The sequence below is a fragment of the Ixodes scapularis genome, unplaced genomic scaffold (assembly GCF_016920785.2).
Source record: "Ixodes scapularis isolate PalLabHiFi unplaced genomic scaffold, ASM1692078v2 PGA_scaffold8__174_contigs__length_109621045, whole genome shotgun sequence".
In the NCBI taxonomy this organism is placed as follows: domain Eukaryota; kingdom Metazoa; phylum Arthropoda; class Arachnida; order Ixodida; family Ixodidae; genus Ixodes; species Ixodes scapularis.
The window spans coordinates 21,393,824-21,537,193 of NW_024609883.1; the positions used below are offsets into that span (position 1 = coordinate 21,393,824).

General features: G+C 48.0%; 3 protein-coding genes and 2 pseudogenes across 3 annotated transcripts; 3 read left to right on the top strand and 2 right to left on the bottom strand.

Moving 5' to 3' along the window:
• The first annotated feature begins 1,746 nt into the window (after positions 1-1,746).
• On the top strand, positions 1,747-30,511 carry LOC8036688 (zinc finger protein 271). Its single transcript, XM_029993391.3, has 5 exons — positions 1,747-2,108; positions 16,197-16,265; positions 16,567-16,651; positions 22,322-22,408; positions 28,489-30,511. Exons 1-5 carry the CDS (start codon positions 1,815-1,817, stop codon positions 29,010-29,012), a joined length of 1,059 nt encoding a protein of 352 aa, XP_029849251.2. The 5' UTR covers positions 1,747-1,814; the 3' UTR covers positions 29,013-30,511.
• A 10,704-nt stretch (positions 30,512-41,215) lies between these two features.
• Positions 41,216-43,410, bottom strand: LOC115331306 (annotated as a pseudogene).
• Positions 43,411-50,840: 7,430 nt separating this feature from the next.
• On the top strand, positions 50,841-109,022 carry LOC8036685 (helicase ARIP4). Its single transcript, XM_029993392.4, has 20 exons — positions 50,841-51,623; positions 52,243-52,355; positions 53,574-54,537; positions 54,804-55,033; positions 59,644-59,906; positions 62,173-62,503; positions 66,669-66,815; positions 67,882-67,996; positions 72,522-72,749; positions 74,392-74,557; positions 77,149-77,281; positions 80,960-81,099; positions 85,080-85,311; positions 88,697-88,996; positions 91,423-91,598; positions 92,826-92,980; positions 93,261-93,439; positions 99,881-100,045; positions 102,071-102,126; positions 108,077-109,022. The coding sequence occupies exons 2-20, from the start codon at positions 52,268-52,270 to the stop codon at positions 108,302-108,304; spliced, it is 4,296 nt and encodes a 1,431-aa protein (XP_029849252.2). The 5' UTR covers positions 50,841-51,623; positions 52,243-52,267; the 3' UTR covers positions 108,305-109,022.
• Positions 109,023-115,164: 6,142 nt separating this feature from the next.
• On the bottom strand, positions 115,165-131,818 carry LOC120843864 (peptidyl-prolyl cis-trans isomerase-like 1). The gene is made up of 4 exons (XM_040215319.1): positions 131,722-131,818; positions 124,629-124,783; positions 120,613-120,681; positions 115,165-115,399 (listed from the first exon to the last, which is right to left on the bottom strand). The coding sequence occupies exons 1-4, from the start codon at positions 131,775-131,777 to the stop codon at positions 115,176-115,178; spliced, it is 504 nt and encodes a 167-aa protein (XP_040071253.1). The 5' UTR covers positions 131,778-131,818; the 3' UTR covers positions 115,165-115,175.
• Positions 131,819-134,810: 2,992 nt separating this feature from the next.
• LOC115326645 lies at positions 134,811-136,934 on the top strand (annotated as a pseudogene).
• The last annotated feature ends 6,436 nt before the right edge of the window (positions 136,935-143,370 follow it).

Sequence of the window (143,370 nt, forward strand, 5' to 3'; positions counted from 1 at the left end):
CTTGAAGAAAGTGCTTGCCGCAGAAACGGTCGTTCGTGCGAGGCGACCATTCTTTTCGATCCACGGATATTATCCACCTTCTATGCCTTTCAGCGTCTGCCGGGAACTTGTGGAAACTCACTCCACTACTTTTTTTGTACCTTTCGGTGCAATGAACGGCAACACAGCTTCGTGGCATGCTGAAATGCTATGACGCCCATGCGAAACGTGCGCCCTTCTGCCCACACCACCCGGCTCCGGTGCAATCGCAGCGCCGCCGCAGCGCCGCCGCAGCTCCGTGACGTCGATTGCCCGCGTGTCGGTTTATAGTGAGGGTCGGAGATGCGTGCTGGTACACCAATTTCTGAGTCTGTCCAGTGTGCTAGCTTCATTGGGCGCAGTGGCGTACCAACTTGTTTTTGAATGGGGGGCAAACCAGACCCCCCTCCACCGGGCCGGGGTGTGGTGCCCTTGGTATTCCTTGGGCACCGCCGGCTAGTGTTTGCCCTGCCCACTGGCGGCGCTGTTCCTGAGGGGCAAAACACATGCCCTGCCCCCCCCCCCCCCCCCTCTGAAAACTGGGGGGTGAGAGCGCCCCCCCTGCCCCCCCCCCCCTCAGTTGGTACGCCCATAATAGGCTGACACAAATTATTCCCACTTTTACAGGGAAGATAGTGTTGCACGCAGGTTGCCTAATTATCTTTAAAACAAAATTAACGTTTAGTGTAATATTTACACCAGGAGGCACGTTTCACTTCAGGAACAAAACCAAAACTAACTGGTATTTTGGATTTAATTTCTCGATTATGTGTTAATTTCTGTTTCTCTTCTAACTCAAGATTTGACTCGCAGTGTAATTATTGAGCTAAAGAAATTGTTTGCGGAAACATTTTTTTTTTTTTTTTGACATACGTAAGAATCAGTTCATATGTTGCAGAATATCGCCACAAGTGATGAGTTTAGAATATGCTCACAAAAGGTAAAAAATAACTGCAAAAAAAAAAACACACACACACAAAACAAATTTACGCGAACAAAAAATCACTTTACAGCAATATTTATTGCTCGAGATTGATTTCATTGTAAGCAGTGATACAGTGCAGGCGAGCTGGTGATTAATCGACATCTTGTAAACCCTGAGATGGGGAACGATTGAGATTTTGTTGTGTTCGTCCGTTTTTTTAATCGTTCCCCATCTCGGGGTTCACAAGATGTCGATTGATTTCAGTTTGCGGCTGTTTCGTCCGCTTTAAATCGCGCGCCACAAGTTGGTAGGAGCGACGTGCGATAGCAACTCTTCGAAGGGGAGTGTAAAGAACTCTTCTCATTGGCTAAGAGATTGATTGGCAGCTTAGATCTGGTTGTTAAACCTTTGTGATATATTGTAATTTCCTTTTGAGTGCCATATTTTTACGTTTAAAAAATAACCCGTGTAATTCGAGTTATTATTATTATTTACAAAAGGTTTACAAGACGGACCTTTCCGTTTGGAGTTTCGATTCAAAATTTTTTCAATGGCCGCCGCTGTCTGCTCGCGTGCTCGCGCGGCTCCCGTCCATAGTGCTCGCGCCACTTTCGCCGGTCTCGCCCGGCTCTGGTCTCGCCTACCTCGACTAGTCGTTTGTCCTAAGTGATCAGTATTTCCTGCTTCAGTAAAACTTCCTGAAATGAAGTGGTGTGTGTTTAGCAGCTGTCACAGGTGTTAGTGATAGGAAGCGACGCGAGGTTTTGGCTTTCATAGCGCGGTTTGTTAATTTTGTTTTCCTTTTGCAGTGTAAGTGTGTTTTTTTTTTTTTTCTTTTTTGCTTGCGTGTGCAAATGCCGACTTTTTGGAGATGTCAGCTCCTGCAAACCGGCGCCGTTGCTCTGTAAAGGGCTGTAAGGTTAGTGATCGCGACAGCGAGTCTTTCAGCAGCCATGTCGCCCCGAAAGATGACAAGCTAAAGGCTATTTGGCTGGAGGCAATCGGGCGTTCGCGTAGCGACAAACGTGTCCAAGTATGTTCTCGTCATTTCGCTCCGGAGGTCTTCGAGCTTAGCACCGCGCACACCGAACGTCCGCGATTGAGACACGGGGCGGTCCCGACGCTATTCCTACCGGGTGCAACAGCTGCAACTGCAGCATCATCGGTAAGTCATACTTCTAGGTATAATTGCTCACTACGCTAAAGTTTCGGGTGGCGCATTGTCTCGTTTTAGAACTGTTTTATTTTAACCGAAAATTGTTGTAACGCTGGTAAGCGAGTGTCAGCATCAAGCAATTACAAATAGAGCGATGCTATATGCACTGCGTAGTGCACTTTGGACGGAAATTGCTATAGACCTTTTCCACAAGGGCGCCGCCATCTTGAATTGTCGTCACTTCCAGTATGGGCGACGAAAAAAAAGTAAAACGTTTCAACCTGTAACTAGTAAAAAAATAGAGGCGAGCCAAAACGAGAATGTGTGACGGTTAGGCTTATGTCCTAAATGTCTTCTATTGGCGTGGCAACGGCAAAGTTACGTTTTCGCCCATACTGGAAGTGACGTCAATTCAAGATGGCGGCGCCCATGTGGAAAAGGTCTATACACCTTTCCAAAAAACACTCGACCCCAGGGGCAGCGAACCGTTTTCGAGCCCAGTCACTGAGTTTGAGGCTAGACTCTCACCGGCGTCCCTCCTAACCCTAACCGAGTGGACTGTGATTTCAATAGGCGCAGCCTGCGTACGCGCAGTTTCAAACGCTGCTGGCGGCTAAATTCTCGTCTTTTTTCGCTATATTTTGTGTTTCAATGTACATTTATGTTCCCGAGGACATTGAAAAAGCATTGTGCCACATTTGAAAAAAAAAAAAGAAGCAAAATAAAACTGCAAACTCTTTTTGTTGGGTACGCGCGCGACAGAACGAATGCGACTGGAATGTTTAGTTCTAGTTATTTGTTTTTTTTCTTACGATAGGTTTTGACGGCGCCGCGGGATTCGCCGGATGTGGAACGACAATGCGCTTTGCTGTCAAAAATAAATTGCAACAGAAGAGGGCCGAAAGTCATGCATTTTCCACGCTCACAAATAACGTGTTTACCGATGGACAGGACACGGACATACGATGGAGGAAGTGTTAACGTTCGAACAATATATCGTACGTACCACACGATGGAGCGTTATCCGAAAAGAATTTATTTGAGAAAGATCTCAAATAACACAGTCACAGTCGACCGACGACAGTCAAATCTTGACGATCGGACGGAATCCGAGATGACTTCGTTTTGGGGCACGCTTTGGAAAGAGCTTCCTTTTTTTCACGACCGCACCAAGGCAAAGAAACAAACGCGACTGACCCGTTTCTCACCCCAACCCGGACAACTATTTTTGGAGATGACTGAGGATTCTACGTGGATTGTCTCTGGGAGGGGGGAGAACAATGTTCGGCAAAATCGCGTCGAGGGTCGTTCGACGTCCTTCACCTCCTTCGTTTCCCGTGAATGTCGAGCAGAGAAGCTTGAATGGCAGGCACTTACCAGCCTTATTTCTCACAATGGAAGATAACACAAAAAGGATACGGAGCACGCATAAAAAAAAAAAAAAAAAATAAGTGGAAACTTTCAAGAGGTGCCAGAAAACGTCGAATGCAAAACCGCAAAAACGTAGGTAGAGAACCGCGCTGAGCGGGTCTTCACAGTCCCAGAGAGTGGCAGGAAATTTCTAGCTGATAGAGGGCGCGAGAGTCGCACCAGCCGCATCAGTATCAGCAACATGGCGGCGGCCTAGGAGCGTTTTTTGGAAAGGTGTATACGCACTGCGCGGAGAGCTCATGCCGCTCGGGCATGGAGAATATGTTGTTCAGTTCAGTTCAAAGAGCGTTTATTGATGCCATTAAGCAGGGAAAGGGATGTAAGAATGCATCGGTGGCTAATAGTCGAGGCCTGGATGCGGCATACTATTTAAAACATGTACACTAAATAAACGATTCCAGCTTTGCCTCGTGGAGGAAGTCCAGGAGACTTCGCAGGATCGCTCGTTGTTGGTTCTCGTTTCCAGGGGGATGAGTCCAGCCTTCCAGAGTGGCAATGTTCTGAGGTCGAAATTTTGCCCTTTCTGCTTGATACTTGGGGCACACCCACACTTGGTGGTATGTGTCCGCCTTAGCGTTCATGTCGCACTGGGAACAGAGGCCAGACCTTTTGCCTTTGTTCCACGATGCGAGTCTCGCGGGTGATAGTGTTGCTTCTGTGCGGACTCGGGTGAGCAGAACCTGCCCTCGTCGTCCAAATCCCCGTGAAGGGAGCAGGGGATGCGCCGGCTCGGGCAGGAGCTCTTCAAGTTTCGCCTGGTATTCATTTTTTATCCCGGCCTTTTCTTCGGCGGGGTCATATTCTTGTGACTGCCAATCGACGATGGATGCTCGATCTCGAGCGGTCACGTCATATTGGTGATCTTGAAGTGGAAGCGTTTCATCTCCGGGCCCGCGGAAGGAAGGGGTAGCAAGGGCGTCGCGGGCCAGTTGATGGGCTTCTTCGTTGCCTGGGATCCCCGCATGACCAGGAACCCACTCGATTCTTGTAAAGACACCCCGCGACCTAAGTGTCGCGGCGAGCTTTTTGATCTTGCGTACTTGGACGCTAGGGCTATTCTTGTTTCGACACTCTTTCACCGCCTCCTGTGAATCCGTAAAGATCCTGAGGTTCTCAGGGAGGTCGGTGGCTTGAGTGACGACCGTCTCTAATGCAAGGCGGATGGCTGCCAGTTCTCCTCCCTTTGTTGACACCGTAGGGGGTAATGCTTCAATTGCCTCGAGTCGAAGTGCTGGGAATACCACGGCAGCCGACTTGAGGATGACGGGGCCTTCAAGCGATGCAGTGTCCGTATAAGCAGCAACTACGGTCTTGCTTTGCTTCCAGCTCTCCACCATTTTGTTGTGTGCTTTTACCCGGCGGGCCAGTTGTTTGGTGTCCCCTTTTCTGCATGCTCTTAGAGGCTTGCTGCTTGTGATGGCCGCGAGGTCTTCCCACGGAGGCAGTTGTTTCTGCAGCTCTGGGAGGCCATCTACCGATTTTTTTAGGAGTCGCATGATGCCTCTTCCTTGCGGTGTCGTCTTAAGGCGTTCGTCGTGCGCGTTCCTTCTTGCTTCCACGACGTCGTGCAATTTGTTCAACTGCGCGTACTGCCTCAGTTTGACGAGAGGAGTGAAACGGGGCAGTCCAGTGATAACTCTCATAGCGTGGTTGTTCAAAGCTTCGAGACGTTCCCATTGCCTTGCAGTGAGCCAATAGTGGCGTGCTCCGTAGCATACCCGGGATACTACGAGAGCCTTGACCATTTTTTTGGCAATGTCTTGTGACGCTCCCCCGCGTGCATTACAGATCCGTCTGATCATGCTGAGCACCGAGTTGCACTGTTTGAGTGTGTCGCGGAGCCAAGCGTCTCCTTTGCCGTTCTCCTCGATGGTGATCCCCAGGATCTTTACCGAAGGGGACGGCTGGATTTGTTTCCCCGCCAGGACCAGGTTGAGTTTGGCTGCATAGTCCTCCTTCACGCGAATTCTCGGGCTGCGTAAGACTGTATAGTTCGTCTTTTCTGGTGCCGCCTGCATTCCCACACGGGCCAGGTGAGCCTCGATTATATCTAGTCCAGATTGTAGTATATCTCGCTGCTTTTCGAGATCGTCCCCATAAGCCCAGATCGAAACATCATCCGCGTATACGGTGAATTCTAGGCCAGAGATCTTACTGAGTTCGTGTGGTAGCGCCACCATCGTCAGATTAAATAGCGTAGGCGAGAGGACCGAACCTTGTGGGACACCCACGTGGTTCGCTCTTGGCGCGCTATCGTGCCTGCCGCAGCGTACCGAGAATGTCCTCCCTTCCAGGAAACTCTTGATGAAGTTGAGGGTCCTGCCGGTGATGTTAAGCCGGCTGGCTTCCTTGATAATTGTCGCGTGGGGCACGGAATCGAACGCTTTTTTCACGTCGATGGCCACGATGGTCCGGAATTTAGATTTGTGCACGTTGCGAATGACGCTGGACGATATCAGGGCCAGACTTTCTTGGGTGCCCAGGCAAGGCCTGAACCCAGTCTGAGCTGGATGAAAGGCCCCCGTAGTCTCGAGATGCCAGTCAATTCGGGCCAATACCATCCGCTCCATGACTTTGCACGTGCATGATGTTAGAGAAATTGGCCGATAATTGTTTAGTGATTCCTTGTCCTTGCCGGGTTTCGGTATGGGAATGACCAAAGAGTGTTTCCAGTGCTCGGGCAGCTTGCCGGTGATCCAAATGAGATTAATCCAATTTAGCAGTTGGAGCTTGGTGTTTTCGGGGAGGTTCTTGAGCATAGTCATTGTGACTTTGTCTGAGCCGGGAGCTGAGCAGGATTTCCCCTTGTGGAGCGCCCACTCGAGCTCACCCAGAGAGAAAGGCCGGTCCATGCCTTCGTCCGGTGCTAGGACCTCTATGTTGTACGGATTTCCGAGCCCCTGATCATCCTTACATGGCGGTTGAGGAAAGAAAAGATCTCCGGCCATGTCAGCGAGCTGCTCCTCTGTCTTATTCATCTTTAGTGCCAGTATGCTGGTGCCCTTCTTGCTCTTTTTCTTCCCGAGCATGGCTCGACTTACCGCCCAGAGCCGCTTCACCGAAGTCTTCTCGGTTAGCGAGGAGCTGAAGCCTATCCACCTATTGGTGCCGAGTTGCTTAGCGTACTGCTTGGCCTCTACCGTGGCTCGCGTGATTGCTCGCCGGGCTTGCGGAGTCTTGCGTCCATTGCGGTACCGCTGCACCGCTTGAAGTCGCTTAGCCCATATTCGCAAGAGGTGCAGGTCGGGAGTTGGCGCATCTTCTTCAATTTTGGTCTCGGTGGTCGCTTCTTTCAAGGCGTTGTTGAGCAGACTCTCAAAGCTGGACCCGGGAAAGTTGTCCGCTTCTAGCGCTTGTCGAAACTTGTCCCAGTGAACCGTTTTCACGACCCTTTTCTTGCTGCTGCCTTTAATCTTCCGAGTTGGTGAGAACTCAAAGTAGATTGGCCAGTGGTCGCTGCCCCAGAGGTCCCTGGCTCGCTTCCACTTTTGATGTTGAGTGTAAGGGTTCGAAGTCCACGTGAGATCAGGGGTGGTGTCTTTCTGCCTGACGTCCCCCATTCGCGTTTTGACTCCTGATTTGTTCACTAGTTGGATCCGGTGCGCCTGCATTTCACCGAGCAGCTGCTCCGCTCCCTTGGTGTTTGCATCGTAACCCCACAGATGGTGCTGTAGATTAAAGTCACCTCCGTAAAGCTTTTGATCCTTTGGGTAGAGACTGTGTAAATGCCCTATCCATCCGTGATCGTAGTTGTGTTTCTTGCCTCTTATAGGTCGGTAGTAGACTGATGTGAAGATGACGTTCACTTGCCGCTGGACCGTGGTGCGAACTGCTACTATTTCCTGGTTGTCATCGCAGTACTTTGACAGATCAACCTGGTGCTGATCCCAGTCCTCTTTGATGTAGACCAGGGCTTTCCCCGGAGGGTCGGCGCTCTGTCCCGGACGGTTATTAGAGATCGATGGGCTTGAGTAGAGAATAAAACCTCGTAGGCTAATGTCGTGTGCGTTGGCTTCCTGCAGAAGCAGGACGTCGGGCTTCTCGTCGGGTTTGTCGTGGAATCTTGCTCTGAGCTCCGCCACTCGACTGCGAAGCCCCCGGCAATTCCACTGAAGCACCTTGATTATGCTTTAATGCCACATATGCTGCTGGCGAGTGTCTTCCATTGGTTGAAGGAAGCTTTGTATTGTCTGTTTTCTTCTTGCAGCGTTTGAACCGTGGCCTTCAGCCTATCCAATTCTGCTTTCAGGGAAGCGTAGGTGTTCTGCTCTGCTGGGGGTGCTGCCGGGTCGAGTCCCTTACGGAGCCTGTCAGCCCAGAGTTGTGAGGCGCTCGGCGGGACCGGGATCCTGATCTCCCTGGAAGCAACCTCTCGCTTTTGCTGCAGCTTGTGCTGTTCCTTATAGCTCCTGACTTGTTCTCTCATCCGTTTGTTGGTTTCTTGCCATGTGGGGCAGGCACGGTTTGTGCCTATGTGCCCAGCCTTCTTACACCCTTGGCAGAACAGGGCGTTCGGAGTTGGGCATCCCACTTGGTTTTCGCTATGCGTGTTGCCGCACGTTGCGCAGACCGTAGCAGTCGGGCAAATGTCCGGCTTATGCCCCAAGCGGTGGCAGTTACCGCAGGTAACTGCTTTTGGCATGTACGGGAACACTCGCATGTACCGCCTTCCGTACAAGACGGATCGCGGTGGCTTGTCTCCGTCGAAGGTTAACATTGCGGTGTTGGTCTTGCCCAGACGTCGGGCGGCCACCACGCGCACCTTCTCCGATTCCAGTTCAAGGTTGAGTACCTCGTCTTGGGGATCTTCTTGTAGGGTGTGAATGTCGTAAATTACTCCCTTGCAATAGGTTGCGCCGTAAGTGCGAAAGACTTGAACGGGTATTTTCTTGCCCTCGATGTCGACCTCGACGATCTTCTCTAGGACGGCCGCCAATGCCTCCGAGTCAGTCCTGACCGAGATGGTATTGGCCTTTTCTATTAGGTACATGGTGTATGTTGTTGGTGCATGTGTGCTGTTTAGAAGCACTTTCAGTCTTGGAATGAGCGGCTTGATCGAAGTGCGTGATCTTGTCAGGCGGATCTTATACTCGATTTGCCGACGCTTTTGGGGCTTGGCGACAACCCCCGTTATTGCTTGCGCATTCGGGTTCCCCCGTGCCCGTTTGCCTTTTTTCTTGTGTGTTACGGTTATCCAAGGATCTCCGTTGTCTTGGAGCATGGGCGCTTCCTCTACCACAGCTGCAGCTCTTGGCTGCGACGTCCTATCCCCCGTCGTGTCGTGGGGCTGACTTTGCGGAGAAATATTTGACGTAGCGCCTGCAGGCGTGTGTGTAGGGACGGTCGACGCCTTCTCGTTGGCCTTTTTGGCTTTCGTTTTCTTCTTCTGTTGCTTTTCGGCAACAGGAACAATGTTGTGAGTCTCTCCTAAAATGCTTTTGAAAATGTCTACAAGGCTTTCCTTCGAAATGCTCGAAAGTAAAGTTCGTAGAGCCTGCTCAACAGTCGGTGCTGAGTTCTCTGGTGAAGAAGTGGCTTGCTCACCGAAATGGAATACAGTGGGCAGCTCGATGACTGGTGTCATGACTAGCATAGGTTTTGCTGGGGTCGAACTTGCCGGTCCCGTCGTGACAGCGGCGGGTCCGGCGCTTGGCCCGGCGAGGTTTCTCGTGTCCATGTCCATGGTTTCTAATTGCTGGTCTTGAGGGCTCGAAGTCTTGGCCGCTTCTTCCTGGTTGTCCAGAGGAGCCGGCATCATTGTCTTTCGACAACCGGCCCCCCAGACTTTCAAGACGGGGTGTATTAGGTGCTAGGCCTAATATCAGGAGCCTAAGAAAAACGCGTCCAATCTCTTCGGTACCTTCTTCTTTCTCCAATATGTTGTATCTTCTAGCTAATTACTTTCCGGTCACTTCGTCTTCTTCTGTCCTTTTCCTTTCTACTTCCTCTTCTTTACTAAAAAAGATTAAACATAGAGTCTCGTGGCAGCTGCGCTCAAGTGTGGTCTTTCCATTCCGGGTCTCCAGACACCACATCCTTTCTGGCGACGAGGATGGAGGGATTCGGACTCAAGCCACCTCCAGACTTCTTGGAGAAACCAGGGACTCCGGAAATTCCCTGGGAGCGATGGCTTTCGCTGTTTGAATGTTACATGGGTGCATCTGGTGCCCATGCACTGCCCGTGGAACGCCGCCGATACATGCTCCGCCACTGTCTGGGAATAGAGGGTCAGCGGGTCTTTGACAACCTGCCTTCTTCCCGCGCTGTCGCTGTGCCGTCGCCAGCAACGACGTCAGCGGCAGCCATTTCTGCAACGACGTCAGCGGCTGCCACTTCTGAACCGCTGACAACGAATGTCTACCAAGAAGCTGTCGACGCCCTCAGCGCGCACTTCAAGAGGTCGTGCGACGTCAGCCTGGAGCGTCACCGCTTCCGTCGGCGCCATCAACAGCCTGGAGAGTCCTTGTCTGATTACCTGACCGCGCTTCGAGACATGGCAGTTCCGGCCAACTTCGGGTCTGAACAGGACGAAAACATTCGGGAACAGTTCACGGCTGGAGTGCTGTCGACTACAATTCGAGAACGGCTGCTCCTGGATAGCACCCTTCCCTTCGAGCAAGTGGTGAAAATCGTCCTGAACATCGAAAGAGTCAAGGCCGAAGCCAAAGAGATAACCGTGACTACAGAAAAGCAACTCGCATGCAACGTCACGCACGCCGCCGAGACCGTCGACTACCGACCTTCACGTGGAGCTTCGTCCTCCCGTCAATTAGTGGGGCAGAACTTTCCACCGCGTCACGGCGACCGGTACAGCTCGCAATTTCAGCGAGAGTCACGTGAGTGCGTTCCTTTTGCCAAAAATAGACCTGGCTATCGCGCTACAAGGTACAACGACCAACAATCGACTCGATCCACTGCGTTCGGACAGCCGCGGCGAGCATTTCAAGCCCAAACACCTAAGCGGCGCGAAACCTATCGCGACGGTCGATCATGTGCAAATTGTGGGTTCGGGGTGGACCGCTGTCAGAGCTACGACACGTGTCCAGCACGAGGAAAGACTTGCAACGGTTGCGGCCGTATCAGACACTTCCAGCGCGTGTGCCGCAGCAGGCACCGACCTGTCCACCGTCAAAGTCACGTGCGAATCCACGAAATCTTTTCCGACGAAGAGGATGACGAGACACAGGTTTGCCATGTAGCTACGACTTCCCGGATGGGAATTTACATTAACGTAAGTGTCTACGGTAGACCCCTTACGTTCCTCTTGGATACCGGCTCGTCAGTGTCCATCGTCGAAAAGGAAGTATTTCAAAAGTATTTCAGAAATGACGCAAAGATTATTCCACCGCCGGTAACTCTCCTCAACTACTCCCGGCAACGTATTGAAGTCCTGGGAGCGTTCAACGCAACAGTCACGTTCAAGGAGCGTTCAGCCAGGATTATGTTTTATATAGCGAATACTGGCACGTCGTTGTTGGGAATGGATGCCGTAAAAGCCCTGAATCTTCAGATTCAAGGATCAACAATGAGCTGTCTCTACACGGAAACTGAAGACTCAACAGAAGCCTCCGAACAGAGCTCTGAGAGTGCCGTACCTCTTGACCCATCATCTTCGGGTCACAGCTCGACAGGAGCTCCTGAACATCAAAACGAGCGGACGACACTGCTTACAACTGTACCTTCACGGGCCTCAGAGCGAGATGTGTCGTCGGACTCCATCAAAGCTGCGTGGATGTCCTGTCTTCAACCCCAGGAATCTGCAGCTACGTCCCATGGACTTCTGACGCAAGTTGATCCTCCAGGTCGTGAGAACATGGCGAGACTCCCACTAGCATTACCGGGCCTCCCAACGTCCTTGAAGGAATACAGCCACCTCTTCTCTCCCGAGCTGGGTCACGTGAAGGACTACACTCACAAGGTGAAGATCCGAAAATCAGTGCAGCCCGTGCAGCATAAAATGCGTCGCATTCTATTGATGGCGCGGAAGCCTGTGACTGAAGAAATCAAACGCCTTGAGGCAGCGGGAGTTATTGAGCGCATAAGTGCCTCAGAATGGGTGTCACCCATTGTTGTGGTCCAGAAGAAAGATGGATCAATTCGGATGTGTGTGGACCTTCGTGAAGCTAATAAGGCTGTCGTTATTGACAGTTACCCTCTTCCTCATGTTGAGGAGCTTCTTAATGCGCTGCACGGCGCGAGACGTTTCTCTAAATTGGACTTGGCGTCAGCTTACCATCAAGTCACACTACACCCTGACAGCCGAGACTTAACCGCGTTTATAACGCACGAAGGCTTATTCCGTTTCAAGAGAGTTTGTTTTGGTCTCGCTTCTGCTCCAGCTACCTTCCAGCAGATGATGGCAACGATTCTAGAAGGATGCGAAGGGGTCTTGTTTTACCTGGACGACGTCATAGTCTTTGGTAGGACTGGAGAAGAACACCTGGAGCGATTGCGCCATGTCCTCCAGCGAATCGCTGATAGTGGACTCAAACTTAACAACAAGTGCGTTTTTGACGTTGCCGAACTTTCATTTTTAGGCCATCATGTCAGCGGCGAAGGAATCGCCCCACTTAAACAAAAGGTAGACGTCATCAACGCAGCTCCCATCCCAACAGACATTTCGCAACTTCGATCATTCCTTGGGATGGTAGAATACTACAGCCGTTTTGTTCCTCGTCTAGCCGCAGAAGTAGAGCCCCTGCGCAAGTTCTTGAGAAAAGACATTCCATTCATTTGGGATACCGAAGCTGACACCAGCTTCAAGAAAATCAAAACAATGCTATCTTCGGCAAGGGTTCTGAAGATGTTTGACCCCAGTCTTCCCATAATCGTATCCACCGATGCGTCTGGATACGGGCTCGGTGCCGTGCTCCAGCAGCGCAATGGAAATGAAGTTCAGACCATCGCTTTCGCCTCTCGCACACTAACAGCAGCGGAGAGAAAGTATTCGGTGGGTGAAAGAGAAGCATTAGCATGTCTGTGGGCATGTGAGCGGTGGCACAACTACCTGTGGGGCCGCCGTTTCACCCTTCGGACGGACCATCAAGCCTTAATGACGCTGCTAGCAACACGGGGTACAGGCCATCGACCCCTCCGAATTACGAGATGGTCGACCCGTCTCCTCTGCTACAATTTTCAAGTCGAGTTTCAACGCGGAGCGGAAAATCAGGTCTCCGACGCGCTTTCTCGCCTCCCTCAGCCTGAGGATGAAGGCGGTACCGAATTTGACGAGGAAATAATTTCCTTCATTGCATTGCAGAACGAATGCATCACCAAGCTGCAACTACAAGAAGCTACAGCCAATGACTCGGTCTTGTCTGCTGCCATGACATACGTCACATCTGCGTGGCCTTCAAGACGGAACTTGTCTTCCGAACTCATCCCTTTCTATGACCTTAAAGATGACCTCGCCGTGGATGATGGCATTCTTTTAAGGGATGAGCGGTTCGTGATCCCTCAAGAGCTGCAGGGCATTCTCATCGCCAAGGCGCACGAGGGGCACACCGGGATCGTCAAAACCCGTACGAGGCTCCGAGAGCTCTACTGGTGGCCGAAAATGAACGGTCAAGTGGAGAACGTCATTCATGCTTGTGACATCTGCCAAGCGGCCGACAAAAGCGCAAAGACCTTTTCCACACCGCTTCAACCAGTACCTTTCCCTGAGCGACCGTGGTCGAAGGTAGGAATCGACATCGTGGGCCCTTTTGAGCGTGCCGAACCATCATGCCGCTACGCCATAACCCTGGTTGATTATTTTTCGAAGTGGCCAGAAGTACAGTTTTGTGCAGATGTCACCACCTCAAGGGTAACAGAATTTTTGCATCTGGTATTCTCCAGAGAAGGTTTACCAGAGAGCCTAGTGTCCGACAACGGTCCCCAATTCATTTCTCAACAATTCAAAGACTTCTTAAGTTCTCGTGGAGTCAAACATCATCTGATTTCGGTCTACTACCCGCAAGCCAACGGGCAAGTTGAGCGTTTTAATAGAACACTCAAGGGTTTCATCCAGTGTGCATCGAGGGAGAAACGGCAGATAAAATCTGCTGTAGTTGATTACCTGGGCATATACAGATGCACACCTCATACGACAACAGGGCTATCTCCTGCTCTGCTACTTCATGGTCGCAAACCCCGAACGCGATTGAACATTCTAGGACTCTCATCGTCAGAGTTTCTTCGTAACCCTTTCGAGGAAGTGCAGCGACTTCGTCGACGTGTTCGACAACAACAAGACAAGACCAAAGCCTACACCGACAGAAGGCGAGGAGCTAGAACACCGAAGTTCAAGGTCGGACAGCTGGTCCGAGTGAAGAAGCCCGGATCTGTTCCGAAAGGATCCTCTGCCTTTAGCAGTCCCTCCCGGATTGTCGAGCGTGTGGGCCGCTGGACATTTCGGCTGGAAGATGGCAGAATATGGAATGCCTCTAAGCTAGCGGCAGTTCCAGGACCGGCTTCCTCTGGTTTGGACCTCAGAAACCCGGTACCAACAGGGAAGTTTAGTCAAAGGTCAGCTGACCATCACCAGTGGCAACCACCGTCTGCACGATTGGGCTGGCGGAGCCAGCATGACCAGCAGACGCCGCGGACATCAGCTGGTTCCCCAACGCCATACGGACAACTGACCAGGTCAGCTTCTCAGCCGTCATCGCCAACTGGGAACCGACCTCTATCGGTACCTCCACCAGGTCCAGCGGGAGATGTGCCGTGGCCAGATCGACCACGGCGGGAACGACGACCGCCTGTGCGGTTTGGGGACTATGTCTCAAGATGAATAACTTTTGGACTTTGTATATGAACATTTCTATTTCTCTTTGATTTATTTTCGATTTTCTCTGTGAATCTTTCTCTTATACTTCTTCTTTATTTTTACCCCTTTAATTACTTTCTTTAGGCTTTGTCTTTTAGTTACTTTCTTAAAATGGGAGGGGGGAAAATGTTGTATCTTCTAGCTAATTACTTTCCGGTCACTTCGTCTTCTTCTGTCCTTTTCCTTTCTACTTCCTCTTCTTTACTAAAAAAGATTAAACATAGAGTCTCGTGGCAGCTGCGCTCAAGTGTGGTCGTTCCATTCCGGGTCTCCAGACACCACAGAATAGAAGGGTAGGAGAGGGCATGACGTTGGCCGCATAGCCTCCACAAGCCATGCTCCCTTGACGCCTCGCCTCTTTCTCATTTTCCTCCTTACTCTCCTCACTTAGCATGTCAATGTGACCACATCACGTAACCGTAGTTAGCCTTCGTCTTGCTATGGGGTACTAGAATACACCACAGTCAAGACTTCGATCCGATAAAACCTACCGGACGGAGCGCGCGCAAGCCTGCAAGGAGTCCTTCTACAATCAACCATCCATCTCACACGTGACATGTCACGCGCACCAATCGCCAGAGAGATCTGCGGTCACCCTGGGCACAAAATCGTTTAGACTTTTTATGACTAGGCTTCACCAATATTGCAACGTGCCCCTTCTAGTACTTCTAACCTCCTTGCGCTCGGGCCACCCTTTTTCGAACTGCGCGTGTATCACTGGGGAGCTCGTTAAAGGGGTACTCCGCCGATTTCTTCATGGTCCCCGATTTGCTTGAAATTTTGCTAAACTCGCCAAACAACATCGCCAAAATAGTATCCCAAATATTAGGTCAAAATATTTTTTTTTCACAAAGTTATTGAATTTACAATTTTGGTCCCCACCGTGTTTTTCAAACTGAAGGTCTCTACTGGCAACAATGAAAAAGTGACGTCAGTGGAAGTGCAGGGGGACTGTAGAATTTGTTCCCAACTGATTCGAAGCAGTTTCATGGTGTCAAATGAATGCTTTGGAAGCTTGCTCCAGTTCCCGCGCTCCAGCACGGAACAAATGATTGGCATATTCTATTTTTTAGACTGCTCGCCCGACTGGCAAGCTTACCTTCCACTAACGTCACGGCCCTGAAAAGGGCGGGTATATTTGAATGTCTGTTTTTGCATCATTTTCATTTGCTGATTTCGCAATAACTATTATGAATTTCACAATACTAAATAGCATACCAGAAAGGGTAAAGGCCGGGGAGGCAGAAAATATAGTTAGTTGAGGTAGCTCAAAAATCGGCGGAGTACCCCTTTAACACAGCCCCCCGCCTGCGTTCACGCCGCTTCGCGGCGACAGTACGCGGCTGCTAATTAGCGAAGCGTCCAGTCTGCCGGCTGGACGCTTCGCGGCGTCCAGCCGGCAACCCAAGCCCCGCTGTCCCCGATCTGCGAAGTTTCGTCGGCAACATTCGGTGTTTTTATTTAGTGTTCATCGCAAAAAAGAAATATAAATATGGCCAAATGCCTCAACAAAACAACATTCAAGAAAAAAAAAAAAAATGGTAGGCCCACCGCGATTCAAACCCACGTCCACTTGTGTAAGAAGCGGACACTTTAACCCCTACGCTATGCCACCGCTTAGGAAACTCGTGTGGCCATTCGTTTTATACGAAAGAAACGTAGTGCATATAGCAATTTCCGGCCGAGCTGCACTCCGGAGTGCATATAGCATTACTATCTTACAAATATCCTACATCTCTGTGGCCAGTGATTAGCATCTACGGGTACGGGCCACTTGCCTTCAATGTTGACCACACACCCTACCAACAGTTGATTGAGGAAAAATTTAAAACGCATTCTCTTCTGTGCAATCCAACCAGCTGATAACCAGACCAACATGGCCAGCACCCGTGCCGAACCGTGACGGCCGAGTTGGAAGCCTCTCTACAGTGAGTTTTCAGCTGCCGCTATTTCGGTCCCCAGTGTGCATGAACGTACATTAGGTGCAAGCTGCACATTCCCTAATAATGCCCTCTGCACTTGGCAACTCCACTTGGCAACTCGCAGAACCATATATGCAAAGGCCAAGCGGCTGCACCTGTGCCAGTCAGGAGCACGTTCAAGTGCATGAAACCTTGGCCCCTTGGCATTTGTTTGTAGGCTGCTCGCCTGTTCAGCTGGCTATGTGTACAGTTCCCACTGCATGCCAGAGATTTGGATCGTACTTTGTACTTGCAATCTGTGTTTTAGGCTCGCTGCTGCAGGTGCTCTGCTCCTCGTGCAACCGTTGGCACACAAACGGAGGCGGACACTGCAGGTTCTCTCATACCCATGTGTGAGTATTATATCCACGGTTTATGTCTATCTTGACAATGATGTCGGAGGTTTTCATATGCTAAAAAGAAAACAAAATTACACCTTTTTGTAAAGGCTATTATGGTTAAATGGCATATTTTAATTTTTGTGCATTTATTGGGGGCTTACATTACCACAATTTGTATTAATAATAATACAATTAAGATATTTTATTACATAGTTTTTCAAGCTTTAAAGAATTTGTTGCTTTTGGTCTAATTTCCAATGTGTGAACAACTATGGCAATCCAAAGTTGCAAATTATCATCACTGGTGCCAATTGCAACATTTCCAATTAACAGGTTACAAAAATAAAATAGTCTAAAATCAATTAAAACATTCTAGCTAGTCTGAGTAATCCATGTAAAATTACATTAATTGTGGGTAAAGCATATTGTGCTCTTCTTTTGACGATCGGCAAAACATCCGAGGTAGCCACCAATCCTTCCGGGACCAAATGCCCCAATGTTATGGTGCCTGGAAAGCGTCTCCGACTGGTGTGTTTACCGTGTCCAAAAAAGATTTCCTCGATTTTCCCTTGATGACGTCAAAGAAGTGTCACGCTGTCGCCGGTCGCAATCCTGGCAGCGTCCCAACAGTTGTGGTGGATGTAGCAGATGCCTGTTCTGCTGCAGGTCGCTCTCTCTTGTGACAGTCCACGAAAGCTACAGTAGCCGGAAGTTGGGACGCCGTGACAACAGCGACACTTGCGTTCGCTCGTGCTTTTCGCCAGCATTTCTACGGCCAACCGCCAGGATCGCGACATCCAACAGCATGACACTTCGGTTTCCGTGACGTCAGCTGTTGCCACTTCGGGTACTTTGGGACCACGTTTGATCTATGGGCAGGATAGGACGCTAAACACACCAATCGAAGACGCGATCCATGTACCATACCAAGATACAATGTTTTGCCCACTTCAGCCTTTCCAGTTTGAAGGAACGCTTGCATGTCTGCTCACTGCAGCACGTTTTGTTGGCGTAGGAAAACCAGTGAAACAGTAGTGAGTTTTAGTATTGCATGTACAGTTGAACCTCTTTATAACGAACACTGATATAACGAATTATTGGATATAGCAAACTAATCACAAAGTTTTGTTCGTCATGTTTTTTTTGGATGGGAGTTCTAGTTGTATACCGAAACCGTGAAATCTGACGCGCTATCGGCTATAGCGAAGCAATTCCTGCTTTTCTAGCGTCACAAAATACTATGAAGGTAATTAAAAAGTAGAAAAAATACAAAAAGTAATTTCTAAACAAAAAATTCAGAAAGTATAGACCGCCTAATGAGCAAAAATGGGCGTTTCGGGAGGTAGAGCCACCTATGATTCGAGCGAATACGGGCAATTGCGCCGCTGCTGGCCTCTATACGTGGCATCAAGAACCAGTGCAGTCTAAAGCCAACCGCCAACCACACCACTCGTAGCGGAGCTGCGAATGGCGATGAAGGGAAAAGCTGTCTCTCTGGAGACAAAGTAAAGGTTTTGAGGGCGGTGGACAGCAGTCAGAAGAAAAAAGACATCACTGCGGACTTTGAGCTTGAACCAAGCATGATATCTACCATCCTGATTGCAAGGAAGAAGATCGAAGACTGCTATGCAAACAACACCGTCAAGACTTGACTGACCAATCTTAGGCCTTGTTTAAACCCGGACGTGGGACAGGTTCTGTACTCATGATTTAAGGACGTAAGGGCACGAAATTTGCCGGTATCTGGTCAGCTTCTTCAAACGAAAGCAGTCAGTCTGGTGTGTCTGTTAGGGCATGACGATTTCAGCGCGAGCAGTGGTTGGACCCAGCGTGGTGGCTCCAGGTGAAGAGGCACCCGCCCAAAATCACGTCTTCAAATAAATGGAATAATAGATCCAGCTAACGTCGTTTCTCGTGTTGAAAACTGATATCCTCATGCTCCAATCTATCTTTTTTTGTAATGCTGCTTAGTGACAGATAAGGATCTCATGGTCCGCAATAGCGGACTTTTATATCTTAGTGCTGTGCACATTCTTGCACGGGTTTGATTACGGAAACATTCGTGTCAATTTTGTTGGGCACTTTTATAACGAAAATCGCATATAGCGAACAAAGTTCTACTCCCTATGCTAGTTCGTTATAACGGGGTTCGACTGTACGTATACCGTATTTTCTGGCGTATAAGACTCACTTTTTTTCCAAAATTTGCTGCGGTGTGTCTCATGTACTAATATTTACTTAGACAGTTGCGAAAAGTGGGGGGTGCGTCTTATACAATGATGCGTCTCATATACATAACACACACTTCTTTTCCACAATTTTCGGCGGTGCGTCTTATACACAGGTGCGTCTTACGTCTTATATACTAATTTTTACGTAGAAACTTGCGAAAAGGGGGGAGAGGGGGTGCGTCTTATACACCGGAAAAAATGGTAAGCATACACAAGCACTGTATTTGCGTTAACGTTGCATGTTCGACACCGCATATGCACGAATCGCAAAATTGCGGTCTTAGGTTGGCACATGGCGACGATGGACATGCACAGCATGGAGCACGCAAACACGCAGCGCTTTCGTTTGCTTTTATAGACATTTCCAGTGGCAGTCTCGTTCCGAGCATTTTACAGTGCGCGTCCCTGGTTTTGAGAGTATGTCAGTGTTGCCCGACTCTGCGGGGCTGTAGGTTTTCTCGTCGGTGGGCTGTGGCAGCCCGTAAAGTTGCAATTCCTAACACTGGTGGCAGCTAAATTGCTGCCTTTTATTGTTTTTTTTGTATGTTTCGTGGCAAAAGAAATTTCTTTAGTGTCTTTGAGAAAGTATTTTACCATTTCTGGGAATTTACCATTTCTGGGAACAAATACAAACAAATAAAAACTATATCTAGTGAGTTCTTGTGCGACAGAACAAGTGCAACTCTAATGTTTGTTTTATTTTACGCAGATTTTTCACGCCACCCAACACTCGCTGCCTTGCCAATCTATAAAGCTCTTAACTGTAGGAAATATTTAATCACGCGATATAGCCAAAAGTCATAGGTATACCCCGCTCGCAACATAACATTCAAGAAGTCTGATCATTTGAACATTTTGTACGTACCCCACAGTGCCACGTTATCCGAGCAGGGTTTATTTGAGAAACATCTCAAGTAACACAGAATATCAGATCTAGTGTCGAGGGCAATCACTTCACGACAGTCAGACAGAATCCGGACTTATTGTAGCCAGTGTGTCTAGTGACCGGGAAAACCGGGAATTGTCAGGGAAATTTTAATTACCGGGAAAAATCGGGGAATTGTCAGGGATATTGTCAAAAAGTGAGCCCTTTCAGGGAAAATGAGCCGAAATGCCATCGAGTTCCCTGAGCAAAGGTGCAACGATTTGGGGGCAGAAAAACAGGCAATAAATTCTGCTTAGAGTGGAGCGCAGACTCTGCTCATCCGATGTAGAGTATACTACCCGATGGAAAGGGAAGAGCCGACGAATCCAGTCCAAGCCTTGTACGGGATTGAATTGGATTGAGGGCGCGACACTAGGCTAGATTCTGTTAGAGCTACTACATTTAGTAACAAATAGGAAAGCCGCAGACGGTAATTTAATCCAAACCTTAAGCCGAAAGTGTGCATCTGGTGGCCATGCTGCCATTCGGTTATTGACATATATGTTTGAGCGTCATGTTTTCATTGTGTTTCCGGAAGTGGCCTCTTCGCTGACTATGTCGGCGGCAAGAAAGTGCTCGTTTAATCTGGAACTCATGTTTACAAACAAATCGGAGCGCCCGGAGCGCCCCTAGCAGACGCCACCAGCGCCGCGCATGCGCGATGGGGGTGTGGGCAAGAAGCTCGCCGTCGCCCATAAACAAACCATTGAAATGCGATGTTGTCGGCGTCTGTGTGAGTCCCCTGCCCTTTTTCGCGTTCGAATTGTTGGTTCTCCGTCTTCCTGGCGATGTCTGACAATCTTGAGCGGTGTCAGCGAAATTACCGAGGCTCGTTACACTGCAAAACTTCGCGTGAATAATGTGACTTGTGACGATTCCTTCCGCGTGGACGCCGCAGATTGTACGCTAAAGCCTGATTCGCATGATGAGATTTCGCTCAAAATTTTGAGTCGGCGACGCCGCTTGGGTTGCAAAAACGTGAACTGTAGCTGAGATGGTCGACGACGATACTGAATCGCAAGCAGAATCGGACCAACTGAATTAGGCATAACAACAAGTCGGTGTTGGTCACTGGTAACAATGACCAACATCTCCTTGTATCTACTGTTTACATCGAGCCTGCTTACCAACCTTCAAATTTGAGTCTTTTGAGGCCTGCACTCACTTCTTATCGTAAGTACCGGGCCAACATTTGGTCTACGGACCGGCGTCGTCTAAGAGAGCAGACGACAATTCAAACAATCAGGCGGCCGTTTGAACTTGAAGACGCACTGAACGTAGTCCACAGGTGGTCCGCACAACTTGACAGTTTTCTGGCACTCATGTTGGAACAAAACAAATACATCTGATGACCAAAAGTATTCGTGAATTCAACCCAAAGTGCTTCCCGCCCAAGCAATCGTTGTCCGACGGCGTCTGCTTTTCCCTTTTCACGGCACATATCCAGATTCTCGGACGAACCGAACGCATGAAAACTGACCTTCAAACCTTTCTCGACACTTTTGGTTCAGCCCCAGTCGCGGCGTTTTGACGAGAAGGCAGGTTTTTGTCTGGTTCCTTTCAAAACAACGCAGGAATACACCTCTGGCATGGGGACTTCTGCCCACAGCCCCAGACCGGAAGTGCAACCGATGCGCCACCACCGCGCCGTGACGTCACAGAGATGAGTTTGTGTATATGCTTAACCGCCTCTACAGTGGTCAGGGAATTTCACCTTAAATTGTCAGGGAAAACCTGGAAAAGTCGGGGAATTTCAAAATAATAATTTGCTAGACACCCTGGTTGGGCATATTTTAAAGAGAGCTTGTATTTCACACAAAACCGAGGCCAAGGAACGGACGTGTCTGCATATTCCACACTGAATGAGCCATTTTTCCGAAGATCTTGAAGGCTTTGGAGATTATCACTGCGGAGATAATCCTTGAAGAACAGCCCACGTTGCCAGCCGTTGGACGTTCTCTCTCTTCGTTCGTTTTCCGTGAAGGGCGAGCAGGCTACGAGCCCTGATATTCTCTGGTTCTCACGGTGGAATATAATACAAAAAATGTAAGCATCTTGATTGGCAAGTAAAGTAAAAACTTTCAAGAAAAGATGGCAAACTTTCAGCGTTCAATGAAGGTGGAGAGTCGTGCTTACTGGGTTTCCACAGCGCGGGGGGGTGACCGGAGTTTCCGGCCAATAGGGGGGTTGTGGGAGTCGCAAGATGGCGCCGTCCGAAGAGCTCTTTTCGGAAAGGTCTATACGCAATACTAAAACTCGAGAAAGGTTGAATCCCATTCTCGCTGCAGCACTACACTGGGAGAATGCATTGAATTCAGAAATGACTGTTTGCAAACCATGATCGTGAGCAGTTCTGCCATGTGCGCTGAGCAGGAGAACTGGGTGACCTTCAATAGAGCGTTTCCCCATTTCCGCTGCAAGAGGGCGAGCAACGAGCTCGAGGCGCGAATAGTGAGCTGTTGAGTTGCCCAGGTTGCTGTCATTGTGACGAGAAAGATATTGCGCTTTTCAACCTTGTTGTTGCAGACCTCGTGCTTACATCAGCTGCCTCGGAAAAACCAGGCCACGCAGCATGGACAACTCGAGGCTCCGGTTCAGTCTGTGACCCTTCTGGTAAGTTGCTGTCATTGTGCCTAGAAATTATTGAGCTGTTGCAACATAGTATGCGTTGCATGCAATAAATGGGTGAACACAACATATTTCTCCAGTGCGTGTCGATGTCCCAAAATAATTGCTACAGCATTTCTATTCCTTTAAATCACTTGTGTTTGTCTTCCATTTTGCCTTTGAACCTGAGCGACTCAGATTCTGCTTGCGATTACATTAACCATTCGATACATCATCTCACACTTATGAACTCGAGTAAAGGTGCAGAAATGCTAGGGTTTTTTTATGTTGTAAAACAGAACTGTCTCCACATTTCAAGAACAAACTTTTCCAAGCTGCCGCATGCGACTCCAAACAATAATGGGCAGGCCCGCTTAGACGCGTCTAGGCACACATTGCAGGGTCGCACTCTCATGGCGATGGCACAGCTGTCGAAAACGTTGGGCGGGGAGGATTTGCTTCGATAGAAAGGAGTAAATGGTGCAGGGGAGAAGGTTTGCGCTTTCTTTCAGTATAAAGGGACCTTAGGCCCCGGTTGGTTTCTGCAGGTGAGGTGGAAAAGAACTGCAGTTTTGCCTGTCTCAAAAATCGCCCTCATGATGTAGAATGATGATAATACATTCACTGCAAAGGTGCAAGCAAGCTGGACAAGATTTTGAGATTTGTGTTTGTCCTTTGTCCCCCTTGTTCCCCTTCTTCAGGGTTTATTATAATCATAATGTAGAAATGTTTTTTTGTTTTTTTTTTATTTAAGGATGTAGGTAATTTTATCCAGTACAATAAAGTTTTAGATCTTATTCAAGTAAATATGATATAAAAAATGAAAACTAATTTTACATCCTTACGCAGGCATTGTGGCATACTTTTCCCGGTCGAGCGTAGCAGCAGCATTTTTGTGTGAATTTTCTTGCTACTGTTACCAAGTTTGTTCATTTCAGGATTTTATGATGAAGTGATGGCAGCATGTTTTGAACTGAATTGTCTACTGCCTCGGGTTTTGTGCACCATCGTAGCAGAAGCAGCTCGTACCATTCATCAGCTTGAACACCCATGAAAGGGATGAACGTAGCTGCCATTCCAAAGGTAGAATAGACCCTTTCCGAATTCCAGTGCCATCTGGTGGCTGATATAAGAGTTTAATTTTCGCCACACCAATGGCGGTAATGAGCTTGTATTTTAGGAGGCACCGTTGCTTTCGCAAGTCAGCGGCAGGCAGGGAAGTGTTCGCAGTTCCTTTTCAGTTGCTTTCAGTTTTGATGGTGACAAAGATATACGCAATAAGAGCGAAGCTCCAACCTCCACAGACGCCTCGATAAACTTCTGCACAGCAAAGGGCTTTAGAGCCGACGGTGTGTCCCCCACAGATTGTCTGAATCTGAGTTGGAAATGAACACTTGCAAAGCTCTTGCATTTGATTCCTGCGTCACATCGTACCAACCCTACTGTCACGCATAAGGCAGCAGACTAAGCGCCATTGCCGCTGGGTTATTAGATGTGCGCGTGTAGGCACTGATCGGTCGATTCAAAAGGGGCGGTGCTGGTGAGACGAGACAGGCAGTCGGGTGCTAGAACATGTCGAAGCAACACATTCACCGAGCCTAATAAAGCGCTGCCCCCAGAGACTGGCTACCTCCTTCTCTGGGTTATACGGTGTCCGGTTCTATGAGCCACGGCTACCTCTAATGTTTTGGTGGCACCGCTTCGTGGGTGCCCTCCTTTGACGGAGCTGGTAGGATGCGAGCAGACGACGCGCTATGTCAAAGCACGGAGTGCTTGCTGTGTTGGTTCGCATCTGTGTCGATTAAAAATGTTTTATTGATTAAAGAAACGTGTACAAAGGTTTTGTGAGTTACATTTCTAATGAATCACAGTGCCCTGAAGTTGCTTTTTATATTAGAAAACCTTCAAACGTTTAAAAGCATGCCTGGAGCTTCACGTTACAGGTTGCACGGCGTACGGCAGGGCTATTCACAGCCCCTCTGATCCTTTTTTTTTTATATCTATGGAGGTTGTTGTAGAAAAAAAGGTTTTGTATGCAGTAGAGTAAGTGGCGTGTTTTCTTCTTAGCTGTGCACGTGCACACAGTTGTGTTGCAAAGTGCCCGCATTCTTGTTTTAGCTACAGTGAGCCTGTCGATTCCGACGCTTCTGTTGAAGTCTGCATTGAATACATGGTAAAGAAGTTTGTCACATCACAACTCCTGCTCGAAAGAAAAGCAGAAATGTTCATAAATTCCTAAATTGTGGGATATGGGCCGGCAAATTCAGGCAATTGATTAATTTGTTCTATTGAATTTTTACTAAGAAATCTATTTTCATTATCCAGCTTTTTGCACTGGGTAGAGAACAGTGCACCACCGTCCCAGCGCTTCGACACCTAAGCACCAAAAGTGTTTTTGTTAGCACGACTATCCATGCCACGATTCCAAGCTTTGGTAAAATGTCTTACTACAAGTATCACTTAACCAAATAAACACAACCCGTGAAACAGGCTTTGCCGCACGTTACCTAAACAGCGCATCAAGCGAGCAGACGGATCCAAGATTTGCGCGGTCTGTTCCAGTCTGTCCTACCTGTGACATCACAAACAATGATGATGATAGCTGGAGAAGTGCCCTCTGTAATTTGCGCACGACAGATCCGATTTGAACGAAGTTATGGTATGGTGCAACTTGCGGTGCATGACTGTTATGCACCATGAATAACAAATGTAAAGCTATCTCGACGTAACACCACCATTGTCATACTATATCTTGGTACCTCCCCCTTCGAGTACGTGACTTCCTACAAATATCTTGGTGTTTACATTATTTTTATTGTCATGTCAGACTAATTCTGATCATACAGTTGCTATTGCCAACTCTATCTCTATGCTCGGATATCTAAAACAAAATTTTACATTGGCCCCTATGTCTTTGAAATTGCTTCTATTTAAAACTCTAGTATGTTCTAACATGTAAAGCGCTGCATCAGATCTATGAAAGCTAACCTATCTCTTCCTCTCTTGCATTGCAAAATATCTCGTGAATGTCTTCATTAAATTTGTGACTCTAACCCTGCTCTAAAAGATAAGCTTCCTTCGTATATTTCCACTCACATTGACCATCAATATAAAAGTGGAATTCATCCCTGCCGCACAAATTCATCGGAATTCAACCCTGTCAGAAGAAGTGTTTTTAAAAAAAGACCGAGCTAGTGTTAATTGCTCATCTATTTAATGTGAATAGAATTCGCTTCCAGTGTCTCTTGTGAGTTACAGAAATGTATTTTGGAAATGCAAATTAGCAAGATGTGAGAAATATATGCTTTAGAATGCCAGGTATTTTATTTTTCTCAAAAAGTATAATATAAAAATGCTAATTGTGTACATCACAACATTGGTGAGTATTGAGCAGTGTATTCGACTGTCTTCGACTACCAGCTTCGTTACGTGTGCGCAGCGCACACGCCGAAGGATGTTGGGGCCGAGGAATTGAGCAGCCCCAGGAATGCCTTGCCCGTCGAATACATTGATGCTAACAAACAATCCGTCGCCTGTGGTCCGCTTTCGGACAGTGAAGTCATGAACCTGGTCAGGCCTAAGAATGGTTGCGTCGCTCTCCGTGCCGTGTGAGGTTCACAGGGCAGTTTTCCTTCGGCAAAAGGCACGCCAAAAGCGCCCTAAAAAGGGTTTGTAAGTTATAGAGCATGGTTACTGTGGTGCGCCCACGACCAGCCGTCTGTGCGCCTCCGTCAGTGGAGACATGCCACAGTACCCTGTCATGCCGTACTGACACCTAAAATGACATTTTACGCCGTGCATGAATGGAAAAATTTGATCCCGCGTAATGAACGCACCTCCCAAATATATGTGAATTTTTAAGGGAAAAAAGTGTGTTCATCGTGGGACTAAGTACGGTAGATAACATGGTCGATCTCGGAAATACTACAAAACCTTCACTCGGTGCCAGGGATGGGCAAAATAATGCAAATATGTATCGAAATACAAATACAAAATACTTCGTCAAAAATGTATTTAATTACAAATATAATTACATTCACAAAAAAACATTCACATACAAGATACAAATACGACCAGATGTATTTGGTCTCCTCCAAATACTTTTCCAAATACATTCCTCAAAATTTGCGTCAACGACTTCAAGGCACCTGCAACGGGTTTCTGGGTATCTCATTTTAATTTTGCATCGCACACTCGGGAGTTAGTGTGCGGGGCTCTAGTAACGTAATAGAAATATAATTAAAAAAATGTGATCAGCTTGGACATAATAAGTGAAGAAAGTTACAGAGCTTCAAGCAGCTTTTTTTGTCGATTACATTTTGGTATAGACCAACAAAGAACCGAGACGACCAAGATGCACAGCACTAGCTAGAGAATTTTTTATTGTTTCAACTCGCACCAGTTACGAAAATCTGGACGACCCGCGCATTTAGAATTTTCCAGGCAAAAATATGGATTGAAATCAGGCTGGAAAGCATCACAAGTTGTCACAGGCACTCATTTAGCTAGTCTGCATGTGAACGTCGATTTCGTCACTATTCGTGCCCTGGACTAGCACCGTAATCACAAAGCCACTAAACGCGTGTGCTTGATTAAGAGACACTGCATTCGGTGCAGAACGTAGTTTTCTTTCTGCTCTGGAACGTGCCTTTAAAATAAAGCCGGAGGAGAAAAAAAAAAAAAAATCCTCATGGCCGAATAAATGAAGGAGGCTATATCTTACAATCACATGCAACAAAACAAGAATTGTCGTGATAATAAATTTGAGGGATGTATTTTCGCTCACAAAATTGTATTTAATTACAATTGTATTTGAAATACACATGTCAAATACATTACCTAATTTGTAATTAAATGCAAATGCAAAATACACAAAATATTTGAAATACGTATTTCAAATACTTGTATTTGAAATACTGCCCATCCCTGCTCGGTGCAGTTCACGTAGATTTGGAAGTGTTGCAGAGCTACCTGGTGGATGGCACCAGTGTACCAGGGTGTTCTCTCCTCGTCGCTGGTTGCGACACAGTCGATGGCGCTCAAGTGTGTGAACCAGCCTTTAGTGTTGCTCTGTCCTCATGTTCGTGCTTCAAGCCCAGAGACCTTTAGAAATTTATATCATTTGTGTTTATTTTGTCCTTGGAAAACAGCATCGGCCATTAACCATTCTAATAGGTTTCACGCACCTTTTTTGTCTCATCTATCTTTCCCATAATCCAGGTTTAAACCTGGGCTCAGCTGTCATGGGGGCAGTATATTTCAGCAAACACTCTAAAAGCCTCTTTTGTTTTCTTAACACATCTCCTTCCACTTCCATCTCGTCATTCAATTTTGGGCAGGATTTCACTGTATTAAAGCAAAAGAAAATAATCTTACTTTATTCAAAATATCATTGTGCTTGCCTCGCATGTTTGCTATGTGTTCAACATTTGCAGGGCATGTTAAACAAACTTCCAAGCCATGCCTTTTTTTTTTAGTTTGCTATTGTCGGGGAAAGCAATGTTTACTTATCTTGTAGGCCACCTCTTCTCTTTTGAGACCTGTACAACTGCTTCATAAACTTGCCTGTAAATGGAAGGTTCTCATCAGTCATGTCACTGTCCAAGAGAAAATTTCTAACATAATTGCACCATCTCAGGAATGACTCTTCCAAGCCCATTGTCTGCTATCCCTGCAGTCCAGAAAGTTTTTCTTGGCATTTGTTTCAATGCCATATCAAGTATAACTTCGGTAGCTTGCAGGTGATTGGAGACCCATGAAATGTTTGCCAATTACCAGTGCATTCGCCACAGGGAAGTGTGCTTGTTTAATTGTTAGCAATATGAACAGTGACTTTGAGCTGAGGGACACAGATGAACACACTTCCGGATTAAACATATGCTCATTTGTGTCGTAGCCGCATCAGAGTAGCCGAAACTGTGTCTTGATGCACGTTTGCTGCACAAAAGTGTGTCAAGGGGTTTAATGCCTAGAGATTCACACGGTACTAATTACTTCCTTAAAGCGTGCCTACCATTTATGGCCATATTTATTGTGAATGTTTTTTGTTTCCTTTCCTAACGCTCACGGGGATGTTTGTTGTGTAGGTAAAGGAGGGGCGTGCTCAAAGGAGATCAACTCTCTATCAGAACCCACAACAGGCATTCTCTTCAAATGCTGTTTCTGCACCCATGTTGCGGGGGATCAGCGTGGAATCCTCAGTCACCTGGTTGTCCATAGCGATCAACACCTCGAGCGCCAGCAGTGCCCAGCAGATCCCCCTTCCAAAGAGCAAGACATGAGATGCAACACTGAAATTGACGAGCCAGAAAGAACTTTTGAGTGTCATCTGTGTCCAGAAGCTTTTCAGGAAAATAGTCAACTGGTCAATCACATTGGAATGCACACATGTGAAAAACCTTTCAGATGTCAGGAGAGCTCCGAAACATTTTTTCTTAGTAGTTCCCTGGACTCTCACATCCAAGTCCACGCAAGTAAAAAGCCTCACAAGTGCCAGGAGTTCTCTGAAGCATTTGCTCAAAGTGATACTTTGGCCATCCACATGCAAACCCACACTGGTAAATGTTCCCAAACCTTTGATATGCGTGCAGCCCTAAAGGCACACATTTGAAGGCACTCAGGCGAGAGACCTTTCAAATGCAAGTAATGTCCAAAAGCCTTTAGTAACCGTACGAACCTGAGGCGGCATGTTCAAACGCATACAGGTGCGATACCTTACAAATGCGATAAATGTTCCAAAACCTTCACTTCACATGGGAACCTGACACAGCACATTTGAAGCCACATGGGCAAAGTGTCTTTCACATGTAAAAAATGTGCCAAAGCTTTTAGTGTGCGTGGGAACCTGATCTGCCACATGCAAACACATATGGAAGAGACCTTACATATGTGAGCACTGTTCCAATGCCTTTAAGGTGCGGAAGTACCTGGTGAGGCACATTCAAACGCATGAGGGGTCATAGAATCATATGTCCCACAACTCGTCTGCGTCAGCCGGCCTGAGCAGAGCGATGATTTGTCTGAAAAGAAAGGCGGTCCGGTATAATGCGCCTCATATATGAGAGCAGTCAGAGTTGTGCTCTGGTCGGCTACATACTAACGTGCAGGCGAAGGTTCCCCTGTGTTGACGGTTTGCAAGCGCTTCTTTACTGTACTGGTTGTCTAGCTTTGAATCGGTCCGATAAACCTTTCTGGGGTGTCAGCACAAATCCCTTTGGAAAAACTGGCTTCGTCTGACCTGTTTGATTTCAGTTGTAGCTAGTGCTCAGTGTTTTAGGGGCTAACTTTTTGTTTTTAGATTTGGGCGGTGTTTTTTGTGGGTTTTATATCCTCCCGGAGGTTCAATATTTTCCAGGGTTAAGTCGTACCAAAATCGCCGTTTATTGGGGCTTAGTTCAAAGAAAATGATCTGGATGAGCATCATACCGGCGTGCGGTCGTGTATCACGCACTGGCTAAATTGCTCATCTGCAGCGTGAGACTCGTCGCAACTTAAATGGCTGACCAACTACACGCTGTATAAATATCCCCACTACCCCCAAAGTTCAAAGAAAACAGGATACTGGCATAGGATTCCCCAACCTCATGGAACACGCGCATGACCCGAGAAGGAAAGGAGATAAGGAATGTGATTCTTGAGTAAAGATGCATCCTCACAAACACTTGAGTGTGAGCTGTGTTTCGGGTCAACACAAAATACTCCCATATCACACATAACGAGCAAAGCTCGATGCCTTTATAGGTGCGTTAAGTTTCCATTAGGCAAAACATTTCTGAGCTTCTCAGAAAAATATAAAAACCTGTAGAGTTTGTGCAACCGGCAGCATCGAAATTCGACGAGTGTTATTGGATTTTATCAGATTTATCCGAAAACGCAGGAGCCACATTGGCGATATATATCTGGGACCATTTTTTCCTAGTTTGTACTTGGGACCATTAGTTCAGGGACCATTTGTTCCGGAACCGTTTGTTCTGTTTCCCCCTCTGGAGTGGTGCAACTTGCACCAGCCTGAGTCTCCGCACCCCATTCTCGTAGCGCAGTTTGTGCATGCCATCCCAGCATCAAGTGCACCAACGGAGAGTAACTTCTCATTGGCCGGCATCGATTTAAGGGGGGACACTACCCGGAGAAAAAAAGATTCTTCAAAAAACATTGATTTTGAAAAATTACATATTTACATCCATCTACATCCAGAGAGTATTCCCAGAAATTTTCACTAGTTTAAACTGCATAGTTAATTTTTTATAAATTATTTTCTGTCCTCCAAAGCTAAAGGAAAGGTAGGGTTTGGAGCACTTTGAACACATTTTTCTCCGTTCCACTTTTTTGTATAAATTCCATTTTAGTCAATCTATCGTTTGAGAATGGAAATACAGGCAAGGCTCGTTCCTCACTTTCCCTGACTGAAATTTAATAAGGAATGCGCCTATGGAGTTTGTTTGTCACTTTACGGATGTCTTTTATAAAAAATGTTGACATTTTGTCGTAGACACAGAAGACCAAAAAGTTGACAAATTTCGCAGTAAAGAAAATTTATAGAAATCAATTACTTTTTACAAAAACCTTTCCATAGGCACACCTCCTAGGCATTCTGCTACATATCTAGCAAATAAAAATCTTTAATATTGTGATAGTTTTCTGACGATAGATTAACTAAACAGTGTAGGGGTGTTGCTGATAGAAGCTGCCCTAATTTCCTTCCCAATTAACTGACAGACCTAAAATTTTGTTATGCACCTTCTAGCATGACCACCAGCCTACCCTGTAAATTTCATTAATCTTAAGCAAAGGGTTCAAAAGTTGACCCTCCCAGGGGGTGTCTCCCCTTAAGAGAGGTAAACCAGCCTGAATTCGTCCTTGTTCATGATATGGCGTGTATGCGAGTTTTTTTTTTCTTGACAGTTGGCACTGGGTGTTTTTATGCATATGGTCCCAAGCATACAATTGAAGGTTCGTGTTGAAAACTGAAACCGATGGAAGGTGTTGCCATTATTGAATATTGTGATATTTTCCCTGTGGTGTACTCGCCTGCGGTAAGTGAGTGCCTTTCCTATTACTCTTTTTTTATTGTTTGGCCTAAATAAAATGACAAAATGTTATTAGTTTGTCCTTTGTTCATTTTCATGTGTATAAAATATGTGTCTGCTTGAGGTGTGTTTTACAAAGCAAAAAGGAAAATATTAAAATTTTATTCCTTTGAGCTCATACTCTGGGCAGTCTCAGTGTGGACTCCTAAGACAATCTCATGACTGCCATCATCTTTCCAGCGATGCAAAGTGTGTTTGGAAGGATCATTGCTTATTTTATAAATACAATAAAATACTTTTACCATATTCTGACAAGAGTTTTTTTACAAAGGTAAGCAAATGGGTTTTAGGATCGTCTTTGTTTTACATGTGTACTCTTCAATGTTGTCCCACACAAACACGCTGTTCATTAGAATACCATTCAAACACTTTTTTTGTGTTTGTGTGAATGCATGTTTGACTTTATGATGTAAAATGAACGTGCGAATTATGGGTGGGATGCGGTTTGGACGCAAATACAAAGTCTGCGGATGCGGATATTTAAGAACATTGCAGGACGCTGATATGAAGTCTGCAGATTGAATGTGGATGATGTCTTATCTGCGCAGGGCTCTATTGATAAGCCTCTGCAGTTTCCGAACAGGCGGGTGCTGGGCCTCACTTTTCCACTTGTTTGTAAACTCCTCTTGATGGCAGAAGTTTTCTATTGAAACCAAACATGGACGTAAAATTATGAAGCACAGTTACCCGCACTTAAGTTTTTTAGATTAAAACTTCATTTATTTTCACACACTCAACATGGCTTTCGTAAATACCGTATTTACTCGCAGAATGAACGCACTTTTTTTTTTCCGAAAAGTCTATGCAAAGTTGGGGGGGGGGGGGGGGAGGGGCGTTCATTACGCAAAGTAAAATTTTTGCGTCCGTATTTACTCGCATAATGAACGGACCTTTTATCTTAAAAAATCGAAGTAACTTATCTCTTTACGGGCGGCGCCCAACCCCGTAACCAAACTAAGCTGTGCAAAAAAAAAAAAAAACTTTTTTACTTAGTTTTTTGGATTTTTTTTTTTTTTTTGCCGCCTTTTGCAAGCTGTTTTGTTTGCTTAGGCGAGGGCTCTCCACTTATCTTTCTTATCTCGTTGCGCGCGGCCCGCGATGCACGACCTCCCGTAACCAAACTGCCCTGTGCAAAAAAAAAAAAAAAAAAGCTCCTCGTTTCCTTGTTTTTTCTCAGTTCCGTGGGGTTCTTTTTCTTTTTACCGCCTTTCGCAGGCTGTTTCGTTTGCATAGAGGGCCTCTCCGCTCTTACCTCCTTGCGCGCGGCGCGCGACCCCCGGTAACCAAACTGCGATGTGCAAAAAAAGGAAAAAAAAAAAGCTCCTCTTTGCTTTTTCTTGGTTCCGTGTTTTTTTTGCCGCCTTTTCAAGCTGTTTCGTTCGCTTAGAGCGCTTCTCTTTCTTACCTCCTTGCGCGCGGCGGAGCGCGAACCCAAAAAGCAGACTGCGCTGTGCAAAAAAAAACAAAAAAAACGTGTTTTTTTTTTCTTGCTTTCGTTGGATCTTTGCGAATTTTTTAAACGCGTTTTGCAAGGCATTTTGTTCGCCCACGCTGCCCATGCATTCGCGACCTCGCTGCACCAGGATAGAAAAGTGCGTTCATTTCGCGCGCGTGGGGTGAGGGGGTCATAATTTTGACATCCAAGTTGGGGGTGCATTTATTACGCGAGTGAAAAAAAGTCGGAATTTCGATAGCCGACTTGGGGGGTGCGTTCATTACGCGAGTGCGTTCATTGTGCGAGTAAATACGGTATCTAGTGAAACTCAACTGATGTTCTTTACTAAAAGTTTACTTTCCATTCTTGATCGAGGATCCCAGTGTAGTTTTTCACAATTTCTACAAAGAATGCGACAAGGTTTCCCATAAGCTGCTACTTCTCAAACTTGACAAGCTTTAACCTGGACCCCACTCTCTTATTCTGGAGTGACTGTTTTCTACAGGGCGATTCAAGGAGACGCCAGGCTTTTTAAATCGACCGCAAAATTCGGTTTCTTAACCTATCGCGCTACGACTTTGTGCCCACAGATGGTGCATTTTTTTTTGTAAAATTTGCAAAGAGCGAACTTGCCTGAGGAAAAAGTAAAGAAAGAAAAAGGCTTAGCTCCTATGGAACTGCAGCAATGCCACCGGTTTTCAGACAACATGGCGCGGTTTTGCACGGGAGACGAGATGGCGCAACGAATGGCACCAACAAACGGCGCCGAGAGCCGGCGTTTTTAGCAGACAATCTTTTCGACTCAAAAGCGGCGCGCGTTCCGCAGGCGGCGACAGTCGCAGTAACAAAAACAGGCACGGTAACAACAAGAAAGTGCAGTTCCTTGTCTGCTAAAGACGCCGGCTCAGCGTCGTATGCTCGTTCGTTGGCAGCAATTGGCGTCGCGACTGCTTGCGCCATCTTTTGTCTTCCGTGCGAAACGGCGCCGTGTTGTTGGAAGACCGGTAGCGTCGCTGCATTTCTATAGGAGCTAAGCCTTTTTCTTTTTTTACTTTTTCCTCGGGTAAGTTCGCTCTTTGCAAATTTTACAAAACAAAAATGCACCATCTGTGGGCAACGCTGCACGAAGTCGTAGCGCGATAGGTTCAGAAAACAAATTTTGCGGTCGATTTAAAGAGCCTGGCGTCTCCTTGAATCACCCTGTAGATCGGTCTGTTTGTCACTACTAATCCAGCTAATTCTAACCTCAGTCCTGTCTCCTCTGGTGCCTCACGAGGGTCTGTCTTGGTCCCAATACTATTCCTTATTTACCTAAATGATTTACCTCAGAAGCTCTCGCCCTGTTAGTATTTGTTTACGAACTGTGTCATATACAGGGTGTTTTCTCTAATAGTGACACTAATTTTCAAAAAACCCGTGAAGCTTGCTACATTTACGTGGCTTGTGCAGGTGAGTTTACGGCCAGGGGGATACATAGGGCGTCCCAGGTCACCACGCTCGATCTAGAATGGACCGTAAAAATCAACAACTGCACGTAGCAATCTACACTTCTCGTCAAAGGTGTATTTACAGGTAGGTTGTTAGAGTGCAGCTCTTAGGCCGTCGTAACCGCGCTTTGTATTATGGTTAGGGTGACCAGATGTCCCGTATTGCCAAGGACAGTCCCGTTTTTTAGGTCCGCTTCTGCCGTTCAGTCTTTTTGTCCCAATAAAGAATCCTGTCCTGTTTTCGCAGGAGTGCATAGTTTCGAAACTGGCACCAAGTGGGTTGAAGCAAACTGAAACTATGCCTACTGGTTACAAGAATATTTTACAAAAATAACCGTATGTACTTAAATATTTAATTAGAGAGTTAAATTTAGAACTGTTCTTGCCCAAAAACACTTTCTCTCACAAAAATGCGTGTACAGAATTGTTTTCTTTTCTCGAGTTACTAGATATAGCACGCATGTAGAATCTTGGTTGGCAACACAACACTATTACAGTGGCTTAAAAAGGGTAGTGTGGTTACTGCGTAGCCTCCACCATGCATCAAGAACGGCCGCTCCTTGGAAGACGGTGTAGGTTGCGCCTTGATCCGCAGCTCCGTTGGGTGCGTCAATTGGCCGGCCAGATAGAGGCACCCTAACACACTCCATAACTAATATAAATCCCTCAAAAACAATTATTTGTTTCCAGTGAACTTCCAACGACATGATTTTGTGTTTGCAGGTGAATAAAAATGTGAAGCTAGCAGACGACAGTGTAGTCGACAGCTGCGAATCGGCCAGAGCTGGCCGGAGCCAAGCTGACCAAGCCGGAGCCATAGCCGGAAAGACGGTGCTGCAAGCGCCAGCGCCACCCTCGGCAGTCTTCCAACACTGTGCCGCTTCTCCGGTTTGGTTCGTTACACTACCCCCTTTAAGCCTCTGTAATTTCATTTAACGCTCTCTGGGCGGCACCATTTTGTTTGACAGCAGCGCCCGACTCGGCTAGCAGACGACAAACCGGGAGGTTGCCATTCTCCATCTTTGGGTTGTACCGGCGGGCAATATGGAACATCGAACTCTCGCTCGTGGCTGTCATGAAGTGGTTCGCGTTCTTAGAATAGTTATGGCTACTCCAAAATCGGCCTATATCTCTCTGTTCTATTTCGGTGAATGATCAACTAGCACATCTTTTTTCCGTTACTTAAATAGCAGTTGAGTCAGCCGGTAGTACTACCCTCAACTACTGCGTGTATTGCGGCAGGAGAGCACGATTTTATTTTTTATTTCAAACTTCCACTCATGGTCGCTGAAGGCCTACATCAGTACGAACTTTGTATAGTAAAAAAGGTACAGCAACCGGATTTACTCTTCGCCGGAGAGACCAGCCAATCTGACACAGTCTTCCCTATTTTTTTTATTTGCATACAGGTAACAGCGCAATTGGACCCTGTTAGTCTTTATCTAGCCTAGTATTACACGATAACTGGCATACCAAAATCTGCGGATCTGCACTTGAAATTTCCAAACTAACGCGATTTTAAACAGTTTGCACACCAGCCGGATGCTAGGCACAGTCCACTCAGCGGAGCAGACGACATACGGGTGAGAGGGGGAGGGCACTTTTTTCTCTAATGCCTCGCAAGTGGGCTCCTTTTCGTCTTCTGCGCATGAGAAAGGAAGTACCTGATTGGCTGATCGCGACCCCCTATCTGAGCGTCGTCTGCTCCTGTGCAATGTCGTCTGCTCGCAACGTCGTCTGCGTCTGTCTTACCTTTCCTGCGACTTTCGGCAGTCGAGCGAGCTCGACTTCACCTTTCAGAGAGGGCAGACGAAATAACTCGAGCAATACATTGTTTTTGTCTAACAACTAGCAGGTGCGCATCAAGGAGGGAAATCAAAGGACTCACTGGCGAGGTGTCCAGAGGCGCCGAGGTTTGTTTGCTAAGAACCGAGAGTGAGCGTGTCAGTGTCCGCAAGTTCCCTCCCAAATACTTTTTCCCTCCTTTCGTGTGCAGCGAGACTCCTCACTCTTTAGCGGCGTCGGCGTGTTGGCGCAGTTAACGTCGTCTGCTTTACGTCTGCTAGTCAAAGCGATGGCTGCTTTACCTTTCCTGCGTCTGTCGGAGATTCACCGCTTTTTCACCGGCAAAAGTCACCGTTGCCTCCGAAAACAAGGAGATGAGAAGAGGAAGAGATTGACCTCTTAATCTAAAATTGAGGTCAGCGATCAAAGTATAAGACGGGAAGGGTTCAGAAGGGTCGCGCGGGCATATTTCATTCAGCACGCCAGCCGGTCGTGGGCAGACGGTCGCTGAGTTCGAGTGCCTGCTAGGCCTATCTGCCAAGCTCGCTTGGTGATTGTCGGTGGAATCGTGGCCGTTGGAGCTCTTCCCGGGTGTTTGTGGATCCAGCGTTCTTGTTCGTCGTGGTCTGTTTCAAGTACTTTTTACTTTTTTCTTGCTGCTTGAAGTCGGGACGCGTGAGAAGCGCACATAGAAAAATAAATGTCCGTTGGTCATTGCGACCGCGACACTGTCGACTATACTGATTTGATCGTAAGAAGTGCGTAAGACAGCTTTGGAGCTGTCGTAGGATTTCGTCGTAACCAGAGGTCGGCATTTTAGGTCGCCCTCATTCACCCTCACCCTCACAGCCACACTCACCTAAGCCACTCACCCTCACGGCTACACTCACCTTTAGCCCCTCACTCACCCTCACCCTCAAAGTCACACTCACCTTCAGCCCTTCACTCACCCTCACTGAACCTCACCGCCCTCACGCCACTCACCGTTCTCACGGCCCTCACGCACTCGTAGCCCTCACGCCACTCACGGCCCTCACGCACTTGTAGCCCTCACGCACTCATAGCCCTCACGCCACTCACCGCCCTCACGCCCCTCACTAACTCATGGCCCTCACGTGCCTCACCACCCTTGCGGCCCTCACACCCCTCACGCACTGATGGCCCTCACGCCACTCAGGCCAGCTTCAGATGGGGCAATTTCGCCCAGAAACGTTACGTCGCAACACCAGCAACACGGGCCGCCCGCGATCACACGCAGCAGTTAATTGCTGCAATTTGCCATCGTCATCATAAAATTTTATTTTACTTGCACTATTTAGACACAATTACGCATTATAAATGTGTTTTTATGCATTTAAATCTCATTAAGAATACTAATGCACCTTTCTGAAACAGTTTATTTCCAACAAAACGATTGATTTCAAACCAGAACCAAGTCTTTCGGTGTCATCATCACCGGCACGAGGTATCACGTGAAAATTTTGCGTCCCTGATTGCAGCCACTTCAAACGCATTCGAATTGCTCCGAGTTGCTTGCTTATTTCGAGCTGGACCCGATCTCAGCAATTCGTGTCGATCTAGGGAAAGCTAGAGAACAACCCGCCATTAACACCAAAATTGCTGAGAAAGATGCTCGATCTGAAGGGGGCCTCACGCACTCACCGCCCTCACGCACTCATGGCCCTCACCACCTGATGCACTCACCGCCCTCGCGCCTCTCCATGCCACTCACTCGCCTCACGCACTCATGGCCCTCACACCCCTCACGCACTCACCGCCCTCACACCACTCACGCACTCATGGCCCTCACGCCGCTCACCGCCCTCACACACTCATGGTCCTCATACCCCTCACCGCCCTCATGGCCCTCACGGCCCTCACTCACCCTCACTCATGAATTTTCCTGGTTCAGAAACTCACTCACCCTCACCTCACCTGTGAAGATGAGGGTGAGTGAGGGTGAGTGAGGGCCCTCATGAGTGAGGTTTGCCGAGGTATGGTCGTAACCTGCGCAAAACTTACGAAAATTTTGTTTCGTGAATACGAATTTGTTCTCAAGTTTTGACTTACACATTTTTTTGGCGCAAGATCATTTTGTTAACCTGGCCTCTGCACTTCTGCAAGTTGCAGGAAAGGTACGACAGACGCAGACGACGTTGCGAGCAGACGACGTCGCAAAGGCGCAGACGACACTCAGACAGGGGGTTGCGATCAGCCAATGAGGGCTCGGCGTTCTGACGTCACTGCTACCCCTGCACAAGAAGCAGACGAACTTTCCCTCTGCATTACTCTCTCTGTTATGACCGTAATGGAACGGTCTATATTTACTAAAATATTAAGGTGGGCTAGTTGGATATGCATTTTCGAAATAAATAGCGTGAAGGTCAAGTACAAACTGACGGCACAAGCGCCGTCAGTTTGTGCTTGGTCTATATTTAGTGCACCCCCCTCCTCCCCTCCCGTTTTCTACCTAAAGGAATATGGTCACCCTAATTGTGGCACATCATAATGGGATTTTTGTTTAAAAATATCAAAAGACGAAACCAAAACCTTTCCTACGGCAGGCACTACTGGGCATCACGTGGTACGGAGATGTCACTATGTCATCAACGAAAGCGGCCGACGGGACCCCATCATGCAATATTTTTTCTCTCGCGCTCACGCTCCCCACATTGAAAAGTAAAAAAAAAAAAAAAAATTCTTGCAGTAGTAAATGTTCCACACAGTGTTGGTTGTGTCCACACAGCGGCGTTCACTGCGCTGTGTCGCCCTCTAGATTGGGCGGATTTTGGCGATCGTGGAGCTGCTTCGACTTCGTTGGCCGGTTTAATACATTTTTGGGCAGAATTGCGTCGTTATACTTTACGTGTGGGCTTTTCAGATGATACGACTTAGGACTGCATTGTTTACTCAACATTGAAACTTGACCGGAGTTTCCCTGTAAAGGGATACTTCCACGAAGTATCCTTTTAACAAATAGGCTGAATATGATCCACAATATTTGTAAATGACAATCGCACGTTTGCATTTTGAGCCTGATGGCTGTATTTTTCGTTATAAACAACCGACCCTAGCAAACACTTGGAAAGCAGCCAGCGGAGAGTATGTCACATCCGCCGCAATCATGACGTAGTTTGTCTCGGGACCTGACTACCGGACGCTGCGAGCTATCTTATAGTCAATCCCACTGTGTGGGCGTAACCCGTGATATGCTTTCTGCGCATCGCTGTGCCCCCTCTCCAGGGTCACGTGACATTCACACGGCCTTGGATAAGCCCAGATGGCTTGTAGCATCCGCTGAAAGCAGCCGAAGCACACTAGTGATCGGGCCACTGCAAGTAATCTCAAAGCAGTCTTTGTATGAATTTTGAGTGACGGGTGAATCGTCTATAATCTTGTGGAGGGACAAGAGCGACTTCTGGGACACACATAAGAGTGTCTCAGGGAAAGGGGGGTTCCTCCTTCAGCTCTTCTCTCGTCTTGGCCGGACGCGAGACAGTTACCATCACTTTCTGTCAAGGTCCTAGACTGGCATTACAAACGAGGTGTTAGTGACATTCACCACGTGCTCTTTGCTAATCGTTTAATTCATTTTAAAATTCCTTTTCGTGTCTTTTGCAACAAGAAATTAGTGTGTCTGATTTGATAATGCTTCATTGAGCACGAATAGATCAAAGAATAAGCGCCGAAATTTCGTTGTAGTATCCCTTTAAAGGAATACTACAACAAAATTTTGGCACTTTTCTTTTGGTCTAAATGTGTTCAAAGGAGCGGTATCACATCGAACACACTAATATCTTGTTAAAAAAGTCCAGAAAAATAATTATGCACTTCAAATGTGTAGACAAAATGGCCAGAACTTCATTATACGTGCTTTCACCGACGTATTTTCGTGCACCATTTTGTTGTTGCCAAACTGGCGTGTGCTGAAGGCAAGCATACCAAGTATTTTCTTTACCCCTCATATGCATAGAGCATAGGAGCTTATAAGTCTTGCAAGGTGGATCTCCTCAACAAGTTGCGATGTAATCCTTCAAATTAGTAATGTTGTTTGAAAAACAAAGTAACAAGAAAATGGTGGATTGACGTCATGTGAAAATACCCTATGGGGGTGTCACGTACAACCGCAAACGCGCACGAAATCAGGAGAGGTGAGACTCGCGGGTTAAATCAATAAACAAATGTATATTTACAAAGAGTAGAAAAAAGGGCTAAAGCGCGAAACACATGTACGACGAAACCGTCCGATTTGACGTCCGATCAGGCAATACATTGGTCGGAGGCGAGGGTTTTCAACGCTCTCCGGAGCTACGAAAACCCTCGCCCCCCAAGGTCATTCCGGCAGTCCGCACATCGGATCGGACGGTTTCGTCGTACATGTGTTTCGCGCTTAAATAGAAGATTCAGAGTTAAAAATATATTAAATGAATTTAAAAGAAATAATAAATACAGTTCTAGGCAGACAGTTCCAGACTCACGTCGCCATGGAGGTTGAGTAGGTGATTGCTGATGAACTTTGTTAAAGCTTCAGCTGTGAGCCACTCCTGTTCCCGATGAACGTGCCCCAGGTAGGACACTGCAGGAGCTTGCCGGGCGCTGGGACGGGGCCATGCGTCGCGGTGTATTGACTTCGAGACGGAGCCGAAGTCGAACCGTCTCATTCAGCAAAAGTCTCTTGCGTACACTCGCAAACCCACATCTCCCTCTCCTTCCTTGCCGTACGTCACGCCTCGTTCACCTCACCATACTCTTTCTTTCAGAGCACAGCTATTAGGCGCCCGTTTCCGGCTTGAGCGGCGTCGGCGTAGTTGCGCGGTGCATTATGGGACGTTTCCCATGATGACGTCACGTGTGATGTCATGAAGGTCACCAGTGATGTCATAGATGTCACAGCGCGTTGCATTATGGGTAAATTTCCCCGCTAAATTTAACGGAAAATTTTCCCTGCTAAATTTAGCGGTAAAAACTCCCCGCTAAATTTAGCGGAAAACTTTCTCTGCTAAATTTAGGAAGAAAATTTTCCCCTAAATGGTGATCTTAAGAAAAGCTGTACCCGCTGGGAGTATGGTGGTACCTCCTACAACTGCCAGTGGAGGATCGGTCCAGGGATGTAGCATGCGTGCTGGAACAAGCGACTTCGCTATGAGAGTCAGCTTGGAACCCGGGTCTGGGAAAGCATCATAGTCTCCAATTCCAGTGATGGTGGCTAAAAAGAATGAGCATTGCTGCTTAGAGTCTTCAAGAGTCGCTGGCATGCTGTGAAAAGCTGGTGAAAATGGCTTTGCAGGCATGACCCTAGCTGCCGACGACTATGCATGTGCTGACTCATCGGTGTATGTTGTACACTTCGAAGCGAGGTGTCCGAGGTGTTTGCATTTATAGCAGACCGCTTGGGACAAGTCTTGGCCATTACGAAACGCTGGGGCTCCATATTGCGACGAGATGGCTTGGTATTTGGCCTCTTGCAAGTCGGTGGGCAGGTCTGCGACCCGTAGACGTGAGGCTAGGGGTGATGGTGACGTCAAGCCAGAGCGCTACGTAGAATGAATAGGACGTTGAAATCCAGCCGACCTAGACGAATGATGTTGGTGATTGGGTTGGGCTGCAGTAGTCGAATGGCTTTCCTTGGCGTGTTGGGCGGACCTATCCAGGCTTGTGCATGTCGCAAGAAAGGCTTGGACGGCTGTTGGCCTATTGGCTGCCAATGCTGCGACGATATGTTGGTCCCGCATGCCTTGGAGTAGGTGTTGATCTTCTGCGGATCGCTCAGGGTTACCGGCCGTGGGCAGCGTTGGATGGTCCTTAATTTGGCGAAGGCATACTGATGAAGGGATTCGCCAATCCCTTGAGTCACGTCCATAACCCGTTCCTGCCAGTGGATCAGGGTCCATTCTGTGATGAAAGTCTCTTTGAGGGCGTCTCTCCAAGCTGGCCACGTGTCGTATTGGCTTCCGAACGCCAGGTGCCAGTTTCGTGCTGTACCTTTCAACTTGCTTGCTGCGATGAGCCGGGTGGTGGCGCCATCCCATAAGGCAAGTTGCTGGACGCGTTAAAAGTCCTCAAGCCATTCTTTGACGTTTTGCTTTGGCGAGCCGTCAAAATGTGGGAGGGTCACGGACGGGTCTGGTAGCGTTGTAACTGTCGTGGAAGGACGAGGCGGCTGCTGCAACAAAACAGCAAGGTTTTGTAGCGTGATGGGGTCTAGTGCCAAAGAGCCAGCGGCAGGGGCCAACGCTTGGTCCAGGCTAGGTGAAGATTCGCGGCGCGCCTCGATGTCCGCGGCGAGTCGCTGGATGAGGTCTTCTTTTTTGCCGGAAGTGTCTAGCTCACGTGCAGCGAGCTCTTCTTTAATAAGCTTGACGCATGGAAATGACATAGTTCTTGCATCCAGTTCCTTCCAGACAATGCCGGGCATGGCTGTGTTGGGCAAGGCTTACCAAAGGGCTACGAAACGTTCCGCTCACCAGAAATTGCAGAAACGAAGTGCGTTCCTAGCGCTTTGCGAAGACGCGAGGGGCGGCAGTATGTCGTTCCAGAGCTTTCGGGTTTCTTGTCGAGAATGGTTGCAGGTGTTCATGACGGGGCGTAGGCGGAACCAGGCAAATCAAGGCAAGACTGGCGGTCGGGCTCTGGTAGGCTTTCACAGTTCAAGGTCGACTGCGCCAGATGTAAGATATGAAGGCTGAGTCTTCGAAAGAAATAAGAAAGTATATTTACATTAAATACAGACGTTAACTAGAAGGGCTAAAAGCGAGTTAGTGGTGGCCGGCTTGACTGGTTGAAAGCTTGACAGGCGCGAGACAGGCATCAGACTGGAACGCACATGCCGTCCGGGCCGGGCACGAGGGTGGCTTCTTTCTCAACTGTCACTAGGCACGCTCACTTGGGGCGCGTCAAAGGTAGTAGAAAGAAGAAAAGGAGACGGAGGATACCACATGCTCACAGTAGGGGTGAGGGAGCAATACACGCAAACGAAAAAATCCATAGTTTCCCGCGCACACCACGAGAGGTTTCGTAAGAGTACGGAACTAGAACGCGGCGCATGGGCCGCCACGCCGAGTACCTTGATTTCGTAGCTCGAAGGCTCCGAGCGCTCCTCCGGCAGCCAGCGGAGTCTGCAGGAGGGTCAACACAAACGTAGGCATTTGGCATCTGCCCAGTGCTGCACTATGGCAGCACATGCTCAGAGGCACGCTACCTCGGGCCCAGCGTCCACCGGTAGATGTTGTTGTAAAATAAAAAGAAGAAAACGTGGAGATGCCCGAGCCGGGAAGAGGGAAGGAAGAGCGACTTCGAAGACGAGCAGAAACCGAGGCACCAGCCCCTTTCCGGGAAACCGGGGAGAGGGACGGAGGGCCGCGTGGAGAGCGCGCCCCACCGTGGGGTCATAAACGACGAGCCCCCCTCTTGGACAGACGCTTGGTGGGGGCGACTTCGCCCTTCTTGTTGGAACGACAGTCAAAGGAGGACGTGCCTTCTCTAACTTCACTTAAATGAGTTTTCAATATAATAAACCATGTTCTGTTACTCTCAAAACCAACGAGTCCTTTCCCTAATTCCACACTGTTAAAAAGTTGGTGCCGAAACCCGGGATGAAGGAAATTAGGACATGACTTCAACGCAGAACATCCAACGACTGAAAAGTGAAAACGACGAACGAGAAGAAGGCAGGAGCCATCTTGGATAGCCATCTTGGATTCGCCAACGAGAAGAAGGCAGGAGCCATCTTGGATTCGCCAACGGCTGAGGAAACGAGCTCCGGATCATGGAACGACTCAAGGGGAAACGAACTGCACTGCGAACACAGGTGACCAAACTCCTTTCTGAAATTGATTCGTACATCAAAAGCAACGAGAAAAACGAAAAGAACCTCAGCATCTCCTCCGCAAGGCTTGGCGCCCTTCAAGCACAACTGAACGAGGTGGACGCCGCCATCGAGCCACTAGTGCCGGAAGGAGAAGCCGAGCAAAACTTTGTGCGAACAATTGAATACAATGATCGGGTCGTCACCTGTATTGCAACACTTCAAGAAGAGTTGAAGGAAGTCCGAGGAAGTGCACCACGAAATTTGGATTCATCGCCGATGAGCAACAACGGAAACGCGACAACGACTGCCTGCCGAGTGAAGCTCCCGAAGCTCGAGCTACACAAGTTCGACGGCAAAAGCATCTCTTGGCAAGAGTTCTGGGAGCAGTTCGAGCAAGTAATACACACCAACGACCAGCTAACGACTTTGGACAAGTTCGGGTACCTCAGGGCTGCGGTGACCGGCGAGGCGTCAAGTGCCATCAGGGGTTTGCCTCCCACATCACGGTGCTACGAGGACGCCGTGCTTCTGCTGAAGAAACGCTTCGGAAATGAGGACGTCCTCGTTCAGACACACATGCGGAAGCTCCTAGATCTACAGCCAGTGCGAGACGCCGACGACGTCCGGGGTCTCCGTCGACTCTACGACACCATCATCTCCCATCTCCGAGGACTGGAGGCCCTCGGACAGAAGCATCAGACCTTCGGTGCTCTTTTGTTTCCAGTGGTTCAGCGTGCGCTGTCAAAAGAAATCCTGCTGGATTTTAACAGAACGATCGTGAACGAGCAAGCATCGGACGTGTCGACGCTGGACGCTTCAGCCGGAGGGATGTCCACCGGATCCGAGGACTCTCAGGAACGACCGACGGAGACAAGCACCACTGAACGAGGTATCGTGACACTATTCTCACGACTGCTTGCCTTTTTGAGAGTTGAAGTCCAGAGCCGCGAGAACCTAGCTGCACAACAAGCTATGGACACGAGGCAACAGCCGCGTGGATTCAGTCAGAAGAAAAACGAGAAAAAGGGAAGTCCCAGAGAACGCTATCAATCCTCCGCAGCATTACTGCATCAAACAACGAAACCTGATAGCTGTTTCTTCTGCAAAGAAAAAAACCACGCGACAGCTGCCTGCTCTGCTGACATTTCAATCGAAGAGAAGAAAAGACTGCTGCGCTTGGAGAGACGATGCTTCCGTTGCACGAAACCTAATCACCGCTCGAATGAATGCAGAAGCAGCATGCAATGCACGAAGTGTTCGAGACGGCATGCGACAACGATGTGCGACCCAGGCTACACGTCAACCAAGGTAGAAGCAAACCGAAATGCGATAACGAGCGTCCCAGTGAATCTGGAAACCGCCACAGGCGAAGCTGCCGGGCCAGCTGTCCTTCTCCAGACTGCAACAATCTGGTGTGCAGGAGAAACCAACGGGATGTTCGTCCGAGCTCTCTTCGACGGAGGGAGCCAACGTTCGTTCATTACAAAGAACGCGTCCGAACGGCTCGAGTGCAAGATCTTGGGACAGGAGACACTGACCGTCGGAGTATTCGGCGGACACCAATCAGAACGAGTATTTAGCAGGGTACTGGTTTCATTAACGGCACAAAACGGCAAGATACATAAGCTCGAAGTTCTTGAAACGGACGTGATATGCGATCAGAAGATCCCTATCCCAGAACCCAACCTGAAGAAACTACTCGGGCAATTGAAGATGGCCGACTCGACTAAAAACGAGCAACGTGGTGATATTGACCTTCTCATCGGCTCAGAGCACTACTGGGACCTTGTGACGGGGAAATCCAGACCACTAAAAGAGAAGCTAAGAGCGGTCGAGACTGCATTCGGATGGAGTATCCAGGGTCCCATGAGAGGAACAGTTCACGACGTACAATGTACGCAAACGATCGCCCTCAAGACATCAGTGGCAACGGCTGAAGCAACAGACTGCTTAGAGCGGTTTTGGACACTGGAGTCAATCGGAGTGACTGAAAACGAAGGAGTTGACTCGGCAAAACAACGGCAGCTAGACTCCTTCGAGGAGACCATCAAACGAGTTGGTTCCCGATACGAAGTTGCTCTTCCCTGGAAATCAAACGTGAATCTCGACGACAACAGGGAAATAGCAGAAAAACGACTGACCCAGCTGACGAACCGTCTCCAAAAAACACCGGACCTGCTTCGCGAGTACGACGCTGTAATGAGACAGTACTGTTTCGAAGGAATGGCAGAGCCGGTAACGAGGAACGACGTCGACGAGCAGAAGCCGACCTACTACATGCCACATCAGGCGGTGCTCCGAGAGTCAAGCAGTACGACGAGGTTGCGCGTCGTGTTTGACGCTTCATCGCATGGCAACAGGTCGAGGTCACTTAACCAAAACCTTGAAAGCGGACCTAACTTGACCGCTGACCTCGTTGGCTTGCTACTCAACTTCAGAAGCCACAGAATCGCGTTGGTGGCAGATATCGAAAAAGCATTCCTGCAGATTGTAATACAGGAAGAGGACCGGGACGCATTGCGCTTCCTGTGGTACCAGACGACGCCAGACGCGAATGAACCGCGACCCCAGGTACAAGCTTGGCGCATGACGAGAGTTCCCTTCAGAACAACAGCCAGCCCATTCCTGCTCGTGGCAACCCTCAGGCATCATCTGAAGAGCATGGAGGAAGACTACCCAGACACAGCAACGATTCTTGCGGATTGCCTCTACGTCGACGACCTCCTGACGGGAGCAGAAAACGAGGAGGAAGCTATGAGGCTTTACAACGACGCAAACGCCATCTTCGGGACTGCTTCCATGACACTCCACAAGTGGGCCTCAAATAACCAGAGTATGAACGAACGCTTCGTGAATGACAGTTGTGAGGCCAAGCACCTAGGATATCTCACGGGCGTCCTCAAGGTGTTGGGACTGACGTGGAGCCCCCACACTGATCACCTGACGTTCACTCCATCGACGACTACGCAACCAGATTCTGGAATGAGCACGAAGAGATCCCTTCTCAAAACAACGGCTCGCCTGTACGACCCCCTCGGATGGTTGTCACCATTCACTGTTAGGGCAAAAGCTCTATTCCAGCAGCTATGGCAACGACATGTGGAATGGGATGAAAAACTGCCACAGGACTTGGACGGGAAATGGATGCAATGGTGTAGTGAACTGAACGATCTGCAAAACATTCGGGTGCAGCGCTACTACCAAGCCGGCACGACTGGAAGTGCGGAGAAAACTACCCTGCACGTATTTGCCGACGCCAGCCCGATCGGGTACGGAGCAGTGGCTTACATCTGTGTCACAGACGCGGATGGAAGTACTACATCGACCATCCTGATGAGCAAGTCACGAATCGCTCCAGTCAAGCAACTGACACTACCGCGACTGGAGTTGATGGCATGTCTGTTGGCGGCCAGGTTGCACAGCTACGTCATGCGAAGCTTGAAACAAACGCCAGACGAGTCACACTTCTGGACGGACTCAACGATAGCTCTGCATTGGATCACAGGGGAGCTATCTCAGTGGAAACAGTTCGTGCAGAACCGGGTGACTGAGATTCAACGCCTCACCGACATCTCTGCGTGGAGACACTGCCCCGGACTGGAAAACCCGGCAGATCTCATGACCAGAGGGATCGGTGCTGATCAGCTTGTTGACAGTTCTCTTTGGTGGGAGGGAGCACCGTGGATCAAGATGCACGAGAGCTCTTGGCCACACTCCCCACTAGTGGATGACTCTCCGCCGACAGCGTTGGTGGAGAGAAGGACGATTGAGGTGCTCCAGGCAACGAGCTCCACTGCGGTTCCTTCAGTGCTGAACATTGAACGCTACAGCGATGCAGCACGCCTCTTTCGGGTGACAGCGTGGATTCTGCGCTATGTCGGCAAGCTACGGCATGTAAACAGTAACACCGGTCAACTTACAGCCATCGAACTGGATCAAGCCGAAAAATACTGGATACGTCAAGTACAGCGGGAAGAGCTTCAACGGGAAATCGGGAGTACACAAAAAAGGGAGCGTCTTCCATCGGACTCGCCTCTACGAGACGTCCCAGTGCACATTGACGATGACGGCATTCTCCGTGTCACCGGTAGGCTTCAACAGAGTGACAAGCCGTACTCTGAACGACACCCCAGCGTATTGACAGGCAGACATCGCTTGGGAGAATTGCTTGTCCGACAGTCGCATCGTCAGGTGCTACACGGGGGAGTTCGGGACACCCTGGCCCAGCTTAGAGAGAGGTACTGGGTGGTGCGAGCACGGCAATTGGTGAAGAAGATAATCAAGGGATGCGTGACGTGCCAGCGCTTCAATGCCCGTCCGGCGACGGAAGTGACCGCTCCGCTTCCACGAGACCGAGTGACACAGGCTCAACCCTTCGAGGTCACTGGCGTCGACTTTGCAGGACCACTGCTGGTAAAGGGAGAAAACGGACTGCACAAGTCCTATGTGACTTTGTTCACTTGTGCCGTAACGAGAGCGATTCACTTAGAGCTCGTCAGAGATATGTCCACCGAGTCATTTTTGATGGCGCTGAGACGTTTCATCTCACGAAGAGGTGTCCCTCGGACCATTTACAGCGATAACGCACTCTCATTCAAGAAAGCCAACAGAGACCTCCAACAACTATGGAGCGCTATTCGTGATCTCGAGGTCCTTGGTTACGTTACCAACGCACGAATCGAGTGGAAATTCATCGTCGAGCGCGCCCCATGGTGGGGCGGGTTCTACGAGCGCCTCGTCGGATCAACGAAGCTCTCACTAAAGAAAGCGATTGGTGCCAGATGTTTAAATTTCGACGAGTTGGCAACAACACTGACCGAGATCGAGGCGGTATTGAACTCGAGACCGCTTACTCACGTCTACGACGAACCCGGAGAGCCCGAGCCCCTCTGTCCGTCTTTCTTTTTGACGGGCAGACGACTGACGACGCTGCCAAGCATGGGGAAGAAAGATGTCGAAGGTGTTCACACCGACCTCCGCAGGTTTTGGACCCACCGACAGATGATAACGGAAGCCTTCTGGCGCCGATGGAGCCAAGAGTACCTGGTGGAACTGAGGAAAGTGCAAAGCCAGAAACAACGCCAGGGAAAACTGCTGGAAGAGGGTGATCTGGTTCTTCTCCGAGACGGCCTGCGGCCCCGACAGCAGTGGAGACTCGCTAGGATCCAGAAGGTGTTTCCGGGAAGAGACGGCAAAGTACGATCATGCCTGCTCAAGATGCCTGGAGGGTCAACGCTCAAAAGACCCATACAGTTATTGTACCCTCTAGAGATCGCATAACGGGACAAAAAAATGACGCTGTCATTTTGGGGGGGAATGTGTTGTAAAATAAAAAGAAGAAAACGTGGAGATGCCCGAGCCGGGAAGAGGGAAGGAAGAGCGACTTCGAAGACGAGCAGAAACCGAGGCACCAGCCCCTTTCCGGGAAACCGGGGAGAGGGACGGAGGGCCGCGTGGAGAGCGCGCCCCACCGTGGGGTCATAAACGACGAGCCCCCCTCTTGGACCGACGCTTGGTGGGGGCGACTTCGCCCTTCTTGTTGGAACGACAGTCGAAGGAGGACGTGCCTTCTCTAACTTCACTTAAATGAGTTTTCAATATAATAAACCATGTTCTGTTACTCTAAAAACCAACGAGTCCTTTCCCTAATTCCACAGATGTTACACGCGCAATCCGGATCACACCGCTCCCGCGCCCTAGACGTGTTTAATGCCGAGTGTACAAGTACATACCGAGAGAACGTACCTCATTAAACCACTTGATACCCAATGACGTTGGAAAGTACTTTGTTAATACTATTATACAAGCTTGCAAACAACGGTGCTTTCACTAGACGTATATGCACTTCAAAACCACTAAATGTCTGGACGTAGTCACTGGGGAGCGTTAGTTTTCTTCCCATATTTACAAGTTTGAAGTACTGCTATGAGAAGTGCCGTGGCCATGTGGAGGTAATACAGAAACTTCTGGTGCCTCCCTCTCACCCTCCGACAAAATGTACAGGATCATGCCTCCTACATATGTAAGAGGCACATATTGTACGTTCTAATCACAAAACTGAAATAGTGGGCTATCAGAATCACAGGTGCGACTGGCCTCCGTTGAGACCTTTTGTCAACTGACCAATTGGTATGAAAGGAAATTTCTGTGGTGCCCTTTATTCAGGACAGCTGACTTTAATTGTGCTCTCACCAGACTGAAAACAAGCTTGCCATCTTGTTTTTGGTCATCAGAACCTAAAAAAAACGAAGCCTATGCAAAGCGCAAGTTTGTCTGCTTCTTTTGCAGGGGTTGTGGTGACGTCAGAACGCCGAGCTCTGATTGGTTCTTTACGAAGGATAGTGGGTAGACCTCAAAGCAAGATGCCTTGAGGTCTACCCCGTCCTTCAATCATAGCCAATCATAGTTCGGCGTCTTTCAGAAGTCACCACAGCTCCTGCGCAAGGAGGAGGCGAGGAAAATTTACCTAATGCATAATTTCCTAAACATTTCAAATTTATTAAAAAAAAGAAAAAATACGGAAGAGACAATACGAGAACTAATGTGCGGATGAACATTGTGTGATTGTGCGGGAGAACATAATTCAGTTTGACGTCTTTTTCTGAGGATTTTAGATGTTGCGGCAGACCTTCCTTGCACGTGCGAGAAACATGTGGACTCGATATCCTCCAATAAAAAGAGAAAAAAAAAAAAAAACACAGACGCTGTAAACGGTCTCCAAGCAAGTGTCGAACTGCAGGCGTTATTTCTAACCCAATTACGTTCGGACTGCCAGTCTTTTAATTCATGCGGTCCGAGAAATATCGCGGAAAGCCGCGAAACGGCTATCCGTCAGCCCAATGGGCCGGTGGACGGAGTTCCGAGGTGGGTTTGTAGCGGCGAGCCGAAGTCGCGGCAGCGTGCAAGGCTTCAAGCGTCGCGTTTTCTTTTTCACTGCCTCTCGACACAGTGCCGGAAGAAAGAGCGCTAATGAACGCGTGCTCCGCTTTGCATAAATCGATAACGAGCTCTCGTCAAAGGAGCTGCCGATTGGAGACGCCGTGGGACCAGTCATTCTCCGAGGCAATTAAACGGCTCGATCGTACGCACCGCCTTACAAGAAGCATTCATTTTGCTCCTTTTCGTCGAGCCCCGGCCGAGTCGAACCTCTTTCAATCCTGACTGGGAAGCCGACGGCCGCCGCGGACACGGGAGGAGGACTGCGTTGGTCGAACAAGTAAAGATCCAAAAGCGCGATGCCAGCGATGCCTTCCAGAAGTGGGCCAGCGCGGTTCGCCGGGATCGTGCGGAGAGTGAGCGCGGGCTAATGGTCGCACCCTGACGAAGCTTCTGGTCGCCGGAGGTCAGCGAACCGGCCGAAAAGGAAACCCACCGTCGAAGACCGCGGGCAGCGAGCCGTCCAGCAGCGAAGCGCCCGGCTGGTTCCCCACCTCGGACCCCCTTCTCTCTTGTCGGCAAGCCTCCGGAAACGGAAACGGAGTGCTGCGAGTGTCGCCATTTCGTCGGTCCCTTCGTCGCTGAATGTTTTGTCAACAGTCCCGGAATCCGAAGGCCCCCAGCTTCTCCGGGTTCCAGCTCCGGGCCCAGCCGGCCTAGCAATGTGCCCCGTACTCGCTTCCAGGTGAGCGGCGGCGCACGGCGCCGCGGCTGATGGGGCCGGCGGCCCGACGGCGTAGGGTTAGGGGTGCCTGCCTCACAATGGGCATGGGGGACGACTGTTTCGCACCCAACCTTGGCCCCCAAAGGCCTGAGGACGGGACCCTGGGTGCCCCTGATGAACCCGGGGCCTCGGTGCCGTCCGGATCTCGTCCAACGGCACGCCGGGGCCCCGCCGAGGGGCGTCTTGTCAGTGCCGTCGGAGCTTTGGGTCGAATCGTGATGCGAGATAATCGTTCGCGTTCAGTGCCTGGCAAACGGCTCTGTGGACCCTACTTCCGCCCCGGTTAGGGCCCACTGGGGTCCCTCGAAGTCTGCCTCGACTCGGGCGTGATCGAAGAACCCGTAGGCACGCCGCTGCCTTCTGCAAAGCGTTTTTCGGAGGCTGCTTTTGTTTTGCATGTTTATTACTTCGGCTTTGTGAAAGCCGAGAGGACGACGAGAATCGCGCCGCTGTGCCGCTCGGCACTGGCTGCACGAACGAGATGTCAGCGCGTTTGTGGGCTGCCGATTGCGCGAGCAGTGACGCGGCTCGATCCTGGGGAGCCGACGAAATAGGGTCTCACCGCCCTGCCCTGTTGCAGACGCCGAGGATGGCGCTGACGGGGCATGGACATCAAGGAGCTGGTGCGGTCGCTGTCGGATCCTCACTCGGAGAACATGAAGGCTTGGACCGGGGGCCTGGGACAGCTGGAGAGTAAGTTCTGTTTCTTTTCCAAATTTGCGTCCCCCTCCCTTGGCCCAAGTAGCTTTCCACAGTTAAAGTGGCACACCCTCTCTGGAGGGTCCCTGAGAACTTCTAAAGACAACTGTGGTGGGTGATAGGTTAAGAGCCTACAAGATGCTTAGCCCCCAGCACGTAATCCTTGCCTTCCGCTGGGCTTTTTCAGCGCTTGTGACAGAGTGTTGTCAATGTCAGAAAGCTAGTGCTTGAGGCGGATCGTCTGTTCCTAAAAGGGATACAGAACCAATAATTTGGGTGGAAATTGTCGTTTGTAATGACATTTATGGCACACCCATTAGTTTTAAGTTACGTTGTCTTAAGCGAGATTGTGCCCAAAATTCATTAAATCAAATATAAATATGGTACACAACCCCTGGTGCGTGTTTTTGGTAGCTCGCTTTGTGATGTCGCACTACTTGCCCGGCCAGGTAGGCGTTCTCGGGCAGGCGCTCTGCCTGGTTTAGGCTAGGTGGCACGAGCTGCCACGCGTTACAGACGGCATAGCTGCTAGTAACCCATCCATCCAGTATTTGGCAACCTCGGTCCGTTCCATGCTCGTCAGGCATGCTCGTACCTGCTTGCACCTCGGTTGTGCTATGGCGACATGCGGCAGCAGCAGCAGCGGCAGCGAAGTGACATTTGATGAGGAGCGTGAGCGTGTACCGAGGAAGAGACCTAAAGTGCTGCCACACACCTGTGGCCCGTCCGCGTCGTCGGTGTCGTCGAACGAGTGCCTGACATGCTATGGCGATCTGATAAACAAGAACGAAAGAGAGGGCAAGTAAGAGTATGTCAGCTCCACCACGTCTACTTGCAGAAGGCCTCGTTTGCACTGTCTGCTTCCAGCCGACGGTTCGCCTGATCGGCGCAGTCAGAGAACTTTGTTTAAAAAAAAAAAATAATCTGGTCATTATCCATCTGTGTGAATCACATATTTAGGTACTTTACCGACCTGAGAAGCTTGCTCGGGCATTATTTTTGAAACTTCATATTTCGGTTCAGTCAGTATCCCTTGAACCTGTCACCAACTATAATCAGTGCCGTCTGCTGCCCTCACGCTGAGATATGAGTCTGCCATGATGTCTGTGGTGTTTTTGTGTCTGTAATGGTGTTGTCCCGTTGCTCCGTTACAACGCTACAACACTAGTGGCACTTTCGTCGGTGACACCGAGGAACCCCTTCCCTTTGCAGGGCTTCTTGAGAACACGTGCGGCGGCCGAGGCCCCGAGTCTGCGGGCTCGGACATGTTCCCGGGCTTCCCAAGCACCAGTTCGTCCCAGGCTGTGCCGAGCCCCGCCCCGCTGAACCCAGGTGGCCAGAACCCCAACCCCTGGTTCCACCAGTCGCCTTTTTCCATGGGCGGGGACATGCACCCCCCCGCCCCCTCCTCGGGCTCCCCCTACTGGCTGCCGCACCCACAGTACCCGGCGGCCACCAGCGAGCCCCACCAGCCCCGCTACCAGGGCGGCAACGACCTGTACCCGGGCTCGGCCGCACCCTGGTGGCTCGGGGCCTCCGGCACGGGCCTGCCTTCGTCCCAGTACTTTCCGGGTCCCCCGACCGGGCGGGGTGACCACGTGCCCTTCCAGCCGTCCCCGCCGTCCCCGCAGAAGGGCGGTGGTTACCTGCAGCACTCCCTGGCGGGGCCGCCGGCCAATCAGCAGCACCCGCTTGCGGGGCCCCCAACCAATCAGTCGCACCTGCAGCCTCCCGAGCAGCCGGCGCCCATGGGGCTGCACCAGCGGACTCTTCCCTCGTCGTCCCCCCTTTTGGGAACCGGCATGGGGCTCTCCGGGCAGACGGCGTTCAGGGGGCAGGAGGCGGGCTCGGCGGGGCCCATGGTCCCCCAGGGGGCTCCGCCTCAGCAGCAGCACTTTGGGCAGGAGCAGGGCCGGTACGAGGCCCCGCCCCCTCAGGCCCCGCAGGCGGGGTTCCGGGCGGAGGGTGGGGCTTGGCCCCCCCAGGAGGCGCCGCCCTCGGCCAAGCGCCCTAAGGCAGAGGAGGAGCCCAAGCCCGAGGAGAAGGCGTCCTCCTCGGGTACCTCCAATGAGGGTACACCCCGCAAGAAGGGGCGCCGCAAGAGGGATGAAGCCAAGAAGAAGAAGCACGAGGTGCCCCTCGACCCCAAGAAGGGCCTGCAGCGCAAGAATATCCGGTGAGTGTTGCTCGCTTTCCAAGCAACGCGCTGTTCGCATACCACCCGGTGGGACATTCTCGAGTAGCAACAAGTGTAAACATCGAGGAGTTATAATTCCGGTAGCATCTGTCAATAATGTGGGTTTGAAGCAGACGAAATGCTCGGCTGGAAGCAGTCGACGCGTTGTCTGCTCGCGGGAGATAGCATTGAAGAAAAGAACTTTGGTTGAGTTCAGAGCAATCCATGGTATCGGTATGGGTGTTTACGAGACGGCGGGTGTGCAGGGACATCAAGAACGAGATGGAGCTGGACGAGGTGACGCTGAATGCGCAGAAGGAGGAGCAGGAGCGCATGAAGCGGCTGCAGGAAGCCCGGCTGCGGGCCCTGCAGCAGCAGGGGAGCCACCTGGGGCCCATTGCCCTGGGTAGCTCCAGCTCCAGCTCGAGCAGCGACAGCAGCAGCGACGAGGCCGACGACAGCTCCGACGACGACGTGGACGTGCCGCCCCTGCCACGTGAGCCCCCCCTCTCTCTCCCTCTTTCTGCTTCTGGGGCACGCGGAATTGGGGATGCGTCGGTGGGGGTCTGTTTCGGTCGCCGGGAGGGCGAGATCTAACGTTTCTCTCGCGGAGCGAGCCAAGATATTGTCGCAAGTGGAAGAGGCTCAACGGGGGCAAACTGAAAATAAGTGTTTAACCCTTTAACCCCCAATTATTTCTGGAAAGTGCACCAAATTTCCTTGGCATGGATGTAGTAAACCAGCGTAGGAGCTCGCAGACCTTGTAAACCAGGGGTTGGCAATCAGCGACCCACACACTCCAAGACTAATGGTGCAAGAAATAGGGTTGTTTGAAAACCTGGTCTAATCGGACCCATTATATTTGAAATGGTACGTAAGGCGATAGTTTCCCATGCTCAATCACTCTATTATTCATCAGCAATTGTTGGGGGCTACACCGATGTATTAGAAACAGTTTTTGCCACACACAAGCTTACTACGGGGATTCTGATGAAAAATGACAGGTTAGAATTTTTGCACAAAAATCTTGGAGTCCACATTACAAAGAATGATTGGGTGCTGGCCCTCAATGTTCTTTAGTCGGCTCCGACGGCACCGCGCCCCGTGGAGAAATAGTGCAACCAACCTCTGCTGCGCTGTATTCGCTCAACGCAGCAGAAGCTGGTTGCACTATTTCTCCGCGGGGTCGTCGGGGCCGAGATGTGCTCCGATTACAAACCGAAACTTAAAAACCCGTCGAATTTGTGCGGTTTTTCAGAAAGCCGTAAATTGCCGCGCAGGCCTTCTATCATTCTGCAATATGTTGATTTAGTGATTTTCAATGATGCTCAGCAATTTTCTAATTGAAACCATGCCCCTAAACACGATATTGAAAAAGTTAATTACGCAAAAATAATTACTCTAATTATCCCGGACTTTAATAATTTTTCTAAATAGGCCCTGGCCCAGGACCGAAACGACACAAGCTTTTTTTCGTTAAGACCACACAGTTTTAGCAATATTAAGACCACACAGTTTTCGCAATATCAAATTTGTCAACCTTTCGTGAAACACCCTGTATAACTTGAGGGTATCTTAAAAGTAACAAGCTACTTTTATGAGTATTTAGTACTCTGCTCAAATTTCGTTTTGTCTAGTATTCACTAACTTAAGTACTTTTTTTTTAGTATCTTGTACAAGTCTGTCAAATGCTGACCCCCTCCCCCCCCCCTTCCTCGGTTTTCCATCTGGCCCCCCCTCTGTCTTCGCTTTGCGGCGATTTGGCCCACTGCAGCAAAAGGTTGCCGGTCCCTGTTGTAAACAATAGTGCAAATACTAGGAAGCAGTTTGGCTCGTAGTTTTGCATCAGCGAATGGCTTCAAATGATAAAACGGTGCTTAAACTGGAAAAACACTTTATTTAGGAGTAGCGATGTTCTAAGAAATTTTGGAGCTCAGGGACGTCGGGAGACCCCCCGCATGGACTTGAGTTTGAGAACCGGTGCATTAGAAAATTACGCTAGGTGCTTTTTCGTTTTATTTGAGAATTCTTAGCAGATGAAACCTGCAAACTTTGCTCGCATTAGCGGGTGAATTGCCTCCTGACGACCTCTTGGCTCGCAAGGTGGAGGAGCTCACTCTTACGGTGACCGCAATCAGACACCAGGGGGTTGCCGGTAATTACCGACGTCTCACCCACCCAAAGTTTGACAGAAATAAGACGAAATGAAGGTGTGGCTGCTTATTTGGTCCGAACAATCAGAGCCAAGGCGGTAGCCGCTAATGGAACGTCCAGATAAAGGAGAATATTGATTTATTGATACTGTCAGCCGATTACAGGACTCTTGCATAACTAGAAAGGGTGTTTAAACAAAACAAAAAGGAACAATCATGCACACACAGTTCACACAAGGCCGGGCCAAAAGACATGATTACTTTCACGGGGGAGGAAACACCTCTAACTCTACACTCGTTTTCACCTCAAGAATTGTAGTAAAAAAAAACTCCCGGCTTCTCGCGGCGCATTACTAATTTCCACCTTTTTATTGAAAACTAAAATATATGTAAATGCATTTTCATTAGATATACATTACCTTATCAAGACATGCACGTTTCAAACGCCAAAAGCATTGCTTGTTCCTCCGACAAGCAAATCTCGTAAGAACTCCTTCGACCTGAAGTCGTGTATCTAGAAAGTTTTTCTTGGCCACGAATTGAATTTCCGTAAGTGCCACGCATTTCTTGGTCACTCATCTCAAAATCAAGGATTCTTGGATGTTCTTTGGTCACTCTTCTCAAAGTCAAGAAATCTTAAATATTAAATCCAAGAACAAGTAAAAAAACAAAAAAAAACTGCCCCAAAAGTTGGAAAAAACCCAAATATAAATTGCAAGAAAAAAAAACAACAGCAACAACAAACGGGATGATGAGGAAAAAAGTTCTGTGTAATCATTGACAAGCTCAGCTGTTGTGCAATGCACTTCGAGGGCATTTTTCTTTTTCGTCCTTTGTTTGATAGATGTTTGACAATGACCACAGAAATAAAATAAATAAAATGGACAGAAGAAAGGGGTGCAATAAAATTACAAAAAATAAAAAAACAGCAGCTTTTTTTTTTTCTTAGTTTTTAGACATTTGTTGCATTACCAAGTGCAGGAAGGCTTTGCTGTCCGGTGAAGGCTGTTCTGGGGGAAGTGGGCATTTTGGACAATCTTCAAAATCCGTAAAAGTTGATAGTGGGCACCTGTACAGACATATACCTAGGCACTTTCCCAGTGTTTATTTGTTTATATATTTATTTAGAAGTACTACTAGCTTTATTTGGAACTCTAGTAGAGTAGTTACAGTTCTAAAATTTTACGTTACTTTAGGGTTCCCAAACTGGGCTCTAGGGGAGGACCCTGGGATTCCAGAGAGTAACCTCAGTGATTCCCTAAGCTCCCAAATTGGCTGAACTCCCAAATGCCTTGTGCTCCCTAAAAATAAACTGTCGTTTCTTCCAAGTAAAGCGTTTTGCCAGTTTCAGCATTATTTGAGCAGGCCTGAGCCATCCATCGATGTCAGGGTTCTCCCCACGATGGGCAGCAGCGGCTTTGCTGCTCGCCGCTCCGACTAGCCGCCCACCGCTCCAACTAGCCGCCCACCGGTTGATTTTTTTTTTATGTCAAGGGATGACTATGCGATTTTGCCTGCGCACATGGCTGCAGACCGTCGTCGTCGTACTCGGCAGGTCTGCGCACCACCACGTTATCATTCGCTATCACATCGCTGACTGCCGCCACTGCCACAAGGGGAAGGAAGGAAGGAAGGGAATTAAAAAAGAAACAAACACAATGAAAAAAACAAAAACGAAAGAATGAACCCCCTTTTCCCCTTTCCCTCCGGTAATGTCCACCCCTCAGAAACTCCTGGGGAGAACCCTGATTGATGTATAAACTATCTGCACAAATAGTGTGAGATAGTAGTCTAAAGAGTATGTGAGTAAATCTACAAATGGTGAATTAAACAATGGTCTCAAATTATCCGAAAAATCCAACCTGAAAAAAAAAAATTGCTGCTTTGATATTTTGTTAGAATATCCACTTTACCGTATATTAGAAGAGTTGGTGGGTCCTGCCATCCAGAAGCAGGATAGTGTTGTGGAAGTACATCATGCTGAGTGTCAGCGATGCCGCTGAAGCAAAAGGGAAACCTTTGCTACTCGTTCGACAAGCTCATGACATTGTCTCTTATCTTTACCTCCCCGGGCCGGTTTGCCGATCAATGTGGGTATGTGAACTAGCAGGGAAAAGAGCCGCAAATGGATTTTTAGGTGTTGTGACCGGCTCCACAAGGATAAATAAACCCTTTTCGAAAGTCATTCCACGCACCCTGTGCAGAGCCAAAGCCGACACTCTAATGCCGGCATTGCATGGCATCTCTGCACCAGGAAAAGCGGACGTCTTCGAAAGCATAGAGCAGAAAACGAGGACTTGATTCTAAGATGCTGGTACTTATACGTCGCCTTTGATTCGGGAAGTTGAGGGCGCTTGATTTAGTTGCTATTGTTCTCCTATCTCCGCCTTGTGTGCAGAAATGTTGGAGCCTTTGAGACTACTGCAAGATGGCTCTTGCTTTTGAAAAGTGTCTTCATTTATGGTTTCGTTTGCGCGAGAATGCGTGCAAATGATCTGAGAGATCAAACCTCATGCTCGTACAGCAGCTTTGACAACGTTGTTCTCTAAGTATGAAACGGAGTATAGCGTTCCAGCCAATTCCAGCCAAAAGGATACACGACCTCACATCCGGTCTTTAATGTGCATCACGCAGTAAGGATACACATCGGTATGACGCTTGTCCGGATCGAAATGGGCATGAGTACCTACGGACCCACGGGCTCTGCAGCATGAGCTTTCGCTCCATTGATTCGAGCTGCAGTTTGCCAGCTGCAGCACTCGGCGACCCGTCCCCCAGTCGAGCGTAAGAGTCGAGTGCAATGATTCACCTTTTGGCGAAACCCACCCCGTAACAGAATTCCTCTCGCGGCATATTTTACCCACCGATCGAGACACCCGCGTCGCCTAGCAGACCGCCTCGGCCCCGTTGTGCCGTTGCCGGGGCTGACCTGTGATTCGAATGTGCCTTTCAGCGGGCGACGTGATCGACATCTCGTCGTCGGACGAGGGCAAGCTTCCCCAGGAGGAGGAGGATGACGATGTGGTGATGGTGGTGAGCGATGAGGGCGAGGAGGAGGAGAAGGCGGAGGAGCTGGGGGGTGACGGCTCGCATGTCAACGACGCCCTCAACCAGCCAGACCCCCTCGGCAGGGTGCTGGTGAACGTGGGCCACCCGCCCGAAGACCCCGATGTCTTCCTCGCGCCCCAGCTGGCGCCCCTCGTCAAGCCGCACCAGGTGAGGCGCCAACATCCTTGACCAGTAATTTCCCTACACACCCCTAGGGGGGGTGTACAGTGCCCCTTGTTTTTTTGAAGGCACTCCCTTAATTTCAATTTCTGGGGAAACCCTAGGGGGGGTTCGTCGAAGGTCGACCGGAAGTTTCATCCGTAAGAAATGGACGCTTTCTGAAATTCAGTCTGGCCACATTGATCACTACTGTCGTCTAAGGAATGGCTCCTGCTTCGTACTGGTGGCAGCCTCCCGGTGACTGGCGAAAAGGAAGAGGTTGATGATGCAATGCTTGCACGTTCAATACGTTAGCACTATACGGCTTAGGAATTGAATACAAGAGGCACGTAAGTGTTTGTTTCTAACCCTGGTCCAGTCGATATGTTGGTGGCACACTGTCGGCTTTGAAACCCCTCGATGTGGAGAGTTTTATAAAGGCGTCTGTGTGTTCGCACTCCATTCTGACTGGTATCATCTTTGTCACCATCGGAAGTGAGATATTGAGAATTAACAGCATAGTGAAGAACACATTATCATCTAACATTGACTTGCGGAAGCGGTGGTGCACAATAAAATACTGCGGACTACGGGTTCATTACCGCTGTGAGCACGGCAAAATTTAAACTTTTCTTTTAGTCACTGGATTCCACTGAGTTTTTGGAAGGGTCTAGTATTTGTTGGATGTGCAGCAGTTTCAGCTCTCATGGCGGTGAGCAGTGTGTCTTGCTGTGGAGCAGCAGTGCACAATAAAATTTGTGGCAAAGGAGGAAGTTAAACCAGCTGAAATTTTGGGAAGATTGCAAGCACGGTATGGGGAACTAAATAATGTCGTGGACAAGAGTGTGCCAATGATGTCAACGGCTTGGCGAAAGACGACAGCTGGTGACAAATGTACCATGCTGGCATGTTTCTCCAACTGCAGTCACAGATCCCAGTACTTCCTATCCCAAAGAGAGCTGCCAAAACGATGGCAGCGGTGCATAGATTTGTGGAGTATACTTAGCAAAACTGACATAGTTTTATGGTTGCCAGATTTTACATTTCCTCCGTAAGAATAAAAGTCTCAGTCAACCTTGAACGACCCTTGTGTGTGTGGATATGAATGTCATGGAGATAAAATCCTGCCCCTGTCAGATTCAGTATGAACAGGCATTGCACTGAATCGCATTACTGTTCAACCTGTGGTTAAAGCCCCGTATTAGTGTTCACACTTGGAGGCCAACTTATTCCTCTACAGCAGTTATAGAGGCTCTTACCTTCCACAGCAGCCAACATGGTTTAATTATGTTTAGGCACTCATTGTTGCATGCAACTAAGGATGCCTGAAATTACTAAAATCTGCACTGCATGCCACCTTACAGGCAGTCGAGATTCATCACATTTTGTGCAAGGCTGCAGCTCTCTTCAAGCATCATTTTGGTGTCTGTCGCTGTCAGAAGATAGTCATCATTTTAGAAGCGTTTGGTGAATCTTGATTGTGGCGAGCTGTCTGTTTGCCTTCCTTTTCGAGAATGTGTGAACATTCATAGAGCCAATCTTATTCAATCACGTTCAGGCACTGACAGCTGTGTGCAACTTAGGTTGCCTGAAACCACAATTACGCAATATCTAAGGTTCGCTGCACCGAATGACTTTATATATTAGTTCAACATTTCTGCCACCAAGAGAAGAGAACTGTCACTTCACAAGTGTTCATTGAATCCTGACTGTGACGAGCCACTGGCGGTCACATTGCTTACGTGCCTGGAGAATGGTTGCATCCACTTCCCTTTGGACAAATTTACAAACATTCCTAGAACCGATCTGATTCAATCATGTTCAGGCACCTGTAGTTGCATGCAACTAAGGTTACTCAAAACCTAGATTGTGCAACCTCGCACGCAGTGCGGGCTTTTTGCATTGCACGCAATGCGACGAATCTCTTTGGGGGTCAGTTTGTCGTTTCTATATACTTGATCACATTCAAATACTTTGAGTTGCAGGCAACCAAGGTTGCCCAAAACCTCGACCGTGCAACCTCGCACGCAGCGTGGGTTTGTCACATTGCACGCAACGCAAAGAATCCCTTCGGGCGTCAGCTTGTCGTTTCTATATACTCAACCATGTTCAGGTACTTGGAGTTGCATGCAAGTAAGGTTACCAAAAACCTTCGTGCAACCAAGCACGCAAAGCGATGAATCTCTTTGCACGTCAGTTCGGCGTCTCTGTGGCCGAAATAAGAGGACCCCGTTGCGAGCGACAAGTAAATCCGGACTGTGACGCCCCCGCGCAGATTGGCGGCATCCGCTTCCTGTTCGACAACGTGGTGGAGAGCGTGGGGCGCTTCGACACCTCGAGCGGCTTTGGCTGCATCCTGGCGCACAGCATGGGCCTGGGCAAGACGCTGCAGGTGGTGTCCTTTGTGGACGTGCTGCTGCGCCACACGGGGGCCAAGAAGGTGCTCTGCATCACTCCCATCAACACCATCCAGAACTGGCTGGCCGAGTTCGACAAATGGGTGCCCGCCCCCGAGGTGGCCCCAACCTCGGTGCGGCCCCGCTCCTACCATGTCTACCTCCTCAACGACATGTACCGCTCCACCCCCGCCAGGGCGGACCTCATACGTGAGTCCGGTTCCGTCACGCCGCCGGGCTCTCATTTCCCAAGACCGCAAAGCCACGGCGCTTTTGCCATCGCCTTACGCATATTGTACACGTGTCGACGTTTGGCTGGAACCGCGTTCATTAAACGGGCAATTTGGGTCGGTCGGCTTGTGGTGCGTAAGATGAGCTGCAAAAAATATGCGAGGACAAGAAAGTGGACAACACGGGGCGCACTCCACGGTGATTGTTCATCGATAAACCATTCGCTTATATGTAGGGTTTTGTGTAAACACTCGCGGGTGAATTTTTTCGTCAATTCGGATTTATCCGAAAAAACTCAGAATTTCGAGATCATGACGACAAAACAAGAAGCAACAAAGGCGGTGTTTTACAAATAAACTTTGTAAGAGCACAGGGTTGGTTGTCCCGAGGAAATGCCACTTCGGTTTCCTTCGAAATACCAAGGTACCGACAAAAGGGGTTTGTGTTTTAGCTTGTCGAGGTTTTTCGGGACAACGGGTCATGGCAGCCAAATTTTATGTTTTGTTTTTAAATTTTAAAAATTGGGTACATGGTGAAATAAACTCAGAATTTCAGAGTTGATTTGAAAAACACAAAATAAGTTTTATTTACCTTTACCAACCCACTCGAACACAAATAAGATCCGATAAACCCCTCATTTTTGGCGAAAAATTGCCTCCGAAAAATGCCTTCCGAATTCCAGGAGAAATGAACTCAGAAAACACGCAATCCTACTTATACGGCCGTGGCGAAACGCTTAATCAACTATTGCTGGTGTATCCTCCTACGTGCCAAGAACGCATATTTCTTTGCTGATGAGGAAATATATATGTCGCTTCTCGATCCTCTGAATTGGAACTAGGGGCTGCATTAGCAATAGTTGTGACTGAGCATTTTGCCACGACTGTATAAGCAATAGGCTGTTAAAAAAACGTTAGTTGCGAGTGTGTCCTGTATCGTCCACTTTCTTGTCCTTGTGTACTTTGGGCTCTTTTTTAGGGAATCACATTCGATCGTAGGTATACGAGTCCCAGCCGAACGCGGCAGTCGTGCCCGAGTCCATTGTCTGCCTTCTTTAGGAGACGTCGAAAATTCGGCACCGTGGCTTTGTGATCGATGAGGTGTTGGCCCCATTCCGAAATTTAGGAGGGGAGGTGCAAAAGTGATGCCTCTAAATGGTTTTCTCAGAAGCCATTGAACATTCGCTCATGGCATTCACGTGGGCTATTCCTACGTTCTTCGCGAGCATTTAATAATTTTTCAATAAATCCTTTGTCACGGTCTACACTCTTTCCCCGTTGCCGAGTGAGTCTCTCCTTTCCAGTTTTGTGAGTCTGCTTAGGCTTTGGAGGATGTCATATGCAGCTCCAGCTCCTTTGGATATACTTTTTGGGAGTGCCTCACATTCATGCCTGGATAGCTGCTTCCAGGTTCTTTATGACCACGAAATGTCATCCTCGCAAAAGGTTCTTTTCAAGCCACACGATGGGTAATAACCACTGGGGGCCCCGTCGGGCCATACTTGCTCGTGGCCAAACGTCTGACTGGCTGTGCGACACGCCATAAAATGACGGCCGAATCCAGTTGGATGTCGGCCAATCACGGCCTCACGTGTGTATGCACGCGATGCAGCGATGGACCGGCACCTGATCGGGTTTGTTTGGCCGTCTTTCTGGCACGCCATGCGACCATTGGTCATCACCTGTCCTGTGGCTCGAAAAAACCTTTGCGAGGACGCCATTTTGCCGTCACTGATAAACTGGAAGCATCTGTCAGGGCGTGGGAGTGGGGCGCTCTCAGAAAGTGGTTCCAGCGGGTTATGGAGAGGCTGCCACGCAGGTGGTGCAAGGGCACTCGGCTACAGGGGGAGGCTGTAAAGATGGTGGACATAATTACAGACACTTAACTTGACAGAAATCTGCAGCAAAACAATGAATTGTGAGTCAGTACTGTACCTTCCTCGTATGTGGTGTTTTTATTCAATAAAAGCACTCGGAAGGTTTAATCTTTCGAATGACAATGATGGAGATTTTAGTGAAAAATTACTACCGTTTATTGCCGCATACAAGTCAAATTTTTCAGAAATGGGTATCTCAAAAATGTTTATATAAAAAAAAAAGTCAATGAAAAAAAAAAAAAAACATTATTGGCTAGATTTTGAGGGGGGGGGGGGGGGGGGGGCTTAGGCCTATATTCGGAGTCTACCTTTACACCACAATGTATGGTAAATGTATGAAGAATGTAGCAATAATTTGTATGAATTTGATTAATTTTAACACTATATTTTATGAGAAAGATATTTGGAGGTATTATTCTCTTACATTCCCTCGTATGAAGCCTAAAAAATAGTTTTTCGCAACACTTGAAATCATTGTGCATCAAAACATAAAAATTCGCCGGAAGGCTGCCCCAGAGACAATGTCCTGGATGCAGAAGTTCCATAGCACCTACGTCAAAAGTTTAAACCGATTGACACTGCAGCTCACGGATGGAAGAAGTAGTTCATGCACACGAAAGGATTTGTGAAACCATAATAAACGGTGCCACCGCACGAGGTGGCACCATCTATGAGCCACGTCGTAATTAGCTACCTTACTTCCGCTGCCTACGAAAAATACGAGCTTCACGCCTCTCCTGTTTTCATTTGCTGTATTTACCAAAGCAAAATTTTGCCTTCCTTGCTCCTACTTTTGTCATTCCTTTGTAGGCCCCTTACATCTGTGAGGTATGTTCTTTCAATGTTACCTAAATGAACACTATCAATGCTTTTTCTTTGTTATCGGATATCATATTTTTCTCTGTTATCGGATATCATAGTGTTTGTTTTTCCTCGTAGTCAAATGTAATTAATGCTCGTGTCTTTGTGCGTTTCTGCAGGACATATTTCTCGTGAAATGATAATATATTTTGTCTAGGGTAAACCATAATCCTTGGCGTCAAAAAAAAGGAGTGGCGGGAAGAAAAAAAAAAAAGTCTGCTTCACGTAATCGTAAACACGCACATTTTTCTACAGTTCTTTGACAACACACATTTTTCTCCCCCAGTTTTTAACGAAGATGTTGCCAACCGAATCATGTCAAATTCATTAACATAGAAGAGTCTCCCGCAGACACGTTTATGTAAACAAAATGTGTTAGCAGATGCAACTACAGGATGTTTCATAGTATGTATATTTTTACAACATTCTTTCGGTTTTCTTTCATTCACTTAGTACTGATCTCGCAACTACTACCGTATTTACTCGCATAATGAACACACTTTTGTTTACCGAAAAATTTGCCCATATTTAGGGGGGGCATTCATTACGCAGGGTAAAATGTTTGCATTTACACACTTTGCTAATATGTCATTTTTGGGTGCCAAAATGACATGGCAGGGTACTGTGGCACGTCTCTACTGATGGAGGTGCGCCCACGGCTGGTCGTGGACGCGCCGCAGGTAATCGTGATCTATAAATTGCCAACCTTTGTTATGGCGCTTTTGGCATGCCTTTTGCCGAAGAAAAAGTGCCCTACGAAGCTCACTCAGCACAGAGAGCAACGGGAGCGTTTATAGGCCTAACTACTTTCACATTATCACTGTTTGAAAGCGGATCACAGATGGCGGCGTGTTTTGTTGACATCAGTGCATTCGATAGACGAAGCACGTCTGGGGCTGGGAAATTCCTCGACCCCAGCTTCGCTAGGCTTGCGCACCGCTCGGTTTCACGGTTGATCACTTCCGCAATAATGCAATTGCAGCCATTACGAGATCGGCTTGGCTTGGCTTGGCTTGGCTTGACTCTGCCTGGCCGCTTGGCGGCAAAACAAATTGGCGGGCTTGGTGGCTGGCTAATTTGGACGCAAATCAAGACTCGCAAAGCTGAAAATTAAAAGTGCGTTATTTACGCGAGAAGAAAAAAAAGTCCAAATAGTGATGACCTTTGGGGGGGGGGGGGGGGTGCGTTCATTATGCGAGTAAATACAATATGCATGTTCCCACGAAAACAGGACACGAGGCTTCGTTAGACCAAAAATATGGGACGGCAGAAACTAACCTCTAAGACAAGACTGGACTTTCCCGGCCAAAACTGGACGTCTAGTCACCTTAATTTTGGCTACTCTCCGGCCCTTGGGCACACCCCGAAAGAAGTAGTAAAAGAAGGGGGGGTGCCTCGTTGCTGCAGTGGACTGGCACAACAAGGGCGGGGTTCTGCTCATGGGCTACGAGATGTACCGCATGCTGGCCCTCAAGAAGGTGTCGCGCCCCAGCAAGCGGCGGAGGCGCAAGGAGGAGCCCGAGGACGACTCCCGCCACTCCCAGCTGCTCCAGGGTATGCCCGCCTTGCACCCCACTCTCTCCCAAAGCGCGCGTCTCGGTTGCCAGCACGCCTTCCGTTTGGAGGCACCGGAGCCACTAATTAGCTGCCCTTCAGTGCAACCACACTTCAGCCCTTATTTCCTTAATTTTTATTTTAAAAATATTTTATCCTGATTTCTTATATTTTTTTATTCTATGTGCGGCTTGGGTTGCACGTGTCTTCATAATCGGTCGCCATCTTTAAAAACATGCACAATAAAAATGAAAGCCGTTTACAATTCCCTGTAACGCCGGTTAGAGCGCAGCTCTTGAGGAGGAAGATGGAAGCGTACTGAGGGATAGGTGACTCCTTGAGGTCACGTGATCTCAAGGGGGTCATGTGACTTTAGGGGGTCACGTGACCTCGGGGGGGGGGGGGGGGGGGTGACCTCGGAGGGGTCACGTGGCCTGAGGGGGTCATGTGACCTTGGGAATCGCGTGACCTGAGGGGGGTCCATGACCTTAGGGGCGTCACGTGACCTCAAGGGGGTCACGTGACCTGGGGGGTCACGTGACCTTGCGGTTACGTTGACGGCGACGCCAACGCCGACGCTGCTCAAGTCGGAAACGGGCCCCTAGGAGCTGCGCTCTAAAAACACATTCTGCCATCTCTGAGCGGCACCGCAAACTAAGCTATGAACAAGCCTGGGTCGTTTTAAACAGCCAAGGATGAGGTAGGGTGCGTGGATGAGCTACACTCGTCCTAAACATTTTGGTGACTGCTCTAGGTCGACGAACTAGGCTCGTCCAAAACGGTTAAGGGGTTAAAATTATTCTTGCCAGTGCTCTGGAGCTTTATCCGAAATTACAGGAAATAGTATTCCTGCAATTCCCCCAAATCAACCCACAATACCTTTTGCGTTACCGCCGCTTTTTCCACAATGGCGCTGGAAAGAGGCTAATTTTTTTGCGTTTGCTTTCACATATTTATTGCCATGAAATCGACGTCTTCTTACGTTTATTGTGTATCGGTGCGACTCTAAGGTGTCGTAGATCTCGGCTTACGCTGTTTGAATAAAGGTGACTGGTTTTCTCCGCAGACGTCTACCAGGCCCTGGTGAACCCCGGCCCAGACTTGGTGATCTGCGACGAAGGCCACCGCATCAAGAACTGCAACGCTAGCACCTCGGCCGCACTCAAGAGCATTCGCACCAAGTGCGTACTCAGTGCCCGGAGCCGAGTGTTTGTTCAAGTTTGAGACATCCGTGAAACCATTTCTTCAATTTGGCTAACAGCACTCCGAGCTAATTGTTTGCATACGTAAAAAATTGAAAAATTGAAAAATGATAGCTTAAGGCCGACGACCAGTTTGCACTTTCCACCATTCCCTCGCTTCCTCCTCTCCCTCCTTCTACCGTTTTCCACCATTGCATGTTTCCCCCTCCCCTTCCCCCCCCCCCCCCCCCTCTACCCCCTCTTCCCTTACCCCTGCACCGCTAAGCCCATGGTAGCTAAGCCATAGACTTCTACTAGAAAAGAAAGGGGTTAGGTTACAAAAGAACAACCCCAACGTGATTGTCAAGTGGCCTCGAGTTTGTGAGTTACAATGCTGTTGATGTGTGTGCCGTGCACTGCCATTTCTTTATATGTTCCCTTCCAAGTTTTTTTTTTTTTTGGGGGGGGGGGGGGGGGGGGGGGGCCGATGTTGCTAAATATGACTGGAAGCAATTCTTAATATTAAAATGCTTCATTTAGTTTTTTTTTTTTTCCAACTTTTTGGATATTGGAGAACATCCTTTGCACATGCGCAGCCCCACGCAGACACTGGTTCGCAAGTTGAGTATGAAAACACGTAATTGCATGTTCGAGCGAAATAAGCCACGGCCTCCCGAGAATGGGAGATAGACCCTGCTTCCTGCCGTGGAATACTGTACATCCGCCCATTCCACATCAAGCACCCATTACCAAATTTGTAAGATCTGAGAAAATAGGCGCAGTACATTTATACGTAAAATTGATGGCCGGACAAGCGCCCATGCCCCATTTTTTTTCGATTATCTCCAAAGTTTGAGTGGGCACTTGCCCGGTATTTTGCGGTGGAATGTGTACGAAGGGTATGGTGGGGGAACTCAATCACCTGTGGGTGATTGAGTTCCCCCACCATACCCTTCGTACACATTCGGACTTATCTGCAGCTTATCTTTCGCCCTGGAGTTTGTACAAAGAAGCTGCTTCTCTCTTCCTTTCTCATACCAGTGAATTCCGATTCAAGCTTCCGACAGGGGGTAACAGCTATTAAAAAAAAAAGTCAATTCACATTGATAAAAAAAATGCGGTGATTAAAGAAGCTCACCTCAAAGACGTTCTGCGCGGTGCACAAAACAAACTGTTCCCATTTCCTGGTCCTGGAAGGTTCCTTCGCTAAACCTCCGGCTCACTGATTGTGATGCGTCCATTGAGGGGGCACCCTTTTTGCAGGCTTATGCCCATTTACGCGCTCGAACAATGGACGCCAACTTGCTTGACCTTGAACCACCCCACTACCGAACGGTGTGCACAACCCCGTGCTTGCCTTTCTCACTCTTTTCTTTTCGTCCTTTGCTTCCCTCGCTCGAAGATATGGAGAGGAGCCTCGCAGAATCTTGAATCTGGTCGTCCGCCTTTAACGAATTGTTCACATACATAAGAAAGCTTCGATACGGTCGAATCCAGATGTATTGAAGTCAAAGGGGATCGTAAAATGGTTTTATATATCGACAATTCAATAAACAAAAATATGTTAACTAAGCTCCGGTTGAAATTTCTGCGCGTCTCTGCTAATACCGAAGGTCGGGACAAACGAAGGCTTAGCAAATTGAGCATTCGAGAGCCGCCAAATCGGTGGTGCCTCACTAAGCGTAGTTGGAAGTGCCGCCACTTGCGCCCTCACTCTCTGCGCTTACGCACACGCGTGGCCATGATCCTGGCAGCACAAACGACGGAACACGAAAATATGTAATAAAAAAAAGTAAGACAGAAAACCAAGAGTGGAATTCCCCAAAAAAACTATTTCTTCCTCCATAGAAAAACTCCACCTAGCAACAAAACGATAAGAAATGTAAAATCACAGAGTAAAAAGAAAACGGGGCAAGAAATAAAGGCAAAGCAAAAACAAAGAAAGAAAAGGCAAACAAAGATTAACAAGGCGCTCAAAGAGTGATTGCACAGTCAATCTTTTTTTTCGCCTACACCACTTCTCGCCTTTTGCTGCCCGTGGCCAGAGTCATTTCTCCTTGGCGCGTGCAAACCGCGCGGCGATGGCAGCGTGTTTAGCGAACGCCTCCCTACCAGGGGTGCGGCGTGCGGTTTAACGCGTCGAATGCATCAGGTGGTGAAGTTCAACACAGACGTGCGAGAAGGCACCTATACTCTTAGATGGGATTTTCATGTGGGTGCCTCGGCCATTCGAAATAGGCAATGTTTTAAAATTTTCGGGTTCGATATAATCGGGCTTGGCTGTACTTCGCATAATGCCGGCGAACGCAAGTGCGTCGTGTGTTTGCGTTGACCCATTGCATCGTTTTTCCCATTGGGCATTCATGGTAATTCTTTTGGTACAAGAGGATGCGCCTCACCAATGGACTTCTTCCAAAACCAACGCGCCCCATTGCGGCGAAATACCACGCAGTGCACTCTGGGAACTAGTTGGCCACTCAGTTTTGGTTTCGACTGAGCAGATTCATCTCACGCTATCACGCCGCGACCGAAGGCGCTGCTTGCGTTTTCGATTATCTGACTTTTTTACGAATATACAATACACTCGTTCTCGAGCGATACAAAGCAAAGGCCGGTCCACTTTCCTTGGTTCCCGAAGCACCGGATATCATGACTGCATATGCAACCGTAGTAAGACGTAGCTTAGTCACCTCATCTTTGAGTTCAATTTCAATAATCCCGTCTAGTACCAGTGAACTACAAGTGAAATTCGGTCACCTGGAGCATTACACATATTTTGTTTGCCAAACGTCCGCTTCTTGTTACTTCATTGCGCGAAAAGCAAGCCGCATCCTCATAGGAGTATCAAAGTTGAGCCCAGCGTTGACGCATGAACTTTTAAGGAAACGCAATAAATTCGACCTCACTACTGCACCAAAGTTACTATGATGTCTTCCTCGTGTCATCATATATCTCCCACTCAAATTTTATGCTGATAGAAGATCAAGTTTTCGCAAACACTGAGATCGGCTAGCTACGATGGAGGCCCTAACAAGCGTCCCCTACTCCTCGCTAAGCCTTTTTGGACGAGCTTTTACTGGCGCCCAAGATCTGTGCTTGAACGGTGTGCCTAAAATTATCTCGGCATACTCAGGCAGGAAGAAAGCAAACCCATAACAGATATTATGGTCATTATTAGCAACCGTCAAATGCACTTTGAATAATTTCGTTCGTTTGGCGCACCGCATAGGGGTTCATGCCCGTCCGGCGTACTTCTGGCGAATAATGTGACATTTTTCACACAAGTGCTCGACTTGCTTTCTTAAAATGGTTTGTATGTGCGAATGGTCCCTATACGATTGCAGGATAACTTTACGCGCATACGCGATGTTGAATATTAGTAAAATGCAAGTGGGTGGAGAATTCGCTTCGTGCAGTGCTACGGGTCAGTACAGATAAGAGATTAGAAGAGTGTTAAAATTGAGCTTTTCAGTGGCACCTCCGAGTTTTACCTCGCGTATAGAGGCGTATTAAGAAAACAGTAATTGCAAAAAGTAATATTTCGTCTATGGACGCACGAAACAAACAAACTTCCTAATCAACAACACTAATGTAAAGGCGCGAGCTCGATGCATGCATACTTATTGGTTGCTACAGCTTGTTGATTCGTACATAAGCAAGATCCCCGAGCTTCGCAGCGTCGGCATTCCCAGCACTGGCTCGTCCACATACCTCGAAACGCTAACAGAAAGGCTCAAGTACAAAAATACAACAAGCATGTGTTAAGACAAGCTATACGTCTCGGGCTTGTGCTAAAGCTTTGAGATCTGGCCATTTGGGTTAGTTTAGAGATTACAAATGACGTTTTCGGGACCAGAAAACATGAGATAACGGCCGTTAATAATCCACGCTCTGTGTGTAATCTCTTGTCGACGTGTCGATCGAAACCGAAACCATGCCACTCTCCTCACTGGCCAACTAGTTCCCAGAGTGCAATGTGCGCCGTGTTGCATGCAGGGCTTTATGGAAGTAGTCTATTGCCCGACCGCACCAGCATGTCCATCTTTCGCTCAACGACATCCTCTTCTACGTGCCGCTTCACGTCCGCGCACAACACAACCTTGACGTGGAACGCGTTCCATCCCGATGCCCAGGGCAAGACATTCGGCGCCCGCGCATTGACGACGTCGTCTCTCGCGGGCGCATCTACGCTGCCGAGCGGCCATCCTATTCTCGCGCGCCAAGGCATAGAGTGCCGAGGGAACTGGCGACCGAAGGCGCGAAAGAGCACGCGGCGATGAGCACGACCGCGCGACCCTTTGCGCAATTGCAATCGGCCGATTGTGCCGCTTCTCAACCACAACCATCATCCGCGAAGGGGCGAGGATGGTGCCCAAAGCCACCCGCGCTAAACGTGCGCAAGCTCCGTTACAGCTGACCCTGCGAAAGTATTGTCGGTGTTCTGTACGGTTGAGCTGCTTTGGGGGAAGGGCTGCCTTGACGACCCGTCTGGACCCTGACTGAATCGACCGGCGTGGGGTTGCAGGCGGCGCATTGTGCTGACGGGCTACCCGCTGCAGAACAACCTGCTGGAGTACTGGTGCATGGTGGACTTTGTGCGTCCCTCGTACCTGGGCACCCGGTCGGAGTTCTGCAACATGTTTGAGCGTCCCATCCAGAACGGCCAGTGCCTGGACAGCACCCCCAAGGACCGGCAGCTCATGCGCTTCAGGGCCCACGTGCTGCACAGCCTGCTCCAGGGATTCGTGCAGAGGTGGGGGCCTCGCCCACTCTCCCTTGGGAGGGGGGCTGGTGACCGCTTCACTCTAGAGCCATACTGGAGCGACTACCGGGGCTACTCTTTGCTGTAATGTCGCTTTAGTAGGTGGTCTATGATGCGAGTTGAAGAGCTGCGATATTTCCACAAGAGAAATTTGGTTTAGGATTTCAAACTGTTTTATCACCTCTGACTTTTGTGTTTTACGTATCAAATAATAAGTACCGTATCTGATACTAGTGAGTCTAGTCAGATATGCAATTGAGCAAGTCCCGGCGAACCAGAAAGGCACAAATTTGATCCATTTTCGTGTGAGTGGCTCTTCGAACTGCGACGTCGCCTGCCGTCCTTTCTTTTGTGAAGTAGGCCTAGCCGTCTCCTCTCCATCGCATTCTTCTGTAGCTTCAATTTCTCGCAGTAAGTTAATAAGAAAAATTAGTTTTCTAATCTGAAAAGGGCATAGATGCACGTCTATGGTAATGTTCTAACATGTTTTTTTTTTTTATTTTTGTTATTTTGGGGCATCTTTACAGGCTGCAGACAAGAATTTTTGTCCTTAATAGTATTTTATCAAAATTAAATTTGGCATGCATATGATATGTAGAATGCAACTATCAAGGTTTAGTTAAAATGCAATTTTTTTGTGTTCACACAAATTTAGACACTTGTGTTAACCCTTTTAAAAGAGCATTTTCGCAATCTTCGATTATTTTTAAATAAATAAAAGAGGTCTCGCACACAATATCTTTGCTGTTCATTGCACTGAGTCGTTTAAAGAAAGCGAGTTAGCTTATTTTACTAGGCTCTTTTAAGTGTGTTACCATGCCCCACCTTTGCCCAAGAACATGGATTTCTTGCACGTGCATTGCATCCAGAACATTCCAGAACATAAGAAAACAAGCTACATCGAAACCAACTTCAGTTTTATAAAAAAAGAAGAGATCAAGCACTATGAACTTTAAAAATTTAATCCGTTAATGATAAAAAAAAAAAGGGTTTTCCCTGGCACATGTTTCCTTGAAATGGCATTGTCAGTTATCTGAGGCCTCATCTGAAATAGCAGGAAAGGCTTTTCTGTCCTCTTGAAATGTTAAAAAAGGCCACAACTTTTTTTCTTCCTGCTAAAGTTCGGAAAGTCATTTTCCGAATCGTCGTGGCAAATTTAGTGGGACGCCACCGCAGGTAACACGGCTCGTACGAGTCACGGGACCATGTAATGTGCGACACGTGACCATGTAATGTGCGCACGACACGCAAGGTCGCGCACGATACGCAAGGTCCACGCAAGGTCGCGCAAAATCACTTTCCTCAATTTCGTAAATTTTTTTCTTTTTTTACGCAGAGGGAGCATAGGGTTAGGGCTCCGTAAGAAAATGGGCCACGAAAGATGCAACACTGAAAGGTAGCACACAACACTTAGCGGGACGTAACTCCATTAAATATAGCTGCACTCTAGGGTTCGGGAAAGCTCATAATTAAACATCCAGCGCCGCTCAAACCACGCGGCGCGTTCTGCGCTTCCCAGCTGTCCGTAGGATTAAGTTACATTTGAATTTTGTCGTATTTGTGCGAGTTTTGTAGACCGTAACTTTTTTGTAAATTATGCGAAGTGTGTTGAGCGAGCGAATGTGTCTGGCAGGCGCGGGCATGCGGTGCTGCGTGACGCCCTTCCCCGCAAGGAGGAGCACGTGCTGCTCATCCGCATGACCCCGATCCAGCGCACCCTCTACCGGGAGTTTGTCAAGGAGTTCCTGCACAACTACCGGGCCACCAACCCGCTCAAGTTCTTCGCCGTCTGTTGCAAGGTGGGCACTGTTCCTGTCTCTGTGTCGCTTTTCTTTTTAAAGCGACAGATTTATGCGGAAGCCCCCTACGGACCTTGCTCACTCGTGTTGGCCGCTCTGTAGCAAGGTCACAGGAGAGTGTGGCTGCAACGGAGCGCCGCTGCTGGATCGACCATGCTAGAAGAAACAAAGTGTCGAAGGATGTTGGAGTATCGTGCAACGTTATGGTTTCGCGTGAGGCACGGTCAGTGAACGATGTCGCAGCGTCACGACATGTCACGATATCTCGCGACGCGACATTGCGATTTCCCCGCTAAATATGGTGGGGAAATATCTTTGCTCAAATTCAATAGAAAATGCTGCTCGTTAAAAGCAACCCATCAGGTGCCTTTGCTTTTTCATTGCATTTGATGGAATGTTTAAGCCGGGTGATTTTTTTAATTTGCAGTGTGTCAGAGGGCTTAGCAGACTCCTGTAATGCGCTCCTCTAAGGAAAGAGTGTCACGAGTGCTGCATTCATCTAGAACCGGAGTGATTGAGCACGAGTTTCAGCATAGCACCGACCCAGCGCTCACGTCCAATGTATAGCCTTCACTGATTTCCAGTGGGTGGTGTAGAAAAGAAAGAACTCGAAAGCACACTTGCATGCCTCGATGACCGATCCCTCTCTGTGGCAAAGTTGCTCGGTGCGTGGGATGCACCACACGGAGGAGCAAGGGCCGCAAAAATTCTCGTTTGTTTCCCGAGGCATGGCCAAGGAGACTTGTTGGGCCGCTGCCACCCTTTTTCTTTCGCTCCTCCCCCTCTTTCACCTCTCTGTCTCTGACCTGTGCTTCTTGTCATTTTGACATGACTGTATTAGGTTTGAAAGGAATTTAGGCTTTTGCAGTCCCCCGTTTATAGTGCAATCTCTTTCTCCGATGAGCGGTCATGGTCGGCTTGTTTGGTTCTGCCAGTTTCATTTCTTATGGAGTCCAAAATCTGTAATTGCACTCTGCGCACGGATCAAGCATTGCTGTAAAGGGACTGAACGTCTCTTTAATTTATTTACAAGATTATACGGTCGAAACTCGATTTTACGAAACCCGGTCTTACAAAAGTTCTGATTTTAACGAACAAACTCTAATTCTCCTGCAGATTTCCATACGGCTCTATGCCTTTATGAACTTGGAATAGCGAAATGAATTGTAAGTTAAGCGCCCGATTTGACCGGACAAGTGCCTAAGTCTGGATTAACCCAGTTTCCATTGAAAATGAAGTGAAAAAATGAAAGCCGTTTACAACTCCCTGTAACGCCGAATTAGAGCGCAGCTCTTGAGGAGGAGGAGAGAAGGGTACTGAGGGTCACGTGTTCTCAACGGGGGGGGGGGGGGGGGGGGGGGGGGGGGGGGGGTCATGTGACCTCACGGTTATGCCGACGCCGCTCACGCCGGAAACGGGTGCTAAGAGCTGCGCTCTAAAATACCGTTGGAGTCCTTTAGCTCCAACAGTATTTTTCGGCAGTATGTATGTCAATCAGTGACACCACATGGACCATCATCGTTTACGAACTGCGTTGCGACAAACTAATCGGTGGGTGGAGGTGATGAAGTAATCGTGAACACAAGATGGGTGAGGTTGTAGCGATCGCGGGGGGCATCGGGCCGAACAGCACAGCGTCCCAAAACAAAGTCGCATAGCTTGCAGGTTCACATTCTGGAGGTTTGCGAGTGGAGCCAAAGGACTCTGCCAGATGGCAAAACTGCGCTCTGTAACCCAGCTCGCCCACTGCGAAGTCGATGTCCATCCTATGTGTTGCACGGAAGCCTAGACTCACCACGGGGAGTTGAGTTCTCCGGTGGATGTGGTGCTCACGAGCCTTGAGAGAAGCTTTCGAAGTACGGTGGAACCGCTCGCTGATTTTGTTGCCGACGGGACGGTATGCTGCTGTTTGAACTCGGGTAGTTCCTCAAAGTTTCGGAAGTCGGTAGAACGAGGCAGACTTTGAATTGTCCGCTTCGATTCGTGGTCGCAGACAACAGTACTTCGAAGCTGACCGTCCGTTCACTCTCAAAGTTTTTGGCTGCATTTTGTGCAGCGATGTCTCGTATGGGCAACGCTTCGGTCCAGCGAGTAAATCGATCGATGCGGGTCAAGACATTTTTTTTTTCATTGCACGACGGAAGAGTTTCTGCTGTGTCCAGATGAATGCCACCGAAGCGAGCGGCCGGTAATGGAAAGGACGGTGCCGGCACTGTCCTAGTAAGTCATTTTAACTTTTGCAAGTTAGCAGTCGAGACAAGCTCGTGCTCAAGTTCGGAGGTCATTGTTGATGCTTGGCCAAACAAATCTCTCTGGATGAGCGAATCTCTCCAGCGTGAGCTTCTTACCTTCGTCAACGCTTCGGCATCACGGGAGCTTCAAGGAAGCACGTGCAGCGAAAGCACTTGGGAATGCAGAGAGCACGCTTGAGGCTGTGCATCCGAAAGAGATGTCCAGCCATTCTCATTCTGCCGGTGACCATAGCTTTGACGACGTCGCACAAAGAAGTTGACGTTGAGCATAATTCAGGCCATCTGGCGTCCTCCGAATGTCTGCGGAACCTGAAGGAAGTCCGCTTGTGGCCCTTGCAGGTGTGGAACCACCCGGACATCCTGTTCCACCTGGTGCAGGACAAGAAGAGCGAGGGCGCCTTGGACATCGACCTGGACATTGACCTTCTGGCACCCCCGGGGTCCAAGGACCCCATGGGCACGCGTGGCACTGGTAACGGGGGACGCGTCCTACTTTAGAAGGGGATTTGCTTGCTCTTGGTGCTCTAAGGAGTGCAAAAGGTATTTCGAAGAGCCATCGGGTGCTTAGAAGCCTGCTTGTCTAAGGACTCGTGCCTTAACGCATCCGTTGCCATTGTCTTCTGTTTTCGAAGCTTGAAATGGGCCGTGTTTATCGTCGGTAGGACGGCTGGTTGTTACGGACCGATGCAGATTTTGTTGGCGACGAGGGATAGATTCCTTTTATGGAAGCCTCATTAGTGACTCTTCGATTGTGTTGACTTGGGAATGCCACAAAAATAAAACGAGCAGATGAATTTAGAATCTGTAATAAATGTTTGATGATGTGAACTTGTGCTTGCAGGCAAAACAAACAAATGATACCTTGATATTACGACGGTGATGAAGGCAGTACGCTGAGAAATATCCTGGAACAGAATGCATGATGACAGCTGAGAATGAGCTGGAACTTTCCAGAAGAGCAAAGATTGATAAGCAAAATGTCAGGGCCAGTAGACTCTACAAAACGTACGGCGCCCTGAAACGTGCGACTGCGCGCACGTTTCAGCAGCTGTTGCAGCCATCCGCCGAGTGGTACGTTGTTGGCGGCGTTCCGTATCTGTGGCAGCGTAAAGGCATCACGACAGGTGAACTTATTTCAATACGTTATTCGTCGTAACTTACCTTCACATATTGAAGTGTCACCGAATCCATTTAGTTTGCACCGCGACCGTGGCAGGTTTCAACCGGGTTCGACGAAGCGTTGGTGCAGCAGACGACAGAGCTGGTACAAAGGAGAGAGATGAGAAAGGGGCAGCCGCCGTTGGCTCGTCGCTCGCTTGAGTCGGCTGCTCAAAAGTCGTTGCCGTGGTAACCTGCGCCGGCTCACGTATGCCGCGTGGTAGCGGGAGGAGGGGCGTACCGAGGACTCCCATTATTCCTCGCGCGGTGCACGCGGGCTTTTGGGATTTTTTAGAGGGTCTATTGGGGCTTGAACCCTGTTTCTCTATGTGGCAGCCGCTCATGGGGCCAACTTTACCATGCACGCAACTGCATTTACTCGTGTAATAGACGCACCGTTTATGTGCTTAGCCCGCGAGCCTACTTTCCCGTAGAGCACGGATACAGTCACTCGTCGCATCCTGTGTAAGAAATGTGATTAAAGTGCTGAGAAAATGATCTGCTGCCAAAGTATGATCTGCACTGTTAGCATTTTCACGTGGAGACATTATCTCTGGTCCGCTAGCTTTGTTCATAGACAGTGTGTCCATTACTCTATACTCCGCGACAACTTTTCTTGGCAATTCAGTGGAAGGTACAGGCCCGCGTCCCCTCTCCCATTTTGAGTGTGCGCGGGCTCTCCTCCTCTCCCCGGAAATGGGGGAGGAGGAGAGCCTGCGTACACTCAAAATGGGAGAGGGGACGCGGGCCTGTACCTTCCACTGCATTGCCAAGAAAAGTTGTCGCGGAGTATAGTAAATAAAGTAATTAATTTGTTCATCCATTTATTGTTTCCTTAAAGGCACTTCTCAGGTACATTAACCATAAGAAGGTGAATACATATCAGTCATAGCAAATATAAACAGCAAACCAAACGGGTAGTTTTCTGCTAAGAGTGCTGGCACTTTAAAAAGGTAGGAATAAAACAAATGTGGAAACATGTGGGTGGGAATACAAGACTGTTAAGGGGGGACATGGGCCTAAACTTTTTATTTTTTTGAAAAAGTTCATTTTTCAATTTTGACGTTTTCAGTTTTAGAAACTAATTATACACCCTTACACCAAATTTGATAACCATACGCCAAATATTTATGTTGATATAAAATATTTTCAACACGTTGTGAGGCAGTAACAAAGTAAAGGAGTTCAATGTTTGAATGCATTTTTCGCAGTTCCACTTTTTGCTGCAAATTTCATACGAAGGAATCTTTTGTTCGAAGGTGAAAGTGTTCCAATACCACAATCAAGATGTTTCTGAACTGAAATTTACTAGGGAATCGGGCTATCTACTTTATTTTGTTTTAAGTTAAAGTCCTCAGTGATAAAAAGCTATGTTTTCAAAAATTGACATAGGACAGATTTGCATCTCATATTTTGAGGTAATCACTCTTCCTGAAATATTTACATTTGAGTTATAAAAACTAGATAGCCCGAAGTGCCACATCCCCCACTTTATATTCTGGCAGTCAAAATGGTGCTTAATAGCTTCACTTGCATATCATAGATTTCTTAACAAAGAGTGACACATCTTCTTATGCAGGTATGTAAAGTTGTCCTGGAGAGCTGAAAGTTTGCACAATACACCTACATGTGACGTTAAATCTCCTCTGTAAATTTCATTCCAATCACTTGAGTAGTTAAGAAGTTTGACCTCTAGCCAGTGTCCCCCCTTAAAGTGATTCCTTAGTACAAATGAGACATTTGAGCTCTTCAAAACAAGCCGGAGTCGCATACGACTATGGTACCTGGAATGTGTCTTCGACTAGTGTGTATAATATCCTGTTCTGCCCATCAAAATTGCATTGAAGTTATCCCGAAGTAACAAGTGACGTCACAGAAGCCGGAGTGTCACGCAGTCGGGTGTCGAAATCCTGGCAATTGGTGCTAGAAGTTTTGGAAAATAGATCATGCTGACAAAGACCAGGGAGCACGAAATCCGTCCTGCACAAACCACACTTCGTGTGTGGCTTGTGCTTGTCTTAAAGCAGCTGCTTTATAGGGCCAGCCGACTTCAGGAGCTGCGTCGGCACCATATGTGGAGGTCAACTAGTCTGTAACTGCTAAGCAATATTAAAAAAAAAAACGAACCCCGGTCACTGGCGTGGAAGCTGAGCACGCTGCTGACTGAGCTACGAATGCAGCACACAGGAACTGGAGGAGCTGAAGCAGGTGGTGCGAGAAAGCGTGCAGATTGGAAAGGGTTACAAAGGGAGGAGCAGAAACAGGTGATGTAGGATGAGCGCGCGGAACAAGAAGTAGAAGGGGGAGGAAAGCACGCTTTTCCTCCCCTGGTGGCCCAGAATGTTCAGCGCTAATGCTTTGTATCCGGGTGGTCTGAAAGGAAGCGTGCGCAGCGTCGCAAAGAGACAGTGGTGCAACGTAATCTGTTTCCGTACAAAAAACTGCCGCAGGTGCCACCTGAACTTGGAGCACCCATGTAACGCTCCGAGCGTGTCACTCGCTAAGGACGCTCGTCCGGGTTGATAGTTCACGATGATCATTCATGACACCCGTTGATGACACTCATTTGTGACAATTTTCTCGTAGAAAACGACCTATAAAACACATTCTGCGTTAAAAGCGAGCAAGAATGACAGTGTCGCCGTCGCCGCGGCATTCCAACTCCTGTCTGCCAAAGCTTCTGTGAACTGTCAGGCTGGTCAGTGACTGCGGCAGGATGGGTGTCTGCCACATCCGAAACTGTTGCTGCGACACCGTCAGAATTGTGGCCGTCAACAACATGATACTTCTGTGGTGTCATCGGGCAGAAATCGAGGGGCTTTTTTTTTAGAACTCGGTAAACACACTATTTGTAGTCGCGTTCCAGGCACCATACCTATCACTACTACGTCGTAGGGCAGGTCATTCCAAACTAGGATGATTCTGTGGGGAAAGAAAATATTGACCCTAGTCGTGTCGCTCACTGTGCCATCTGTGACGTGTCTGCCCTTAGGCCAGCCAGGGGTGGACCCCTCGGACAACCCATACCCATTTGCGGCAGAGACCAGCGGGATGTGTGCAAGGGCCCCCAAATACCCCCCGGAACCGGCCGCCTTCCGGGAGAAGTCAGACAACAACATCAGCTACGAATGGGTGCGTTGTTGACGTCCGGCTCGATCCAGCTTCCGAAGCTGCGATCGCCCAATCAAAGGGACTTGACCTCAACTACATAATCGAGTCCAAGCTGTGGAGTTCTGTACTGTACTTGGGGCGCCGACCGGGGCTGAAGAGGGTGCTTGCCATTTTCAGCAAGTTCCCTTTTCAGCCAAGCTGAATGGGGACTTCACTTCATTTAATTTTTTTACTCGGGAGAGTCGTGAGTTCGCAGAAAGGCTGAAGGCCCGTACCAATTGGCCTGCAAACACAGAGTTTAAATTACTGGATGTGTAGTCACGTCCAGTAAGGGTGATTATGGGATGATATAATGTACAAGATGCAGGATGAGGACGACATGCTCTTCCGAACTGCCACGCGGGTCTTGGAGCTTCGGTGGCAGTTCAGGCGAGTAGGCCAGCAAGCCAAGGCGACCTTTGCGGGGCTGTTCGATGATGGTAAAGCCTCGGCTGTTGATGTGCGCTCACCTCGGGGAAGGCAGCGGCTCCACGAAGTGGCCCAGTCGAACTAGACGGCTGCCACCCCCGATGAATCGACGTCCAGTGCTATAACTTAGCACTGCAGTCCCCCGGTATAGCTTCCTGTTATTGTCGTAATCATCCGTTCAATTATGACAAGATTTGATTACAACATGCATTTTGATATAACGGACTTCGCAGGATGAGCTAGTTCTTGGACACTCTTACAGCCGTCATGTGGATATAGTGGTGTCCTTCGGTGGGTTCGACTGATACCTCTTTCATTGCACTTCATTTTTAAGTGCGATTTCATTTCAGCCCTTGGGGAAAGTTCCAATTCGAAACTCCCGAGTGCGCACAAGAGAGTGCCACCGTGTTTGCACGATTTTAACACGCCCCCAATTCTAACCCACAGGCAGATATAGCACCCAGATATTCAAACAGTAAATTGCTGCTGATTCTACCGTGAAGGTAAAACAATGAAGGTCATACACATACTTCATAGAACAGATTTTATGAAGTGCACGCCATTTTATGAAGCGCACACCAATACAAAAATAAATACTGTGCACTAGTCACCGTTGTTGGAGTCCAACGGTAATTCTTCGCTGTCCACAGAGGTAGGTAATTCTTGGTTTCGTCTAAAGCGTTTTAGGTGCCGCGCTTCTTGCGCTTGTACGACTGTGTGACCGTCGGCTCTGGGAGGGCAGTCCTCCAAACAAGTTTGCAAGCTCGTCTGGTCGCTAGGATTGCGAGGCCACGCAGCGCTGCTCCTTTGTTATCTTTTCCTGCCAGCTTAATGGCCTTTGGTTGAAATAATGCCTCCTAGTTGAATTTCTTTTGTTTTTCCCTCTCAAAACGGCAAACACGATTCCGTAGACGTGAGAGAATGCGCGTGATACGGGTCTAGGACAACTCCTTTACGGCGAATTCGTCATAGGGCAATTCGTCGAAGGAAGACTCGTCGAAGAGGCCAGCTGGTTGCCTCTATTTCTAAGTTAAAATATATAATTTTTGCCCTGAAACTTCAAAACAGGTACTGCCCTGTAGTAATCCGTAAAATCGCCGCATGGTAATTGACTTCAGTATGCTCTTGTCAAAGATAAGAATTTACCGCTTTCGCCGCTTTCACAATGCACTGGGGGATGGTCACACGTCACGCGTGTATCACTGGGGCGCATGTTAGCCTACCTGGCCCGCCTGTTCACTACGCTTCGCGGTGACAGTCCGGGGCCAGTCAATACAAAAATGTAGTCTTGTGCGAATAGTGGATTTTGAGTTTGAAGCGAATACGAAGCAAATAGTGGTTTTGCCCGAATTTTTTCGATTCGAATATCGAAGTTTTCCCACGCCTTTCACTACCATTGCATAACACTTAGACGAAAACCCAGCTAAACTTGTGAAGGTTGTTCCACTTGTTTATTTATAAACTAAGTTTGATCTATCTATATTTATGAACTGTGGCCTCAGAAGGTCTGGTGTCTTGGGATGGCAAGTAAACGACAGATTTGACATAAAATGAATCCTGTAGAGATGGCCAACTATACCCAAAGAAGTGAATTTACAAATCTTGTTATATAAAATATACTTTCTTTAGTCTTGAGTTAAAAAAGAATGAATCGTGCATGATGAACGCAGGTTGTAAAGGCATCTCTGCCTAACATAGTATACTCTTGCGTAACAGTCTAATTTTGGAACTTTTACTACAATGTAGACTTCACACAGTCGGCACAGGTGCTCCATCCCGCTTTGAATGTATGCTTTACTTCCAAGCACGCAATTACGATATTCATACTTTTCCAAGTGTTTATTGCGGCAGGTTACCCTTTGAGTGCGCTTCTTACCAAGCACCGGTGCGCTGCGGAGAAGCAACATCCGCAGAGCTCGCTTCCGCGGGTATTGCTTCTCCGCAGCGCACCGGTGCTTGGTGAGAAGCGCACTCAACGGGGCTAACCCGCCGCAATCAGCACTTCGAAAAACGCGAATAGTGCAGTTCTTCTCGAAGCGAATATCGAATAGTGTATTATTCGGAACTATTATTCGAAATTTCGAATATTCGCACAACCCTACAAAAATGTCAACCCCCATGTCCACCCGTTCAACCCACTTAGCGGCAGCAGTCTGCGGCAGCTCATTACAAAAAATAATACAGAAAAGGACGATCCCGAGATGACGCATTTCTCAACTTCCCTTAAGGCTGTGTCCTGTCTTTTCACACTGGTGATTTTTCTTTCAGTCTTGTAACCTAACAAAAGTGCTGTCCCTACTCCAAACACAAATAAATTTTTAGGTCATAAGATAACAATAAACAACTAATTTTTCCTCCGACTCATTTAACCCATTTGTCGAATCGCCCTTCGAAAGACTGCCCCTTTCGGCAAGTTGTCCTTCGACGAATTGGCCTGTTTACGAATGGGCCGTGAACGAGTTGGCCATCGATGAGTTGGCCGTCAACGAGCCGGCTCCCGCGTGATACGGATACTAAAATGGCGAATGTAAACAAGTGGTCACAATGGTGATGGGGCTAGCCACCTTATATCGAGTACCGTGTTTTTCTTTTTGAGTTTTGGTTTTTGGTTTCAATTGTAACGCCCATATATTTTTGGGCAGCGATTTTGTCGAAAAAAAAGTATGTGTTAGAATCGTGCAACCGCAGTAAGCGGACAAGTTGTGATGAAAGAAGAAAATTCCAAGTGTTTTTGAGAGGAATTGAATCCGGGACTCCAAGGTAGTGAGCTCGTTGCTCAACCACTGCGGCAGGGGAAGGCTCGTGCAGTGCCGGTTCCACCATCTGAAAACTGCGGAACGTGCGAGTAGGGAGAGTGGGTAGCTTCAGCTTTCGCTCCCGTCGCGTGACAGCTTGTCAGCCGATGCGCAGTCGAAAGCAAGGAGCCTGCTCTAGTGTCTGCCATGGTTCGGGGATTGCGCTGCTTCCAACGAAGGGCGCACTTTCGGAAGGGGTCTATGATAGAAGTCATACGCTTGCTGGTAGTGCTTTGGTCGTCTTCACGGTGCCTCTCAAGAGGAGGGAGCAAACTGAAGGGGACCTTGCCCAACAGAAGTGGCGGCCCAGTGAGGCTCGGCATGTTCGTCATGGCAATGAGATGCCGGAAAAGAGAACAGCATTTGGCTAGGGACAGAGAAGCAAGGTGGGCTCATTCTGCTACGGTCGAGGGCCGAGTGAGGCTGCGAAGTTTGTCTCAATCTTGATCAGTGAAATATGACCTTCAATAAAGAAACGTCGAAATGCGGTCCCATTTAGACATATTCTGCAGCGAAGCACTGTAGAAACACAACCCCCTTTTTTGACACCGTTCTTCCTCTATCTTGCGAGCACATTTTATCCAATAACGAACATACGGTATGCATATTATTGTTGAAGTTCCCACTTGTTTCAGGCTGCCTTTTAAACTGATGGCTTTTCTTGTGTGGGTTTGCGTCTGGTTGTCTGTTGCTCGTTACCAGAGTTAAAGCTGCCCTCCTTGTTCCTTGTGACTGCAGGCGTACCCACTGCTGGAGCAGTATCAGCCAGACCAGCTAGAGAACAGCCACAAGTTCCTGGTGCTCATGACCATCCTGGAGCAGACGCTGGGGGTGGGCGACAAGCTGCTGGTGTTCAGCCAGTCCCTGTCCACCCTGGACCTGGTGGAGCGCTTCCTGGGGCAGCGGGAGGTGCCCCTAAGGCCAGGCCTGCCCCACGGGGACAAGTGGGCCAGGGGACGCAACTATTTCCGTGAGTGCACTGCCGAGAGCCCGCTGTCTGGAGTCTGCTATGTAGAGCCCGCCATTGACAGTGCCGTCTGGAATCCTCTATCTAGGGTCCGCCGTCTAGAGTTCAGAGTTCGCTGTGGAATCTTAGAGTCTGCCGTCTGGAGCCCGCTGTCTTGAATTGCTGTTTAGAGTCACTGTCTAAATTTCATTATCTAGAATTTAGAGTAGCACATTTTAGAGTTGCCATCTAATCTTCAGTGCCGTCCAGAATACCGTCTAGTCTAGAGTTTTCGTCTAGAGTAGAGTGCCCTATCTAGAGTCTGCTGTAGCCAGCTGACTATAGTTAGCTGTCTGGAGCCTAGGGTTTGTGTCTGGAGTCTTGTGTCTGTTGACTAGAATTCTAGAATCTGCCATTTTTTAGACTTGCCATGTAGTCTAGAGCGCACCGCCTAGGGTCTGCCGTCTAGAGCCGTCGTCTAGAGTCAGCCGTCTAAAGTCCGCCGTCAAGAGTCTGCTGTCTGGAGTGAAGGGTCTGCAGTCTAGAGCATAGTCATTTGTCGTTTTTAGAGTTGTCTAGTCTACAGTTTGTCTGTAACCATCTAGTCTAGAGTAGAGTGATGCCTTGTGTAGAGTCTGCCACCTGGAGTCTAGAGTCTGCCATACCTGCCAACTCTTCCGAATTTTTCGTAAAATGTATGAATTGGGACTAATTTTACGAATCTTGTTTCAAATCTTACGAAAAATATACTTTTTTTATTTTTTTTTTATTTCATTTTTTTTTTTGGTGTTGTTTTCTGTAACTTTGTTGTTGGCGGTATCTTGCACCGCCACAAGAGGGCGATAGGTACCGTCCACAGCAGCGTCGTGGTTTTTACTATCCGTCTATCCGGTGGCCACGGATCGAAAACCAATCCAAAGATCAAAAATCCAAAGCTCAAAGCCTTTGTTCGTGTGTTCGGCGGTGCACAGGTGCACGTTGGTTCGCATTCTCCTGGTCACTGTGGCTTCGCGGCGCAATGCGGAACTCCAAACCTCAAAAGAGGTACTTTTAGGTGTTCCTGAAGTCCTACACGTCGAAATTTCTGTGCTTCGTGCCGCCCAAAAAGCGAGAGAAGTTTGGATTGTGTAGCATGTGCACGTGTGATGTAAGCATTTCGCACGCTGGCCAGGCTGATATTAAGCTGCACATCCCCCCCCCCCCGCCGCAGCCGCGGGACTTTTACGAATTTGAAAGTCCACAGGTTGGCAGGTATGAGTCTGCCATCTGGAGTCTACAGACTGCCATTAGACCCGTTGTTGAGAGTTCCTTGTCTAGAATTCAGTCTGGAGTCTACTGTTTTTAAAGTTGGTATTTGGAGTTGCCATCTAGAGTCGCCATGTAGCCTAGAGTTTTCGCTTAGAGTAGGATGTGCCGTCTTGAGTCTGCCGTTTAGAGTCTGTCATCTAGAGTCAGTCGGCTAGAGCTCACCATCTGGAGTCCGCCATTTTAAGAGTTGCTGTCTAGAGTAGAGTGTACCGTCTAGAGTCCATAATTTAGAGTTCATAGTGCAACATCTTGAGTTCGTGTAATGGAAGGAGAGACCCGAATCGTGTCCGTTCGGATGGCCGTTTATCGAAACACTGCCCCTGTGGTGTGCACGCTCTCTCATGCCCCCAATCCCCCCACTTCTTGTTCTTTATTTCTCAACAGTCCGCCTTTTTGGTTTCCCTCTAGTCTAGATTTTGTCTCCAGAGCCTGGAGCCGGCTGTCTAGGGTAGAGTGTACCATCCAGAGCCCAAAGTCTACCATCTAGAGTCCGTTTTCTAGGGTTGCCCCCTAGTCTAGTGTCTGCTGTCTAAAGTTGCCGTCGAGGGCCTAGAGTAGAGTGTGCCATATAGAGTCTAGGGTTTGCTGTCTAGAGTGTGCTGTCTAGAATCTAGTTTGTCGTGTAGAGTTCACCTTCTAGAGTTGTTATCTAATTTAGACAGGGTGTCTAGCGACCGGGAAAACTGGGAATCTTGAGGGAACTTTTAATTACCGGGAAAAATCAGGGAATTGTCAGGGATATTTTCAAAAAACGAGCCCAGTCAGTGGAAATGAGCCGGAAACACCATCAAGCACCCTGAGCAACAACTTGAGGACTTGGGGGCAGAAAAAAGGCAATAAGTTCTGCTTAAAGCGGAGCGCGGACTCTGCTCACCCGATGTAGAGTGTGCCGCACGATGCAAAAGGAACAGCCGACCAATCCAGTCCAAGCCTTGGATTGGATTGGATTGAGGGCGCGACACTAGGCTACATCCAGTTAGAGATACTATATTTAGTAACAGATGGGAAAGCTCTAGACCCCAATCCAATCCAAGCCTTAAGCCAAAAGTATATGAAAGTATGCTTCTGGCGGCCATGCTGCCATTCGGTTTCCTTTCCGGAAGTGGCCCCTTCACCGACGACGTCGGCGGCAAGAAAGTGCTTGTTTAATCCGGACTGGACGAACCCGAATATTTCGGAATATGCAAGTTAGATTAAGCCCGTGCAAAATGATCCTCGCACTGCTCAGTGCTCAATGCCATGTGTTGTAATGGTCATATATTTAACCGCCTCTACAGTGGTCAGGGAATTTCACCTGAAATCGTCAGGGAAAGCCTGGAAAAGTCGGGGAATTTCAAAACAATAATTTGCTAGACACCCTGTTTAGAGTCTGCCATCTAGAGTCTGGAGCTCGCCGTCCAGAGTTCCTTCATCTAAAGCCTAGAGTGGCTTCTGCCACAGTGGCTCCGACGATAAGTACCATAGCACACTACATATCCACATTACTAGATCACTTTAGTTGTGGAACGACATAGAAGTTCAATATCCATCTTCGTGGCACGGGCTGCCAGATCTTTTTTTAGACGTCTCGTCATTCTTTTATTTCTTTCTTGAGACAACACCGGGTTTGCACAGACTGAGGCGAGGGAGCATTGTGCGGGGCGACTCGCAACACGTCGACACACAACGCATGCGACCATGCGCAGTCAGTTCGTAGTGCGCGAGTTTGGGAGCTGGCCAACTGGGCCAGCTGGCCTAACTTCCAGTGTGCTAGGCCACGGCTCACAACAGATGCTCGTTAAATTCAAGTTAGCGCCGGTAAGAATGCAATACGAGGGGTTCCCCAAACTCCCCGACTACCCAGTTTCCTCCACTGTCTTCCACCCTATGGAAAGCAATTTTCCTGTTTAAACATTAATATTTTAACAGATGTGAGCTACGCACTGATGCATAGGTATGAGTTTATTTCTTTTTTGTATGCAAACGATTGTTTAGGGGCTGTGCGGGCTTCTGCGCAGCTTCATTGTAGCAGCGCCAGGATGGAGGTTTCTCGAAATTGAAGGGAACCTTGGCAATACCGCGTTAATGGACAAACTCGACCCCTCTCCCCTGGACAAACCAGGCTTGGACGGCAGCACGTCGGCCCAGGAGCGCGAGAAACTGATCAACGAGTACAACGCCAACGCGGGGGTGAGCCTGTTCCTGCTGTCGACGCGGGCGGGCTGCCTGGGCATCAACCTGACGGGGGCCAACCGCATCGTGGTGCTGGACGCCTCGTGGAACCCCTGCCACGACGCCCAGGCCGTGTGCCGCATCTACCGCTACGGCCAGGCCAAGCCGTGCCACATCTACCGCCTGGTGTGCGACAACTGCCTCGAGAAGCGCATCTACGACCGGCAAGTCAACAAGCAGGGCATGTCCGGTGAGTAAATGACTCTGTTAATTCCAATGGTCCTCGTGAAAGTAGATGGAAAATAGCACAGTCAAATCCAAAGTCAGAATCCCTCAAAAACTGCTTGAACGTGCACTCTATAAAATATGAGTGTGTGGGTCCTTGCCTGGCTCCTTTTAATATGGATAGAGATGTGACTGGGTGAATCTTCGTCGAGAGGAGTAATGTTGGCTGGGCGAAACAGGTCTGCGGTTCCATTCATTTAGCGAGATGTTATCTCTGACTGGTCATTTTTGACAGCTTCGAAGAATCAAGCTTTCTGCACTCTCCATGCAGGAGAGAGCCTTTTCTATTTGAGTGGTTTAGGCCGCGGGGAGCTTCTCGAGTTTTGTGGCTGGTCCTTCAGCTCACGTTGGCAAACAATCTTATGTTAGTGCTTAAAATGCCGGAGCAAGCCGCTGCTACTGTGTGATTTCACTTCAGTTCTGGCAATGATGATTTGGGTTATATTTATTTATTCAAAATACCTCAAAGGCCCGGTGGGCATTACATGAGGGGGGGCTATTTTCCAACAAAGGCATAAAGTACAACGCAAAAACATTGAAACAAAAGAATAACTGAAATTAGAACATACTGATGTGCGACAAATGACGACAATAAGCACAGGACAATAACTAAAAGTAGTTAAATCAGTCATGGGAAACACTTTGGGACAAAATAACATAATACAATGCTAATAATAACGGAGCATCGAAGAATGTCAGCTTGCATACTAGCCTGGGATGAGAAAGAAGTTAGTAAGTGCGCTGCGAAACATTTTTGCATCAGATATGGTGACAGTGTCGTCGGGAAGACCGTTCCAGTGTTTGAAGGCTTGAGGAAGTGCTGAGTTATTAAATGCTAACGTTGAACCAACAAGGCGTTTAAATCTTTTGCTGTTATTTTGACAATGTGACACTCTATTCGGTGGATCTTTGATATTTTTGTTAAAGATATAGTATTGGTATGCCATGACCTTAGGAGACACCTTGAACCTTTGGGCCATAGTTAAATCTTTTGCAGACATACACCAGTGTGAAGCTCTGGGTGTGGGAATTAATGAGATTTTACGTGGTGAACCTAAAATTTAAAGGACATATGCAAGGGAAAAAAACATTTTTTTTAAACGGCTTAGATGGAAAAAGGACGCCATAAAACGATTTTACAACGAAGAAAAAAAATTTTTAGAGCTATATTTACGGCGCGAAACGAATTTGTGGTTGGCGCCCGCGGGCACAGCGGAAAAGTGGTCCGTATTTATCACGTGACTGGTCTTTATTTATCACGTGGTGCTTGCGCTCTTTCGGAAGCTTCCTATAGCCTCTAAAAGTAACTTATTCATCTTTGTTTGAAGTATAACAAAAAACCAAGACGAATAAGTAACTTTTAGAGCCCAAAGGAAACTCCTGAAAAAGCGCAAGCAGACGTGATAGACCTGTGCGCCGGTCAGACGACGGCGGCGGCGCCCTGAAGCTGACGAACTTGTGCGGCGGCGGCGACGGTGGCTTGGAGAAACGCGATGAAGCGGCGTTCGCACAACGCTCAGCGTGCGGCGGTGACGCAGCGCGGCGGCGCGCGGGCTTACCACGTGATTAGCGGCGGCTCCCGCGAGCGCCAACTACAAATTCGTATAGCGCCGTAAATATGGCTCTAAAATTTTGTTTCTTCGTTGTAAAATCGTTTTATGACAGCCTTTTTCCATCTAAGCTGTCTAAAAAAAAATGTTTTTTGCCTTTGCATGTGTCCTATAAAGCTTTTGCATAAAAAGATAAAACTTTTCCCCAATTCGAAGAAATCAGCTTTTCAGTACATTTTTTTATATTATTTGTGAATTATTGCTTTCTCAGAATACATAATAAACAACCAATATTGCAATTTCAAAATGGAGTTTAGTCAGCAATCGCAGTGGAATTTGCAACTGAATGTAATTCAGCATTCGCAACTGAATGAGAGTCGGCAATTGCGAGTGACTATGAGTCAGCAGTCTTAACTGAGTGCGAGCCAGTAATCATGGTTGATGTGAGTTGGCAGTCTATAAATCGGTAATAACTGAATGCAGCAGTCGGAACTGATTCTGGGTCGGGAACCACAACTGAATGCGAGTCAGCGATCACAACCGAACACGAGTTTGCAGTCTCGATTGAACGGAGCAGTCGGAACGGAGCTTGAGTCAGCAATCGTGGCTGAATCGGAGCGAGTGGTCAGAATCGAACGAGTTGGCAGTCGCGACTGCGTGCGAAATAACAGTCGTAACTGAACGTGAGTCAGAAACTGCGCCCAAACGTGAGTCGGCAGTTGCAACTTAGTCTGAGTCAGCAGTCGCAACCAAGTGTGGGTCACCACCGTATTCGACTGGGCAGTCGGAGCTGAACCTAAGCCAGCGATCGCAGCTGAATACGAGGCCCCCTTCTCCCCAGACCGCGTGGTGGACGAGATGAACCCAGAGGCGAACCTGACCTGGAAGGACGTGAGCACGCTTGTCCAGGACAATGAGGACGACCCTCCTGTGCAGGACCTTTCCGCCTCGGCTGGGGGATACTCAGACTCCGTGCTGCGCACCCTCTCCGTCGAGTACTCCCAGTGCCTCACCAAGGCGAGTGCTCCCTCCGCGCTCGTGCGTGCCGAGGTGCACTTTGTGGGAGTTCGTTCCGCTCATGGAGGTACGAAGCTTCTGGAGGCAAGCCAGAAGTGCAAAGGGACATGCCCCCAACGACGACCAAAGCCGCAGCCGTTTTGGTCGTCGTTGGGTGCGTGTCCGTCCGCACTTCTGGCTTCACCTCTGGTGGCGTCATGTCACCTCCGGAAGCTTCCCACCTCCGTGGCAAGATGGGACACCAAGCGCATCCTTTTAAGACATACATATTCCATGCACCGTACCTACAGTCGGTTGGCGCAAAGCATACGTAAGAACTTGTGGGAGAGTCGACCTTCTTACTGTCTTTTTTTCTTCGCCTCCTGGTCGTTGCAAGATGTCGCCAGTGACGCGGTGACACCGCCCTATTGCGTATTTTATTTCGGACAAGAGCTTGATTACACAAAGATCGGCATCAATTTTATGGACCGCTATTTTTATCAAACCTTTTGTGAAGGCTGCGATCTCCATCAGTGGTTTTGAAGCGAAACTGTTTATGGCTAAAGTCCGTGGATTTTTCGTGCACAGTGAGTAAAATCTTTACGCTCGTGGCACACCTTCCCAGTATTAAAGAAGAATCAATGCAAATAACCAAAATAAACCGTTGACGAATGTGCGTGCAAGATGCTGTTTGTTTTAGGCTTTTGCTTTAGAAGAGTTACTGCTGCAGGCACCGGCACATGTGGCATGTGGAACACCATTCCCTGCATTCTTCTTGATGATTGGGTAATTTAGGTCTATTCAGTACATTAATTATCAATAGCACCATTTTCAAGATCAGTATAGACTCTCAGGTAGATAATCAAGGTTTCTCAAAAATTAGCAGCTGTGTGACCCGCGTCGGCCATGTCTACGCTTGCACCGCCCTCTCTTTGTCGTCGCTCCAAGCGCTTGCGTGCCTAGTTTCCTTTCCTTCCCCGGGGTGGCGCTCCCGTCGCGCGTGTCTAGTTTCCTCCAGTTCCTCGAGGCGGGTCTGTGTCACGTGCTGAACAGCTTCGCTGGTCATTCGCCTTGACAGAGCGGAATGGCTCATGACTTTTTACATCCTTCTTTCTCCAAATTGGGTGACTTATTGTCCGGGACAACCTGGAAAGGAACAATTGTGGTAGACATTCCAAATGATGCCGCCATAAGAGTCTCGTTGGCGGGCGATGCCAGTTCTTACCAATCTCTCCTTCTGACCCGAAGGAGCCCTTTGAGCACGAGTCCCTGCTGCTGGACCGCAAGGACCTGAAGCTGACCAAGTTCGAGAAGCGACTCGCCAAGCAGAGCTACGAGCTGGAGAAGAGGGCCACGCTGCACGGCGGACGCAGCTACGTGCACAGCGCCGCCTACACCAACGGGTATGCGTGCACCCTTCACGTGCGCGCTCCACGAGCACTTTTCCCTGGGCTACTATGCTCCGTCTGCGCTGCGTCTCGTGCTATGATGGACTATAGCCATAGCTATGGGCTGCCAGGTCGTTACGGGCCAGCGACGAACCACAAAGTTGCTCGTGCACTTTACGCATGCGGAGTATTATACCGTGTTCAAGATTGATGAGGGGCCTTGCATCCGAGTGAGGGGCCCTTCAAGCTTGGTGACAGACCGATCAAGCATCCCCTCCTCGAACGATTCCCGCAGGTACCAGGGCTGGCAGAACCGGCAGCAGGGCAACGTGACGTTTGTGGGGCCCGCCCAGACTACGCCGTCGCCCTTACAGCCGGCCTCCAACGGGGACATGCCCATCTGGGGCAGCCCCAACGTGATGCAGTCGCTGCTGCGCCAGGGCATGACCGTGCAGCGCATGCGCGTGCCCGCAAGTGAGTGGACGTCTCTTTTTGTACACGAGGGCGTCTCGGGACGCTGTTCAGTGTGCGCATTAACGTGCCCGTTGTTCTTTATAAATGTAGTGAGTCGACGAGTTCCCAGGCACTGAAACACATTCTTGCAATGTCAGCACCGAAATCACCCAGTGCTGCTGTTCTTCTCACCGCTGATTTTTCCTTCTCAGCTTATTCGAAAGCAATAGCATTTTATCAGTGTCTAGTTGGCACTGCACTGCATCTGGGAAGAGACAAAAAGGGTACTAGACACAAAAGTGTCCTGGCCTCAATATCTGTCTCTCGAGTGATTTAGCCATCTTGCTCCTTATTGTTCAAATAAGGGTTTAAATATGTAATACCATTGATAACCTTTCATTTGCATTCATAGTACAGTAGGCTTACGATAATTCAAACTCGGATATTTCATACTTCTGGTTAAAGGAGCTGTGCAACGATATTAAATTGGAATGTTTTTCTCTCTAGACGAGCTTACCGGCACACCTGGGACTCAAGGATACTCACACGCAACGCCATTGGCCAAGAAACTCCTTTGTTGCGGTGTAATTTCAAGGACAAAAGCGATCATTTTCATTCAATCTCTCCTTTGCAAAATTTGATGACGTAACTCGGGGATCGCAGTACACCCAAGTGACGATATCTGAATGCGGTTCATAGATTGGACCCGAGCATTACGTGGGCACTCGACTTGGGCTCGTGACAATTGCTAGCTCGAGGAGCATTCGGGTAGTGACCCGTGTCCAATCGCTGCAACGACGGCAACAGCCGAGCCATAACAATGTCTGGAACTCAGCGCGTGTCCTGCGCTTTGCCAACCCCAGCGCGTGGCTATGATCCACACTGGCGGCATATAATCGGCTCCAGATCACGTGGCCGCCTGTTCTGGCTGCGAGTTGAGGGGGTGAACGCTGCTCGTTTTTCTTAAATTTTTTTCTGGGACTTCTATTGCGTGGGGTGAAAAACGAACGCGTGTTTCATAGGTCATTAACGTTAGGGATCCGTTTTAAGCGGTATTTGTGCACATTACAAAAATTGTTGCACAGCTCCTTTAATTCAAGCAAGTATCAATAAATACAGGTGGATGCTTAAGCTTCGCCTTTAAAGGGGTACTCCGCCGATTTCTTCATGGTCCCCGATTTGCTTGAAATTTTGCTAAACTCGCCAAACAACATCGCCAAAATAGTATCCCAAATATTGGGTCAAAATAATTTTTTTTCACGAAGTTATTGAATTTACAATTTTGGTCCTCACCGTGTTTTTCAAACTGAAAGTCTCTACTGGCAACAATGAAAAAGTGACGTCATTGGAAGTGCAGGGGTTCAGTCTTTGGACTGTAGAATTTGTTCCCAACTGATTCGAAGCAGTTTCATGGTGTCAAATGAATGCCTTGGAAGCTCGCTCCAGTCCCCGCGCTCCAGCACGGAACAAATAATTGGCATATTCTATTTTTTAGACTGCTCGCCCGACTGGCAAGCTGAACTTCCACTGACGTCACGGCCCTGAAAAGGGCGGGTATATTTGAATGTCTGTTTTCGCATCATTTTCATTTGCCGATTTCGCAATAACTATTATGAATTTTACGATATTAAATAGCATTCCAGAAAGGGCAAAGGCCGGGGAGTCAGAAAATATAGTTAGTTGAGGTAGCTCAAAAATCGGCGGAGTACCCATTTAAGAGTAGAACGCAATGGCTATTACATAAAAACTTCCGCTCATTCCCAAGCAGTGCAAGCTTGTCTGCATGGCCTAATCAGTGGCGTGTCTGGCTCGCAACCTAAGGGTCGTGGGTTGGAATCCCGCCTCCGCCTAAAATTCTTCAAATATTTTCTTTGAGGCAAATTAATTACTTTATAAACTGAAATCATTTGAGACTTGCGGCGACCTTTAAATCGCATTACATGCCACGTTTTAATCGCTTTCATTCCAAGCAAGACATCACGTGAGCGTGAGCGTTGTGGGTTGTTTGAAATTCCCACTTGGGGTCATGTGGCTGCGACGTCATGACCCTTTCGAGCAACTCTGGACTTGAGTGCACGGCACTGACACTGACGCGCTTTTTTTTTGTGACACGAGCTGCTTAGAGCTATCGCTGTTCTCCCGCTATGTTTTTTATGTATTTATAAGCCGCTTAATTCGAACAGCATTTTCGTGTTAAGTCATACATTTTGTTCTTGCGGCCCTGTTAAGCACGCTTGTTTCTGAGCACCGGCGCGCTGCGAAGAAGCAGTACTCACGGAGCTCGTTTTCATAGTTTTTGCTTCTCCACAGTTCATCGGTGCTCGGCAAGAAGCGCACTTGACGGGGTTTAAAGGGGGACACGAGTGATGAAAACGGGCGCTGTGCAGCGGTTTCCATAGCATCTTGTACAGATGCCGTGATGTGGCAGCATGGCACAAGTAAACATCACAGCATCCGTGCAAGTTGCTATGGAAACTGCCACACGGCGCCCGTTTTCATCACTCATGTGTGGATGCTGGATGAGCAATCTTAATTAATTCTGTATCGAGGTGTTCTGCGCTGTCTGAACAGTCTACAATGAAGAATGTTTTTGAGGGAAGAATAAATTTATCTCCTACATTTTGCCAGTGTTTCGTGTGTGGCATACCTGAAAATCATAAAATATCTGCTTTGTATGTGTAGCCATCCATGTAACAAATAATTTCATCTCGCATCTAAATGAATTTCTGATAATTCAAACCTACAATAATTCAAACAAAACTCGTGGCTTCCTGGAGTTTGAGTAAATGAGAGTCTACTGTATATTAACCGTCTATGTACAACCCTACATCAGGGGTAATCAAACCTTTCAGTCTCAAGGAACCACTGGTCCCAGTGTTGATGCAATAAAGAATCAATAATTGGCTCAGATCTTATAAAAAGGATGCCTAAACTGAAAGAACACTTTGCTTAGGGTCACGGTGTGACATATATCTAGGTGTAGACACCGCACCCTTTGCAGCTGTCATATAAACTCCTCTCCTCATCTTGGTTGCAAGTGGCAAGCCTGATGGGTCCTTGCCGTGCGGCTAATCAGAGCTGCATGAACCGAAATAGTTTGGCTGATGTGACCCGCTAAATCTGGCTAGAACAAGAAGACCTCGCGATAACACAAGCTGGAGATAGGTTTTCGCTATGTCACTCCACTCTGAGCGAGCCCACTTAAATTCGCGGTTATGAAAACAATTCTATGATTATGAAAACAATACTGCATTCAAAGACCGCTCACTTATTATGGATCTCCAATAAAAAAAAGAAGACGCGCAAATAATCTTTTGGGAAATCATGGTGTTAAGGCGCAAAAAACAATGGACACAAGAGAGAAATCAGACATACATTTGCATGCAAAAAGCATGCAAATACTTTTTTTGTTTTTAAGCAAAAACATGTTTGCTCAATTAAAAAAGGTCAGGCAGTTTAGGGCACGGGTTTGCAAGCCCTGCATAGCAAACACTTTCTGTAGTGTTGAATTGTGGTGGTGGTGGGAATATAAAAAAAATAGTTTTCTAGACAAGAAAAGGGGATGAAAAACATTAACGTTTCTGGAGATTGTTGTAGATAAGGAAGCGTGAGCAATGGACGGCGTAGAAAAAGCCAAAGGCGCTCACGTTAATGAGAAACCCTCTCAGTGCGACGACACGTCACTTCAGACATGGGGTGGCTAATCCAGAGTGGGTTATGAATTGGTAACGCAATTCGCGACTCCAGCAAAACGGACGTCGCTAAGCGGGAAAACCGGGAACCAACCGGTCCAGGTTGCTCCGCGCCCCTCCGCGTCTCTGGTGGCTTTCGCGGAGACGTGTTGTCGGGGCGGTGGCGAACGATGTAATTTGACGAAGGTCCGAATATTTCTTAAGTTTGCCTGAGTGATCATTAGTGTGGTGAAGCCTCAGTAGATTGTTTTCTTCTATTACGTGTTTGAAAGCCCGTTTACTCCACAGCACACGGTCGCGCGCTTTCGATTTCTTGGATGGGGAGGAATCACGGAAAACTTTTTGATTTCTTGTCTGTCTCGAATCACATTCAAAGTGACGACTCCTTGGTAACTGATACTGGAGGGAACATCAATGTTGCAGTCAAGTGAATGGGAAGGTTCGATAGCTGCTTTTCTTGGATTTGGTAGTGTTCGGTTAGCTTCAAGTTTGAGCCACCCACGCCGGTCGGTGCGTTGGCTATTCATCTTGGCTGCTTTTCGCCGAAAAAGCCTTTGGACCACATTGAAGGAGTTGGGCTAATTTCGCAATTACTTGAATCAGGAAAACTTGCTCACTGCAAATGATGAATGAGGGAAATGATCTGTTTTCAAAAGGTGAGAGACAAGTCTCGCAACGTTAGATGCTGTCACGGCGTTTTGACCTATCGCGCCTCCAATATTGATATTACGAGGACGTCGAAGCCAGCAGCAATATACGTCTACATTGGTCAGGTTGACCGGCCACAAAAAAATACAAATTTTCTCCGTTCAATGCAGAGAGGTTCTGCGCAGATCTTCAATGAAGACTCTTTTCAGTTTGTCACCGTGCTGCCGGCTATAGAACCATTTGGCTAAGTTTAAGTAGTATGTCTCCGTCTGTCAAATATACTTTTATTCAGCAGCTCACCTAATAGCTAGTCAAGTAAGCTCATATTGCAACCCGAAGGATATACTAATATCGCTTTAGTGGGACCCCCCCCCCATAGTACGTAATATAATACATAACCTGTTCGTCAAAATGACTTCTCGATTGCTACTAAAACCTGAATTGAAATACGAGTATCAGCTGCTTAGTGGGGCGCCGGCAGGTTAACATGGTTTTTGGCTCAAGAAGCGGTTGCTTAATTTTCGTAATTTTCCTGCAGCCTGTGTTGTTGGCCGAGCAGACGACTGGAGCTGTTTCATAAACGCGAATACGCACAAAAGCTCGATTTCGCGGACAGATAGGTCGCATGGTCGAGGCATGCGAGTTAGCTGAAAAGTTACTTTTGGTGGAACAATTCTGTAGTCATCGCCGCTTTCCTTAGATGATCAAAACTGATTAGTATATTACCGTCTCTCCGGAGCCCATAGTTTCGGTTTTGTACGAAATCTCCGAAACGAAAGTTTGACACGAAAAGAACAAAAAAACACCGGTAAAACAAAACTATGCTTTGCAAGTTTATCTGCATCGGCTACACTTAACAGTCTCAGTTGAAATACCTATAAAATTGGGCATTAAACAAAAGAAAATCTGTTAAATTGAACGCGCCACCTGTTCAGGCAGCCCGGCCGAGCCGCCGCGACCTGGACTCAGTCGCCATGTTTGTTTGGTGGGGGCGCCCCCTATAGGTCGCTGGAGTCGCGAATATGGCAGGGGACACATTTGGTTGCCAGATCAGCAATCGTGGTTGCTAGACTGTAACACGTTTAAAAGAGTTTCCAAACTCTCCCAGTATAGACGGCTCTGTGGCTAATGGCAGCTCCTCGCGGGCCCAGTTTCCCAAGCTTCTCTACGAGAGACACGCTTGTCTTTAAAGTCGTTTTATGGGTGCGCCACGTCACATAGAACTTGTCACCTGTGCTGCGTGTGTTGCTTAGACACTGCTCCGTCATCGACCCTAGTTTCGTGCCTCAACGGCGGCAATAACAGTTTTATGAAAGCGTTGAACGTCTCTGGCGCAACGTTTAAGCCATCGACCGTCAAGGTCAGAGCAGATGCTCCAAGGGGGAAGTGCGTGCGCCCAGTTGCCATAGGAACGAGACACTTTTTTTTTCTTTTAGTTGCGCCGTCTGGACAGCGGAGACGCTGTCGGCCGAGGTTACTCGGACATGTGGCAGTAGGACTTCATCTGGTCGATTGCTTCGCAGCGTTCGCCGTGCTGCATGTCCTCACATACATACATCTTACACCTTGCTTAGGGTTCTGGGATGGCCAAGGAAAGTGGGACGCTAAGGGAACTGCTGAGGGCACCCTGGGAAACCCCTCGGTTCTCAGCATCTCACCATGGGGTTGCATGCTCTAAGGGACCTGGCAATGTTTATTTATTTATTTCAGGTACCCCACAGCGCCCGTGAGGGCAATATAATGGGGGAGGGGCAAGAAAGGTGAATGACGCTGCAGCAACGCTCTGATCGACTGAAACCAGTGCAACAAAAAGAACCCATTGCAACAAGAGAAAGAATACATTTTCTAAACTAGTACAAAGAGATATGGTTCCACTTATCAGATGCTCTAGTTTAAAGTTGATGGAAATCAAACATGTCGCGAAGTTGCACTCGTCTAGAAAGTTGCGTTTATACGAGTTCCGATCAACGATCCTACGAGAACAAAAAGTACCTTAGAAATCGGTAAACAGCCGCTTGATCGAATTTCGCGTTTCTCTCCTTGTGGCGACGTGACTCGTGGTTTTTGAGCTGCGGGACATAGTGACCGATTGACGGATGGATGGACGCGTCCGCACATGCAGAGGTGACCATCCCGCTGAACAACTCCGCGGACCCCCCCGTGGAAATCCCTCCGGGCACGGAGATCCTGGTGATGAAGACCCCCAAGGGGGTCTACCTGAGGATTCCCGACGGACGCATCATCGCCGTCCGCATCCCCGGGATCGGAGAGGCCGGCCCGCAGTCGAGTGAGTGCCGCTTGCGCTCCCTCCCTCCTCGTCTGGAACTCTCGCATTCTCCCGACGCTGTCGAATCGGGGGGGTAGGAGCAAACGCGACACTGCCACTATTTCGCGTCTTAACCCGAACACCATACCAGCAAGCTCAAAACCTTTCTCCAAGGAGTATAGTGCTCTGTGCAATCGGTGGAGGTTATTAGGGTAGGAGCTATAAACTATTACGAGCAAACATTCACCGAAACTGTCCCGAAGTATATTCGCCAGCTATACGTGCTGTTATAGGTTGCTGTGTCATTTTGAGGTTGTGTCGTTTTGGCGTATGCTGTTTTTATGCCGTGCTCTCTTGCGGCATGCTGTTTTGTCGTCCGCCGTTCTGTAGCGCTGCCAGCGATTTGAACTCTGCTTTCTACGTTCTCTTCTATAATCGCCGTGTCCCGTCAAAAGTGACTACGCCGGTGATTTAATATTTTAACCGGGCCATTATGCTCGACACTTGGACGAGTTCGTCTCTTGTGACCAAAGCCAACTGCTGCGCGGAAATAATCGGTCGATCCAGAGTGAGGTTATCGCACTGCCACATGTCGTGCAAGCTCCTGTTCTGTTTCAAGGCGAAAGATGTAGCGCCTGGCAACAACTTCATACTTGGGCATGGTCGCTGGCCACTACAGTTGAGCGTGTCGAAACGTTTTGCACGTACTGATAGCGAACCTTTGCATCTACTCCGCAGCAACAAGGTTGTTCTTGATAGACAATACATTGGCGCTTGACTCGCAACGAGAGTTAATAATAAATCATTTGTGAAGCCCTGGTATGGCACACGTAAGGCTTGTTGCAGGTACTGTGCTGAGAAAACGAAACATTTTTGGCGTGCCCTACTGCGCTTTCTAGCTATGCAAAATTAAACGGTAAAGCTCATGGCGGCACCGGTGGAAATTACAAATACAGCACGTCCCCTCAAAGAACTTGCAGGGTATTGTTCAGTGCAAAAAATAAACTATGCAGTATTGCCGAAAGCTGTCTCCACCCAATTGATGGCACTGGTGGCCTGAACTAGATGCCAAAGTTTCAGAACTCACCATTATTTACAAGGTTTAAGCAATTTTCTAGAAACTTCCGTGGGAAAATGGGGCCCCTTTTGATAATTTGCACCATTCAGCTCCATGTATTTGAGGACTCGTTCAGCCGCCATTTTCCCATTGGAAGTTTTCAGAAAATCGCGTATATAAGGCAACGGTTAGTCGTGAAACTTTGGTCTCTGCATGGGAGCACTGGCGCTACATCTGGACGGAGAATGAGCGTTCGGCAATGCAAGGTGTACATTTGTGGCAAATAAGCTTCGCCGCATATTTTTGGGGGGGAGACACCCCACCTTGTACAAGTTGTGCCTAAATAAATAGTCTTACATTTCTCTCTGTACCTCGTTCTCCCATGCACTCACGTTTTGGTGCGAATAACCGGAATTTTTTCGGGGCTGCGGGGGGACAATGCCACCGCATTTAGAGCTATCTACGACATGTCGCCCCCATGAAACATGGCGTTTCCTTCGCTGCAAATATGAAGTACTATGCAGTGGAAAGCGCTCACTCTCTTTCCAAATGTAGCGCTAGCCATCCGAACCCAGATGCAGACATTCCGGAACTAACCGTCGTCATATTCAAAAGTTACGCAATCTTCTGAAACTTTCAATGGGAAAACAAGGCCCGTTCTCGGTAGTTTGTGCCGTTCGACTTTGTGTAAACGGGAGCTTTGGCGGCCTCCATTTTACCATCGAAAATTTCTGAAAATCGCCAATAACTTTAAATAAGATAACAATTGATTGTGAAATTTTGGTATCTGGTTCAGACCACTGGTGCTACGTTTGGGCGAAAGCTGAGCATTCCATAAAGCAAAATTTACTTTTGCAACAAAAAAACAAAAAAAGAGAAAAGTTTTCTTGCGGGACGCTTTGTATCTGGTAGCACCTCGTGTCCTTGACGTCAGTTTGCCGAGCGGGCAAGTTCTCCAGCAGCCGCTCAGTTCCACTCTTCCATTGCAGGTGAGGGCACCAGTGCTGGCGCTGCAGCCCACTCAGGAAACAAGCAGAGTTTTGGGGTGAGTCACGGTTCTGCGTCGTAGCGTGCAAGACGCCTAAGGGGTGCCGGGACGCGTCTGAAGTCTTGCCAGATGTCCGTCCACCGAGTGGGAGTCATTTGATCAATCATGCGTTTCATTGTGCCCCCGAACAGCCCGTAGGCCTTAGGAGGTGTGCACATACATGTGGCAAAAGAAAGAAATACAGTATAGACCACTTACAACGTAACCGCTTATAGTGCAGGACCGGGTATAATGCGGTTTTTTTAAACCACCGGTTTGCCTCCCATAGAACTCCATGTAATTACATACCGCTTAAAATGCAGGCGCACGAAGGGAAATACCGGTTATAGTGCGGTTTCTGGAACAGCCCGCCAACCGCGCCGACGACCGGAGCAGCGAGCACGCTTCCCTGTGCGACACTAGATAACAGCGCGAGCCGCAACACCACCCTCGCGGGACAAGGAGGTTGCTCGAAGAAGCGGGGAAAATCGAAGAGAGAGGCTTCAGTTGCCATAGCGACGGAGGGACGCATGCACGTGTCATTCACGTGCGTGCGTCCCTCCGCTGCATTGGAAAACAACCGCAATGACAGACCAATCGCAGGTCGAGGAGAAGTGTTCGCGCGTTGCATGCTGCCAGGTGCACATCCACTTATTCACAACGCTTACACACACACACCCCCTAACTTATTCACAACGCTTACACACACACACCAGTCGCGGGCCGGCTTCTTCTATCCGCAAACATGGCGTCGGTTGTGATCGTCGTCGTAGACGGCGTAGTGGAAGCTCATCGTTCCGCGTAAAAGTGCTATCCTTGACTGTGAATTTTCATTGTGTGTCGCTATGACAACCCAGCACATACTAGAAGGGAAGATCTACCTACTCGTGCGGCGATGTCGTGGCGGCGCTCTCAAGACGGCAGAAACGCCCGTGTCATCGTGTTTGTTTACTTCGACTACAGTGGTGCTTTCTAAGCATTTGTGTCCTCGAACATCGCCCGGATTTCTTATTTGGCGCATTTCATGTGTGTGCTTAAGTTGAAGGTATTACTGGCGCGTACCGTATGAAGGATGCGAATTTTCACGCGTTTTCATCACCGGAGAAAAGTGATTAGGGTTAGCAATCCTGACCGCTTGCAACGTCCGTCCGCAACCCGCGACGCCGTTAAAAGGCTGCGCCAGGCAAAAGCCGCTCATTTCGTTCAAAATGTGTGACACACTTAAGACAGAACTGTACTAGTCTGGTGAAATAGACTTTCCTCAAACTAAGCTTTATTTTTCATCTAACATAAAATAAATTCTTTTACAAAGGTAAGTTGATGTTTTGGTTATAGCGCGGTACCGCTTATAGTGCAGATTTTCGCAACTCCCGTGACATACGTTATATGTGGTCTACACTGTACAGCTAGTGAGTAAATACGAGTACTAGCACACTTTTTTCCACTTTTCAAAATGAGCAAGAAGTCCACATCAGGGTCATTAAGCGTGTCCCGCATAAGTTGCATGTGTGCCAATGGACGGCCAAATTTTAAGTCCAAAGAGGAGGGGAAAAAAAAAAGGTGTAGATGTAGAGGGAGAGGTGGCTAACAGTCTGTCTTGTGTCGAATATCACGAACTGTGTATATTTGAATGGTTGATGCCCTCCATGGTAGAACCTCGTTAATTAGGATTTCACAAAACTGGCACAAATGTCAAAATTACCTGGAAGTCCAAAGATGACGGGGAAAGCGTTTTCTCAGTCACCTACCTTTACTTTGCAGTGGCCCATGTTACAGTCGCCTGCTTTTTGGACAGATTTTAGGCCGTGATATGTTTTCTTTGTGAGCACTGTTGTATGCCTTGCATCACATATACACTAATAGAGTTCTGTAATGGCAAAATATAGTATGCGATATGAGATAATCCCTGAAGGAAAAAATATGTGATGCCATAAAATACCGCCGCAAAGCAGCCATTTCAGAAAAAATGAGTCGTACAAATACAGACTAGCGAAATGCAAACTGCAGTTGGCCGAATCAGTAGAATCCATAGCGTCTCAATACGTGGTATATAAACGGTATATGGTATCATCAGGATGCAGAAATGACCGACTAAAACATGGGATCTCACACCGTGTTTCTCAGAGCATTGCCAAGTGTTTATCAGAGTACCCTCGAGGTCCCTGCTCCCAGATAAAGTATTCTTCCAGTTTAGCCAATAGGGAGTTTTATAATCACATACGCAATTTTAGCACACGCTAGCGCCAAGTTTAGCGCTTGCGTTAGCGCTAGGGATGCCGCGAACTTTTTTCGAATCGAAGTTTCGATGATCGAATCAAGCGGTTCGAAAGGTTCGAAAGATTTCGATTTTTCGAATTGTCTATATCGTAAAATTCGACGGAGGTCGAATTTTCGAACTTGTTAAGCTAAGAAGTTCGACGCTTTTCGAACCGTCGAACTTATTACGCAAAAAAATTCGGTCTTTTTCGAACTTTCGAACTTATTGCGCTGCAAGGTTCGATGCTTGTCGAACTTTCGAACTTGACTGACCAAAAAATTCGATAAATTTCGAACTTTCGAACTTATTTATCAAGAAAATTCGAAAAGTTTCGAACTTTCGAATTTTGAAAAGTCAGAAGTTCGACGAACTTCGAACTTATAGGGTAAAAGTTCGACGTTCGTCGAACTTCGAAAGACCGGCGGACGGTTTCATTTGATTTCAAGTAGTGGGGTACATTCGTAATTTGTTTTCTGGAACTTTCACACGCGGTGCTGCGTTCCTTACGAAAGACAATGTCATTTATTTCAATGTTCTGGCATGCTTAGGTTTAAAGAAATAAATCCCCGAAGGGGCGAGGACGGACGACGGGTTTTTGACGATTATCGTTTGTGCCAGATTTGAAGCACGCTGCAGCCGGAGCTATTTTTGGTAGATATGTTATACTTTTTTTTAAAGAATGATCTATGTATAGCGTAGGTAAGTGCCGTCTTAAGATGTGATTATTGTTATTCAACGTGAGTTTCGAAGAAATGACCAAACATGTATCTGCATGCAATTATGACCTAAACTTGACATTTATTTTCGTCTAAGTTGTTTGAGGTATCGCATTTAAATTAACACCACAGACAGTACATATCATTGCCATCTGCAGAATACAAAATAATGTATTTAATGTTTTTTCACGTTAAGGAATAAATTAACTCATGGCAGAAGATTTCTAGTAGTGTTCAAGTTCAGCACGTCATTAAAAGAAAACTTTTTTTTTTTTTCGCTTCACGTTCCTGGGACGTGTTTCTTTTAGCCTGTACACATTTTGGTAAAAGAAACTTGTTTCGAAGCTCTGAACCTCTGAATATGCAAGAATAGAACACTTCCGACGAATTCTTGATAGTTTTTTTTTTTTTTCTCCTGCTTTTTATTCCCGCATTTCTTCTTTTTTTTTTTTTTTCTTTTGTTACTATCGGCACAGGTGTTTAGGTCGAAAAGACAGCTTTGAACTTCCGAACCACTAAGCATGTGACGAGCAGTGCCTTCTGACAACGAGTTTCTAACAATGACCATCTACGCAACCTTTTATGCAGTGAAGAGCGACCGTAGCTATACATATGCATAAATAATTTCAGATTAAAATAAGCTCGACCACGCCCTCTTTCCCCGTATTGTTTTCTTTAACAGTCCGAAATACCTGCAAGGGGGAGAAGGAGGCTGAAGTCGTCCCCCCCCCCCCCCCCCCCCCCCGCTACCCTCTTTCCCCCCGTTTTTCCTCTTCCGACGCCACTTGTATGGTAGAACGCTCCTCGACCTCGAGTTGTGTCGGCTTTTGTGCTTTTTGCGAGGCGATTCCTCCGTCCCAGAAAATAAACCTCCAGTACAATTATAAACTTCACCGGATCGGATTACTACCAGCGTGCAAGGGGTGGCGAGCTAGTTTGCCAGGTCGCTTCAAGGTTTCTCTGAGCCTCAACCTCCTGCTCGCCCCTGGCCGTTTCGAACTGGATGAGTCTCGTAAAACAGTGTGTTCGTGCAATCACTACTGCGTGATAAAGACCCCCCCCCCCCCCCCCCTCCCCCCGGGGGGCTGGCGGTCACAATTCTGCACTGGCAAATATTCTAGCACGTCCGGGACACTCGTCGTCTCATTTAATTGCCTTACCAACTTCGCAGAATCTAGATATCACACCCTAACTTTTCTAAACTTGATTTTGTGAAAACAAGTGAGTCGTGAAAACGTTATCTGAAACTGAAACTGTAGAAAAACTTGAAAATCGGACTTCAAACTTTGAAAACTTGGATTAAAAAAATTCAAAATCTTCAAAGTTTTTTTTTTTTTTTTTGAATTTAGCGTTAAAAGAGAATCGAAACTTTCGAACTTTTCGAACTTTATGCCAAAAGAAATTCGAAATCTTCGAATTGTTCGAACTTCATGTCTATAAAAATTCGAAGCGTTCGAAGTTTTCGAATTTTTTTTACAAAGAATTTCGAAATCTTCGAATTTATCGAACCTGAAGTAAAAAAATATTCGAAATATTCGAATTCGAAATTTTAGAAACCGTGAAAGTTTCGAAATTTTCGAATTCGAAACTCCGCTGTGGACAAAAGTTGCGAATTTTTCGAAATCGAACCTCGGTCGGTACGAAAATATCGAAATTTTTCGAAATCGAACCTCAGTTCGCTTCGCAAATATCGAAACCTTTCGAAATCGAACCTAGGGTGGTTCGCGACATCCCTAGTTAGCGCACGCTATGCAAGAGAGTTTTCAAATAGCCTTTCTCTGTCACGACGCAAAAGCCCAAGCATCTCGCGCTTGCAACGCCTCCAAGATACAGTCACAATTATTATTTCACGCACAAAATGCTGTGACTTGAGAAAAAAAAAACAGGTTTTTTGGTCCAGAGTAACATTTTAGATTTGTTTAAACATGCGAACGCAACGCGAGCGGTCGTGTCCACCTGCGTTGTGTCGGCAGGAGGTGTCTTGTGTACTGACCTATGCACACCATACCTTTGCCGAGAAACGTTTGCGCGTCGCAAGCATCAAGTTGCCAGTGAATGCTGCCAACCTTACTGGGTTTTTCGAACCGAGTGCAATGTCATCCCGTATTGAAAATAGCAGTCGCGAGGATGCCGTCAACATTGCGCTCACGACGCCGCTAAAGTGGCCGCAGCCATGGTCCTGAGAGCCGCCATATTTTAATTGTGCTAGTCTTGGCTTTAGCCAACTTCGCGTCACAAATCGTCCTTGGAAAAGCGCAAAGACTGCGTACGCACGCAATTTCCTAAGACAGCGTACGCTAAAATGGCGCACACAAAACGCAAAATGTGGTTAGCGTTTGGCGCACGAGCAGTGGCGACGACGCTATTCTTTGCGTATGCAGAGCTTTAGCGTGCGCTGTTCTAAAACTCCCTGCTATCTCTCGAGATCCGAGCCGTCCATTGATACGTAACTATGAGCTAGACGCTCCCAATTTGTGCACTGTTGCTTACAAGATCCAGAGGCTTCCCTGCCGTTTCGTCACATCATTGCCCAGACATGGCGTGCCGCTCCACGGATCCATGGGGTGGCGGGTTCCTATCCTGGCCAAGGGGGCGCTCGTTCCAGAGGAGGTGCCGCCGCGTAATCGAGAATTCGGTCGTACGTCAAAATATCCTTGGGCGGACGAAACGAATCCCCGACCCTCGTCGGTTCGGCACGTAAAATTCCCAAGTCTTATTTTAACGGATGGGGGTTCCTCAAGCTGGAAAAGTTTGGGAACCCCTGACCTACATGCCCAACCGTCGGGACTGCGACATTAGACGGCACGACACGCCGGCTGCTGCAATGTCATTCGTTGCCACTGGGGGACAACTTGTGACGTGTGGACAGGACGAGACGCCAATCTAACATCTAAGTTAGATTGGCATCTAACTTAGATGCCAAAGACATCTAAGTTAGGAGACAACACTCGGTTGGGCGAGGGCGGTAAATTTGGGTCCCTGCCCTCTTGCGCAGATCGTGCAGCCCTCGCTGCAGTGCGGTGGCCGAGTGCAGCTGTCGGGGGCGGCCGGGGCGGCGTGCCAGAGCAGGGCGGCTCCCGAGGTGATCAACCTGGACGACGACAGCGACCTGCCGGACGAGGACTCGAGCGAGGAGGAAGGGGCACCCCCGCCGGCTAACAATGGGGCGGCCGCCAAGACCCCGTCGCCCCCCCTGGTGCAGGAGGGACCGCTGGCCGTGTGACGACGGCCCCCGTAAGGATCTGTGCCGGGCCAAGAGCTCCCGGCACGCCACTGGGGCACTTGTGCCGACGGGGCGTCAGTGCTGGCGGGGCACTTGCACCGACGGGGCATCAGTGCTGGAAGGGCACTTGCGCCGATGGGGCATCAGTGCTGACGGGGCACTTGCGCCGATGGGGCGCTAGTGCTGGCAAAGCACTGACGTCGACGTGGCTCCAACGACAACGCAGCTCCAACGCCGACGCGGCGCCAGTGCCGACAGGGCACAGACATCGACGGGGCACCGACAGCCGGCTGCATCAATGCCAACCTGGTGCCGTCTCACACCGGCAGATGTAGGACAGCGGCCAACGGCGGACTTTGCCCTGCGTCTGCCAGCGGAGGACGTCCACCGGTGGTTGCGGAGGACCGGGGGACATTTTTCGCAGAGTGTGGAAGACCCCGACGGGCGACGCGGAGGCGATGTGCGCAGCTGTGTGCAGTGGACCGGTGTGCCAGTGCTGTGGCAGTATTTATTTCGGGACCCTAGGGACAATTATACCGGCAGGCATGCCGCCGATTCCAAGACTCGAGGTGGGGGGACGCAGCGTGTGGGTAGGGTGCCACCAGTATTTATTTGTCTCGCGTGGCTGCAAAGAAGGCAGCCTAGACCTTCAACATTCCCTCAATCCCCTCGTCCCCTGTGACTTTGATGACATTAAACATTTTTTTTTTCATTTGGATTATGCAGTTTGTGTGGATGCTCCACGAATGTGTTTGAAATTTCTGATGCTGCTCCGAGTGTTTCGCACCTCTATTGCATGTTTCACCAAGTTGCATGTATCTGTGCTCCAGGTCAAGATTTCCCTAGTGTTATCGGAAACACAGGTGCATAGCTGCACTGTACCGAATGGTTGCTGCACTACCAAAGGCCACCAGCATGCCTGCTCTTGCAAGAGGCAGAGCGTGCACTTCATGAAATGAATGAACCAAATAATGGAAAAGTTTTACCAACAATTTAGGGGATAGGATTCTTGTTAAAACCTTCCAACAATGCTTTGCCCTATTGGAACTGTAGAATGTCACGAAGCTGGGACACAAAAATTGCACTTCTGTTGCACAGCACGATATTTGTTATTTAAAGGGGCGGTGCAACGATTTTATGATTAAAAGAATTTGCATCTCGTCATTTTTACGTTGTTTATCGTGTCCCAGAGGATAAAGAAAACACTTCCTTCATTAAAAATGTCGCGATTCCACTGCATAATCGCAAAGCAAAAGTCGAGCTTTTTCCCCCACCTGCAACCCCAAGTGGCAGCCGATGGAATTACGGCGGAAAGATTACGTGACCTCGCTCGGCTCTAAGCTGCAGCATAGCGCCCGCTAATGTACGCAGAGAGAGGGAGGGGAAGCGTCCTCCGAGATAGCACACGGGAAGCTACACGGCACTCCGAATGACGTCACTGGGAGTGCGACCAGGTGTGACCCTGAAGGCTGGGAGTGAGTTGAGGGGTGCCCGAAATACCAATCGTTATCTTTTTTTTACGTAAAAACTATGACACGCAGGCGAAATCGGTTTTCTGTTCTTTACTTCAGAAGTGTCAGGGGGCAACTTCCAGAAATCTTTGACCGAAGTCCGAAAATCGTTGCACCGCCCCTTTAAGGAAGTCCAATATTTAGGTCGGAATATTTTGGAGGTTAGAGAGTTTGGCATTTATTTTTTATTCTCAGGTGACAATATATTAAAGTCATCACAAAGGTCATTTTAACTGATAGAAACGAAGAAGGCACAAGCACTGAAAACATCCAGTGTCAGACATCAGCCTCACTGTGGGAAAGCCAGAAAACTAGCGAGTGAAAGTAACAGACATTAGTTTTTGACAGTAAGAAAGGCTATGCTTCCCAGGTGAGCAGGTGTTTCAGTTCAGCAGAAATATTTTCTGAACATGTTGCTAGGCATGCCTTGCTGCCGACAAAACGCCCAGATACAAGCATTCATATAGCTGTGCTGTGGAATATACCACACTTGGACAGGAGGTTCAGAAACGCTTCATTAGTGTACAGTACATTGCTAGTTAATGGGAAATTCAATTGACACACCTTTCACCAAGCCTTGTCGAAGCCCATATGGTCTTGATCAAGAACAAAGTATGGCTTCTGAATGTCTCAAACCACAGTACAGCAAGCTATAGCGAAAAAAAAAAAAAAAAGTGAATGGAGCAGTCGAGAAATTTTGTAAGCACGCAAAGTAATAAACATAGTATGATAGATACCGTGGTAAGAGCCAAGAGCACAAGACAGAAAAGATGGCAGATTAGTAGTTTAGTGCCAGGTTGCCATAAAAAAGAACTCCGGCCAAGTTCCGATTAAAATATACTCTGTGAAAGCTTATCAAAATATTAGGAACTGGAGATGACAAGCCATCTGCATCAAGTCCCTCAAACTCTTGCTCCCATTCCTCCCATTTGAAGAGCACTGCAAAAGAGGCCAAGCACGCACCTGATCTCGCCACACGGCCGTCTCCTGCCGCAGAGTGAAGTCCACCTTCTATGGTCACCGTCGCCATGGCAACGAAGCATCTACCGAATGTATTCTGAAGCCAGCAACAGTTCTTTTAAATACAGTCTGCTAACCGACGACAAAGTAACAGGTTACTAACTACGGCAAACGGAGCCTGTAATAAAGGCTCCAAGCTAGGCTTCTGCTAGATTCGTGAAAATAATTTTTTTTACTGTTGACGAGAGGACTTGCACGACCTCTCTGATTCTGATTAGGTGTACAACTATAGTAGGTTGCAGGTCAAAAAGGTAGCGGCAAATGCCTCTCAAAGGAATTCATATATCCCTCCGCATCCAATAGCGTCCCATCGTTTCCATGACATGGCAGCCAATGCGGGAGGAGGGTCTTGCCTTCCTGTAAATATTTGCCTTATATTTCGACTTTGATTTAGCGTTGCGGAAGCCACGAGAAGGAGATCAGAGTTCTCCCCCTCCGATGGAAACAAATACGACTTTTGGGGATTGGGTTCACTTTCCGATGGATACAAAGGCTACTTTCAGGGGCTCGGTTCCCTCTCTTGTGAATACAAAGGTCGCTTTCTTAAAAAGTGAGGGTCGGAGACAATTTGGCATCACTCTGTAGCCAATAGATATCCATTGAAGCGGAGCGGGGCATTTCCAGTGAACTATTTTTTCGACTGCGGAGGGATTTGAAATGGGTGCATCACGCTTGTGGGAGGAGCTTCTCTTACCTTCCTGGACTTGTAACCAACTATAGCATTACTGGCTGATATTTCAAATCACCTTAATGACTCGAACATATGATTACAAAAGAAGAACTCGAGGCGGTGGTAATCTCTGCCCTCCCAACATCAAAAATCTATCGACAAAAAAAATTTTTTTTTTTTTTTAAGAATTCTTGTTGGAAAAACAAGCACTGTTCCGGAAGAAAAGATTTTGAGGAAGTACACATGATATGAACAGGGTGTTTGAAGTCTGGTTTGCCGATTTTCAGAAATGCTCCAATGGCATTCACAGTTTCTGGATTTTATTTGACACAATAAGTTGAAGGATATATTTGTAGTGCATGACTTTGTCAAGTTCAGCGTTGGCCTCCCTGAACTAAAATTTTCAAATCTACCAAAGCTCGCAGCAGTCTTGATCGCAGTGTTTCTTCCTGCGAGCGTGATTTTCAGGATGAAGACCGTGAAGTCAAATGTGCATTTGCGAATGAGCAACATTTCACGATTTTCAGCTGATGTGCATATTCATATCTTGGCAAGCCATATAAACATCTTACTGAAGAGGGCTCGAGCAGTCAGTCTTACTTTATGTAAGCCTGAATCAAGAAAAATATTTTCATTCCACATCACTTCTAACTTGCGAAACGTTCGTTATATTTCACACTTCATTGTGTGATACTGTGATGTCACATGACGATAAAACGTTGCATGGCACCATATGTCGCAGTGTCACTTGATGGCTTTATATATTTACAAATCCCTCGCAAAGTGCTCTTCAGCGGCCTCCTTGGTGTGCCAGCAAAAAAAGGAGTGCAAAGGAGCCCTACAAATGCTATGCATTTGAAACGCCTTTGGAAAATGCCAGGGACAGAAATTATTTTTGCTCGTGCACTCGTCAACACCTTATTGCTGTTACTTATTTCAAAATCTTGCACAGATAGGGCAAGTGCATGTAGCATGTGTACCTATATTTCCAGCATTCTCCTTGGCGCTTGGGTAATTTGACAAAAGGTCCACGGAGCATAGAAGGTGACACATTCCGATGTAAAAAGGGTGACTGCTCTCTCCACTTTATTGGGCAGCCCTTCCCCGCCTACTTTTGCGCAGAGGTCGGCATTTTTGGATGAGCTCGCAGTTAGTTCAAAATAAAGTTAAAAACTCACCCTCACTCTCACAGCTGCACTGACCTTCATTCCTCACTTACGAACTCAACGAACTTTTGCCCCTTACTGAACTCACAAACTCGTGCCCCTCACTGAACTCACCGAACTCCCACCACTCACTGAACTCATGAAATCATGCCCCTCACCGAACGTATTCGTGCCCCTCACTGAGCTCATGAACTCACCGAACTCCCGCCACTCACTGAACTCACGACCCTCACCGAACGTATAAATTCGTGCCCCTCACAGAACTCGCGCCCATCACCAAGCCCATGACCTCTCGCCGAACTCACGCCATTCAGCTCATGAACTCACCAAGCTGAGCGAGTGCACTCATGCACACAGGTGAGCGAGCGCGCTCATCAGTGAGTTTTGCCGAGGTATGCTTGTGCCATGCTTGCATGCATAGGAATCGAGGAGAGCGTTTTAATGCATCCAAATGAAAACACTTTTCCGTATTTTACGAGACCACCCGCTACTCTTGAAACATTTGAGGACGGAGCAAGGAACAGATTAAGTGCCGACCCCAAACATCTGAGCCCTTCTACATAAATGAGGTGCTCCTCGTTAGCCATCTCTCCAAGCACCTCGGTGCAAAGTGGCGAAGCCCACCCTATCCCCTCCTGCATTTTTGCTCTTGGACCTACCAAGTGCCCGTCCCCCAGTGTCTATTGTGAAACATTCTTTCAATAGTTGTTTGGCATTTTTTGAAGCCAAAATAAAACGCACGACTACGAAGCTCGACTCAGATTGGTCAACGGGCGGGATAGGAGGAGTGAGGGGCTTGACGCAGATTGGTTAACTGGGAGGTCATGTGGCCAGATGGGTAGGCGAAGAGTGATCTAGGCGAGGAGGAGCTTCACCACCTGTGAGCACTGAGAAAAAGGAGCTCCAGAGTATGGAAGGCTCTGGAAGATCGCCAGGTTTATCGGCCCAATTAGCAGTAGTATCGCTTCATTCTAGGAACAACTAGAGTGTACACATGCCACGGATTAAATTATCTGATGAAGAGCGCCGTGAACATTAGCGTCTGGCATCTGGAAACTCAGAGTATCACTAAATCTTTGTGATGCTTGAACGTTTCATGTATGCAACACAATTGCCTAGCAATTTGCCATGAATTTTTCATATGTCAAAATTTCGGTAGGCAGTATGTTCCTGGTTTTAAATATTACCAGTTCCAGTAGTGTATCCCGAGGTTCCAAATGCAACCAGTTTAGAGCTGGCAGTATTTAAGAAGTACTACCAGTTCCGCCAAGTCAAAGCTGTAGAACCATTAAATAAACTACGTTCAAAGTACCGGCACTCCATTCCCCAAATTTCTCGTAGATGCTTTGTGCAGAGTGGTCGCCAGTGAGTGCCACGTTTGGCATCACGATGCACTTGAGTGAGCAGGCAGTCAATAATCTTCAGGCGCGATAGCCAGAGAGCACTTGTTAACTACGGCTGCTAAAACATAACGTAAGAAGCAAAAATCGTCCACTGGGACGGCTGAACAAGCGGCAGAAAAACACGGCGAACGTGGTAGTACAGACGAGAAACCTCCTTAAAAACAAAGATGACATCGGGGCACAAGAATGCTCGACAAACAACCAACCCGCTTAATGCCCGCCAAGAAGCTGGTAGTAGCATTTTTTATATTGGTCTGAAAGTAGTTCGCAGTTTCCCATTTTTGTAATATTTTGGCAGTACTTGTATTTAGTCCGTTCAGTTCGACTTTTGACCAGAGGTACCCTTTAAGTGAAGGGAGTTACCCGTTGCTGTGACTACAGTGCTTGGAGTCCATCTCTGACTAATGTGTTTACCGCCCTATCTTTCCCACGCATTGAAAATAGCTCCGAAGTGGCAACAGAGTGCATCGCAGGAGCCGGCAAGTGGTGCCATCGGATGCCGGCGAAAAAGGCGAGCAGACGCCAGGATCGTCACCGTCGTTGCGACGTCCCGACCTGCGTCTGCTTTGGCTTTTGTCGGCGGTCTGGCTGCAGAGCGACCAACGCGCCTTCGCTGCGCCCACTTCCACCACTGTGGCGTCGCCACGACCGTGGCAGGCGAAAGCGTGACACTTTCACGACGTCGTCGGGCAGAAATCGAGGAACCACAATTGAGGAAGGAGGCGGTAGACAGACTGGTCGGAGACACGCCGCAGGAACCAGACTTCGAAGCATGGGGGTAAGAAAAAGAGGAGGTGACATACCGGCTCGAGCCGGCCATAGAGGTAGTGGCCAGTGGGAACGCCCCCAAGGGTGTCCCTTTTGGTTTCGTTCGTTTCTGGTCATCGTCGGAGCGTGTCCCTCTAAACCAAAAGTCTCCACCGATTTCACCTCTGGTGGCGACATGTTGACCCCAGAAGCTTTCTACCACCATGCTTTGAAGCAGACGAGTAGACGCACAGTGGCTCTAAAGACGCACAGAGGCAGACGTGCAGTGGCTCGGCTCCACAGCAGTGGCACTGCATCTCTAAAGCAGACAAGCAGACGGACGGGGCGGGCGCTTCACTTCATTCGGGGATATGCACGCACGACCTTGACGTCCTCGAGGGGCTGGTCGTTGTTGTCCGTGGGCACCCGGCCCATGCGGTGCACCACCGCCATGCCAGAGTGGACCCGCCCGAAGATGGCGTGCTTGCCGTCCAGCCACTGCGTGGGGCCCAGGGTCAGGAAGAACTGGCTCCCGTTGGTATCCGGGCCCGCATTGGCCATCGACAGCACACCGGCGCCTGCGCAACGGGCACTGGCCTGAGTTGAGTTTGTAATGACGATAACGAGGCAGAGTGGTTCATTGGCTCGTTAAAGGCACATTTCGCTCTTCCCTTCTTCCTCGCGTGGCACAAAAATGAAACCACCTCCCCAGTTGGAATACTACCGTCGCTGACCGTAACCCATTCTGAAATGCTACCACTATGCTCATGGACGATTTTTCTCAGAGTTTCCGAGGAGGGGAGGAAAACGTGAGTGCAGTTTTCGACTCCATTGCCAAGAAAAGTTTCCCTCCAGTATAAAACCTTTTTTATGATGATCCATGGCCTGTTTAACTGTTTGCTTGCTGTTATTTTATTAATATTGTTCTTTTGTTACACTACAGTTTTGGTATTGTTTTTTGTGCCTTCTCTCTTTAAAATGTCTTTGGGCTATGAGGATATGTTCGATAAATAAATAAGTAAATAAATTGGGCCAGTTGGTTGCACTTCCATACAACATCGTTCTGCCTGTGTTATCATGCGCTATGACCCAAAGGAGTAACTCCTGTGGCTTGAGTAAGATTTGGAACACAGCTCTCAAAGTACGTAAAAAGTGCTGGAAAAAGACGGGGGCAAACTACTACCAGAAATGATACAAGGCAAACACACCACTAAAGTTAATAAAAAAAAAAAAAACATTTCGGCGTGCGGTTGTATATTACTACTGCGTGGTGCACATTAAGACCCCAGGCTAGCGGTTGTACTACACTAGCTAAACTGCTCATCTACAGCTAAGACAAGTCGCCAGTTGAGGCAGACTAACTTCAGGCTGTATTAGCATATACAAACATATATATATATATATATATAAAAACACTTATAATAGAAGTAATCTAGAAGTGCCTAGTCATCGTTGTGGAAACCCAATCCTAGGCGGCTTTTACATTTTTTCTTTTTTCAATTAACTTCAATTGAAAGTATGACTGGTATAGTGCAGTTTGTCCCTGCCTTTTGTCGGCGCTTTTTGCAAACTTTAATAACAATCAAATACGGTGATGGATATTGCTCGACAAGTGCATGACTCGCACCCATTAGTACTGACATGATGGACCAGATGCCGAAGAAAATCTAGATATATTATTAGTTAATTTAATTTCTGTTGCATAATTGAGACCTCAAACCTGTCAATGCTACTACTTAAATAATAACATCGATAAACATGTTCAAGATAAGTGAACTGCTTCATAAATGAGAATGTGTCAAAGGGAAACAGCTTGAGCAATTCAATATGTAACAAAAAATAGCAATAAAAATTAATGTAAGGTCCAGGAAAGTTGGTGAAAGATTGGTACATACTTTCACACAACATTTGATGTGAAGGTGACAGCCGCAGGCTATGCTAGCATAAGGAAGTTTTTGGAACCTTTTGTGGCCACCAGAATCGGTATGAGCCCAGAAGCTTGAGCAATTGATCTGCCACCCTGAATATTTGCCAGTAATATCATCCCACAAATAGGTCTCTGCCTCCAGAGCCTTTCTGAACTTCCCCAAGTCCAGTTGCAATTGTAAAAACAATTCTGGCTTCGCCGAACCTATGCGGAGAGCAAGTCGTCTGCTAATTGCGCAGGGGTTGCGGTGACGTTAGAACAACGCCGAGCTCTGAATGGCTTTAGTGAGTAGACCCCAATGCTAGATGCCTCGAGGTCTACCCACTATTTTTTTATAGCCCAGCTCTTAGGCGCTTGCTTCCGGCCTGAGCAGCGATGGCGTTGGCGTAACCACGCTGTGCATTATGGGACGTTTCGCATGATGACGTCACACGTGACGTCATGTGTGACGTCACGAGGGTCACCAGTGACGTCACTCGTGACGCCACTGCCCGTTGCATTATGGGTAAATTTCCCCGCTAAATCTAACGGAAAAACTTCCCCACAAAGTTTAACGGAAAGTATTCCCCGCCAAATTTAGCAGAAAAATGTTCCAGCTAAATTTAGTGGAGAAAATTCCTTGCTAAATTTAGCGGAAAAATTCCCTGCTAAATCAGGGTGTCTAGCACATTATTCTTTTGAAATTCCCCGACTTTTCCAGGTTTTCTCTGACAATTTCAGGTGAAATTCCCTGACCACTCTAGAGGCGGTTAAATATATAAGACCATTACAACACAAGGCATTTAGCATTGAGCACAATGAGGATTATTTTGCACGGGCCTGATCTAACTTGCATGTTCCGAAATATTTGGGTTCGTCCAGTCCAGATTAAACAAGCATTTTCTTGCCGCTGACATCGTCACTGAAGAGCCCACTTCCGGAAAAAAAATGAAAACACGACGCTCAACCACACATGTCAATAACCAAATGGCAATATGGCCGCCAGAGGCACTTTCGGATACTTTTGGCTAAAGGCTTGGATTGGATTGGAGTCTGCGGCTTCCCCATTTGTAACTGAATCTAGTAGCTCTAACTGGATCTAGTTTAGTGTCGTGCTCTCAATCCAATCCAATCCATGGCTTCGACTGGATTTGTCGATTCTCTTTGCATTGAGTAGCACACTCTACATTGGGGAAGCAGAGCCCGTGCCTCACTCTAAGCAATATTTATTGCCTATATTTCTGCCCCCAAGTCCTCAAGTCTTTGCTCAGGGCACTCATGGCGTTTTCGGCTCATTTTCCCTGACTGGGCTCGCTTTTTGACTATTTCTCTCACGATTCCCCGCTTTTTCCTGGTAATTAAAATTTCCCTGACAATTTCTGGTCGCTGGACACCCTGTAAATTTAGCGGAAAATTTTCCCCCGCTAGCGAAAAAAGTTCCCCGCTATATTCAGCGGGAAAATTTTTCCACTAATTTGCCGGAAGAAATTTCCCGCTAAATTCAATGGGAAAATTTCCCCGCTAAATGTGGCAGAAAAATTCCCCACTAAACTTAGCTAAAACATTTCCCCGCTAAATTTAGCGGAAAAATTTCCCCGTAAATTTAGGGAAACAATTTCCCTGCTTAATTTAGTAGAAAAATTTTCCACTAGCACGAAATTTAGCGAAAAATTTTCCGCTAAATGGGAGGCGAGCAGGAGAGGGAGGAGGGGCATACCCTTCCCTACGTACCTCCCCCTCCTCCTCCTCAAGAGCTGCACTCTAATTCGGCGTTACAGGCGTAAACATCTTTTATTTTTCAAGCAGCCAATAAGAGCTGGGCTTACTGACGTCGTCGCAACCCCTGTGCGAGAAGCAGACAAACTTGCGCCGCGCATTCCTTCGACAATACTCAATTACTTCTCAGCTCACGTCAACCACCATTACATTTCCAAACTTTTCTTATTCTGAAGAAAGAGTTTTATTATTAGTAATGATGACAGGGGTGTGTCACTGTGAAATGCTACTTCTTGCGAGTTAACCGATTGCCTACTAATAGGAAGTGTCACTCGTGACACCTTTTATGGACGATAAAGCTTGACCACGAATGACTCGTGTCTTGGTTTCGGCGCTTGTCTAGCATGCTCTCCGGCAGATGGCGGAACCACTCCTGTTGCCCTACTTACCATGGGTTGTTTTGCTGTTTGACGGAAATAAAAAACAAAAAAAACCATTCGGCCAAGGAAAAAAAGAAGAGATACAAAAACTGAAAGTGATGAACGCTCGGGCATATTGTCGTGCACATGACCGAGAAGAAACGCTTTTCCAAGTATCTAGACGTTTCGTGTGTATTCTCACCTCGAGTGTAAAGGTAAGGAGGCCAGAATGACTTTGCCTATTCTTTGTTTCACCTTACTATGGACCGCAAAGGACGCTACAAGCCACTGGAGCCAATTCATAGCTCGGAGGGTATCACGTGCCCCTCTGGTTGGGGGGTACAATGCGGGGAGCGTGAAGTCACCAGACAAGCTATGAACTATAGATTAGCTAGTGTAGCTTGTAGCGTCCATCACGGTACATTGTAAGGTGAAACCAGATATAGTCAGTCTCGCCCTAGCTAACTACTGAACATTCTAGGTCCGACATTCGAGATGACTAGTGTACTAGATAAGGATACGAGCGTGGTACTGCCGATTCATTCACTCACTTATTCACTCTCCACTATCCAGCTGTCATGCCGACACACCGTCGCTCGCTGCTGTCGCCGTCGACGCTTGCTGCTGCTTTCACGACGTTTGTTCTACCTTTTGTTTCCGGCGCAAGTTCGCCGATTAAATCTTTATTTCAGTTCGTTATTCATCTTCTCTTCGCCTTCGTCTGTGACAATATCTGACATTGCACCCACTGAGAAGAACCCGACGCGGGCGTACAAAGTATGCACAGCCAACAAGAAATGGGGTGAAACAACACCAGAATATGGACAGTGCAACGTGGCCCTCCACCTTCCTGAATGTTTTTGGTGCTATCGTACTGTTAAGAACTATTGAAGAGGACCGATGACCAGGGGCCCCAATCTACACGAGGGTACCAAGCGGGACCGGGACATCGTCACCTGCTGCAATTGGTCACCTCTGCGCCCCCGACCGATTGGAGGATGCGGCGATGTCCCAGCTCCTTGGTCCCGCCGTGTAGATTAATAAGATCTACACTTGGAAAGTCAAGGAAACGTTTTTGTCTTATTTTGATGCAAACTGCCCATTAAAAAATAAGTTTTGCTGTACGTTCCTTGAAAAAAGAAATGAATAGGCAAGGGAGAATTTTGTTTTTTACAAGTTGCACCATGTATTTAAGCTCTCCCGAGCAGATTTATAAAAGATTGCATCCAAATATTCATGTTCTGGAGGAGAAAGTGAAGTTGGAACTTGACAGGCTCGTGCACCCCTTCCCCACCCCTGATGTGCCATGGACAGCATTGCGCATTGTTGCGCTCGTTTGTGCCTGTTCTTCTGTGTATTTTGTCAGATTACAGTTAAAGGATGAGGTCAAAAAACTTTCATGTGTGCCGCGTGGGGCAGGAACACAGTGGAGGCATGTGGGAGACATTTCACCATTTTCCGAATTAGATGTAGCTCGGAAATCAGTGGGACCACTTCAGGTCGCCCAGAACGTGGGTTCGAAAAGTGGGTAGGGTCAGAAAAGGGAGCCCTAGGGGATCAGTTGTTAAACAAAAACTCCTGTGCGAAAAAAAAAAAAAAAAAAAAAGAAGCTGAACTTGAAGAAACGGTTTCTCGATCATGGGGCCCCCCTATGTCATGTTTTTGTGGCAAATCTGGGCACACCTATATGCCCCGGCCTACAAGGACCTGCATGCATCGTAGTCGACGACACGAAAGGAACACTCCTCACCTGTATGCTTGAGGTCTGGGTGGATTTCGTCTTGGAAGGTCTTCCCGTAGATGGATGCTCCCCCTCGACCTGTAATGGGACGGGGATGTCTAAAGGAACAAGCAGCACCCAAGAAAAATCTTTTATAAAGTGCCGACATAGGAACCATACGCCCCAAAATGAACTTTCCCAGATACAGTGTAGACCGCATATAACGTATGTCGCGGGAGTCGCGAAAATCCGCACTATAAGCGGTACTGTGCTATAACCAAAACATCAATTTTTCAGGCCAAAATACATGCCATGAGACAACCTACCTTTGTAAAAAAATTTATTTTATATTAGATGAAAAATAAAGCTTAGTTTGAGGAAATACTTTACTTTACCAGACTAGTACACTTGTCTCTCAAGTGTGTCACCCATCTTGAAAGAAATGAGTGACTTTTGCCTCGCGCAGCCTTTCAACGGCGTCGCAGGTTGCGGACAAATGTTGCGAGCGTTCGGGATTGCTAACCCTAATCACTTTTTTCCAGTGATGAAAACGCGTGAAAATTCGCATCCTTTATACGGTACGCGCCAGTAATACCTTCAACTTAAAGGGGCGGTGCAACAATTTGCGGACTTTGGCTAATTAATTGCGGGAATTTATCCCGGCCACATATAAAACGAAAGACCGAAAAGTATTCTTTCCTACTTGCCCTAGTTTTCATTAAAAAAAATAAAAGAAATTGGTATCTTCGGCACCCCTCAACTCAACATTGAAGCGGCACCAGCTTCGCCTGTGACGTCATTCGGAGTGGCGTTGGTTTCCGGTTGGGTTCTTCTGGCTTCCGTTTCCCCAGCGCTCGCCGGCTCGCCAGGCTCGCCGCTCTTCCGTCGATTCCCGACCAACATGGCGGCGCGGCGGGCAGTCGAAGTCAAAGTCGAGGTCGAGACACCAGGAACAATAACGATACCACGATACTACGGACCACGACCAACGCACTCCGTCGAGCGAGGGAAAGACAAAACGTCCGGGTTGCTCGTGTAGCCGCCGTAGGCGCCACGGGCGTCGACGGATGACGGCGACGGCAGGTTCTGTTGACTTGCGGTAGATGGCGCCACAAACAGTTCATACCCCTTTTAGCGGCAATATTAGGCTTTTGAAGCGTTTCTGCATGCCTAAACAACAAGATTTTTTAAACTTAACCTTAAATCAAGCTTACAATTGCCTAACACTATCACTTACAAAAACCACTCCGAATGACGTCACACCACAGGTTCCATTTGCGGCCACCATGTGGCCGCAAGTTGGGAAAAAAGGGTTTTTTCTTCTGCGATTACGCAGCAAAATAGAGGTATTTCGGAGAATGGTGGCACTTTTTCTCTTACTTATGGCGAAGTAAAGAATATAAAAAATACAAGCAGCACATTCGTTCAGTGTTAAAATCATTGCACCGCCCCTTTAAGCACACGCATGAAATGCTCCAAATAAGAAATCCGGGCGTATTCGAAAACACAAATGCTTAGGAAGCACCACTGTAGTCGAAGTAAACAAACACGACGACACGGGCGTTTCTGCTGTCTTGACAGTTCCGCCACGACATCGCCGCACGAGTAGATGGATCTTCCCTTCTAGTACGTGCTGGGTTATCATAGCAACACACAACGAAAATTCAGTCAAGGATAGCGCTTTTACTGCTTCTACGCGGAACGATGAGCTTCCACCACGCCATCTACGTCGACGATCACCACCGACGCCATGTTCGCGGATAGAAGCAGTCGGCCCGCGACCGGCATGCAACGCGCGCGGCCAGTTGTTCTCGACCTGTGATTGTTCTGTCGTTGCGGTTGTTTCCAACGCAGCGGGGGAAAGTCCCTCCGTCGCTATGGCAACTGAAGCCTCTCTCTTCGCCTCTCCCTGCTTCTTCAAGCAACCTCCTGGCCATCCTTGCCCCCGCGAGTGCCGCTTGCGGCTAGCGCCGTTATCTAGTGCCGCACAAGGAAGCGTGCTCGCTGCGCCGCTCGGTCGGCGCGGTCAACGGGCTGTTCCAGAAACCGCACTATATCCGGTATTTCCCTTTGCGCGCCTGCATTTTAAAGGGGTAGGGAAACGAAATTTCAGCGCTCATTTTTTAGCTTTAATGTGTTGCATGTTGCACTCTAACCTCAAAAACACCAGTCTTCCATTGAAAAGCACAAAACTAATTTTAAAGTAAATAAACAATCTTTCAATGTGCACCTGGTGGATGCATGCGGAGCCTATTTGGGAGGTAGTCTAGCAATGTTGTGGAATCTGCTACGTAGTCGTGACGTAGCAGATTCCTTCGGAGCAGCGCCGCTCTTTGGCATTTCAACGTTTTCCTTCTTAGCTTTCCTCCTGAACTCACAAATCGCGCATTGTACCAAACGGTCCAAGAAGACAGAAAGGAAGGACTCCCTTCTTTCTCGGACCCTCGTTCGTGCAACCGGAAACAGACATTCTCCTCCTAGAAGATTAGCCCGTCGCTCAAAACTCGAACAAAAGTTGCTTTCCCCACCCCGTTCAGCCCCAAGCTGACAGTGTTGTGGAAGCTACGTGCTCTTTGGGCCAGCCACACGCTCGTCACCTCACGGGTACTCCGAACGGCTCGGTTGTAACGCGCTGACGCTATTGACAGCACCACAACGCTGACAACACCACCAAGGGCAAAGCTGATAATCACGCCAGCCTTGCTACGTCATGAATGTGGAGAATCTTTTCTTTCTGTTTTTGTTGCGAACGGAGAACGCATCGCGCTCTCCGTTCGCTTCTCTTCGAGCGCTTGCTCGAGCGCACCGTTTGGAACGAAAAATATAGCGAATCGTTCAAAATACAAACGTGCGATTATCATTTACGGTTATTATCCGTCATGCTTGACTTAGTTCCGAACGAAATCGGAATATTTCAATTTTTGTTTCCGTACCCCTTTAAGCAGTATGTAATTACATGGAGTTGTATGGGAGGCGAACCGGTGGCTGAAAAATCCGCGTTATACCTGGTCCTGCACTATAAGTGGTTACGTTGTAAGTGGTCTATACTGTACATCTTGTTGTTTTTTTTGTTTTTTTTTTAACGTGCAACATTTTCGATGTGAGACTCATGCCTTGTTTGAGCCCCATGCATGGGGCTCAAACCCCACCACCCTAGCTTTTTATTTTACCTTTTGTGGCTCTTCTTGAACATTCCAGTACCATCTTGTAGCACATCGCTTGTTGCAGTACAAAATGTTCTGTCTATATCGTCTGTATAAAAGAAGCTATGACAGGCAACCACGGGTCCCCATTGCATGATGTACAGTTCTTTTTTGCTTTAGTTTGTAAGTGCAAGTTCGCCTCGCTAAACATTTATTAATGTGAAACATTCTTTGGCTGGGTGTTTGGCATTTCGTGAAGCCTAAAAGTGAAGCCTGGATAAAAGTGTGGCCGTGAGGCTCGACACTGATTGGTTGACGGGTGGGAGAGTAAGAGTGAGGTACTCGGTGCAGATTGCTTAACAGGGAGGTCATGTGACCAGGGGCAGAGTGAGGGGGAGAGGTAGGCGAGGTGGGAGGGGGAGTGGGTTGGAAAGTTGTAAAACATAACTAGGTTTATTATTTAAAGTGTACACATGCCACACATTAAATTATCTGATGAAGAGCGCCGTGAAGGTAGGTGTCTGGCTGAACAGGCTAGACGTGCTGTTAAATGACAATATAAACGTTTGTGATGCTAAAACTTTTCAGATATGCAACACGATTGCCTAGCAATTCGCCATACACTTCTTTCAGTTTTACATTCATCTCCCTTTTATTTGTGACTATATCAAGCTAAAAAATGTTTTTAGTAGGGAAAGTTTATTGTGAAGCCTAAAAGTAATGATGTGAAGGAAAACTGGCGCAAAGAAAGATAAATGGAAGATCCACAGAGGGTAGCGAAGGAGATGAGAGGAAAGAAGGAGGGGCAAAAATACCATCCAGAAACTTAAAAAGATCTTTGGGAGGAGTTTAACGTCTCTTAAAGAGCGTCAGACCGACGCGCCTGCACTAGGGGGTGCGCACCTGTGGCCGTGGGATCTCCACCCTGGATCATGAAGTCCGGGATGATCCGATGGAACTTGACGCCGTTGTAGTAGCCCCTCCTGGCCAGTTCGGCGAAGTTGCGGCAGGTGTTGGGAGCATGTTTCCAGTAGAGCTCCAGCGTCACGTCCCCCATCCTGGCACGCCGGCAGAGGGACGTCAGTAACCACCACCCCGGTGTTCGGAGTGTATCTCCAATGCACGCGTCTAGCGTCCCGTACCGCCCGCACGTTGAAATCGGTCCCAAAGTGGTGACGGATTGCGTCGCGGCGGCCAGCGCGTCGTGCCGTCGCTACCCTAGAGGTTGGTCGTAAAATGCCAGTGGAAAAGGCGAGCGGCGAAAGGATTGGCATTGTCACGGCGTCCCGTCTTGCGTCTGTTTCCGGTCTCGTCCACCCACTGGCCGCAGAGCGATCTACGGCAGAGCAGGCGACCACCACACCAACCTCCGCTCCTCCGACGCGAGCCGGGATTGCAGTCGGCGAAGACGCGACACTTGTACGACGTCATCGGGCAGAAATCGAGGGTCCGCTTTCGAGGACTCGGTCAACACGCCAGTCGAAGACGTGCTTCAGGTACCGTGCCACTGCACGTGCCCACACTAATGTCACAGGATCTTGGCAACATAGGACAAGGACCCCGTTCGGTCGCCATTTCAGTCTGTGGGGTGAGCAGTTAATTCGTAGCCTCTCCAACCTGGTTCAGCCGATCCAGAATCGCAGTGACAGGCTGTTTCATTGAGACACCTCTTGGTCGCAAAGATTTTTGTTAGACCTAAACTCCGTTACATTATTCGTAAACCGGTAGTTCTTTCACTAATCTCGAACGACACGACTTAAGTTCCAATCTTTTTTTGGCTCGTTTTCGCTCGACGGCCGCGACAAAAGTATGCAGCTTCGCACTGCCGCCATGTGCGGCACCGGTGCTTGGCGGCACTCAAAAGTAATTCTCATGCCACAAAGTGTGCGCAAAGAATGACATCAATTTAAAAGATCCGCAGAGGTAAGTCAGGTTGACGAATTGATATAGCGCTAAGAGGCTGAACTTTCAGTCTGATGGTGTGCCATTGTAATCTAGATGCTGTTGATTCTGAATGGTCCCACAAAGCTTTGGAGATGGCAACTGATATAGATTAACTGATCCATGTTTGAGGTTTTGAATGAATGTATGTTAGCACTTGTTTCTGTCCTGCTAGCGTGCAGGGAAGGCAACGGTGCTACTTTCCCAGGAACAAGTGACTTTAGCCCGCACTTGCCCTGTTGCTCAAACGAAGCTACGAGCCTCTGCCTTATTAGTACAAAGAAACAACAAATTCGCTGTGCGGTTATGGCACCATCTTGTGCCAACCAGGTAAACTATCAAAGTCATAGCCTAGCGGTAGCAATGTGCCACTAAAATGCAGCCATAAAGTCTCCATTTTACCAGTACCAAAGCACAATGCATCAGATGGTGTAGAGTTATATGCCCTGTGGCAATGGAGTAAACTACAAATAGGAATACTATCAAAGTGAGAGTCGAACACTGATACTAAAATGAAGCCATGAGGCCTTACCAGTACCACAGCATAGCCTATTATATGTTGTCGTCATGCCACCATCATTTGGCAACCAGACAAACTATACACAATGTAAAGCACCATCAAAGACTCTGTAGGGCACTGGCAACACTGGCTCGCGTCGTTAGGAGCGGTGGCCCGCAGCGACGGCGCCGCCTCTGCTCTCGTAGCCCGCTGTGACAGCACCCCCTCCCCTTTCACTGCTCAGCTGCATCCAGGGCAATCCCCCCCCTCCTCCCCCCCCCCCCCCCCCCAGCGATGCCACTGACTGAAAATATGACGGTTTTATTTTATCTCAATGACTGAAAAAACTCATTTCCAGTAAAGAGATAAATAAGGCAAGCTGATACATAAATAGCCTAGTTTTCTGGAAAACAAACTGCTGAATGTAATAATCAACTTTCAGCAGTACTAAAGCCCAAGACAGAGAAAACAGAAAGGGGGAAAAAAAGTGAAAGCCGTTTACAACTCCCTGTAACGCCAAATTAGAGCGTAGCTCTTGAAGAGGAGTAGGGAATGGTACAGAGGGGGGAGGAGGAGGGAAGGGTTTTGAGGGGAGGGTAGACCCCTCCTCCTTCATTCTTCAATATCCTCCAAGGAGGGTCACGTGACCCTGGGGGGAGGGGTCACATCATCCCCCAGGTCGGGGGGGGTCACGTGACCCCCCGACCTGGGCCTGGACGTGACCTGGGGGGTTGCGTGACCTAAGGGGTCACGTGACCTCGAGGGGGGGGGGGGGGGTCACGTGACTCCCTAGGTCACATGACCCCAGGGGTCACGTCATGCCTCCCCCGAGGCGCGTCGAGGCTAGGTCACGTGACCTCGGGGGGGGGGGGAGGCTCATGTGACCTCGAGGGTCACATGATCTGGGGGGTCACGTGACCTCAAGGGGGGTGGCACATGACCTTGGGTGGGTCACATGACCTCGGGGGGTCACGTGACCTCGCGGTTACGCCGACGCCGTTCAAGCCGGAAACGGGCCCCTAAGAGCTGCACTCTAAAAAGCACATACTCTTTCATGTTGGCTGCTTCTCTGAGAAGCTGGTGCAAAGTAGCAGTGTTGAGTAATGTAAAGCTAAAAAGTACTTGAAGTACAAAGTAAATGAGAGGTGATGTACTCTAAGCCAGTGGTTCTCAAATGGGGTTCCGTGGACCCTTTGTGGTCCGCGAAGGCTTTCTAGGGGTTTGCGAAGCTTTGCCTCATCAGTCAAGCCTGGCAATAACGGTTGTCTTTTTTCAGGTCGAGAAGAAATGTTTCAGTTTTCAAGCCAGTTTTCCCGTGTGTATGTAAACAAGAGAGAACTACTTCACAATAGCACTTAGATATATCCATTTATTAAATCATTATTATATTTAACCAATACCTCTCCTCTCCCTTCCCCTCACCGCAAATGGAGCCCTCCATCATCACCGCCGATCCACAAGGGGTCTGCGAAATATTGATAATTGAGAACCACTGCTCTAAGCAATGTAGTAAGTACACCGGGCACAGTACACCTCAAGTAAAGTACTAAAAATATGATGCACTTTCAAAGTAAAGTTCAAGTACTTTTTTAACCCCTTAAGTGCCCCCCTTTTTTTTTTTTTCGGAAAGTAACCTAAAAGTGCCATATTTTTTATTTAGAAGTTTTATTTCTCTAGTAATATAGATAAAATTTCAAAAGTTTATCGCGCAGAAATCAGTGGCGGCAAAAAAACAAATGTTCCAACGAGTGCTGCCATCTATGATCGACGCCGCAAACTACTGGGACGAGCCTCGCTCGTCCGTGGAATTGAGGGCTACCGAAAAACCACTGGACGAGCTGAGGTCGTCCATGGCACTTCTAGCCAAAAAGTGGCCAACGAGCTCAGCTCGTCCAAGGCACTTAAGGGGTTAACATAATCTTTTATAGTGCTCTTTCATTCCCCTCAACTAATTTTTTTTTTAATTGGTATAATTTTTTTGTGGGCAATCAAAAGTGGGTTAGTTATTTTCGAAAATTGTGGCAAATATTGGATAAAGTCAAGTGGCCACAGAGTATAGTTGTTTTACTCTTGCTGACAAACTATTTAACACTATCGACTTATAAGGCACTAGTTTGTATCGGTTCTATAGCCGCCATTAGTTCGCTCAGAGAAATGACCAGGTGATGTCTCCAAAGACGATGGTGGATTGTTACATTACAATATGCCATATTTTTTGTTTTCAAATTTGGGGAATGTACTTTGATGTCAGAAGCTGTACATTCCTCGGAAAGTACCAGAAAAAGTACTTTAAGTAAAGTACAAGTAGATACTCAGTGAGTGTACTTCAAGTAAAGTACAAGTTTTCTAAACCTAGTTGAAGTACCGTAAAATCCTGAGAGCTGCCCAACTCCCGAAATATAGCCCTCCCCTATTTCTGGCTTGATTTGCTATATTTTTTTAAACACCGAACGATAGCCCACTCCTAGTAGTCGTAGTATTGGGATCAACGATGACCTCGGCGTAAATGCGGCTATAGTTAGCCCTGGCAGGATATAAGCAAACCTTGCTGACTGGGAAGTACTGTCATCTTTGATTAGTTGCCCCTCACCATAGTTAAAAAAGATGCGTGCATAACAATAGTTTTTTTTTTTTTTCATCTTTTTTTACTGTACATTGAAAGTTAGCCCCCTCCATATTTTCACCAGTTTTGCCCCCGATTTCAGGTGGGCCATCTCTCGGGATATTACGGCAGTACTTCAATCCTTTGACGGTCGAGCTTTTTCCCAAACAATGTTTCCCAGTGGTTGTGTTTTCATTTCAAAGTAATAGTGTAAAGAAAGGGTCATTGCACTCTTGTTTTCTTAATTATATAGCAGGAGCACATACAGTGCTTGCAAGCTGGTTAGGTTTAGAAGTATACAATAAAAATAATAAAGGCAAAAATTTGTCACCTTTCTTCTATTCGATTTCTTTTTGGCACGTTCGCTTCCGCAACATTCCAGCGGCTTCAGGTCCCTAACCAGAGGTACTTTACGCAGCATCTCCGTCGGACAATAAGCTTTCATCTTCTGAATTTAATTATGAAAAGTGTTGGATGTTTGAATCGGAATAGCCAATGCTCCTATTGGCACTACCGCCAGAGCGGCCGGTATGCGAGTGAGTCTCCCGTGAGCAGGGAAGTCCAATTTGAAAATCATAAAAAGCCCAGCAAAACGATACACTGTACAGACATAATGTCTATAGTCTGCCAAAGACATAACAAGTAGGAACACCTCCCACGGTGCGCGCAGTTTCGCATTTCAGCGGGCACTTTCAAATGCGCAATCACGGCCGTCCATGTGTGGCAATGCCCCTTCAAAGGGTCAAGTACAATGTGCTTAAAGTTCTTCCCAACATTGTAAAGTGGTGAAGTCTCACAGACGTGCACCGGTGCAAAGAGGCGAAGCTTGACTTGAGAGCGCCGGCGCAAAGCAGGCTTGACAAGCGCGGCGCGGCTGCTTTAGAAAACGGGGGGTTCTGCCAGGCCCCTGTGCAGCTCCTACACCATTTCGTCGGATCAAAGAAGGGCCAACCCTATCATGCACCGCTTCTGTTCTCAAACCTAACCAGTGCCCATCCCCATTTTTTTTTTTAGAGCGCAGCTCTTAGGCGCTTGTTTCCGGCTTCAGCAGCGTCGGCGTAACCTTGAGGTCACGTGACCCCAATGACGTTATGTGACCCCGGTGACGCCGCTTGGAGGGAGGGGTAGCAGGCAGGATGAGGGGGTGAGGAGGCGTATACCCTCCCCTCAGTACTCTTCCCTCCTCCTCCTCAAGAGCTGCGCTCTAGTTCAGTGTTACAGGGAGTTGTAAACGGCGTTCATTTTTGTGATCATCTTTAACTTTTGGGTGGGCGACAGCTTGGTAATTTAACGCAGTATTCTCTTCATACTGGTATGAGCCAAGCTGGGAACGATGAGTAGGGTGACCACCCGTCCAGCGACTCGCGGGACTGCCCACATTAAGAGCTCGTGTCCCGCGAGAAATTCCCGAATCATCAAAATGTCCCGCATTTCACACTGTTGTAAAATTCACTTTGCAACTCATGGTGCTGCCGAACAACGGGTCACATGAAAACGCGGAGGTTGCTGGTAATCTTGTGAATCTCAATGGTACGCCATTTTCTACATAAATATTGCGGGAAGCGACCGTCGTTCTTGCAGGAGAGCCGATGCGCATGCGCCGTTGTGCATCTCCTCTTGGTGGCAAAATATAGTAAAAAAAAATTGTTTGCCAAAAGTTTAAATATAAATTATTGTAATTATTTTCAAATCGCTGTGTCAATGCGAAAGGGTTGCGGTGGAATTTATTTTAGCGAGGACAGCCACACAAGGCAAAAGCCTGCAACTCACAATGGTCGAAAAAGAACATAATGTTAAAAATCTGTGTAGGACCATGTTGATAAAAGTAAGCACTGAAAGGAAACAATAACCCGAAAAATATTTACTGTTTCTTATTTCCATTTGATGCATTGAGTTCCGCTACAGTCGATTTTTATGTTTTCAACTTCGACACATTTAACATATTTAGCATTAAAAGATACCACTGGGAGTCAAAATTGTAACTTGATTGCTGCTATACAGTTGGCAGGTGTATGAACAGCACACGATATTAAATGTGTTAACAGAGTATCGGTTTGTGGTATGCGTGTTATTAAATCCCCCCCCCCCCCCCCCTTCCCCCCCTCTTCCCACTTGCCCGCCCCGCGTGCCCCACATTTCGCTAGCAGGAAGGTGGTCAACCTAACGATGAGTCACCCTGTTCCTCATTTGCCCGACTCGGGATTCATTCCGGCCCTGCCCCAATGAGTCTTCAGCGTATTTTAATGCGGGAGACGTTTTGAACAGAAGTCTCTTGGTACTACAGGATGGCTAGTTTCCCAGGCAATGGTGTGCGCCACAGTGTGCCAAACGTGCATTACGGAAAGGTCTGCAAGCCTATGGTCTGCTTCATTTCCTTAATTCCAGGATCTGGAGGGGTTCCTCGGCTACTCATCACGGCGTTCTCGGGCTATTGTGCCGGCTGCCAGCAAAATATCCCCACCCTTTCAAGGAGGTTTGAGAACCTACTACACCGTACCGATCGAGTTTGTGCTGTGTTGCGCACCGGCACAAGCCCTTTCGTTCTTTTCGGGGAGCTCCTATAGTCTGTAAAAGCGCTAAAAAACGACGGACAAGTTGAAGAATGACGAACACCACAGAGCGCTAACTTGCAACTGAAGTTTATTACTGAAAACACGTACACATATATACACCGTGACATCAACAAGACAAGTGGCAATAATGCCGCTTCATCTATCTAAGGTTAATCTATGAATTGTTTACTCTTTCGAATGATTTCAAATATGCCACCTCAGAGCTATACAGGTTTACTGAGGGAGTGCTGACACACGTTTTTTAGCGCTTTTACCTCCTATTCATGAATAACCAACTAGCCCAAGTACACACCCTTCTCCTATAGTCTAAATATTTACTAAAACACGTGGACATTGCGAGTACGCCAATGACCAAGGTCTAGGGTAAGTTGGAGCACTCACGTTGTTTCTAAAGTCACAAAAGGCGGCTGCCACGATTTATCGGGGATGCCCGCCATTGTTGTTTAATTTTGAGGCTTTTACTGGATTGAATATGGCCAACATAACTGGCTTGTTCTTTCTAGAGTTCTTTCAAAATTGTTTCGATGCCACTGATCGCTGATCGGTTTTGATGGTTGAGAGCAGTTGAGAGTTTTAAAAGAAGGCTATGGTATCAGGAACGTTGGGTTTCAGTGAATAAAATACGAAAACGAAGAAAGAGACAGTGGAGTGTTTGGACAAGACCGTGGACATGACTAAAATTGAAAGACGTATGTCGAGTCGCAGCGATAGCCGCAGCCATAGCCGCAGTTCTTGAAAGCCGTCTGCTCTTTCGCGCAGGCCGGTGGCGTGACGTCACCTCGGCGCGCTCTGATTGGAGGATGGCTCCGGGCGGGAGCTCGGGGGTAAACAAAGCGGTGTCGTCTTTTCTCCGCAGCCATTGCGGAAGGCCTTTTCTGTGGCTCTCGGAAATCCACTGCTAGTGCTTGAACGAAGACGCGGCATACAGAAAAAAGAGACCGGAAATACCTCGAAATGTACGTTACTTCGTTTGACGCGAAAGAATTTACCCTGGGAGCATACGAAGCACCAATATGCGTCCCGGTCTTCGGCGGTGAGATGTTGATGTGAGCCCCCCCAACGTCAGCTCGGTGATGTGCGACGCGAGTGAGCCTTTCTACTTTTTGGCGGAGACCCCTTTTCGCCAGCAAGTGTCTCGGTGTCTCCGTGAAGCACCGAAGTGTAGCTACAGCCCTCTTCGGCGAGCTGAACGGGCTGCCGAGCTTTCGAAGGCCGATCTCCCGCAGCGCTGGAACCCGGAGAACCGCGCCATGGCGCTCGCTGAGGTGAGTTACGTCGTTTCTGTACAGTTCGCATCATTCACAAACAGTTGCACGTGAAAGGAGTATAGCAAAGTAAAACGGAATGTTACGAAAAAGCAGCGGATTAGGCGATCGGTGTGGCGACCGAGCCGAGTGCGCAGTTGTCTGTTCTTAGTCTTTCCCCCCAGCGACAGATTGTATGCCACTTGTCCAAACAGATAGTGTGGTAGGATATCTGTATGTGGGTCATTAACTTCGCAGTCACGACTCGGTGTTCGATGGTAGTCTATTTTAGCAGTGATAGCGCCGTGTCTAAGTGACATCCGATGTCACTTCTTGCCAGTGGCGTAGCCAGGGAGGGGGCGTTCAGTACTTCGCACCCGAAATCCCCCCGGCCCCAAGAAAACCTGGCTACGCCAATGCTTTACGCGCGCGATAAAGCGCCGTCCTAGGGTGTTAAACTCAAGACGAACTGTTCTTCTGACGCGTGTTCCATCAGTCGCTCGCTGCTGATTTGTTTCACCATAAAGTGCCAGTGAGGCAAGCGCTGCGGGGGCGAGTAGCATGTTTTCGTACCTGCCTACTAGTTTTCTTAGGTCCGTTAACCTGCAAATGCTTGTGTTCCCCCTACCCTATCATTCCAACAGAATCCACCGGCTGCCGGGCTACTGAAAGGGCCCTCTGCTCGGAGGGCATGTTGCCCTCGGCGCCTGTGCGACTTCAGGGGGTCCGCGTTTCACGGCCCCGTTACCAGCTGGGAACTTCTCCATGGAGGTAAGATTATGAAAGAAACCACTCTATGCACTCAGAGGTAGCTTTCAGAAGTTGTGGAAGCCAAATACAGATGAACAAAATCAAATTATTACTTGCTTTATGACTTATGCATCTCTATTTTGCAAGCCATATATGGCAGGAAAGTGTCACGTGATCTCAACCTGGTTTCTCAAGGCACTGAAAAGCTACCTGTTGCTGACCACTGTACCATTGTCATTTATTATATGTTATTCCCTGGCACTGCGGGATTGGTGGCCGAGGGGGCTTGCACGCACCAGCTCGGAGAATGTGGAGTGAAAGCTCGCGCTGCAGAACCCAGAATCGTGTGTTCAATACCCACATTTGCCCGTTTCAATCTGGATGAGCACTGTATTGGCGTGCGGTCGTGTATCACTGCTACGTGATGCACGTTAAGGGCCCCAGGCTAGCGGTCATCTACAGCTGGGAGACTCATCGCCCGTTGAGGCAGATCAAGTTTGAGACTGTATAAACATACACACAACCCGATTCCTTGGCTCGCTGCTGTTATTGCTGTGCTGATGTTTGGATGTATTTTTCTTGGTCGTTGAAATGACTACTGTGATGCTTGGGTGAAATAACCTGGTCAATTACCTCCTTGGCCATAGAGTGTTGTTCACTTGTTACTCTCTCTTCTCCTCTGGTTAATGTAGCTCAGATAACAGTCATGCAGTTAGCCCGTTTCAAGTTCTCTCGACGCCACATTCTCACATCTCTGGCCGATCGTCCTGCTTTCGCGCAAAACTCACACACCTCGTCTTCTTTGATACTCCCAAATGCGCCTCGGTCGCTCACTCCGCCGCTAATTTCAGTCCCGTCCCCACTGTTTTATGACAACCTCCTTGACATGACAAATCTAGCTTCTGTATCCAACCATCAATACGGGTTAGTGTTCAATTTGTAAACTTGATGTTTCAAAGTAACAGTACAAGCTTCCTCCAGCATCTACCAGCAACCAAGCAATGACAAAAACCAAAGCTTTAACTTCCAAGACTAAAAACCCAGGAGTATGAGGACACGCTGGCCAACCCTGCTGAGGACAAGCCAGCAGGGAGCGCACAGGTCCTGGAAACCCTTGAAAACCCTTGAATTTAAAAATTGGGTTTTCAAGGCCCTTGAAAATCCTGGATTTTTTGCTAGACCTTGAAAATTCTTGAATTGGAAAATTTGGTTTGCAGGGCCCTTGAAAGCCCTTGATTTTTTTGGCTAGGCCTTGAAAATCTTTGAATGGCTATTTAAAAAACAAATTCGGGTATTTATTGTTTATTTTTATTATGCTTATCGTTTTTGTTTCGTTTTGGTCTAAGTTATCTCTATTTGTTTAGATTTAGCCGATATTCATTGGATGGTTGGCCACATTGGAGCAGACCCGAATCCAATCTCATCCGGGCACTGTTTCCGCCATTGGCCTCATGTTTTGTCGTCGGTCGTAGCACAATGCCCGGCAAAAGCAAGTTTCAAGGTGCGTGGCTCTGCAGTAATGAATATAAGGACTGGGTGGCGCCAGGTACGACAAATCAGCATTGTGCAAGATGCAAGCCGTGCGGAAAAACTTTCGATGTCGCCGCCATGGGCGAATCGGCATTGAAGAGCCATATGAAGAGCGCTAAACATGCCGGCATCATGAAGGTCGCAGCCAACAGCTCGGTGCACAATTACCTGGCTCCGGGCACGAGTGAACGATCCACTGTCCCGCCTTTACCGCAGTTGCCAAACATAAATGCTGCTTGCAAGACGCACGAGTTGGTGACAAACGCCGAAGTGTTGTGAGCTCTGAAGGTCGTCACATCCCACTGTTCCTACCGCTCATCGTCACAATCGGGCTAGTTGTTCCAACACATGTTCCCAGACAGTGAGGTGGCAAAAGCGTTTTCTTGCGGAGAAAAGAAATGCGGCTATGTGACGTGCCATGGACTGAGACCTTTCTTTCTAACGGCCTTGCAGCGGGAAATCGACCAGTGTGAGCACTACGTGGTGCTTTTTGACGAGTCTTCAAACGACTATTTGCATCGCAAACAAATGGATGTGCACGTAAGGTGTTGGGACTCGTCTCACAAGGTGACAACAAGGTAATACAACTCGGTGTTTATGGGGCACTCCACAGCCGAGGACATACAAGGAAAGCTGTTGAGCGCACTCGAACCTTTGCCTCTTGAGAAGATCCTTCAGATATCGATGGATGGTCCCAATGTCAACTTGAAGTTCTTTAAGAACTTCCAAGTGCACCTGCAAGAAGCGTACCAAGTTCTGTGTGTGGACATTGGCACCTGTGGCCTCCACACAATGCACAACGCCTACAGGGCAGGCGTTGCAGCAAGTAGGTGGGGACTAAATTGCTTACTGTCTAGTCTGAGCGCACTGTTTGAGAGCTCTCCAGCAAGGAGGGAAGACTTTACAACAGTCACTGGGCAGGAAACATCTCCCCTAAAGTTTGTTCCTCACCGCTGGGTAGAGAACGTCGCCGTAATTGAGAGAGCCTTGTTGTTGTGGTGTGACATCAAAAAGTGTGTTGAGGCTGCAAGAAGCAAAGAAGTAAACCTGCCAAAATGTGGATCTTTTCAGAACTTGGTTGAGTTCTGCAGCGACTCTTTGGTGCCGGCAAAGCTTAACTTTGCACTGGGTGTTGCCATGGCACTCAAGCCATTCCTAACGGAATATCAAACAGATAGACCGATGGTCTTCTTCCTTGCAAGAGATTTGGAAACTGTTGTCCGGAAACTGCTAACAAGGTTTCTGAAGTGCTCAGTCTTGTCTGCATCAAAAGGACTCATTGGCCTCCTGAGGGTGAACATTGAGAACCCGGACAATCGTACTCCTATTGAAAAGGTGGATGTAGGCCATACAGCTGAGCAGATCTTCAAGAAAGCCAAAGCCAGTTTGAAGGACGTGTTTCAATTCCGGATGGAATGTAAACAGTTCCTGATCGCCGTGACAAAGAAAGTCCTAGAGAGTAGCCCCTTGAAATTCCCAGTGGTTAGGGGCCTCTCCTCATTGGACCCACGACAGATGTGTTCAAGGCAAGATGAGTGCCTTCCTGGTTTTAGAAAAGTGTTGGACGTCCTCATCACCGCAGGGAGAATGACTGATCACCAACGAGACACAGTACTGGCACAGTACACCGAGTTCTTGCAGGAAAAGAAGCATCACCTTCGACTCTTTGAAAAGAGCATGAACAGGATAGATGAGTATTTCTCTGAGCTCATGAAGTTTAAGCTATTGTATACAGAGCTCTGGAAAGTAGTTGAACTCTTGCTTGCTCAGGCAACTGTGGAGCGAGGGTTTAGTGTAAACTGACAGGTTTCGGTAGAGAATCTGAAGGACCTTTCCTACGTCTCTCAACGGATTGTGTGCGGTGCAGTGGAAAAGGCAGGTGGTGTCCTCAGCATCCCACTTACGAAAGAACTGAGGACTGCTGTGTCAGCTGCGAAACAGCAGTACAGTGCATATTTGGAAGCAGAAAAAAAGAAGCAGCGTGAAGATGCGAAGCAGGCAAAAAAGTGCTGCATTGATGAAGAGATAGACACCATGAAAGCAAAAAGCGGAAACTCGAAGCAACTATAGCTGATATCACAGCCTCAGCAGATGCCTACGCAGAAAAAGCAGAAAAAGCAAATGACCTCACATACATTGCAAAATCAAATCGTCTTAGGAAAACTGCAAAAAGCAAGGCCGAGGAGCTGCTTAGCATCAGCCAACAAATACAGGAAAAGCTGCAGGAGCTCCCCTGAAGTTACCACAAGTGATTTTGGAAACAATTTTTATTTTGGCTTAGTGCAATGCAAATAAGTTTGCAAGAAATATTTTTTTTTCTTTTTGTTTAGTGCAATAAAAATGATACCTACGATCTTTTGACATGAGTGCTTTATTGAAATCTGTCATGTGTGGTACCGAGTTAGGTCCTTGAAAATACTCCCACAGGGCCTTGAAATTCCTTGAATATCCTTGAATATCTTTCTTTGAATCCTGTACGAACCCTGAGCCAGGATGAGGACAAGCCAGGAGTGGGACAAGCATGTAATCTCGGTATATGGAGAGGTGTCCTCGAAGTTCCCAGCTTTAAAATTGTGGTAGTGTTTAAGTTGGTTTAAGTTCAAGGAGTCTTAAAAGAGCAAATAATGCAATGTTATTTATTTTGATTTGCATCCCTTGGATGCTGGCAGGTATTGGGTACGAAGGGAATGGAATAGACATGTCTATTTATGCATTCTGCTGCTTAAAAAATAGGGTTTCACTGATTTTCAGTTGGTAATGGCATGGGAGGACAAATACGCTGCTCAAGAGTGTAACCGGATCGTTTGACTACTGGGACGACTCTTTTACAGGGGACGACATCCTGTCCAGCACCAGCTTCACCATCTGGGACCAAGTGCACGAGGGGTCGCACTGCAAGCAGATGAAAGGAGGGCACTGCGACCTTGAGGTCAAGCTTGTACATCTACCATTACAGTCCTGAATGGGTGCCAATTGGTACTGATGACCTTATGAAGGTGAAACGTCCCTGGATCTAAAGGGAAAATTTGATTGAAGGCGAGCTGAAGTTGTTTCTGACTTTATCCTCTTATGACTTGAAAGTAATCTGCCTACTTCATGAATATTGAAGATGCAGAATTTGTTTCCGTAACTGTCCCACTTCAACGTAATGTGCACATTGAAACCTGTTCCTTTTCTTTTTCTGCTTTCCGGCGAGAAAAAAAAAGCCAACGAATCTCCCTTTTCCTTCTCGCAATGGGGAGGTGTGCAACACTGATTGCATATTTTATATAAGCAATCAGTTTCATAAGTGAATGAAGATAAAAGCAGAATACATGTTCACAGATTATTTGTGAATTCTTAGACTTGCTGAAGTGAGTAGTTTATGTTCGAGTCATGTAATTATGAAGTCAAAACCAGATTTAGTGCATTTTTAAGAAGCCTTTTAGACCTGAGAGTTCTGTTTTGACTCAGCAATACGCAACTCACCTTTGTTATTCCTATAGCACAGCCGAAACTATAAACATGAGCATGTTGCCTGACCAATGCTTGAACTGCCGTGAAATCAACGAAGTCCCTATCCTTCGAGAACAAGTGTCAACGGGGAATAGTCGAAAGACCAGGGTCAAGTATGCACACACATACTTGATTTCAAGCTTGCAGATTGAAATAATTGTTTATTGAATCATATCCATTCTTAAACCTGTTTGAGATTGTATTGGTTCATATTCACAGTATATTTATTTTTCATTTCAGCAAGGAATAATTTAGAGACAGATGTTGGTGTTCAGGCGTGATGCTTTTATTTTTGTAACATGCAAGAGGGCAAAAAATTAGATTCGGCTTTGTAAACTGATTTTTTTATGTATTCTTCCAAACAGCATAGCAAAGAATAATATAAGGGCTACAGCTGCAAGAGTTGCTACACCTGGCATCTCATTTGTTTTATAGCGTGTACAGGTGAGACACTATACTCCGTTTCTCGGTAAATTGGCAAACATTGTGACCCAATAAGAGCATCGGAGCCAGGCACGTGACAACACTCCACGGTCGAGTCCTCGTTATTGCCACAGCAAGAGCACCATCTGCGACAAAACATAGTTCTAGGCTTTGTTTTTTCTTCTTCTTTTAGTAGTGTTGCCGTCGGATTCTTCGGACCGCAACACTACACGACACTGAAGAAAGACGAAGACACATGTTACTGATTAGCGACACTTAATATAGATCAACACTTTTTTGCGAAAAACATGGCTTGTGATCGAAGTTCAAACAATCGTAGCCGTGAATCGACCACTTCCGCTCAAAACATCGCCCTAGCATTAGCACCCGCCACAGATTCATGGGCAAATTGAGCATGTGGTTGTAAGACGACAGCCGGTTCTGGCGGATGGTCCTTGCATTTGGCGCGGTGACACAAATGCTCCTGTGACATGCGTCCATGTGCCTCGCTCCGACATTCTTACTGGGTCGCAGAAGCCGTAGCCTCCACAGTTCACCAAGCTATCGTGAAACAGAATGTAGACTAAGTTGCCTGCGTGCTAATGAAAGTAGCCTTGCCAGCATCATGTATTATGTATGAACAGTATACTTCGAGAAAACAAATAAAGCCATTCAACCTTTCCACTGATTGTGTTTGTTCATTAGTAAAACTTGGTTCAGTGAACTTTACATTTCAGCATTAGCATGGACACAACTGGTAAGGTCAATCACAAGTGCTTTAGAGCGGTCCGAACAGTTTCCAAGTGGCTCATGCAAAGCAGCTGACATGGTATTACCCCCAGGAAAGAGACGAGACCTCCTCGACGACTCAAGGCCCACCAAACTGAATATTGGCGTTTCTAGGAAATTGGAATCAACCAAACAATTCCATGGAAAGGTACACCACAAACAGCATTGGTGTGAGGGTGAGCCCTATCTGCAGCGACAATACTGAAGCCTCGCATGCCACCATTACTAACACATGTGAGTAGTCACTCGGCGCCTGGCATACTTGGGCATTGATGAAACAAGGAAAGATTATCAATGAGTGGACTAGGAATGTGGATCCAAATGGGAATGTCTTCACAATCGCTGTATGACCACCATCTGTTGGTGTGTTTCTGGATGTCAACAGCCCATCTGGGACCTAGAAATGACAAATGATGTTAGAAAGTTTGTCACTTATACACTGGCTTTTGCTTGACCCAGTCTGCTGAGCGAACAAAAATATGTACATGTTAGTCATTGTTTACTCCCGTGTCAATTCCATGGGGCGCTCGTTAGCTAGGCTTGGATAGTGCGCGATCTCCGAATTTTTATCTTGGTATGGGAACGAAAAAAGAGAAGCGACACGCAAAAACACGTCATACACTGACAGCGTCGATGTGGTTCCAAGATACACTGCGCAACACATTTCGCAGAAAGGCGGCATCGGTACTTCGTCGGCAATTCACTCATACTGGCTAATGTGAAACGGCAAATTTGTACTGTCCGACTTGGTTCACTGTATATTACACGTAACAGCCATTCATATTTCATTCCTGAAAGAAAAAACGATCGCGTTTTTGCGGCAAGTTTTGAGTTCTGTGCTTTTCTACAGTGCCATGATTACAACCGTAGACTGCAACTACTATACCAAATACGATGTATGACTATACTGCGTCTCACCTAAATGCGAACGAAGCGAAAATTACAAACGCGAGAATCTGATCAGCGCTTGTACGCAAGATCGCACATGCATAGCAGCTATGATCAAAGCTCGGGATTCGCCCATGTAGATTTAACTTCGACCGCATTTAAAATGAAACGGAACATAGCTTATACGGCCTCCGTGCAGCTTCCGAGTCGAAATGACGAGTGTATATTCCTAAGTATCACCTGCGAAGATAGGCTTCGGAGGATCGCGAAAACGCTACATTCTCGGCCGTTTTTCGATTAATAGCGCCCATCGACTCCGCCACACAAGATTTATAAAGACCTGCTAGAAGGAAAAATCCGTTGTGTTCGTAAAGGAAGAACAAGATAAAAGGCAACTTACCGGTACAATCGGGCGGCGGTCTCGTAGTGACCGGCGCAACCGGCGTTTCAATCGCGAGGCTAGGCAAGCGCCTTCTCTTTGATGCTCTTCGTCGTCTTCATCTTGGAATCTTCGAAATGCCTCTAGCAGACGACGGAGGAATCGTAAGGGGCACAAAGCTGCTCGATCTTGTGGACTCGGCAAATTTTAACCGGGCTACAATAAATAAAAGACTCGCGATCGCCGCTACAACACGGCCGCCATGGCCGACGCCGATGTTTGTTTACCCCCCGGCCTCCCCCGACATGTGCGAGGGCGGAGCTTAGTCGGAATCGTCATCAACCTCCTCTCCCGCCTTCGCGCCTCCTTTCTCATGCGCAGAAGACGAAAATGAGCCCACTTGCGAGGCGTATTTGAAAGTGTTTATCCAAGTAGTCCAAGTGTTCAGAGCTGCTAGCAAGTTTAAAAATTCGTACGAATGATACAAGTCTTGATAATTGGAACGCTTTCGCCAACTAGCTAAAACAGCTTGAGCGCTTGAGTGCCAGTCTGCCAGTGCTCGGTGTGTTCAGTACTTCGATCGCATCTGACCACATCGTCTTCGTGAAACACATTTAAAGGGACCATGAAATGACCTTTTTACTTTTTCCAGATAACTTTTACATTAAACCGTCAATGTTCACTGAATGCCGAACAGGCATCCGTTTTCGTCTCGGTTTATTAACTTTTACACAAAAAATTATTGAAATATCGACTTTTTCATTCTCTCCAACTGACCGCAAAAGAAGCCGTGACGTAGACCGTTTCCGGAACCGGAAGTTCTCTCGGCAGTAGGAGAATGGGAGTGTTAAGGGCTGTTTATACTCTGTCGTAACGCCAACGAGCGCGCGCGCTCGTTCACGCTCGTTGGCGCTGTCTGCGAACGCGGTGTCTATACTCCAACGTCAAGTTGAACGCGGCGTCGCGCTGAGCAGCTCGACGTGCGACGTCGTAGCTCGCGACGGACTTGGACATGCTCTACGTTCGACGTTGGACGTCGGCGCCGCCGACGCAGGCTATCCCAGAAGCCCTCGCGCGAATGCCTCATTCGGGAATCCGGTTGGCGGGGTCGTCGGGGCCGGTCGAAGTGTGCGAGATGCTGGTTTCTGGGATTTGAACCTGTCGTTCTTTCCGTGTGTCGTGTGCTGTTGTCGTGTTCCCGTGATGTTGTGCTTATTTAACGTTCGTGCGCTTGACTGGGCGGTTGTGTGCGTGGACGTGGACCGCTCCGAGGATGCGCTACCCTCGATTCTCGATAGGCCTATCGACCTAACGAGCCGGTGGTGTTGGGGTGCCGGCAAAAGCTGGAAGCTCGATGACGCGCCAGAGGTAGGGTGATTTAGAATTAAGGGTGACCTAGTGTGTGTGCTATTTATGATCATGTGCCAGTCGCACTCATCGGCAGTCGTTCCCGATCGAAAAAGCGTCGTCGAATGTACGGGAACGGCGGTCACGGAAATCTCTGAACTATTTAGCCGGCCAGAAATTTTCAATTGGGCTGTCCCAGCTTGTAAATGGTCTCAGTTTGTAAACGACAGTAGTGATACGCAATGACAATTGGACTGAATCATGTATTGTTTGTATAGGCTTTGTAAAGTTCGTTACCATTTCGAACGCGTATGTACATTGCGTAATTTAGGCACCGTCCGCTCTCTTCGGTGTCCGTTTCTTAAGTCAGCGTGAAAGTATACTATGATGATAACATACCGGCTACCTGTCAGAAAGAGGTTTTTGTGGAATATCGAGTGCATAGATTTAATTGAAGCATTCCGGCGAAATCGCCGGAGTCGCTTGGCACGATTTCGGCAAGCCCGCAAGTAGCTAAATTCGACAGGTATCGGGCTTTCTTTTTTTTTCTTTTTTCGTTGACATTTGTGTCGCATTTAGGAGAAAATAAATGCTGGTTTGCACTCGTTATCACAATCATTCGCTTGTTTTTGAACTGCTAACCGCTACCCCGAATGGTTGTTTTGAAGCGTGACATGACGACATGAAGACTAACCACACTGACCGATTGCCTCTAAAGGCTAGATGGCGCAAGCTACCGCCCATAGATGACCCGTAGAGACGAGGCGGTTGCCACGGTGGCGCGCATGCGTAAAGTGGGGCGCATGCGTAAAGTGGACCAGCGTTGGTCTGCGCTGGACTGTAAACACCATCGTTCGGGCGCTTCTCGGCGCAACGTAGTGGCCGACGAACGTCGGTCTGCGCCGGTGTAGGACGCCGATCTCACTACCCCTCCGCTTCGACTACGGTAGTGGTTATGGCGTACGCCAAAATCAATACCGTAGTCGTTTCGGCGTACGCCATAGTCAATACCGTAGTCTTTTTCGCATACCCCAAACACACTATCCTTACGCCAAATTCAATACCTTGAATAACGTCGGTTGAGCGGGGATTGAGCTCCGCATTTCGCTAAAACTGGCGGAATCAACTTTCTGCAGCAAAATACCCTGATTGTTTGTTGTTGTTTGTATGAGCAGCGGAACGCGC

Coding starts and splice junctions, on each gene's coding strand:
- LOC8036685 (XM_029993392.4), top strand. CDS start 52,268: ATGGACATCAAGGAGCTGGTGCGGTCGCTGTCGGATCCTCACTCGGAG. Junction 55,034..59,643: donor GGACGTGCCGCCCCTGCCAC/GTGAGCCCCCCC, acceptor TGTGCCTTTCAG/CGGGCGACGTGATCGACATC. Junction 59,907..62,172: donor CCCTCGTCAAGCCGCACCAG/GTGAGGCGCCAA, acceptor GCCCCCGCGCAG/ATTGGCGGCATCCGCTTCCT.
- LOC120843864 (XM_040215319.1), bottom strand. CDS start 131,777: ATGGCGGGCATCCCCGATAAATCGTGGCAGCCGCCTTTTGTGACTTTA. Junction 120,682..124,628: donor TGGAGATCCCACGGCCACAG/GTGCGCACCCCC, acceptor GTCCCATTACAG/GTCGAGGGGGAGCATCCATC. Junction 115,400..120,612: donor CCCAGACCTCAAGCATACAG/GTGAGGAGTGTT, acceptor CCCGTTGCGCAG/GCGCCGGTGTGCTGTCGATG.
- LOC8036688 (XM_029993391.3), top strand. CDS start 1,815: ATGTCAGCTCCTGCAAACCGGCGCCGTTGCTCTGTAAAGGGCTGTAAG. Junction 16,652..22,321: donor AGGTTCTCTCATACCCATGT/GTGAGTATTATA, acceptor TTGTTGTTGCAG/ACCTCGTGCTTACATCAGCT. Junction 22,409..28,488: donor TTCAGTCTGTGACCCTTCTG/GTAAGTTGCTGT, acceptor TTTGTTGTGTAG/GTAAAGGAGGGGCGTGCTCA.